At 41.8% G+C, this 137,289-nt stretch overlaps 20 protein-coding genes across 26 annotated transcripts in view; 6 read left to right on the top strand and 14 right to left on the bottom strand.

Moving 5' to 3' along the window:
- LOC102716483 (GEM-like protein 1) overlaps positions 1-312 on the bottom strand; it is a 2,493-nt gene extending 2,181 nt beyond the window's left edge. The window contains exon 1 of the mRNA XM_006649463.3: positions 1-312. This exon is cut by the window's left edge and continues 127 nt beyond it. Within this exon, the coding sequence (XP_006649526.1) occupies positions 1-99 (99 nt within the window). The 5' untranslated portion in view covers positions 100-312.
- Positions 313-7,135: 6,823 nt separating this feature from the next.
- Positions 7,136-9,635, top strand: LOC102709546 (transport inhibitor response 1-like protein). The gene is made up of 3 exons (XM_006651051.2): positions 7,136-7,732; positions 7,874-8,396; positions 8,477-9,635. The coding sequence occupies exons 1-3, from the start codon at positions 7,200-7,202 to the stop codon at positions 9,233-9,235; spliced, it is 1,815 nt and encodes a 604-aa protein (XP_006651114.2). The 5' UTR covers positions 7,136-7,199; the 3' UTR covers positions 9,236-9,635.
- An 8,473-nt stretch (positions 9,636-18,108) lies between these two features.
- LOC121053876 lies at positions 18,109-20,515 on the bottom strand. The gene is made up of 2 exons (XM_040522212.1): positions 20,049-20,515; positions 18,109-18,917 (listed from the first exon to the last, which is right to left on the bottom strand). Exons 1-2 carry the CDS (start codon positions 20,204-20,206, stop codon positions 18,488-18,490), a joined length of 588 nt encoding a protein of 195 aa, XP_040378146.1. The 5' UTR covers positions 20,207-20,515; the 3' UTR covers positions 18,109-18,487.
- Positions 20,516-23,932: 3,417 nt separating this feature from the next.
- Positions 23,933-44,183, bottom strand: LOC102709260. Its single transcript, XM_040522807.1, has 35 exons — positions 43,845-44,183; positions 42,100-42,326; positions 41,896-41,969; positions 41,527-41,583; positions 41,053-41,393; positions 40,176-40,244; positions 39,991-40,079; positions 37,652-39,829; positions 37,021-37,098; positions 36,763-36,874; positions 36,535-36,585; positions 36,344-36,390; positions 36,117-36,207; positions 35,674-35,703; positions 34,202-34,258; positions 33,130-33,234; positions 32,394-32,462; positions 32,155-32,232; positions 31,485-31,619; positions 31,279-31,386; positions 30,916-31,044; positions 29,936-30,051; positions 29,730-29,847; positions 28,383-28,488; positions 28,130-28,269; positions 27,816-27,986; positions 27,628-27,738; positions 27,421-27,532; positions 26,630-26,958; positions 26,419-26,509; positions 26,066-26,161; positions 25,921-25,991; positions 25,712-25,824; positions 24,798-24,903; positions 23,933-24,612 (listed from the first exon to the last, which is right to left on the bottom strand). The coding sequence occupies exons 1-34, from the start codon at positions 44,181-44,183 to the stop codon at positions 24,822-24,824; spliced, it is 6,120 nt and encodes a 2,039-aa protein (XP_040378741.1). The 3' UTR covers positions 23,933-24,612; positions 24,798-24,821.
- A 3,569-nt stretch (positions 44,184-47,752) lies between these two features.
- Positions 47,753-50,432, bottom strand: LOC102716198 (protein EMBRYO DEFECTIVE 514). Its single transcript, XM_006649462.3, has 2 exons — positions 49,985-50,432; positions 47,753-48,313 (listed from the first exon to the last, which is right to left on the bottom strand). Exons 1-2 carry the CDS (start codon positions 50,348-50,350, stop codon positions 47,990-47,992), a joined length of 690 nt encoding a protein of 229 aa, XP_006649525.1. The 5' UTR covers positions 50,351-50,432; the 3' UTR covers positions 47,753-47,989.
- A 119-nt stretch (positions 50,433-50,551) lies between these two features.
- Positions 50,552-54,261, top strand: LOC102715463 (protein CutA 1, chloroplastic-like). The gene is made up of 6 exons (XM_040521915.1): positions 50,552-50,841; positions 51,230-51,321; positions 51,553-51,615; positions 53,448-53,479; positions 53,639-53,733; positions 53,833-54,261. Exons 1-6 carry the CDS (start codon positions 50,633-50,635, stop codon positions 53,915-53,917), a joined length of 576 nt encoding a protein of 191 aa, XP_040377849.1. The 5' UTR covers positions 50,552-50,632; the 3' UTR covers positions 53,918-54,261.
- On the bottom strand, positions 54,257-55,660 carry LOC102715924 (aspartyl protease 25). The gene has a single exon (XM_006649461.3). It carries the CDS (start codon positions 55,596-55,598, stop codon positions 54,309-54,311), a length of 1,290 nt encoding a protein of 429 aa, XP_006649524.2. The 5' UTR covers positions 55,599-55,660; the 3' UTR covers positions 54,257-54,308.
- Positions 55,661-60,258: 4,598 nt separating this feature from the next.
- On the bottom strand, positions 60,259-64,631 carry LOC102715187 (vacuolar protein-sorting-associated protein 37 homolog 1-like). Of its 4 annotated transcripts, none has more exons than XM_040521625.1 (8): positions 64,233-64,631; positions 63,674-63,718; positions 62,797-63,024; positions 61,994-62,081; positions 61,548-61,587; positions 61,381-61,427; positions 61,093-61,213; positions 60,259-60,672 (listed from the first exon to the last, which is right to left on the bottom strand). In XM_040521625.1, exons 2-8 carry the CDS (start codon positions 63,697-63,699, stop codon positions 60,512-60,514), a joined length of 711 nt encoding a protein of 236 aa, XP_040377559.1. In that variant the 5' UTR covers positions 63,700-63,718; positions 64,233-64,631; the 3' UTR covers positions 60,259-60,511. The 4 variants fall into 4 exon arrangements, with proteins under 4 accessions (XP_040377559.1, XP_015690847.1, XP_015690849.1 ...); XM_015835361.2 differs by lacking the exon at positions 64,233-64,631 and adding an exon at positions 63,955-64,176; XM_015835363.2 differs by having other exon boundaries at positions 60,260-60,672; positions 62,797-63,021; positions 64,233-64,630.
- A 3,270-nt stretch (positions 64,632-67,901) lies between these two features.
- Positions 67,902-72,932, bottom strand: LOC102708700. The gene is made up of 4 exons (XM_040521624.1): positions 72,752-72,932; positions 70,705-72,397; positions 68,907-69,991; positions 67,902-68,821 (listed from the first exon to the last, which is right to left on the bottom strand). Exons 1-4 carry the CDS (start codon positions 72,877-72,879, stop codon positions 67,915-67,917), a joined length of 3,813 nt encoding a protein of 1,270 aa, XP_040377558.1. The 5' UTR covers positions 72,880-72,932; the 3' UTR covers positions 67,902-67,914.
- Positions 72,933-84,926: 11,994 nt separating this feature from the next.
- On the bottom strand, positions 84,927-90,106 carry LOC102708422 (uroporphyrinogen-III synthase, chloroplastic). The gene is made up of 11 exons (XM_006651047.3): positions 90,089-90,106; positions 89,278-89,508; positions 87,782-87,869; positions 87,546-87,612; positions 87,171-87,289; positions 86,949-87,044; positions 86,743-86,798; positions 86,144-86,229; positions 85,631-85,765; positions 85,409-85,460; positions 84,927-85,329 (listed from the first exon to the last, which is right to left on the bottom strand). The coding sequence occupies exons 1-11, from the start codon at positions 90,104-90,106 to the stop codon at positions 85,315-85,317; spliced, it is 963 nt and encodes a 320-aa protein (XP_006651110.2). The 3' UTR covers positions 84,927-85,314.
- A 385-nt stretch (positions 90,107-90,491) lies between these two features.
- On the top strand, positions 90,492-92,383 carry LOC102708138 (tryptamine benzoyltransferase 1-like). Its single transcript, XM_040522614.1, has 2 exons — positions 90,492-90,893; positions 91,011-92,383. Exons 1-2 carry the CDS (start codon positions 90,522-90,524, stop codon positions 92,010-92,012), a joined length of 1,374 nt encoding a protein of 457 aa, XP_040378548.1. The 5' UTR covers positions 90,492-90,521; the 3' UTR covers positions 92,013-92,383.
- Positions 92,384-94,276: 1,893 nt separating this feature from the next.
- LOC102714899 (uncharacterized protein At5g64816) lies at positions 94,277-95,520 on the bottom strand. 3 transcript variants are annotated; one of them, XM_006649457.2, is made up of 3 exons: positions 95,432-95,520; positions 94,835-95,339; positions 94,277-94,749 (listed from the first exon to the last, which is right to left on the bottom strand). In XM_006649457.2, the coding sequence occupies exon 2, from the start codon at positions 95,224-95,226 to the stop codon at positions 94,849-94,851; it is 378 nt and encodes a 125-aa protein (XP_006649520.1). In that variant the 5' UTR covers positions 95,227-95,339; positions 95,432-95,520; the 3' UTR covers positions 94,277-94,749; positions 94,835-94,848. The 3 variants fall into 3 exon arrangements, with proteins under 3 accessions (XP_006649520.1, XP_015690487.1, XP_015690488.1); XM_015835001.1 differs by having other exon boundaries at positions 94,277-95,339; XM_015835002.1 differs by having other exon boundaries at positions 94,277-95,269.
- A 402-nt stretch (positions 95,521-95,922) lies between these two features.
- LOC102707853 lies at positions 95,923-101,950 on the bottom strand. Its single transcript, XM_006651045.3, has 10 exons — positions 101,568-101,950; positions 99,598-100,755; positions 97,892-98,998; positions 97,742-97,783; positions 97,496-97,572; positions 97,318-97,402; positions 97,168-97,251; positions 96,990-97,091; positions 96,807-96,905; positions 95,923-96,363 (listed from the first exon to the last, which is right to left on the bottom strand). Exons 1-10 carry the CDS (start codon positions 101,919-101,921, stop codon positions 96,238-96,240), a joined length of 3,234 nt encoding a protein of 1,077 aa, XP_006651108.2. The 5' UTR covers positions 101,922-101,950; the 3' UTR covers positions 95,923-96,237.
- Positions 101,951-105,128: 3,178 nt separating this feature from the next.
- Positions 105,129-108,958, top strand: LOC102707570 (pentatricopeptide repeat-containing protein At3g29230). The gene is made up of 2 exons (XM_006651044.3): positions 105,129-107,903; positions 108,632-108,958. The coding sequence occupies exon 1, from the start codon at positions 106,466-106,468 to the stop codon at positions 107,897-107,899; it is 1,434 nt and encodes a 477-aa protein (XP_006651107.1). The 5' UTR covers positions 105,129-106,465; the 3' UTR covers positions 107,900-107,903; positions 108,632-108,958.
- Positions 108,959-109,656: 698 nt separating this feature from the next.
- LOC102714626 (origin of replication complex subunit 2) lies at positions 109,657-112,006 on the top strand. Its single transcript, XM_006649456.3, has 6 exons — positions 109,657-109,986; positions 110,102-110,208; positions 110,301-110,433; positions 111,002-111,293; positions 111,375-111,602; positions 111,679-112,006. Exons 1-6 carry the CDS (start codon positions 109,807-109,809, stop codon positions 111,873-111,875), a joined length of 1,137 nt encoding a protein of 378 aa, XP_006649519.1. The 5' UTR covers positions 109,657-109,806; the 3' UTR covers positions 111,876-112,006.
- Positions 112,007-112,495: 489 nt separating this feature from the next.
- LOC102707296 (putative dihydroflavonol 4-reductase) lies at positions 112,496-114,619 on the bottom strand. Its single transcript, XM_040522146.1, has 5 exons — positions 114,317-114,619; positions 113,976-114,104; positions 113,297-113,461; positions 112,859-113,164; positions 112,496-112,768 (listed from the first exon to the last, which is right to left on the bottom strand). The coding sequence occupies exons 1-5, from the start codon at positions 114,572-114,574 to the stop codon at positions 112,628-112,630; spliced, it is 999 nt and encodes a 332-aa protein (XP_040378080.1). The 5' UTR covers positions 114,575-114,619; the 3' UTR covers positions 112,496-112,627.
- A 3,491-nt stretch (positions 114,620-118,110) lies between these two features.
- LOC102707016 (putative dihydroflavonol 4-reductase) lies at positions 118,111-120,159 on the bottom strand. Its single transcript, XM_006651042.3, has 5 exons — positions 119,890-120,159; positions 119,342-119,470; positions 118,982-119,146; positions 118,444-118,749; positions 118,111-118,325 (listed from the first exon to the last, which is right to left on the bottom strand). Exons 1-5 carry the CDS (start codon positions 120,157-120,159, stop codon positions 118,185-118,187), a joined length of 1,011 nt encoding a protein of 336 aa, XP_006651105.3. The 3' UTR covers positions 118,111-118,184.
- A 3,434-nt stretch (positions 120,160-123,593) lies between these two features.
- Positions 123,594-125,626, top strand: LOC102714354 (B3 domain-containing protein Os03g0184500). Of its 2 annotated transcripts, none has more exons than XM_015835381.2 (6): positions 123,594-123,786; positions 123,902-123,997; positions 124,480-124,511; positions 124,612-124,786; positions 124,886-125,092; positions 125,200-125,626. In XM_015835381.2, the coding sequence occupies exons 1-6, from the start codon at positions 123,646-123,648 to the stop codon at positions 125,248-125,250; spliced, it is 702 nt and encodes a 233-aa protein (XP_015690867.2). In that variant the 5' UTR covers positions 123,594-123,645; the 3' UTR covers positions 125,251-125,626. The 2 variants fall into 2 exon arrangements, with proteins under 2 accessions (XP_015690867.2, XP_006649518.2); XM_006649455.3 differs by having other exon boundaries at positions 123,896-123,997.
- Positions 125,627-125,674: 48 nt separating this feature from the next.
- On the bottom strand, positions 125,675-128,480 carry LOC102714077 (putative leucine-rich repeat receptor-like serine/threonine-protein kinase At2g04300). Its single transcript, XM_006649454.3, has 9 exons — positions 128,309-128,480; positions 127,679-128,219; positions 127,132-127,595; positions 126,850-126,985; positions 126,446-126,517; positions 126,293-126,361; positions 126,117-126,188; positions 125,960-126,031; positions 125,675-125,876 (listed from the first exon to the last, which is right to left on the bottom strand). The coding sequence occupies exons 1-9, from the start codon at positions 128,394-128,396 to the stop codon at positions 125,852-125,854; spliced, it is 1,539 nt and encodes a 512-aa protein (XP_006649517.2). The 5' UTR covers positions 128,397-128,480; the 3' UTR covers positions 125,675-125,851.
- A 162-nt stretch (positions 128,481-128,642) lies between these two features.
- LOC102706738 (UDP-glucuronate:xylan alpha-glucuronosyltransferase 2) lies at positions 128,643-134,270 on the bottom strand. Its single transcript, XM_040521912.1, has 3 exons — positions 133,910-134,270; positions 133,220-133,832; positions 128,643-129,878 (listed from the first exon to the last, which is right to left on the bottom strand). The coding sequence occupies exons 1-3, from the start codon at positions 134,168-134,170 to the stop codon at positions 128,929-128,931; spliced, it is 1,824 nt and encodes a 607-aa protein (XP_040377846.1). The 5' UTR covers positions 134,171-134,270; the 3' UTR covers positions 128,643-128,928.
- Between the last annotated feature and the right edge of the window lie 3,019 nt (positions 134,271-137,289).

Raw genomic sequence — 137,289 nt, 5'->3', positions numbered from 1 at the left:
TAGCCTCGGGTAGTGGGCGTAGTCGGACGCTGCAGCGGCGGCCGGCGCCGCGGCATGGTCTCCTCCGGCGGAGACGGCAGCTGTCGGCGGCGGGTTCATGTCTCCGGCGGGGATGTAGGCCAACTGGTCAGACGGTATAAACTGGTCAGGTGGCTGCCTTTTTTTCTCTTTTTTTTTCTTTTCGAGGATTTCGTGGCTGTCTGGCCGAAGCTGATGTGCTATATATATAAAAAACGAATTTCCCCTTCCTTCAGAAAAAAAAAAACTCAATACCACCCTTAAATAAAACACGACGACGTCGCCGCTAAGAATTTCGAGTCTTCGACGAACTACTCCAAAAAAAAAAAGCCTTAGCCACGAAGGTGCTTCCGCTACCGCTCTGATCCGGCGTGTACATTTCAAACGCGCATCCCGCACGTCGTGTAACGCCCCGAGGTCAGCGACGCGTTAATATCTACAGGCCCACATGTCTGTCCTTGTAGGTGTAGGTGGGGTGAGAGCTGAGATCCGGATCCATCCCAGCGCTCTGCTCCTCCCGTCAATCCCGCGGCTTCGTAGTACAGCAGCAACGTTCCACTTCACCCATGGATGTCAAAACTCACAAGGCCCAACGTCACGTGAGCCTACGCGCACCACCGCCCGCCTGCGCCCGCGCCGCGCAGTGCACCCCGTGCAGGTGAAGCCGCGGCGGGGTCACCGGCCTCGGCGCGTCGCACGCGAAACCGGGGCGGATGATCGCGGCGCGCGCTCCGCACCGTCCGGCCCGTGGAAGAAAAACGCACCGCGACGGTGGGCCGTCCGGCCGTCCGTCCGCGCGAGGCACGCAGCGCTGCCGCCGCCTCCGATTGATGGGCCGCCCGCCTCGCGTTCGTAGCGCACCGCGCGTATACTGCACGGCCCAGCTGCATGTATAGCCGAATGGTATCGTGTAGGATTTCATTTCAGTACTATTAGGATTGGATTTGGGGGGGGGGGGGGGGGGGAGCGACGCAGATACCGGATACCTGCCGTTGCACCTGAAAGCTGAAGTCGCGACCTGCCAGTACCGGGAAAGACCAGGGCCACCTTTGGACATGCACGAGGGGCATTTCCCAAAAAGTTGCCCACTAATTAGGTTTTTTTCTTTCTTTTCTTTTCTTTTATCTGGCTCCCACACCACGCCCCTCACGAACAACGACGGACCAGCGCTGCTTTATTATTAGCCTAACCGTGGATTAGCCTTGGGTCGATCCGTGGATATTTTAGAGTCGACTCTATTTTAACTAAATGAATTAAATTTTATTATAGTAAAACTTAGTTTATTTTATTGAGCTAGAGTTGGTTCTAAGTAATCCGCAGGTCGACCCATTAGATCTCTTTGTGGCCATTACTATTTGCTTCATGATCTCTTGTTCTGTTGCAAAAGGCACCGTGCTTTCTCTCGATGAGTTTTTATTCGTAGGAGTTGAGATGGTTTATGTTTGTACTTAAGAGTCATTTTAACGTACAGACATTTGATACAATCCTGGACGTTGAATATTACTTAAACTTTTCCAATGCAAGCACAAAATCAAATGCATCATTTTACCAATATACTCCCTCCGGTTCCATAACTTTTTATTGTTTTGGATAAATGTGTGGCTAAACTTTTAACAATTTGACTCTTGATAACTTTTAAAACAATTTAGTATGAAAAGACTATGACAACATGTACATATAAGTTAGAAAAAGTAATTTAATAAATATTTATTATATATATTAATGAAAATCATAGATAGATAGATTTAGAAAGTCATGCCACTGTTCAAAACGATAAAAATTATCAAACTAAAATGTGTAAGGGGGACTGGATAAAAAGGAATGGATGAACCCACGTAACTTCCCTTCCAACGCTCAATTATGCATGCAATAGGATGCCATAGATTGAACCTAGCATTAAAATGCATCTTGACACCATGAACCTTGAATCCTACTTAAACTATCGTATAAATAAAATTTACTATATAAAATTTTCGAAACTTTACATTATATTACCAATCAGAAACTGACATATTTGCTTTATATACTTGTATGGTATTGGCTGATAATATTTTTTTGACTGACATAAAATTTTATATTACATTTTGAATTTACAAATGTAGCATGTGTGAGATTAGTTCCCTAATAGAAAAAAATGATTCTAATGGCAGGTAGAAAGTGTCAATCTGTTTCCTAATTAACATAGGGTATTAAATGAGAGGGCTTCTTACCTCCTAGGAGGTAATAGAATTATCAAACTGTTAGATTGATGCCTAATAAACAGTCAAAAATAAATTTGGAGTATTCTAGTTTTATGATTCTTTTCCATGAATGCGGTTTCTAGACGAGGTATGAAATTCATTTTTTTAATTTTTATTTAAAAAATTATTCCGATATCCGATCAAGCGTCCAACGTAACACCTAAAAGTTTTCTTTTTGCGAATTAAACGGTGCCAGAAAACCGGATATATTACTTCTGATTTTGGTCTGAACAAAACAACAATCAGTCATGGAGCAGGATATGGGGTAATCTCTTTACAATCTTAAAAAGAAGCGGATACCTTAAAGAAGACTATTCTTAGGTTTTGTGCTTGGCCCCGGATATCAAATCAAACGTCATTGTAGCTTCTCTCCCCTGTGTGTCGAATAATGGACAGAGGCCTGAATGGGAGGAAGCTGAACCATATAGATAAGGCCTTACTCATACCTTTTTGCTTCTCCCTTATCTCCGTCTTCTTAGTTTTTACATACTTATGGGGGACATAATGGCTGTAAATATGTGAAAGAAATAGGTTTAAACACCCGTGGCTGACATGCAAAAAAAAGTAAATCACAGGATGAATGGAGGTTGCAATTTTGGAGTCACAAGAGCATATCATTATGCCTAGTTAGTTAGCACGAAGGATCTCTGAAGACAGTAGTAGATGGCTTGATTCCAGCTCTTGTAAACAAATAATAGAAAAGTACAGTGTTTGGTCAGCCCTACATAAATAACAATTAACATGGGACAGATCAAAATGTATTCCACCATGAAATAAAATAGTTTATCATCAGGAAGTACTCAGAAAATAATATGCCTTGATGAACAGAAGTTGATATGGAGTCACATGGCACAGTGCAAGCCAGTTTTTCTTTCCCTGTAAAGAATTATTTGCAGCAACTATCACACGAAGCAGAGAATTTATTGGACAAAATCAGGACTAGACAACTGTATTTTTTCTTTTGTAAAAGAAGATAAATCACTGGCAATATCGTGAGGCCTGGGTGCAGTAAGTGCTTGAGTGGACAATCCGAGTTGTGTCTTTATCATCATCATCTCTCTCTCTCTCTCTCTCTCTCTCTCTCTCTCTCTCTCTCTCTCTCTCTCTCGGAAACAAACTTTAGTACCATCTTTCATGAAAGAAATTGACTTTCCTACTTGTACAGATGGATCAATATCAGAAGCGAATATTGCATCATGTACTCGTCAAAAGACCCAGAAAGAAGAATACTTCGAATGCATGCATGCAGCCCTTGAAACAGGGTGAGAATTAGTGCTTATGATTTAGCATGTAGATAGCAATACAATGGATGAGAACTGATGAACAATGCAGTTATGTTGATGAACAGTTGTATGTAAGGTCCACAAAGTCCTTTCCTTTAAGGGTTTTTGAGTCGTAAATGATCAGTTCAACCGAAGAAAAGGAGAATCGATATGTGCAGGAAGTCCACTGAGAAAGTTGGCCACTTTTGCCTCTAGTTTTTATTTCTCCGTGCAGGTAAATGCAATATGTTATTGCCGGTCAAATAATAATGCATGGCTTTTGGCGTTAGGAGATGGACAGCTCATCTGCAAATCAGCAAAAAAAAAAAACGCAGTTACTCTGAAGTCGTAACAACACAATCAACGCCGGGCCTTTTTGAAATCTAATGCTTAATTTAAATTTAGCAAGGAGAGAGCGAGCAGCGCGTAAAGTAAAAACTGCACTAATCGTTAAAAAAATGTTTCAGAAGTAAACTAACCAAGCACCCACCCAAACGTGATGTGTCAAATTAAAGCATGATGTGATAACTGTTATCTGAATATTTCCTACTACCACGTCACGCTAATTGCAAAAGGGTCACCAAACACCAATCAGTTTAGTATTGTAAAAGTTATGTTTTTTTTTTCGTGGCTGTTGCCTCTTATCTCTCTGAAATAATGCTCGTTATGGAGTCTGGACAATATGCGAACAATTTGTGCCTGAATTTGCATGGCATCTGGAGTCTCAAGAACAGCAAGTCGCTAGACTGACAGAAAGGGAGGCCTTGATGAGAGAATCTGAGATGACTGCAAGCACCGAATGCTCATTCTGTACACTTCTCAAGTTTCTGGAGCATCAAAGTGAGCCCTCTGCATGCATGCCCGTTCAAAAAGGAAGAAAAAGAGAAGCTTGATTTGGATCTTAGAAAGTTGTTTAATTGATCAAGCACAGGAACACACAGCCAACCAGCTTCACACAATGGCAATGGTATGCATGGTTAACTCCAGTGCTGTCCTCATGTCCTGTACTCGGGTGCCTAGGGTTCTCTCCTCCAAGGTCTTATCATATAATCCAACCGGCCATTTTTGAATTCAACGTGCTGCACTGATCGATCAAATTTGGAGGGTTTAAAATCTGGGACAGTATGAGCTGTGTTTCTTGTTTTCTAAAACTAAAAAAATGTTTCTTTCGAAGAACAATACTAGAATTAAAGAACTGTGGGGAGGGTAAACAAGGGTGCTTAAACTACTGGCTGCACTAAGAATCCCAATGCCTTGACTGACAGCAATCCCTGCCTGAAAGGCCGACCAAGCACAATAAAAGATGTGGAAGGAAACAAAAACAAAGAACCTTTCCTTGGCCTATCTCTCGCCTCTTTACTGTTGCTCTTCTAAACAAAGTCCTGGTGCATGTGGACTGTGGCAAGGGTGAAGGGTTTTTTCTTTTTTTTTCTTTTTGGAGATTTCAAATGTCTTTCCGGATGGGCAAGAGGCTCAGAACAAGTTCAATAGTATAACCATTTCTCCAATTCATCTCTAATAGCCAATTCATTCAATAGTTACCTATAAAACATTAGTATATGGTCCCACATATTATATACACACTCTGTCTTGGAGTCCATGTGCAGTTGGCTATAAATTAGTAACCCACCTCTATTCTCTCTTCTCTTATCTTTTTAAAATATATTTATAGCTGACTTATAGTCTGCTATTGTACCTACTCTCATCATCATCATCTGTAAGAATATGACAAGTTGAAAGGTTAGTAATGACCGCCATGCTCGCACTACTACACCACGTCACCACCTAGAGTGAATAAAAATGTTTAGATTAAACTGATAGAAATTAAGAACCTTTCAATGTCTCTCTCACCCCTCTCAGATCAACGATTTCGGTCTCCATCCATTCCTCCCGATGTCTATGGGAGTTGTCATCAGAGACTAGACTCCCATTTTTCTGTAGCTGAAAAGTATTTTTCTTCGTCACATGTGTAACAGGCAAAAACACATTTGTAGTTTGTAATTGTTTAATCGATTCGTTATAAGCTAGTATTAACAATCCTCACCTCAGCATCAAGCCATCATGAAGCAAATATCTAGATCTCCAAGTTATTTAGTACAAGAGTGTCAAAATAATCGTGCTATAAACATATTAATCATAAGTTACTATTTACACAAGTTATAACAACATATTTTAGAGCAATTTTATTATAATTAAGAAGGTATCTCTATATACCAAAATTTATACATCAAAACAAATAATTTGAGGCAACAAATTTTACACTAGAAAATATAATTCTCCATTTGAGAAACAAGAAGGGTGAAATTGCTCGCACATTTTGATTTATAGATCATTATCGTCTTTTCTTTTTCTTTCTTTTCAACTATAGCCACTGTGGCACGTCTGTCCTATTTATGTATTCTTTCTCTCTCACTCATCGCTACAATATTTATGTATTCTTTCTCTCTCACTCATCGCTACAGTCGACGCTACCCTCTTAGTTATGTGTAGGTATGGACACATATGATCTCTAGTTCAACTCAATAACTAAGTTGATGTCATAATTAAATTAGTTTATTTTATTGAACTAAAGCCGACACTAAATTATCCATAAACTATCCCACTCTACACTTATTCATATTTACATGTGCCTCGTAGCATATCTTCGTACATGCTATTCATACATGCTAGATCTCAATATGGATGTTATCAAATAAAACATTTCACGACAGTAGCTTGTTTTCTTCAAGACTCGTAACTTTTTATTTTTCCTTCATTTTGGTCGACTGCTTGATCTACATATTTACCTTTGCATCCATTGTCTTCCTTGAACTTTTAACAAACGGTCACACTCTTTGGTTCTACATATTGTAGATATATACGATAAATATGAGTGCTAAGAACACCAAACTTCAAATGTGATGAATTGTAGCCGAAACCGTTGTCTTCTTTCGTGTAGGAACATTCAATTTTAGGCCTCCTTCCAAACAAATGGTTTACGAATGGTTTACGAAGAAAACCTATAGGATTCGAATCATATAGGATTATTTGGCCATTTGAAATACACGTTTGGAGTTTTTCAAATCCTACAAATTTACAAAGGAATGCCCCAACGCATGTAGATTTAGGAGGAACATTGGCAAGAACTCGAAGCTATTGGAGATTTCCATTTGAATCTATCTTTATCATTCGATTTCTATTTTTTTTTTTGTTGTCTATTCAAATAGCCATCACTATATTTTAATTTTATCGTCTTTTCTAATTCCTTGCGCTTTGTATATTTATCAAAATTGTGTTTTTTATTCTTTTATTTTCTCAATTCTGTATTTAAAAGGAACCACTCTACAGGAAAGGGAAAAAAACAAGTCCCACGGTCTCATACACAAATTTCTCCTACCTACGCTTGATCTGAAAATGCACGAGTAATGAGATGGTGTTGTTGGTTCTCTCTGGTTTTTATATCCGGCGAGTCCATCCAAGGAGGGCCCTGCGGTGTGGCGTTGTGTAGAGCACTGCGTGCGTGCGCCGTGCGGCAACACAAACAAGTACACCTCCAGCTCCAGGTCCAGCCCGGGCTCACACACCCACCCGCACCACCACCATCTCCACCTCCCCTCCCCTGCCGTGCCGTGCCGTGCCGTGCCGCCGCGCCAGCGCCTCTCTCTCCTCGCCGCCCACCAGCCAGCCGGGGGCGGCCCCCATGTCCGAGGAGGACGACGACCAGCCGCCGGCGCAGAAGCGGCCGCGGGCGTCGCCGCCGCCGCCGCCGCCGCCCGACCAGGTCCTCGACAACGTCCTGGAGACGGTGCTCCAGTTCCTCGACGCCGCGCGCGACCGCTGCGCGGCCTCCCTCGTCTGCCGCTCCTGGCACCGGGCCGAGTCCGCCACCCGCGCCTCCGTCGCCGTCCGCAACCTCCTCGCCGCGTCCCCGGCCCGCGTCGCGCGGCGCTTCCCCAACGCGCGCCGCATCCTCCTCAAGGGCCGCCCCCGCTTCTCCGACTTCAACCTCCTGCCCTCTGGCTGGGCCGCCGCCGCCTTCCGCCCATGGGCCTCCGCCGTCGCCTCCGCGGCCTTCACCGCCCTCGGCTCCCTCTTCCTCAAGCGCATCACCGTCACCGACGACGACCTCGACCTCGTCTCGCGCTCCCTACCGGCTTCCTTCCGGGACCTTTCGCTCCTCCTCTGCGACGGCTTCTCCTCCGCGGGGCTCGCATCCATCGCATCCCATTGCAGGTAATGCATCTCCTCGCCGGCTAGCCCGGCCTCATCTCCTCTCCCCTCACCTATGTCATTCCGCTCCAACTTCCAGCTTACTAGTCTAGTCGTCCGTGGTAATGGCGTGTTCGATGCGGTTGCTCTCGCTGTTTCTTCCAGGGGGCTGCGTGTGCTCGATGTGGTTGACTGCGAGATGAACGACGACGAAGACGAGGTGGTGGACTGGGTGGCGGCGTTCCCGCCGGGGCCAACCGACCTGGAATCGCTCTCCTTCGAGTGCTACGTCCGACCGGTGTCCTTCGCAGCGCTTGAGGCGCTCGTGGCGCGCTCGCCGCGCCTCAGCCGCCTCGGAGTCAACGAGCACGTGTCACTCGGCCAGCTCCGCCGGCTCATGGCGAACACGCCTCGCCTGTCGCACCTCGGCACCGGAGCGTTCCGGCCCGGGGACGGCCCCGAGGATGTGGGGCTCGACGTGGAGCAGATGGCATCGGCGTTCGCGTCCGCTGGTCGAACGAACACGCTGGTTTCGCTGTCTGGCTTCCGTGACTTCGAGCCGGAGTATCTGCCTGCCATTGCCGCCGTGTCCGTCAACTTGACGAGTCTCGACTTCAGCTTTTGCCCGATCACTCCGGATCAATTCCTTCCCTTCGTCGGGCAATGCCACAACCTTGAGAGGCTACATGTAATGACTGAATTGCTTCGTCCGCTTGGTTTTATCCGTACTGTATGATTCAGCTCATCTGATGATGATTTGTTTGCCAGGTGCTTGACTCGGTGCGTGATGAGGGGCTCCAGGCCACAGCGAGGACCTGCAAGAAACTCCAGGTTCTTCATGTGCTTCCGTTGAACATACATGAGGATGCCGATGAGCTGGTGTCAGCAGTTGGGCTTACTGCCATCGCTGAGGGCTGTCGCGGGCTCCGTTCAACGCTGTTCTTCTGCCAGAGTATGACCAATGCTGCAGTGATCGCCATTTCTCAAAATTGCATGGAGCTTAAGGTATTCCGGTTATGCATAATGGGACGCCACCAGCCTGACCATGTGACTGGGGAGCCCATGGATGAAGGGTTTGGTGCCATTGTTCGGAACTGCAGCAAGCTTACTAGGCTCTCCACATCTGGACGCCTGACTGATCGAGCTTTTGAGTACATTGGCAAGTACGCCAAGTCGCTTCGGACGCTCTCTGTAGCGTTCGCTGGAGACAGTGATCTGGCACTGCAGCACATCCTCCAGGGGTGCTCGAAGCTGGAGAAGCTTGAGATAAGAGACTGCCCATTTGGGGATGCTGGCCTCCTCTCCGGGATGCACCATTTCTATAACATGCGGTTCCTCTGGATGTCAGGTTGCCACCTTACGCTGCAAGGTTGCAAGGAGGTAGCACGGCGGCTACCAAGGATGGTGGTGGAGCTGATAAGTAGCCAGCCTGAGAATGAAAAGACCGACGGCGTGGACATCTTATACATGTATCGGTCTCTTGAGGGGCCAAGAGAAGACGCACCACCATTTGTGAAGATCCTATGAGCCACTTCTGCAGAGAGCCATTTGATATGCTGTCTGCAGATCAAATGCAGCCTAAGCAACAAGAGAAGGTAAGACAGCTGGAGTCAAGCATATGACCATTTCTTCTATGCTTGAAGTTTGGAGGAGTTCTAGGCCATCTGTTGGAGCTGCAAACGGTTAAATTGTTGTACCGCTAGTAGGGGCATCGGTATATGCAAAATTTTCTACCGCAAGATCATAAGTTCATCAGAGCAGGCTTCTTCGAGGGGATGTCATCCCCTCAGTTTTGTTTGCTGCTCTGTAGCCTTCTATTGAGGGCAATCTATCTGTGCCGGCACAGCCACCAGGGTTTCTCTAATTTTTTTCCAAGTGAAGCTTGTCATCAGATTAAATTCATTAACACTTTCCTGTTTCTTGTCTTATAATTCCTTCTGTTTCATTCGTAAGTTGGAACTCAAACAAAAAAACCCTGCTGAATTGAGCTATGTGAAATTCCTGTGTGCTTCGAGTCTCAAAGATTGGTGATCTCTAGTGAAGGCTTGAAAAGTCTTTGAAAACTTGTCTTTTCGTTATCTCCTCTGAATCCTGCACTTTGTCTGTTGATATCATTACCTGGAGGTCCTACGCCTCACAACCTGAAAGCTCTATCCATGGGTTCCTTATTGGGAGGTCAGCAAAAGTTAGGCCCTGGTCCATCAAAGTGATTATTGCTTGACAGCCCCAGTTTCCCAGCCGACGTGTTCGCCTTCCACGCCGGCGAAAACGACGGCCGGCAGCCAGCTTGAGCCTCCTCCGATCCACTACCACCACCGTTTCTGCAGGTCAGAAACCACACGAGGCATCACCATTGCCAGACCAAGTTTTCTTTTTCAGAGTGAAACATATCTCATGCTGATACTGTTGTTGCAAATAGTCTCCACAGCCTTTTTTTTTTTTCTCTTTTGCTTTTCTTTTCCCTTTGTTTCTTTGTTCTCTTGTGTGGATGCTGCTGTTTCCCTGATGGCTCCTCGCCTCCTCTTCTCTGCTGGTCACAGCTTCTTCTGAGAAAAGAAAAGAAAGCTTGGATGGATAGTGACCAATCCTGCAAGGAAGCCTGGCTGCATCCAAGCCTACTGAGCTAAGCAGCAGCTCAAAAAGATGATAGGGAAGGTGTGGCAAATGATGAGGGAGTGATGACCGGTCGATCCTGATGGGGATTGATCGATCGTTTGACTGATCCCCACGAGTCACTGACTGTCCTCCTCCCAGGCCAGCTGCGACGAGCAGCAGCAGTAGATGCCAAGCCAAGTGGGGATCCATGGACAGTAAAATCTGCAGCTGGTGAAAAGGCTTCCTCACCAAACTCATTGGCTCCCTTGACCATCTTCCCTTGTGTCTGTGTGAAGATGAAGATGTGAGTGGTGCAGTGTTTTTGCTGATCATTTTTAGTTTCTGGGGGGTGCCACTCCATAGGCCAGAGAAAAAGGGTGATAGGTTTCTGAAAGTGAGAGATGCAGCCACTCATTGGCAAAGCAAATGTCCGAAAATTTCTGTGCTTAAAATCAGGAGATCTCTCATCTGATTTTTCTTTCTGATCATCCGAGGGCCGAACTGAGCTTTTTGGATGATGGTACATTTGAGGTTTAGAGGCTGGGATCTTCTTGCCCTTCCCATCTCTTGAGACATCTTGTCAAATAATTGGCTACTATTGCCCCTCCGGCTTAAGAAAATGAAAGAACATTTAGTTTCTTCAGATCTGGAGGATGTCGATGTCATGCCACAACAAGCTGCAATCCAGCCGTGAGATTGATGTGGAAGAAAGCACAAGGCTGGCTGTTTCAATTGCAGCAGTAGTAATGAGGGGACTGTGATTGATTCATCCAGCAGAAAGCTGCAATTGCTATACGCCATATGGTACAGCGTTTTCATTTGTGGAAGCTTTATTACTGCATCTACTATTTACATGAACAGAGCTAGTATTACCAGTTTACCACTGGGTGGTAACTTGGACGATTGCTGCTTGTCCAAGTTTGATGTGTGAATAATTCAGGTTCAGACAAGCTGGTGAAGAGTTGTAACCAGGAGATAATTCATGTCAAGATCACTTGTAAGCAGCAACATGGGTGTCTTTTGGGACGTAGACACGTAGTACGTCTGATGCGACTAGAGCATACAGTTCCTTGACACCGGCTGCCACAACACTCTGTTTACTGAAAAAAAAAATCGGGGATCTTCTTCTGATTACAGCTCTTCTCTGAACCCATTTGTGTTGCCTTTGCTTGCATTGTGCTACCAAACTCTGCATTTGTGATTTTTTTTTCTTCTTTCAGAGCTATATTTGGGATCTGCATCCATGGTGCACACTTCTTCTCGTGCAGATTTCTTACAGGGCGTGTCAATGATGGTTCTGTCTTAGCTCTCGTAAAACACGACGTAAATTATAGCTTTTTCAGACGCATTATGTTTGGTAAAGGAGAGAAATGATGGCATAAAGTCGAGTTCTTTTACTGCTGACTCTCCCCAATTTCTATCAGTTCAGTTTTAGCAATTGGTAAAGAGCTCCTTTTCTATAGCCATCAAGACTTGCATGCTGTGCTCATCAGGTTAGTAAATCTCTTGTGAGAGTTAGGCGCGCGTTTCCATATGTGCAGAAACATTAGAGCAGTTTTTAATCAGATCTTGTCAGTCATGGTACAAACTGCATATGGCTTCTGGACTGAGGAAGCTTTTTAATCACTAGTTTGGTCAGGAACCTTTTTCTTCTGATGATTATAGAACGATCAAACACAAGTTTAACTGCTAACTACTTCCTCTAATGTGGGCCTATGGCAGTAGGGCTTTGCAATCATACTACAAGCTTGTGAACAGTTATAAGATTGGATTTATAGGCTTACTTTATGGTGTGTCAACACCTTAGTTTTATTTGTTTTTTGTCACATCAACTTTTCTGACCCTTTGCTGATTGAAGTAGCAGTAGTGTCATGTTCCTAAATATCCAAGATTACATGAACAGAGGTGTCCACATGTTATATGAAACTATGAAGGCCGAGGAAAGTGAAGTGCTCCACTAAATCCCAGAAAGCTATTTCACCCTCAATGCCTTCTCTCTCTCATGTTTGTACTGGGAATCATCTACTGCAAATGTCAAAGTTCTTGATGGAACTCTGTAAGCGCATCTTTTGTCAAAACACCAGCAAAGTATATTGCTTTATAGGAAAAAGGAAAAGCAAAGTGGCTTTGAATTTGTGAAAGATGGATTGCGAGAACATATTCTGTAATCTGAACCATGACTTGTACTTTTGGAAAATACCGGATTTACTCTAGCGGTATGGTATTAGTTAATGATTTGTCGTACATCACCAAATTGTTTTTAGATAATAGAATAAATATATGTCTAGTACATCACCAAATGGTTATGGATGAAATTATTTTCGTGACTTCTCCATAGATTTTGCTGATTGCATACTTAGCTGTTAGTCATGATTGATGACACATATATAGCAGCGTGATCATTTATTGCCAAAGGTTTAGGATGTGTTAAATCAAAAGACAATCACCGACAATGCTTGTGCGACAGCCTATGGGTGATCATAATAAACACCAAAGTGTCTTGTTGAGTCATGAAAGGGATTTTCAGTTGGACCAGCAAAAGACTAATTATCCATCTTCTAGGTTGTAGCAGAATAGCAACATCTAACATTAACCCAGAGCTTAATTAACTTGAAATTTCTCTCTGTTTAATGGGAACTCATACCTGGGAGAAACTTTGGTAAATATTCTTGTTAGCCAACAGATGCCAAACGCATGACCCAACGAAAATGTGCATTGAACTGCTGAATGCAGAGTTGCAGACACCAAGCATTCATCTGTGTCATCATGCATTCTTAAGCAAAGATCAGACCATTAAAATACCAAAAAAAAAGAGTATTCAACATTGCACTTTGCAGTTGGCCAATGGACTCCTGTTCGTCTGCTTTCTTTTCTCCCTCATGTGGTATTTTCAGTGGGTTATTAAGTGTGTGATCTGTGCATTAGCACTGTTCTTCCCGGGACAAGACAATCCACAAGTTGATGCTCCAGTGACCAACCAAAGGAGAAGGACAACTCAAATGGATCTGGGAGCTGCTGCTCCGACCAATCCAGTGCTCTCATCTCACGAGGGCACTAGGATGATGAACACATGGGAAAGCCATTGCTTGGTTGCCCTAGCAATTCAGCAAAGTGGCAGGTTAGGTTGAGTTAAACAATGGGCCAATGCAGTTTAATGCGTTGCAAGCCTGCAGAAACACATTGTGATTGTTCAGAAGCCGGCCAGTTGCAATGCTAGGACAACACATGATTGGGCTCCTCCTAGCTCAGAAAGATATGTAAAAGGCATCAATGTTTGCACAGATCTACAGTCTGCACTGCACTGCATGCACCCCTCTTGTGCAATGCAATGCAGTGCTATGCATGCATGCATGCACACAGGTGACAGCCACTACACAAACACACAAAAGGTGATGAGGAGAAGCAAACAAGGAGTCTAGTTAAGATAGTAGCACAACAGGACAAGATTGAATCAATTCTTGCTCCCCCCACATCTCATCTTTTTATTTCACTTCAAAATGTGCTCTGGCCTTTGATTGTTTGTATTATCTTTGCACAAGCCTAATTTGACAGCCAAGCATTTGATCTTGTGGGGAGTATTCTATTTCACCTGATCCCAAGGTTGAAACAATGCACGAGCCTTTTCTCTCACACACTACTTTTCTCTCTTCTCACTGAAAAATGTGTAGGGAATCTTCTTCATCGTTTCAGTCCCCAAGAACCATGGACTTCTTGGTAGGAGAGAACCATATGAAATTGTGGCAGCCATTTATCACAGAGATATTCGTGAAAATGAGACAGTGACACACACACCCAGCCAGGTAGAGAGGAAAGAAGTGAAAAAAAAGCTGCCTCATACACCAAACTAGCAACTTGCAGTGCATTCCTACTAGGGTAAGCCAATCCTCCTGACCCTTTTTTCATCTGCTCTTACCCAGAATCTTTTTGCTCACTTTTCAGTGAGTCCAACATGCCACTACTACACTTGTATCTTTTTCACATATGATGTTTTGAGCTTATAAACTGATAAGGTACACCTGAATTAGGTAGAACAGGAGACCATTGGTGACAACAGCTGCATTCTGAAGAGATCCAGTCAGCATTAGCTTGTGAGCTGATTTGTGGCAAATGGTAGTGTGGTTGTGTTGACACTGTAGAGTGGTCAAAACCCTCCCCTCATTCAAACCCCATTTGTGGGGCCTCTCCGTTGCAAAGCATAGCATTGTACCACTGTGTTGCCCTAATCCAATTATTAGCTCATTGTCTGCTGGGGCCAATGCATACACACACACAGGCTCAAGGTGATGGATCCATTTTGCTTCTGTGGTCTTGGAAAGGCTCAAGTGTACACCAAAAAGAAAAAAAAAAGCAGCAGGGAGGAGGAAGAGCTAGTGATGCTGCACAGTGGTGAACAGAGCATGAAAGGGGCCTGCCTGCCTTGGTAGATTGTGTGTCTTTCTGATGAGGAGGCATGCTTACATTTTTGCCTCAAAAGAATGGGAGCTATAGCTCTCATCTCCTTGCTGCAGATCTCACCTGTGAATCTGTGATGGGGGCATGGATTGGTGGGTATGCACATTTGCTATCTGGGCGTCCTCCCTTCCATCATTGCGATGCTCTGTGGTGCCATGGTAAAAGATGATAGTGGCAATGACACACAGCAGATATGTCCTTTCTCCTCCTATCTGTACTCCAGTTTCATCATTCTACCGTCCGGCGTTATTCTGAACAAATTTTAGACATTAGCATGGATTAGCTCTTGAACATGCATGAATCATGTTAACATGGCCAACATTTGCACAGATATACCGAAAGCAAGTGTCTGAATATTAATTTTTCTTTACAGTTGACATGCAGCTAATGCAGGCACCACATATACTACTGCATCAAAGATGTTCATGCCTCTGTCAAAAGGCCCATCTACAATAGCTGTAATTCATCGATTATCTTGTTTTTTATATCTATTTAAGGATATAAATAAATGTATTAACTCCTAAAAAATTAAAATTTTATTCTATAGAAGTATTCTAAGATGATTTTATATAGATTTTTTTTCTGCATGAAACTCACCATTAAAAGCTTGGAAAGCATGCATGGAATATTGAAGTGTGCTACAATTAATTTAATTAACTACACGCTAGCCAGATTCAAACTCGAGACCTCTAGCTCTGATATTATTGCACGCACCAACTAGTTGCACTTAAAAACCTAGGGTTAATTAGATTCATGCCATTATAAATTTGCTAGTTTTGAATTATGTCATTATTATTCGACTAATTGTAAGGATACCATTATAATTTTAAAAATATTTGAAATATGCCACTCCATACCTTTTGGTGTATTTTTTTTTAAAAATCTGGACCATATTGCCCCTCTGTTGTACACTGTGCCCTTGGTATGTGCAAAGGACAATTTGGTCCAAAAATAGCATATCTGAAATTGTTCTTAAAATATAATGGCATCCTTACAATTAGTTGAATAGTAATGACATATTTCAAAACTTGTAAATTTATAATGACATGAATCTAATTAACCAAAAACCTAAGCTATTAAGAAAAGACAGACAATTCATTTTATACACTTCAAACATTATAGGTAATCTAAGATCAACAGAAACCGCTCCCATATGCTTCTCTGCAGCTGAGAAACTGAAGCACGTGGCAGCAAACTGAAGCACACGTTTAAAGATGAGACATTTGTGCTCACACACATAAAAATTCAGTCACGCAAACAAAGGGGCAGAGAATCACTGAATCACCACGCTTTGCTCATCATCAGATATGGAATGCACTCAATGAAGCTTGTCCAACAGGTAGGGCATACACTGTTGTTTCTACGGCGACACAGGAATCAGATTAACAGATATACATCTATCCAAAATTCCAGCTAAGTCTTGGTGACATTCTGACATGTTGTGTATTCACCAGGAGACCAGAAATAAGGGGAGCTAGCTATCATATAGGCTAAGATAAGGTTCTGTCGTGTTGGTTCAATGAATGCCATCCACTTGACAATCTCACAACAAAGTGATGCAAAACTTGACTGATTCCGAGCTTTAATGCAGAATCCATGAAAAGGCAGGGATCAGGTGATGCACTGAGCTTAAGTAAGCTGGCAGAATCTTAATTCATTTGTCAAGCAGAAGAATGATGAATGATCATGGGGGGCAAGCTTTCAATGTGTCACTGCCTCAATATAATGGAGTTTGAAAATTCTGCATTGCGTGCTTAAGAAACATATTAACTAATATTCTGATGAAAGATGCCATGAGATCAAAGCTGGTTAGTGCAGAATGACATTATGACAATGCAGAAATGTCCTAGGAAAATGTAACTTCGACTCTTCAATCTCATTAAAAATTCTCATTCAGATTTCCACACACTTTCTGATTGCATATATGCTCTCATGTCCTCTCAAAAGGACAGTAGCAATTGCATAGCAGTTGAACTACTGCCATCTGCCACTAGTAAAGGTAGCACCTCTCGAAGTCAACTTAGGATTTGCAAAGCAAAACTATAGCATGACAGTAATTAACATATCATAATCTAGCTCCAATGGAACAGAAGCGTACGTAGTGGTGAAGAAGTCATGTCGACCAACAAGCATCAGGATGGGAATTAGTAAGCTTGCACTAGTAGAGCTACACTATAATTAAGTCTATTTCATCAGGCACACTAAAAAGGTGAGCAAACTGAAACTGCTGGCTGGCTTGTAGCTGGTTTGATTTGTGCATGCAGCACCTGCCACTGCAAGCATTGGAAATTTGGAATAAGCTATAGCTGACTTCGTCGAGACAGCGACTCTGGGAAAGAAGCTCTCTTTTCTTTTTCTTCAGACTTTCCTCTCGAAGCTTCTGAACATATTCCTCAATTATAACATGCTTCTTGTATACTAGTGGAAGCAATAATCATTGATTTGCATATGTATAGTTAAGAGTAATTTTACTATTCTTGAAAAAGTATATCTAGAAACCAAAATTTACGCAAAGTTTTATAGTACCTTAAGATATATATGCAGAGTAATATGTTCAGATGAGTACAATTTCCTCCATAACTAAAACTTTGGCTGATGGATCAGGATTCAGGTGTGAATACTTATCGATCCTCGATACATTCCGCCCGCTGAAATATATATACTACCAGCAACATTAATAGCATGAAGACATATACATCGATCACTTCTTGTCCGTCTAATCAAGTTTCATGTGAAGAAAAATTAGGCCCGATAATCATATTAAACGAAAGCTTAGTTGTTGCAACCGTCTGACTGTCTTATATAATTAGCCTGCTTCTGCTTTGACAAGGCTAAGAATTTCCTGACATCATTGATCCGAGTATTGTGAAAGAAAGCTAATTTGTTTGTATCAAAACAAAGAGCATGCATGATGTATACATAGTTCATTATATTCATAAGCTAAAGCCCCGACGAGGCAAAGTGCAGACTTAACTATTTATCAACGTCCGGTTCAGCATGTTCTAGAGAGATCAACGTTGAACTTTCGTCTATTTTATGACCAATTGTGCGCACGCATGACGTACGTGTTCATTGCCATACGTGTATATATATTACTACGCTGAACAATTGTTAAATATATGTTTGCATGCATGCATACATGTGTTGTTTACATAGTGACCGGCCAGCTGAGTTCTGATATCTCATTTCCTTACTGGCCTTGCACCCAATATGTCATAGCAAGGTTTATTGATTATTTGACCAAAGTTTTCTGATTAAGGTAATTAACCATGGTTGTGCTACACAGAAATTCATTTCTGCGGGAAAAGAGTCGGAAATCGTTTACACATGAAATAACGAAAAATGCTCTTTAATTGTTTTTTTTTTGCTTAAGCTCAAGACAGCAAGTGCTGTTCATTAATTATTTAACTAAAAAACTTTCTTCTCCAGCATACTGAAATTTAAGAGATATGCACATAAAGACACATATATATACACTACTCATCTCTGAGAACACTCTTCGTTAACCCATGATCAAGTGGAGTGAAGATATTCACATGATCAGTTAGCAACTTCCTCCTGTGTACTAATTAAAGAGGCATATTAACAGCTTAACATTGCAGCTAGCTCTTGCTGCTTGCTGTCTACTCATAATACGTACCGTGCATGCATATATATATATATATATATGTGTGCATGGCTGTACATGTAATGGCTCTCTCTTTATATATATATAGTAATTAATATAGCTAGCTAGCTAGTAGTGATCACCTCTTCCAAGAGCTTGTACCTCCGCACCCTCGGCCTGCCCCTCGCGACGCCGGGCGACGGCGGCGCGTCGTGGTGGCCGGCGCCGCGGACACGGGTGCCGACGTCCGACGCCGATCGCCGCAGCAGGATACGCCGCTGCTGCGGCGGCGGCGGCTTCTTGATGGGCTTGCTCAGGTCCGCAGCGAAGTGCCCGCGGGCGGCGACGACGACCTTGGCCGCCACCGACCTGCCACCGGCGCCGCCGCCGGCACTACTGCTGCTGCTGCTGGCAGGATCGCCGCCGGCCGCTCTGGCGGTGGACGGTCTCACCGAGCCCGAGGCGGCGCCGCCGTGGTTGCCTCCTTTGTCCGCCCTCAGGCACCAGTTGCACGTGCCATACGACTCCGCCTTGGGGTATCGCTCCGTGCAGTATCTGACAGTATAAATACATGTATATATACGTATCATCAGTTTAGCTGTGCGTGATATCGATCTACGTTATCGCATGCACGTTTGAGGTAGAGATTGACACGTAACACATGTATATACGTACGTGCATCAGCTGAGCTGGTCATGAATACTGAATCATATTCATGCGTCTTTTTTTGTCATGCATACTGAATTATATTCATGCGTCTAAAAAAAGAGACATACATCTAGACACTAGTTGGAGGCTTGGAGCTAGCGATCAAGCAGAATGCTTAAATCAACATTCATGTCTATAATTTCGTTGTAATCAGCAAATCAATATTTAAACATATGCATGTGGCCCCCAGCCACTGTCAAGCTAGACGAAAGAGAAGGATAAGCAGGATTAACAAGGCTGAACTATTTGCAGATAATGACCGTGTGTGTACTACAAATCAATTTCAGCCACGCCCCCGTACTTTCTGAATCAATTTGTTTGACAATTTCGCGTGGATCGCGCGTAAAGTCAGACAAAATTAGCTGGAAGCCACGCTAAAAAATATCAGAGGAGACACGCACGCACGTCAAAAGCGCACGAACCTGTCATCGATCGGCTAGCTACATGCAAGTCAAATGGTCTTCTAATCGCAGCTTCGATCGCTAATTGGCCAATCGGCAGATGGATTAGTTGAGGAGATCAATGCGCATGTGTAGCAGCGTTGAGCAGTTCTTCGATCCGGCTCAGAGATGCATGCATGATCAATTGTACTGTTCAATTAGTACATGCTCGAACTGTTCGATAGATCGAGATATCGCTGATGCTAATTGTGTGGTGCACATGCATCTACGTCAGTCATTGGTCAGAAATTCAGAATAGTTTATCGAGTAATCCACGAGTAAAAGATGGCTAATATACCCTACGAACCCACCCAATTAGAATTATCAGTTCATGCAAATCATCGAGTTAGTTTGCATAGACGGATTCTAAGTTAAATCGATTAGTATCATCATGTAAATGTGCCCAGAAATCCAGATGAATCAATCTAACCTATCTGTTCTATTGGATTGGGGGAGACCTCAAAAACTGTTTCGTTAAAAACAAAAAAAAAAAACAAATCCGCGGTGAACATGAACACAAAAAGAGCAGCATACGTACGTGTGCTGGGAGCGGACGGCGCAGGCGGCGCAGCGGAACAGCTCCGGCAGGAGGCCACGGTCGCCGCACATGCAGCAGACGGCGGCCGTGGGGGCGGAAACCGGCGACGACCGCTCCGAACCGCCACCGGAGCCGCCTGACTTGACATCGCTCCCCATGGATAGAGCTAGCTGCCCGTCCAGCCGGCGGGATAGATCGATCGATCGGTGAATCTGCTACCTCAGGCGCATGGATTGGTAAAGCTGCCGCATGGGAGAGATCGATCGATCGGATGAAAGCTCAAAAGGGAGCAGCAGAAGATTGGTTGCTGCTCCGGCTAGCTGATGCTGTTCTTGCCGAACTCGAGGTCCGTTTGGGAAGAAGAGGAGAGGAATTGGAGGGGGTGATGCGGCCGCGGTGCCTGCCGTTTTCACGCATCTCAAGATCTTGTAGAAGGAAGCTGCGCTCCTTTAATTTTTGTCGTCCTGCTGCTGCCATGGCTGTAAAGATTTGCAGCAGTTTTTTTTTAATTTATAAGTTGCCTTTTGCGTTTTGGACCCTGAAGTCTGCGGCTTTATGCTGCAAGTTCTTTCGTTGGTCTTTAAAAAAAAGAGGGGCTTTTTATAGTGGAGAATGTATAAAATTTTATTGTCTATACTTACTTTTTTTTAACAACCGTAAAATGTATTGGCAAATCTAGTGCCATGTGCTTAATGAATGGATGAATGCGAACGCTTTTCAAACTTTAAAACATTTTTTCAAATATTATGTGTATCTAAATTTGTTATAATTTTATTCTAAATCTATTTTTTAATTCAAAATAGTTAACTACTCCGTACAAATTATTCATCTATTCAATCATTCAGCCCAAAAGAAACCTGTGCAGTTCATTGAACATGGCCTGTCAAATGCCTCAAGTCATGTGAGGATTGAGGACCTTGTTGGTGAGCTAAAAGTATAAAACACTACGACGGATCGTGTGTAGTGTTCAGTGTTGTTTTGTTAATCTGCCAAATATGTTTTTTTCTAGGTTAGGGTCTTTTCAATCAAAGAATTTGTGTAGGATTTTTTCTATATTATTCTTTGAGATAAAGAATTGAATTTTCTCAAATTCAGTGAAATTCATAAGGAATGACATAATGCATGTAGATTTTATAGAAAGGAGAAAAGTTAGCAAAAGTTAAATCTCATTTGAGCTTATCTCTATTATTTGATTTTCTCTATCTATTCAAACAGTCATTCCTATATTTTTATTAATGTTTTGTAATCATCTATTTTGGACTTATACCCTAATAAAATTTTATGAAGTTTAGTAAAGAGTGTGTTTCCTTGAAAGATTTGTTAAAATTCATGAAAGGTGCTCTAGAAACAAGTGTGCAAAACCATGGGCGTGTCCCATGTCGGCCAGACACTACACCAGAATATCACATTTGACAGGGTTGAAAACACAAAACAACATGAGTTTAGAAAAATAAATTGAGGAGGTACCAACAGGTCCCTTTCATGGCAAAACTGTAGATAGGCAGACATCAAGGGGCTAAAGCCTAACCCTTTTCCTCTGAGGAATAATGCTAGCACTTGGGTGGACGGACTTCTTTGGACGGCCGCGCGAGCCGTGGGCCCACTACACAAACGCTCCCTCCACCTACCAGCCGCCCACTGACACCCGGGGCCCACGTTCCGTCGGGCCCACCAGTCAACCACGTGCTTTGCGGCAGGGCCCCACCAGGATCCTCTCGATGGCATCCGGCCGTAAATAGAACGGAAGCGGAGGGGCTTAGTGGCGAGGGAAGGGGGGCCTGGTCGGCGGTTTGACTCTGCATGCCGCGCTGGCCAATCGGAGAGCGGCCGTGGGGCCCACCTGGTTTGGGGATCTGACGTGGCGGGGTAGGTACTTTGCGCGTTTTCGTGCATGTGGCCAGGGGGAGGCCGATGGATGGAGCCGACAGGGCAACGGAAATCTCGTGTGATTTTCCGCGGTAATGAAATGGATCGATCGGAGTGGTTGAATTTTTTTTTTCTCAAAAAAAGTTAGTGTGATAGGATAGGATGCGGCATGGTAGGTGCATACTCCCTTCGTCCCATGTAATAAGGGATTTTGATTTTTTGTTTGTAATATTTGATTACTCATGTTATTAAAAAAATTAAAAGTATTATTTACTTTGTTTATTATTTTTTTATTATTAAAAGTAGTTTAAGTATTACTTATAAATTTTTATATTTGTACTAAATTTTTAAATAAGATAGATGATAAAAATTATAAATAAATAGTCATAATCCTCTCTATTATGAGACAAAGAGAGTATGCATTTAGAATTTTTGAAGGGTAAGGATGATCTGCTTTATTTTTATTTAGTAGTTGAAGATATCGACCGTCTGACGTGGAGGTGGTGATGGCTGGTCCTATCCGAGGTAGCTGGTCAGAAACTCGTCTTTTAGCTTTTAAAAATTTGATCACAGCATTAGCGCGTATTGATGGCGTCGTTGATTCGTTGAGATATGTTTAATAATTTATCTCATTCAAAAAGTTTATATAATTATCATTTATTTTATTGTGGTTTGGATTTATCACCAAATGAATTTAAGTTATAACTTAAATTTTTACATACTTGCGCAAATTTTTAAGTAAGATAAATAATGAAACATGTAAAAAAGTTAATGGCGTGATCTATAAAAATATGAAGATAGTATTAAATAATTTTGTTTGCTAAAAGCATGTGTCATAGAGAAACATAAACCGTGTGTATTTGTGAAATCGTTGATACATTATATAGTGTCCAAATCTTAACTTCTTTAACTTATGACTGATGAGTGTTTTTTATTTAAAAAAATAGACAGGTTCATGAATCCATGGATTTATCAGATTTACTGTTGTATACTATATATCGGGTGTCTTCATATAATCATGAAAAAAGAGAAAAATAAATTAGTGGTTATGTTTTCTCGATTAGATCAGATACTTATGAGGTCATGCCGTTCACTCGTGCAGGTTCCTGGATGATGGACCGCGCCGTGCAGCTTTTTAATTCACCGTGGTACTTTTATAATAACTATATCTTTCTAGTTTAAATATGAACTATAATGACAATTTAGGGGCTATTTGAATTCAGGGACTTTTTTAGTTCATTGCCACATCAGATGTTTGGACGTTAATTAGAAGTATTAAATATAGATCGATAATAAAACTAATTACATACATAAAGGCTATTTCATTAGACAAATTTTTTAAACCTAATTAATCCATGATTAGTAAATATTTACTGTAGCATCATATTCTCTAATTATGGACTAATTAGGCTCAATAGACTCGTCTCGCAAAATAGTCCAAAGTATGTGGTAGATTTATTAATAGTGTATATTTAATACTTCTAATTAGTGTCTAAACATTCGATGTAAAAGAAACTTAGAAGGGATCCAAACACAGTATTAGAATGGAGAGGACAGTAGAAAAACCATTGCAGCTGGAAAAATGGGATGGCCCTTATTTGGTGATAAGACTCCGGTGCAAGTGCAACCAGAGACACTACAAACTGGCGCTATCAAGTGGGCAAGGCTGGCAGCCCTAAGCCGACAGGACATGCCAGCTGCCAGCAGAATAGCGGACGGCCGGCAGCGACGTCCTCCTGTGCATCGTGCGTAACAAGAGCTCATCGCTGAAGTAGTACTACGATAGACCTTCCGGGAAAATGGAGGCGGGTGCAGGGAGGCCGCACATGGTTGATGGTTCGGTCGCACCTCCTCCAACTCGTGTAGTCGTGTGCAGCCTTTGGAAACTGGGAACGAGCACATGCTTTCCAGTTTCCACACACACGACAAGGACTTCTTTGGTTTTTCTTCTGCAAGAAGCGGATAGTCTACATGATTCTTTGAGCCAGTGGCTTCTGGAGTGGAATGAACCGGTTGCATTGTTAATGACCAAATGGCAACTCAATGGCCCGCTTTGCAATCCATCAGCCATTATACCACATCTCGAGCTGCGTTTTTTTTCAATTACGGAATACAAATACACCAACATATTAGAACCAAAGAAAGGCAAGATGGAAGATTCATCTAGGGGCAACTCCAGTTTTGTATGTCAATTTCTGAACCAGTTGGGAGCGTACGACGCATTCAAGGGACCACACGAATATTTACACTGTACAAAGTAGTGAAACTCGTACAGGGAAATGTATCCCTATACGCAATAGCACATAACACGGGAACTAAGCTTCCCGACCTGAACTGGCGTTGCCCTCCGGCCCAAAGAGAAGAACATTATGGTTTAAGCCTCTGTTATGTGGTTCTTCTTCGCTTGTTTGCCCCTCTACAATCTGTACAAAGGAACAGATATACACTGCGTAACAGAGATCAATCGTTATACCCAACCAGCAACCAACAGCGTTAAGCTGTTTATTCCCAGCTCAAGCAACAACTTCAGCATCAGCACGCTTGCTTAGACATGTCATAAGGAGGTGTGCCAGCATACTCTACTAATCCAAGCCAACAACTGCAACAAGGCCTTGCAATTTCACCCCTATCAGAACATGAACTGCTTGTCTCTTGGATGAATTGGTCTTTCCATGTGTTCCCTTCCTTTTCCCGGTAGCTGGAGGCAAGAGCAAACCAAATCCCAAAATCAGATAAACACTAATAAAAGGGTATGTAGAAAGACAAAAGGCAAGGTTTAACACCACAGCCTAACTGTACCCAAAACATATCTATTTGAACCTGTGTTTGAGCCCTTATGCTGTAAATTATTTAGGATGCCCCACAATAACCAGTGAACAGTACCTCAGCAACTCAAGCAGTTGTAAATCAGCTCTGTGCACACTCCAAAGGATGTAAACTTCCTTCACCAAACTCATGCATCCGAAATCGTTCCAAAAACTCGAAAGGTCTACAAACATGATATAAACATTTATGAATGATAAGGGAAAGAAAATAATAACGACGTGTTTGATAATTGGAGCTAATATCATGCATGTCAGACCTAAATCATGGTAGAGAAATAAGAACAGTGGAACAAAGCAAACTGTTTCCCTCAATTTGGGATCTCTCTTCTTAATCAAATAAAGTGGAACAGTTTTAAGATTTACTAAGCCTGGATAAACTGGAAGCAACTAACGCCCTGTTTGTGTTTGTTTCAGCTTAGGATTATTGTAATCTGGAATGCCCAACAAAAATTGTAATCTGGATTATCTAAATAATCTGAAACAAGCAATTAGATTATTGCGCCAGCTTATTATAATCTAGAGCCCAGATTACTATAATCTGATAAGCTCCTCAAAGTATGCTTTTTCCAGATTATTGAGTGGCTAAAGGCTCACTACTCTTAGGTACTTTTAATTAATTATCCATATAAGCATGATTATCTACTTCAGCTTATAATAATCCAGCTTTATTAATTGGAAGTGGAAACAAACAGGCCTAATATACTTGAGTAAACCAAAAGCAATTTATTAATTGCATGTGACAAATCAACAACATAATCCCAGGCTAGCTCAGATGTAAAATGCAACAACCTTGATAGGGCGATTTTTTCATCAGCTCAACGGGAAAAAAAACTATCGAAACACAAAGAGCCTCGTTTGATGAATAGATTTTTCTTAATAGCATGATGCCATACACTTTTAGCGAAAACTTGATTCTAGCACAGCAAGGTATGGTTTGATGTCAAGCATTTGGTGATGTTTGTGATGGCTTACAGCAAAAATTCACGGTTCCTGGATAGCTTCCTCTGATTGTTCTCTATGACACTTGATACATCAATTTCAGGTCCAGCAACCATAGATGTAGCATTGGCATCTGGTGTCCATAACTAATAAAGAAGCAAATAAAATCAAATTACATTACATTGAAGTACTTCAAGTAAAAGCATTATCATATTTCAAAGAAAAAAAAACAGATTTCTTACCTTTATTGTGTTATCAATACCACTTGTTGCAACAGCACAGTCGTAAGGATGAGATTGTATACAGTTCACAACTGAAGAAAAAAATATGATGCATGAGAAGCAGTATCCAAGGGACAGCAAGGAATTAGAAACGGATTATACTAACCAGCTCCATCCCCAGCAAGCATTTTAATCAGCCTTCCAGTTCTTTTTTCCCATATGAACCATCTACCATCATCACTTCCGCTAGCAATAAACTCTCCTGTTGTAAGAGAAATGCAGCGTAGATGTCTTTAAGTTACAAAAATGAACTAGTATTTGACTCCATGGCTTTTAGAACACTCATATTAAACAAATGATTCTGTGTAACAGATTAAGTCAGTTTTACACAAAATCTAAAACTTGTCATTAATGAAAGGTCAGTGTATTTCTGGTACTAGAAAATGTCACTAAAAATGCAATTGGCTCATGGAATGGCTAGCATTTCAAAAGCAGGAATGCAAGAAGGAACATGCTAACCTTGCTCACCGAGAAAGCTAGCTTGCTTTATATCTGTCCCCACATTGCAGTGTGCCACATATCTTTGCTTCATGTCAATGGCAACTTCTGACTGCATTGCATAATGGGGAAATGGTGTTAAATCCATGTAATATCAGTGGAACACAGATATGAACATCAAACTATCTCATATTAGGTACTTCAGACAAAGCGGTGGTAGAAAAGAATGAACCTGATAAGCAGAATCATCGTTATGAGTGGGCTCAGCTGATCTGTTTTCACCAGAGTGTTCATCAGTTTGACTATCTCTTCTCTGGAATCTTAAACTTAAACTACCCCGGACAAAACCTGGATCACTCTCACGGCTTTCATCACCTGATGCTGACGTGTCAAAGTCCAGCTCCATTTCATCATCATAATCTGAATCCTCTCGGCCCTCCTGCGATGACGAGCCACTAGCATCTGATCTAAACAGTAGATCACTTAACGAGCGTAACCGCCCATGTCGTGCATCCGTGTTAGTATTTCCTACTTGATCCTTTTTATTCTTCTCAAGTTCAGCTGTTCAAACAAAATAAACCCATCAGCAAGTCAATATAATGCATCTAGTGCACCAACAAAACCACTAAGTCGTAAATCAGCAGATCTTAAATTCATGGCATTAATAAATCTTGATGCCCAAAGCTACCTTCATGGCATAAATAAACCTTGAATTTGATGCCCAATGCTAGAAAGCAATATAGTGTATCCATATGAGCAGGCATCACCAAAAAATACAACATAAGGCAAATAAACAATTGTAGGTTAATTTTAATGTGTTTCTTGTGAGTTTCTACCTTCATGACAACAACTACATAACATAGGGGATTAATAGAAGGTAACTTGGCTCAGTGCAAATATGGGAACCAATTTCATAACCATTTTAGCATATTATGCTGTTACCAGTCTCCATAAATCCAATTCACATGCTTTAAATTATGTGTGGCAAAATAATTGTCCGAGTCCTATGTATAATGTACCAACCTGCAAAAAGCCGCTCCTTGATATTTTCCACTTGCTTAACTGACTCAGAATAAGGTGGAACAATGATATTTAAGGCATCCACATAGTCAGATGCCTCTTTCAGCCTTCCTAACTACAAATTCCCAACATATATCACAAGACAGATGATGATCAGCTGATTTCAGCACTTCATATCAAAAAGAATTATATATGAATTACTTAGGTTACCTGTAATAGTGCTTCTGCCATGTACAAATGAGCTTGAAATGATCTGCAATCTATACACCTTGCACTGTTGCAATCCCGTATAGCCATGTATACATCATTTTTCCACCTCCTCTGTAGAACAATATTTAATGATTGTAATTTTTATTAAGAAAAGACTTTGTACAACATATAAACAGAATCAAGCAAACCTTTAGATACAATCCTGCTCGAGTACAGAAGCAGTCATGCTTCATGTTATCATCAATACAAGGGTCCACTGCCTGAAGCACTGTAGAGCATGCTTCAACCCCATGCATCAAGTTAGTGCCCATCTCAAGAGATTTTGTCGCAACTTGCATAAGTTTCTTGAACGCGTCTACCTGAAACGGGTGCCATTAAAGGCAGAGCGGTTCAACATGTCTACCAGACGAAGCAAACAGTGTGCAGTGTGGCATGAATGCGTGTGTGTGTGCGCGCATGCACACACACACACAGAGAGAGAGAGAGAGAGAGCGCTGCTCACACTACACAAATTTCTTGAAGCTCTGTTTACAGGAAATTTCTGTTGTTTTGGAGTCAGATTTGCTGGCTCTTTGTTAAAAGGGGGTAAGCATAGTTGCTCCCGTACATCATCTGCTGTGTATCTCACAGAACTTGTATTTTCTGAACCAACAAACAAATTACACAATTATTATAATATAAAGGTGACAATAGAGACAGACAGGCCAAAACGAAGCAAAGGTATGATAACCAAAAAGGGAGCTGATTGATCATACCTAGGTCAACATCAAATAGATATACATGTTCACCACTGTAGCTCAACAGAACTTCCTTACCATTTGGGCTGAACGCAACATGAGTTAGATGCAAATTTGACTTCCTCTGGTTACAATGCATAGGGCAAATGTTAATGGATATAGAGGAAGGAGTACTTTCATTGCTTCAGAAACAACAAAGTCCTTAGAATGAAACGAAATTGCCTACTCTAGGTTGGATGGTTTAAGCTCTAGGATAATTTTTTGGATAAGTAAAAATATTCCAGAAGTAAGTCTATAAAACAACACATATTTAAGTTTCATCCATGACCATGCAATACAAGTTTATCCATAAAACACATGTAACAAATCATAAAACTGCTCAGAATAACAAAATTATCAACATTGACCTGACTATCATGTGGAAAATCTCATGCTAAAGAAAAGCATCCAAAAACGTTTCATGTGTTCTACTAATATCCTACCCTGAATTGAAATAACAAAGTTCAAAACTTTAAATTCAAGATTTACAATCAATTTGGTCAACTTTGAGCCAGCGTACAAATCAGACATATACAGTATTCCATCCAGTAAAGAAAAAAAGAAAACCATTTTGCCAACATTTGGTAAAACTTTACAAATTTAGCTATTGACTTCTCTTTCTAGATTGGACATGAAATTGATATCCTTGATTTGTCTTAATTTTTTACCATTTTTCATAAATTTATACCCCTCCGTTTCATATTATAAGTTACTTTGGATTTGTTCCAAGTCAAGCCTCTTCAAGTTTGATTATCAACTTCATCTTTTTGCTTTTGCTTATACTTATAACCCAAAATTTGAATTTTTAAACTTAAATTTAGAGTTGATTATGAGGTTTCTTCATCATAGTTTATTTTTCAGCCTTTGCTTTTAGATCGTCAAGAACATGTATATAAAAGTTTAGTCACAAATTATTTTTCGTTTGCAAATATGTCTTTCGCATTTTCCCTCGAAAAGCCAAACAATGACCACCTAAGTTTATAGAAAAATTTAGTAGCATCACGACACCAAATTAGTTTCATTATATCCACCTACAAATTTATTTTTATAGTATATTTTTTGTGTTGAAAATGCTGCTATATTATTCTATTAACTTGGTCAAACTTGAACAAGTTTGACTTAGAACAAACCCAAAGTGACTTATAAAATGAAACGGAGGGTGTAACAAAATGTAGTGGTCGAATGTGTGTTTTGCATACTGGATTGATGTCCAAAACGCTATATTTATTTATGACTGGAGGAAGTAACATACCAAACGAGAACTGCTACCATCTTTACCGTACACAATTAGAACAATAACAACACACTTAAGAACAGTGAACTTACAGTATCAGCAAGGTGCATTGGACAGAACATTTTAATACATGGTGGTGGTTCTTTTTTAGCTTGACATGAGCTCAATGGTGGAAGCATTCTCCTATCATACAATCGTGCAAATGCATCACTGCATAAACATCAAGTTGTAAAGTAAAGTTATTCAGGTTTAAAAAGCTTCTCAGAATGGACTAATGCATAAGAATAAGTTAGGTCACCTCCCACCAACAAGGAGCTGATGGGGACGAACAGAGCTAATATCACAAGACTTCAGTGCCAATGGCTGTCTGGGAGTATCAGCTAAGGACTTCTTTGCTCCCCATCGTAGATCTAGCTGCCACACAGAAAATATACTCAGAACCAACCACGCAACTAGACAAGTCAATTTTATACCCAGTTTTTACCTTAATACTGTATTTAATTAATTACCATTAAAATTCTAGGATTCACCCCCAAAAAAAGTACAGAGCAGTTACCAAGCCTAGAAGAAGGTAAGGTGAGAGCCACTATATGATCATAGGCTAAAATGTTTATACAACATAGTCCAACAAAATGCAGCATTACAGGTTCATCCACTTGGTAATAGGAAGTGGTGTACAAAATAAAACTTAAGCCCACCATCTTTTCGCTTATGCTTATCCTTATAAGCCAACATTTGAACTTAAAACTTAAATTTGGAGTTTATTTTGGGGTTTTTCATTGTAGTTTATTTTCAAGCCTTTGCTTTAAGATCACAAAGAACACGTATAATTTTTTACCCATAAATTATTTTTTATCTTTGATAAACCGTTTCACTTGTGCTTAATTTCAGAGAAACAATGAGGTTGTAAAGGGTAAATCTCAATTACATGTCAGCTCAATAGTTCAGGAAACAACGAAGAGATCATTTATAAATTCTGGAAAATATTTGCTTGTTGTCGTTTAGGACCTCCAGATCATTCATTATAGTACTAAAGATTACAGATTGACTGCAATATAGACTCATACAGGGTTACAGAGCTGCTCTTATTAGATCCCAGTTCCTAGTGGTAACCAATAAATCGAAACAAAAGAACATTTAAACCAAACAACAAAAATACTCCCATAGGTAAAATTTATCATGGGTTATTAAGGACCAAACAATTTCTCAACCTAGACAAAGTTGCAATGTAAGATGTTATGAATCAAACCAATTTTTGTCAAAGAGCTGATTACTCACAAGCACATTACGGCATTCCTGATTAGCAGATCTTGCACGAGGACAGGAACTGCACTCCCGAAAATCATGCTGTCTCAGAGTTCCATCCTCACTTGCACTCCATACTACATTAGGGTTACCAATTTCAACCTACATATCACAAACAATAGAAAATATTGAACAATTGAAGACTCAATCTACATGAAACTAAAGCACATCTATAATTGTGTAAAGACAGTACTAAGCATCATTTTTTTCTCCTTCTACATCAGTTCATTCACAAAATACCAAAGATCTATGTCAAGATAATGCAATGAAAAAAAAAACACTTTCTTTCATGATCTAGAGGTTCATTCCAAAGGTCATATCAACATGCAGTCTTACAGCTAGTTTCTTGATCCTCCTAGAGTGGCATTGGTAAACTGCTGCTGGTTCCATAGAAATTTCTACAGGCCTTCTTCCACTTAAACGAGACAAATTGAAAACACGAACCTACAAAAGAATCAGCAACTCTCTCACAAAAAATAGAAAATCTCAAAATAACTGGGACCAGAGTGGCAGAAAAATGAGAACATCTAGAAAGGTTGTACCTCTGCGTCTCCTGCTCCTGAGACTACTACTTCATCAGATGTTTCAGGGACAAATTTTGTGCAAAATATGTTTGCTGAATGGCCCGTCTCAATGTCATGCAACAACTGTTGATTAGCATAACTCCAGATGCCGATCTGCAGATAGATGTTCATACAGCAATAAACTGAATCAAGCATCAAAATCTCTGATTTTACTAATCCAAGGATATACCAAAGAATTAAGAGTGCCAGCCAGACAGAGAACTAACTACAACTTAAGTCACCTGCTGAGCAACATGCCTTTTGCAACAAGATTGCCTAATACTGTTCATATAATTCTTCCTTATAGTTATAGCTCAACAAATAGTTTAATTTGATCAAAATAAAAGAAGACAAAAACTCATTGCAAACCTCTTATGTTTCACAGAAAACTAGAGTGTTCATGTGCTACCGTATACTTCAAGCAGAAAATGTTACTGAATTATTAACATAGTAATTTAGTTATATAAAAGTAGCATCGGCAGGGCTTTCAAAATCCAAAAAGGGTGTGCAAATATCTCAAAATAGTTTTTAGCTCTATATAATGTTGGGGAGAATTAGAGTTCAAGTGCCAACTACTGAATGGAAATATGACAGAAGAATAAAGAACCTACTAAAGTTAGCCCTAGCCATACTTAGTTCAGAAACTTACTCTAGTGTCATCTGACCCCGATAACAGAAGTGAGCCATTTGAATTCCATGCGATAGCATTGACACAACCTAGGTGACCCTGTTGTATGGCATGGAGAAAACCAAAAAAGGTGATCATGTAAAAGAGCTAGAAGACTTGCATTTTCTTGAACATACATACAATTTCCAATAGAGGAATAAGGTATTTCCATGCCCTTGTGACAAAATAAGTAGAGCAACAAGAAAATGATATTCACGTACCTCCAACTCTTTTTCTAAAGCAAGCCTTTCTACTAGAGATGAATGGAACTGCATTCTCTTATTAATATCCTGAAAAGGAGAATCCGTTATTTGCATCTAAACATTTAGACAACACACCTACAACACATAAAGTGGTACGATGATCAACATATGCAAAATGCATCACAAAATGCAAGACCAAAGAAACATTAATGATGAAAGAGGGCCAAAGTGCTCAAAGCTGCACCGAACTACTCAAATTATGTCCACCGTTGAGAATTGATTATTAAGATTGTCTCCTTATCACCTCTGTTTCCCAAATACCTCGAACCACCTACCAGTGTTGCTGCGCACTGGCAGGTCATACACCTTAGAACTTCTCGTATGCCCTAAATTTTCAACCAACAGCAGAAGCAGGCAATTGGACCGCAGCAGCTCACAACAAGTCGAGATATCAGATATCAAACAGCAAAGGAGAGTACCCCATTATCCATAAACCCTTGAAACTCTCAAACGTGTCGATGAACATATATCTTAAAAAGAAGGGAGAACCTAGAGAACCCAGGAAACGCCACGCGATCCTGCTCGAGCGATTCGCCGCCCCCCACACCACAGCGAACCCCCACCACCGCACAGAGTCTCCCCGACGAATCGCCCCAATTCGCCCCCGCCCCCCAAAATGATATCCACAAATGCCACGAACCCTAGCACACGAGAAGGGGAGAACCGCCCCGAGCCATCCCGAGGGGGCACTTACGGTGGTGCCATGGAGGCCTCGGGCTTCCAGCAGGTCGGTGACGCTGCCGTCCGCGAAGCGCCACCGCACCTTCTCCATCTCCGTGGCCGGCGATCTAGTAGGGGTTGAGGGCCAGGCCTAGCAGCTCCCTCCCGCTTCGCCGCCGGCTGCGCGCGCCGCCCCGATCGCCGTGGGCGGTTTGGGGGGGACGCTTCTGGAAGCTTTGCGCCTTTCGGCTTCAGGGGACGGGAATGGGTGGCGCTGTGGGAGGGGGGGTGGCCCACTGACGCGTGGAGCGAGAGGACGGATGAGACGTGGCATTTGCCTGTCAGGTGGGGCCAGACCGTCACATCATGGCTAACAGCTTTTTTTTTGGGCGTGAGATAACGAGAAAAATGTATGGGAATACCATAGCTAACACTCTTTTTATTTGTTTGCATGGGATAAATATGCATGGCTGTTAAAATTGTTCGATCATGTTATCTAGTTCTCCGTACTCATTGAATATAAATATAGAGTATTTTTACCATCCTTGAGTAGGTACCGAGAGATATTAAAATTTTATTGTAAAATTTGGTATTTTTTTTGGTATCTTATGCACTAAGAGATACCAAATTTTACATTAAAATTTTGATACTCACGATACCTTCTCAAGTACTATAAAATTACTTATAAATATATATTCAATATTTTAGTTTTCGTTTTAGTGCCATAGCTGAATCAAATATCGGTCATATGACTAAGCATGGCTCGATGTGAAGCTTTTACGGAGGTGTTGAGTTAGTTAGGGCACACAAGGTATAAAGAGCACCTGGTCTATATAGGTGAGACTCCCATAAATAGTCTTTGTTGTGGCAAATTTCATAATATTTATGGATAAAATGAAAAATAAAGTAAGTCCAAAATAAGAAAGAGTGTGAGAGCATTTATTCTTGTAGGCAATCCTATGGAGTACTTTAGTCATTAATGTTATAATGTATAAAGATAGCACATATAAGAACATTTATTACATAATAACCATTTTACAGTACATTACGGATGTCTTAGGATTAAATATACAGTCATGTGTTTTTAATTGTTCCTCATAACTCACGTTCTTACTTGGAAGTCTCCTCGACACATAAGGAGTGAGCCGGTGGTCGGTAGTGAACTAGAATGAGTCAAGGCTAAGAGGGTAGAGATGTGCAAATGCAACGAATTCATGGCACATTGAGGGTTAGGGTTTGGTGATGGTGAGCAACAATTGGACGATGAATTAGGGACATGGTGGGAATTAGCGATTTTGGGAGGAGGATTTGATTTTTTTATGTCCTTATCTCGAAAAAGATTCATAAAATCTCATGCTATTTCATAGAATCCCAATGCTATAGAGAGTAGAAAAGGCCGGTGTGTCATTCATAAATGTAAAACTAGTATTGGTTGGTCGGTCCATACGTGACGTTAAAGGTATAAAATTTTCTCAATTTGTAAAGTGGACACTTCTACAACAAGATTTTCATGTTATATTCATTAATTTTATAATTTATTTACTTAAAATCTATAAAAACAGATAATAATTTAATCCAAAATCTCAGATGTCTCAAACACATCCTGTCTTTGAGGAGGGGTATGTGCCAATTCAGCGATGGAACTCCCAAAGCATCCATCATGGCTCTACGTTAGCACTCGTTTGAACAGTGATTCTGTATTTTAAGGCCATGTTTAGTTCTCAAAAACTTTTTCTAAAAATATCACATCGAATCTTTGGACACCTAAATAAAGTATTAAATATATATAAACATTAAAATTAATTACACAGTTATGGAGGAAATCATGAGACGAATTTTTGAGTCTAATTAGTACATAATTAGCCATATGTACTACAATAACCAACATGTGCTAATAATGGATTAATTAGACTCAAAAGATCCGTCTCGCGGTTTCCAACCGAAATCTGAAATTTATTTTATAATTAAACTACGTTTAATACTTCAAATATATGTAACTATACGCATCGACATAACCTTTCTCCCAAAAAATTTTACCATCTAAACTGGGCCTAAGAGTGCGAAAATCTAGATGAGCCTAAACGATACAGCCGAAGAAGCTTAGAGACTAGTCATGCTACTCGAGATTAATTGATTGATAGAAATGTAATTCCTTCCCTTCATTTCATATTATAAATATATATTTTTCAAGGATTACTTAATTTTGAGATTAATTGATCAACAGAAATGTACAATATGTAGTCCGTAGTACAACCCCAATTAATTAACAGTACAAAACGTCGTCAGCTCCGCATTCCTTGACAGCTCTTCTAAAACGGCTGATGTGACAGCCTGTCAACCTACGATGTTACAGAGTAGAGTAACCACAGATGACAGATCTATCATTTCCTCGTTGTCCTTCCAGATGTAGCGACAGACATCAGGAAGACCACAGAAAAATAGCACAAAGAATCATGGTGAAAGAAACGTCAAACAAATAACAGCGGCTGCACCACAAACGCATGACCTGACCGTGAGACCGAAGAGAAATCAGGTAATAGTTGCATGGGGAACACTATACGCACCAAATTTATCTCACCTTCAAAACTTTCTCTATTTGATTCTGGTTCTGCAGATATGTACAGGTCAATGGGATTCAGTAGTTCAGTTCTGACACTGATAAGTTAATACAAAGATAATGTACACGACGAGCCATTTTGAGACGAGGGGGAGATATCTCGCCCTTTTTACAGCGGGAGAAGCAAAGCATCTACAAGGGGAAACGCCAGGCCACAATGGCAATCTACCTGCAAAATTGTGTTGTAATGCCACCTCGAAAATTATTGCCTCTGTTCCATAAGTTTTAGGTTTCGCCTGCTCAGGCTCTCAGAGGGTCGGTGGCGTGGGATGTTCTTGATAATCTTCATCGCGTTCCACCACTGTGATTCCTCCGAAGTTCGGCACAGGGATCTACCGAACAAGCAATTTCCTCAACTTTCCTCCCACTAGTAAATGCCTTCGAATGAATATTTCGAGTTATGCCTGTGCTTCTACAAGCAAGCTTAATGCCAAGGTCTCAATTTCTTCAGAATTGATGCCGAGTGACAGCCTCTGAAAAGCAGTTGCAAATGTCCTGCATGATCATCATAATCAGCACTGAAGTCTACGGCAGGTTGTCTGTGTTCCAATGCACTTCAATGAAAAGATTACTTAGAAGTTACTCGTAGAACCCAACTCACATGTTACGACGGTATAAGTACAACAGTTACTCATTTGAATAGTCATCTGCAAAGTCTTTAATTCTTCTCTTGATAGTCTGGCGGAGAAGAGGGTCATAAAATAAAATCAGCATGGGCACGTCAGAAACCCAAGTAAAACAAATCAACATAAAGGCAAATTTGACTGGTAGAGAAATTTATTGGGATAAGTGGCAGAGACTCTTGAAGGGACACATACATACCTGCAACTCTTCATGAAGTAATCCAAAGACTTTCTTCATCAATTTATGCCGCTGCAGGATATATGTGCACAATCAGAATCAGGATGAACTTATATAATCAAGGTCAAATAAAATTTCATAACATTCTACATTCTTTATTAGTTCCCTCCCTCATCTAACAAGAAGAGTTCGAGCATGGATAGATTGAGCTGTAATGATTATATAGGGAGATGCAGGCAGAAGACGTACTGTGCCTGATTCATGATACATGTCTCTGATTCTTTCCAAAATTCTGTAATACAGATCCTTATCTCTTTCTTTAGCAGAATTAAGATCCTCCTGAATCTTTAGGAATTCAGATCTGTAAAGAAAATGTCAGTTACAGAAGGAGATTGTAACATGAACTATTGAACACATGACAATGGAGTACTAACAGAACTTGGAATAACAAAATTTACACAAAGAAAATAGTATCAAGGGAGCTTAAATAAGAAACTTAATGCATACCGAGTTTTCTCAATCTGACTGTTTAAGTAGGAGTAAACCTCATATTTCTCATTGTACTCCTGCACATAATCTTTGTATCTGAAAAAGAATATAATGTGTTAGTTTTTTTCCCTTCACAAACAACAAAAGAAGCAAAGCATCAAAAATGACACATTGCCACAAGTATCTAGTACGATTTCCAAAATGTGATTTAGGCAAAATTATTCATTGTTTATTGGCATGGAGTATAAGTAGAATGCATATTCGACAGAATAACACTGCTTAAATGTGAGATTAGTCGTACCAATTATAAAACTATACAATTACAGACAAAAGACATGATGGGTCACTCGTCCAAGTGTAAACAGTCTCAAACAGTCAGTAGAATATTCACAATGGACCTCACATATCTAAAAGCGCAAACACCAGTACAGTTCAAAGAAGTAAAGTAGGGAACACAATGGATGTGGGAAGTTGTAGACTGGGTAATCCATCATTTTGAATACGACAAAAGTTTCATGATTCAGAGTTCTAGTGTCCTAGACTTAGAGGGACCACATCAATCCATTTTTGGTGGTTAAACTAAAATCAAGTAATATAACTGCAGAACAATTACCATTAAAACAACAGTGGGAAGGATATTGTAACTTACTGTGGTAAATCTTTTATTGGACCTTTCAGTTCTGGCTCATCTTTATCATACTTTGAGAAGAATAAATTATCTTCATCTGAAGAACTGTCCATTCTCTTTCTACTGGCCTCATTCTCAATCAAAGAGTTATCCCTACTTCTTTCCTCATTTTCTGCTGGGGAAATTGATTTCTGTGTTCTAGAGCCTATGGCATTCCTACTACCATTCTGAGGAAGCTTATGGGTGGTTTTTTTCTTCTTTGAACCTACATGTTCTAGCACTCCACTCTGCACCATCCTTGCTTCCTTTTTTCCTGGTTTTTCTCCTGGCTCATCTGGATGTAATACGATCTCAGCAACTGTATTATCGGTTTTTGGCAATTGGTGACTCTGCAGAACATTTCCTCTTTGTTGGGGCCTAGAATTATCAAAATCATATGCAGGTGTTTTCTTGGGGAATCCTTCCTGGTTTATATTACCTCCCATACCAAAATCTCGAGGTGATGGTCTCCTCTGATCTTGAGAAGAGGATAGAGAGCCCTTTCGGTTCACCATAGTGGGAATGGAGTTGTCCACATTGGCTAATTTACCATCAAGTGACTTTGAAGAACTATTTCTTTCAAATTGCTTCTTTGTCCTCCCAGTCTCATTTTCCATAGAAGCCTCACGGAATTCACCCAACTCAAGATCTGAAAGCTCTCTCTGAAGCACCTTTTTTCCATGAGGTGAACTATCAACATTATTTCTTTGTGAATTTGATGGATAGCCATTACTTTCAGTGGAACCAGGAATCGGCATTACACGGTCTACACCATCATATCCTACATTTGCTTTGGCGCTTTTCGCTAAATTTATGGAATACATGTCGATGTTAGCATCTTTCGAACGTTTAAGCATTTTATCCTCAACTTGGGGCCCACCATATCTAGCTCTTTTTCTTGTGGCAGAATCATCAGAGTCGTCAAAATTGACATATTGGCCTTCAGCATGCAGAACTCTTCCAAGGTTACCATCCAAACTATTCCAAGGCTTCTGCATCTTATCTGCCTTTTTCTTAGAAATTGATTTCTCAACCTTATCTTGTGTTCTCTCAGATTGCGTTGCTTGGTTAAGTATATTTGGGTTTTGATTTATCTTCAGTAAATTTCCAGAAACCAAAGATCTTCCTTTCACAGCAGGACTGCTATCATGTGCATGAAGATCGCTATGTGCATCCCAGCTAACATTCCCTGTCTCCTTGCTCAGACTCTCATTCACATGTTTGTCAGGAGGCAAAGTCTGTCTGTGCTCTGATAATGAACTAGTATTTCCTGAATATATATCAGGCTTGGGCCTTTTGGCACTTCCAGGCATTGTACCCGAGTTCTCATTGCCAGAGCATCTTTTCAACTTGGATTTGGAGCCTTTCTCAATGATCCTATCCTGACCATGATTTGATCCATCCTTTGATACAGATTTTATCCTACTACCATGATGTTTAGTAGATTGGCTGGGTTCTTCCTTGGGTAGGTTTTCACCACTTGGTGCTAAAGAGTCACCAAAAAGGTCCTCATAAGACATTTCATTTGCAGCATGCTTGCTATCAGTTTTACCAGGATCTATGCTGGCATTTACCATGTTCTTGCTTCCTGGAATTTCTGGTGGCTCCTCAAAGTGGCTCACATCGATGCTATCAGTTGGTACAGCTGTATCTTCTGACTCGTCATTGTTGTTATTGAAATTGTTCAAATCAATGTGCGGGGATGCACTCTTATACTCCAGATTTGTTCCAATGTCAATCAGCTCATCATCACCATCTAGTGCAGTCAAATCTCTTGGCGAGGAAGATAATTTAAGTTCATCTGCTGCTTTTCTATGTGCTCCTCCTTTATCATCATCACTCGTAATATCTACAAATGCATCTGATCCTTCCTTGCTGCTTGATGAAGCATCACTATCACTATCACTACTGCTCCCGCTGCCACTTGCAGCACTTCTGCTTTGGCTCCCACTGTCACTTCCACTGTCACTGCTTTCACTATCACTATCACTACCGCTTCCGCTCTCACTAGATGTGCCTGCTTTACCATCACTGCCATTATTGACTTTTCCGTCTTGTGCAGCAGAAACTGGGGAGCCCCCAATGTCAATCCTCTCGAATATATCAGGATCATCCATTTTTAAGTTTTCAGCAGGCTCTTCAGTATTGTCATCCAAAGATCTGTTAGATACATCAACATGTTACTGTTCAGGGCTTGTGAGAGAGAATTTGAAAATTGCAGGAAAAATAATTGAACAAAACTAAGGAGAAATCGTCATTGAAACAGTGCCTATAAGTCACAAGAAAACAAGGAACTGAATTCGTAGGAGAAAAAATTGTACATTCCACTGCCAGATGCATGCTTTTTAGAGCTTTCTGCCTCTAATCCAGGTTTGAGAAAATATCTCCCTGGTGCTTGGAAATTTGCAATCTGTAAGGATAATAATGTATTGAGTATGCAACATAATATAGAGCTACAGTTCCATTAATGGAGAAGACATGTTGGTGAGTAATGTTAGCCACTCACATTCTTCATGCTACTCTCTATTTTCTTTGAAGCGTTAGGAAATTCATCTGCAACAGCTTTCTCCAGGCCCTGCAGATATTTTAACAAATTTTATAAACAATAAGCACTCATGGAGTAAACCTTTGTGAATTAAGTATACAGATTTACAAAACCAAAGTCATCTATCCAGCTATGAATATTACAGTCTATCATGTACATAAATTAAACCAAGAAACAACAATATTTAAAAGGATCAATCAATGAATTAAAATGCCATTTAATACTTCAACGCACTGAAGTTCTCAATGATAGGGGAAGGGTGCTACTTTATCAAATTAGTGACACCCATATAAGTTTCGAAAAATCCATTTTACTACCTTTATACTATCGGTTTGACTCCAATTTTTTCAACACCTCGAACTATAAACCATTTAACCTTAACCCTTCCAATTCTCAACAACAGTTCAAAAATATCCTGAAGAATACCCTCACAGACAGGTGAATCAACATGGCACTGAGTGATGGGGTCACCATCGCTGTCACCTTACCAAGGATCACCAGCAAAATTGCCTCTTGGAAACATGCCACACCATTCAAATGTGTGTGATGGGAGACTTGGAATAATGATTCAAGATGAAAAATGGCAAGAGTATGCAACAAATGGACCATATGGAAACATGAGCTATCCACCACATTGTCGCCACTCACTACAACCACATTCGTGTGTTATACAAGGTAGTAGAAGGTCATCGCAAGCTGTAGCAATCCACTATAGGGCCACAGGTTATATAGCATTACAGATACCGATTAAGTTATATTGGTATATGGTGCACAGATAACAAATCATAATGTATGTGCTCATGCATGAACACACACATGAGAGAGAGAGAGAGAGTACCTTTAAATTTATTCCTTTTGGATTATCTGAAAGTACAGATACCAAGCGGTTTTGTAGTTCATTTGTATTATCATCAATACTTGCAGAAACAGCACTTGCTCGGCGATTTATTCCTTGAGACATCCTATTTGGGGTTGACTTCACGACTTTACTATGTTCATCTTTATTCAAATCGAAAGGTGTTATGACTTCATTATTTGCATCTGATCCAACAGGAAGTGAATGAATGCTCGATCCAGGTTGCTCAGGAGAAAGTGCTGGTGAAGTGGAGAAATTTCCTTTTGGTATACTGTTAGACAGCTTCACTTTGGAAACAGATTTGGTTGGAGCGATAACAGCAGCTGGAGTAGGCCAATGGAAAACATATGCAGTTAATTATTATGAGGCAATGCAGGGTTCTCTTAGTGGAAGGACATGCAAAGGTCTAAAAAGAAATAAAACAATACAAACGAGAAGGTCAAACAAGATTGAAACCTGGATTCTTCTTGAAAAATTCTTTCTTCTGCTTCCAGTTCATCCTCCGCATATTACCTGGAAGAGATAACAACATTAGATTACATAGTCTGAGATCTGACAAAAAATTAGCCATTATAATCTCTAATTGACTTTACGCAAAGACCAGAAAGTAAGTTCAGAACCATCATTGCTATCACACATAAAGATATAAAGGATATTTACATACTACTGGTCCAATGCTAGTAAATGAGCTCAGCCATATACTGATGCGAACAAGATAGTTTACCACTTCACATATTTCAAATACAGATGCAAAACTGAGGCTGGAAACAAAATCATAATCCATGATGAAAAAGAAAAAAGAAAATCATAGTTCAGAGCACAAACCTTCAACAGCTGCAGCAGCCATTGACTTGGCCTGACTCTTAACAGATGGATTTGCTGGGTCCAGCACAATTGATCTATAACAGGAAAAATTACAAGATGTAAGATATAAAATCATAAAACAGAAACTTTGAGGAAAATCTATTCATCAGGATGATCATTAATCAGTAGACCAGGAGAGTTATGGAACAGGGAAAGCAGACAAACTTTCGAGATTTTGAGAGACGTTCAGCCTGCTCTGAGCGCATTTTCACAAGGTTCTTTGCTGATTCATCCAAAATACGCTCCACATTCACCTTGCGCAAAGCAGTGCCACAGTCCAGAAGCAATCCATTTCCATCCTCTCCACTGTGACGTTCTTCATAAATATCACATAATTGACCGCGTTCATATGCCCATGTAAAGTTGAATTCTTTGCCACCAACATCTATAATCTGGCAGGAAAAATATCTTTCAGTACCAAATTCAACAATAAAATGCACAGGAGTAATTTCCATATTGAATCTCATCGATATATGAATTGTATTTGGGCTAATCTAGTATTGCTAAAAGCATACCAGGCAGGTTGCAAACCACTGGGAACTACCTTACTGCCCCCTTCGTATGCACAAAATAAACATGCATCCATTTCATGAAACATGAATCACATTGTGCTAGACTGCTAGTGGAGAACTTGTGAACAAGTTGATCTTCCCAACCAACTTGCAAAGTTTAAAAGGGTATATCAACTGTGAAACAATAATAGTTAACAATTGTACAACCACAAGTTCATATTGCCAAAACAAGACAAAGAAAGCACAGTAGATGACAGAAGAGATTATTGTTGTATCTAAGAAGCGTGATAGATTTTCTTTAGAAAACAAAGTAAAAAAAGTTCAATTAGGATTCATAAATGTCAGAGATAGTTTCACTAGAGTAAAATGTCACGCAAGCTAGAAAAATAAGAATATGAATAGTCTTGATAGAAGGGATTCTTTGGATTTGCTATTTGAGATGAGCTGAAGCCTACTGAGGACAAATACCCAACATTTGGGTGATCTACACTTATTTAGTACAAAACCAAGTAAATGGTTTTGAAGAAAAAACATATAAAATATACATAACTACCTGTTAGAAATTATTAAAAAACATTAGTGTGCTATACCAAAAGAAATATCAACGACCATAGATAAAAGATGTAAATGAGAAGTACATGAGCTTAACATGCCCTTTCCTAACTGCTAGCAATTACAAAAGTAAGGTTCGATAAAACAATTCCACAAAAGCAATACACCAGTATGGATCATCATTCAGGAAACTTTGAGGAACCATAAACAGCTTAAGAATCCAGATTCTTCCTAGCCAAACAATGGAAACCTCAAATGATAATTTAACAGCCTACTGAGCTCTGATGAAACAGACTAAACGCAAAATATACAAGAAATTCCTTGTCATTTCTGCATTACTATACCAGGTGAAACCATATGATTCATTCCAAACCAGCAAAGGGGACCTACGCAAAGTGAAATCACTTGATAATGATCAGGCAGGAGCTGGATTTGAACAATCCTAGACAACCTTGCAGGTAAACCTGCCAGGGCAATTGAAGAGCTCACACTCAACAGAACACCGTAAAACCATCGCATGTAATAAAGTGAAATTTAACGATCCTAACAGCATTTGGGCTAAGAGTCCAAGACATCATCATGCCAAAACAGTTGGGTCTCTTGGGCACCATGCAGTACATTTGAGCAATATTAATGCAAATTACACGGTGAACTAACCTAAACTCAGGAACGATGTTACGGGAAAACCAAAAACTGGCATTTCTGACAAAAATTAATCTCGAGTTATGAACTTACGATATGCCATAACTGTCAAAACTTCGAAATTGGTTAGGTTTTTAAGTTACAAGGAAGTAACGGGAACAGAACTAAAACGACAGAGTGAGAGGGAGGAGGGGGGGAGCTCACGTTCTCCGAGCCTTTAACGTTAGGGCTGAACTTGATACGAGCGCCGCTACCGGACTCCTCCGCCCGCCGGATCTCGTCGACGAGGTCAGGGGTCAGCTTTATAATTGCCGCAAAGGCCGTCCGACCGCTGGGCTCGAGGCTGAACGACTCCTCACGCCCCGCCGCCGCCGCCGCCGCGGCGGTGGCTGCGGCTGCGGCGCGACCGCGGGGAGGCGCGGACATACCGCCGCCGCCGATAGAGGACCCGGCCCCCCGGCCGCGGCCGTGGGGGGCCGGCGGGCGCTTCGCGGCTCCGCCGCCGCCGCCGCGCCCGCTGCCACGGCCGCCGAGCTTATACATCGCCCCCGCGGCAAGCGGCGCCGCCGGCGGGAGGGGTGGTCCGTGGTCCTTTTGGGGCTCGCGGGCGGAGAGTAGCGAAGACGCCGAAGAGGAGGCCGCAGAAATCGTATAAGTTTTCCCTTTTTCGATTACCGTTTTTAGTTTGGATTTTATTTTTTTGCTTTTGTATAATTGTGTATTTGTTGTTTGGGTTGCGTTGCGTTGCGTTGGGTTGGGTTCTTTTCCATTTCTAAGTTCAACCACAATAACAACCTTAGCGAGTTAAACTCTGACAAATGAAATGACTAGAAATGAGTCTAATTAATTATAGATAGAAAAAAATATGCAATAAATATGTGAACACAAATGTAGATCTTCACTGCATTGTTTCATGAAATATTCATATCTGGTGCAAGTTAGAATAGATTTTTTTTTGCAAAAATACATATAGCCTCTAAAAAATAATGTATATCTATATATTAATATCAAGAAATCCAAAAGCATAATTCATTTGCAAGTCATGTGCTCTTTTTTTTTATTTCTGATCATTTAGGAATAATTGGTTTAGCTAGTTATGGATGGATAAATGTTTTGTGGAGTTCCGTTGCTGAGTATTTTAGCTACCCCTTGACGCAGTCGTAACTAGCTAAAATTAGCGCACATCGCTATGTACGCACATCATATTCATATAGCATGCATTGTAACGTAATCTCAAAAAAAAGAGTAAGCAAATCATAGTAAAAAAACCAGGCCGAAGGTTGCTCCGCTCTAGCCGTTGGTTCTCATCGATTCACCGTTGGGTTATTCGTTAAACTGCTGGTTTTTAATTTATTAATATTATAATTAATTTATATTATTTTTAATATACAAACATCACAGATTAGTCAAATAATAATCCAATATATCTATTATTATATGGCTATAACAAAAAAAATCATAACATGTTAACCTAATAAATTCATTATACAATATTGTCATATGATAAATTGATGAATTTAGACACGTTCATCAATTGATGAATTTAGACAAAACTAGAAGATCTTATAATATGAAACGAAGGTAGTACAAAAGATGCAAATTGATACAAAAGAGTCAATGATGTTTACCGGGCACATTGTTTTAACGTACAATAATTGGTAAGCTTAACAGTACATTATACATTATAGAAAACAACAATGTCGGTGGCAAATCATTAAATCGAGATAGGTGGACTCTCTCCTACATAATATGTCATTTGTTCTACATAGTCATAACTCGTGATGTCACGGTCTTATGACTTTCCTCACCCCTTAGGGCAATCACAATGTGGTTCAAAAACACATATTTAGCAAGAAAAATTTCTAAGACGCATTGTGAGAGCGAGGAGTATTTTCTTCTACTTAGTAAGATGTATTGTGAGAGCGAGGAGTAACTATTACTCAGTCATACAATCTTCGTTTCATAGTGTAAGATGTTTGATATTTTTGATCGTAACGTTTGACCATTCATGTTTAGTATAAATATAAAAAATGATAAGTCGTGCTTAAAGTTCTAAGTCACAAACAAAATACATGATATTTCTATAATTCGGTCAAACATTGTAAGAAAAAATCAAATATTTTACATTATCAAATGGAGGGAGTATTATTTATACCGTGTTTACGAGTTCAATCAATTTCCTCCGTTGACCGGAAGAGTTAGCAGGAATTGAGGATTGATTATATGTTTGAGTAGGCCCCACCTAATACTGCCGGGCCCACGTTATTACCGAGCTCGGTAACAAACACACACCGGGAATGCCCTTAGATAATCCTTTTTAATTGATGATTTATCGAACAACGGTAGGTTGTGTTCTTTTGCACAACTTTTTTTCTAATTTTTTTCTGTATCTTAGACGCAAAGGGAGTAGCTATACGTAAGATCTAATTTATATATATATATATAAATATAATATAAATAATATTTTTAATTTCGCAGTAGTTAATTTTATCGTTTATACCATTATATAAAAATAGATAATCTTTCATTGTCATCTAGAAAAAGAACGCTAAATTGTGGCGTGGTGTAGAAAAGTTTTTGACAACTGCATATGCTATAATAACCTCCAGTTACCCCAACTGTCCGGTTTCTCGCTCTTTATTTTTACATACAAAGTAGACTAATAGACATAAGCTGGAAAATCGTAAATTTTCCGAGTTGATACTCCACTAAAGCCCTTCTTATTATCCCTAACTTTCCAAACAGTACCCACAGATTGGCCAAAAGAACACAATGCGCCCCGGAGCAGCAAGCAACCGGCATCTGGCGCTCGGGCGTCACAAGCACAAGACGCGACCAAACACCCATATGCAGGCAGGTGAATCTCCACACCTCACGCCCGATTCGGAGACACTGGGCACAGGCGCATATGCCTGTCTGTCTCGGTTGATCCCATCCCATCCCCTTCCGAAAAGCAGCTCAAGAACAAGAAAGGCTCCTCTCACACTGCTCAAGTCTCCGATCAGAAAAAGAAGAAAGGGGGTCCGGTTGCTGAATGCTGATGCTGTCAAGTAAAGCTTACCCAGAATCCAGCGTGCCACTAGCCAAACTACGATTAGGTTAATTGAGCTAGTAGTAGCTGACGAGCAAGCAAGCAACAATCCAGGCAGCACTAGTGCTGCTTGCTGGCTGCTGCTGCTGCTAGTGCTTGGACCGGATATGTACGTACCACGAGTGACAAAAGGCATCTCATCTCTCTCTCTCAGGCCTGTTTAGATCCAGCATTTTTTGACAAAATAGATCTAATCACTGGGGTAAGAAAATGATAACTTTGTATTTGGCATTTGACAGTCTAAGTAGTAAATTTCACCAAAAAATATATAAGGACGCGGACCACCTCTCACTTTTGTCAAAAAAATGGTAACTTTTGCATGCCTCTAAACACCAACATGTAAAAATACAATGTCAAAACTTTTGCCACCAAAAATTTTGCCATTTGCTATTTCAAATGCCTCTAAACAGAGCCTCACGGAGAAAAGAAAGTGGTCACTGGACTCCATTGATGCTCCCGATCCCTAGCTGTTCATATGCTGTAGTTCCTCGGCAAAGGCCATTGATTTCTTTGCTTTCATCAAATGAAAGCAAAGAACCTAAGGAGATACGATTCCTACGCATTGGGAACGCATTGGGAAGAAGTTGTTCGCCAAAGCACATTAGGATTGTAATAATGTCATCTCCACTTTAATACTAATAAGAGGATTAGCGCACTATAGTAATCATCGACATAAAAAGGGCGTCAACAACCAGCTATGATGAGGGAATATGCCTCCTGCCGTGGAGTTCGGTCTCAAAGGACTACAGGAGAGAGCTGCCTGAGTTTGCACTTGGCACATTGCAGGTTAAGTTAGTATCATGTACTTCCTGGTCGTATTGGAGCCGTGCCAGATCGCATGAATTATCACAACCAACTCACCGTTGTCCTCATGTATACCCAGAAACAACATTGGCGTGCTATTATATATCGCAACTTCACGTTGACCAGTACGGAAGTTTGTTCGAGCACACTGACAACGTTTCCACGGTTTCAGAGCACAACTGAATTTCCGATCTTGCAAAAATACTGTTACCTGCATAAAACTGAGCAACTGACCGGCCGCCGGCTTAGGAGATAATAAGAGATACGGAAAATAAGACGGCAAAAGCAAACCATAAGAGAATGCCCTGAAGATAACTTATCATAGTTGCACTTGCACAGTGCACAAGTGACTGGAGCATCAGTCTAGGACAAGGCACACAAACATGTTGCCATGAATGCCGCAATCTTAAGGATCGGCATCAGACATGCAAAATTTTGGAAGATCTATTGAGTTTTAGTTGCCTCTTCTACCTCGGCCACGGAAACCACGACCGCCACCTCGTCCTCCTCCTCCCCTACCACCACCGCGGTAGCCGCCAGCCTTCTTACCATTGGACTTGCCGCCGATCTTCATGTCCTCTGGGAGAGGAAGTATGTTGTCAACACACTTACGGAAGCTAAAGTCATCAGAAGATCCATCAACACGTCGGACGAAGAAACAACGGCTCTGCCACACCGGGTGGTTGCGGATCTCAAACGCTTCAACTCCTGGCCCAATTTTCCTATCAGACTCAGCATGGCCTTTTTTCAGCAAGTCTTCCAACACCATATGCTCATACTGCAAAAGTTGAAAAGAGATTCAGCAAACCTAAGAGTTACAGCGGCAATGACAATGCAAATAAATGAATGACATAGTTTCAGCAAACCTAAGTGTGACAGGAGCAATGGCAACGCAAAAAAGTGAATGGCAAAGTTGACATCTGGCTAGTTAGAAGCAGACAAAGTACAGCACAAGCACATAGTCACCTGGAAGCTATGAACCACAATTGGTTACTGAGAAACTCCAGGTCAGGTCTAGCAATGAGTTTTTTCCCCCAAGGGAAGCTACCAATGAGCATATCATTGTAATAAAACATCCCACTCAAAAATAGTTTTATCTTCCAACAGCAATGAAGTAAAGATTAAAGACTCAAGTATGGGATGATTTTGAACAAATATAGATAAACAATCACCATGTCTTTTTAACTCGTATGTGTGCTAGACACCTCAATTTTTGTGCAAACAAATCATAATTGAAGTGTTGATAAATTTTGGATTAAGCTATACACATACAAAATCATAATTGAAGTCTTGATGAATTTTGGATTAAGCTCTATGCATACAAACAATGAAACCCCCTTCCGCATCATAAAGCATATAATACAAATTCCAAACACATAAGTGAAATAAAAAATAGCCTCCAATACAAATTGGTACAGTATAATTATAAGAGTAATCAGTAAAGCCACTAGTCTGACAGAAAAAAGAATGATCACTTTTACCCCTCTACTGCTGCACTTGCTCAAAAACAGGAAGGCCACAATTTTCTTATCAAAGAAAAAATTGTTACTAATGGTACTGGTCAATAACTCAATTTTAACAAGCCAAACATCAAAGGACCATTTGGAGGTCGCAAGAAAACCAGATTCAAACTGCAAATAATAATATAAAACCTCAAGCTAAAGTGCTAAACAAACAGGCCTGAAGCCTCAAATAGAATTTGTTATCCTTGTGACACGACCTTAAATCCATTGCATATGAAGACAAGATCTTCAAATGATCTGCAAATAGTTGGTGGCAAACAAACACACACACAACATTAATGACCACAAACAACAAAGTAAACAGCCCTGTTCATCAAACACCAAATACAAAAACTCATATGGAGTCCCAACATATGAAGACAATGTAGCTTAAAGAGTATTTAGCAGCATATATTCTGAAACTTACCATGGAACCTAAAAGAACAGCTAAATAATAGAATGGTATTGTTTAAGCACTAAATCACCGATACTATTGAACTTAATATAGCATGTCAATTCACAAACATCGTAGGATTAGAAGTACAATGTACAATTATTGGTTTACAAGTACATAACATACATACAAAATGTCTAAAGTAACCCCTCCAAGCTTAATTGCATTCCTGACCATGACGGATCAACTTAATGGACCTGGGGGCTCTATGGATTATGATGCGATCTGGCTAATTACAAGGTGGACAGTCAATTATCACGTCGAATTAGATAGCCAATTGGAGCAAACCGCTATTAAAGGCAAAGGTCTACCTAATCCAGGCACCATGACGTCGATAAAGCTAATCAAATCAACCTACCAACTTGTCACGACAGAGCAATGAGGTATTGAGATTAAAACTTTTATATCACTACAGTTTAGCTACAACAACACGGATCGGAAATAATCACAAAGGAAGAGACATCTCGAGGCCCAAAACAGCGAGAGGCATCACCTTGTTGATATCAAGCTGTGGCGCCCATGAGTGGAGAAGAGCGAAGAAGTAGTCAAACATCTCGACGCTCGTGGCGAACTCCTTGGGACCCAGCTTCACCGGCTTCCCCTCCTCTTCCTTCGCGTTCTCTTCCTTCCCCTGCGCCTCATCCTCCGCTCCCTTCGCCTCCTTCTCCTTCTCCTTCTCCTCCCCTTCCCCTCCCACCTTCTGCTTCTTAGCCGCCGCCTCCTCCGCCGCATCGCCAGCAGCGACGGTGGCGGAGTCGTCCCCTTCCTCCCGCTCCCTCTTCAGGCTAGGATTCGCCGCAGCCGGCTCCTGCACCTCGGCTTCCATCGCCGCCGTCGCCGCCGCCTCAGGTTCAGCCATGGCCGGAGCTCCGAATCGCGCGTGGGAGGCGAGAGAGACCGAGCTCGAAGAATCGGCGGAGGCGGTAGGGTTTTGGAGGTTCCAAGCCGAGAGGAGGGAGGGTTAAGTATCAACGCGAGAACCAAAGCAAAACTTGATGCGAGCCCAGGTGGGCCCACCAGAGGAAGGCCCGGCCCAATAGCAAAGCGTCGGGTACTCGGGTTGGGAAGGAAAGGAATCGGGTTCGCGAGGGGGAGGAAGGAAGGAAGCACGCTGACGTGTACATAAACCGCTCGGGGGAAAATGCAACTCGCCGCCGTCGTCCCCGCGCCGTTCCGAGCCGTCGCGCCCGCCGCCGCCGGTGAGGGCCAGGCTCAGGCCCTGCTCCGCGGGCGCCGCCCGTCGCTCTCCGGGGCGCTTCTGTTCCTTAGCATCGGCGCCTTCAGCGCCGCCGTCGCCTGCAGGAGCAGGACGGGGTGCGCCTTCTCCCACCGCCGCTTCCCCTTCCTCGGGTAACTATAACCACCACTCTTTCCTCTTAGCTGTTCTAAGAAATTATGCTGCTTCCTTCTTGCTTGATGCGAGGGAGGCGATCTCATTGGGATGGGTTACGCCGCGCTGCCTTAGTCGTTTGGATTGGTCGCCGTTGTGCGCCTGGTTGAATCGCCAAGTAGTACCTAGGTGCAGATTTATGAGGAATCCACATAATTGAGGTAGATTGTGCTGCTAAAAACTAAATATTGTGGCATGGTTTGGTCTATTATAAGATTTTATTTATGCAATGACATTGATAGATGTGTGAACTTTGAAGGTTAACAGTGCTACGCTGTTATCTAGTTTCAGTCCTTGTAATGAACTAGTCCCATTCATAATTATGATACATGAATGCAAATTTCTCAGGGTAAGAGGTCTCAGCTCTGCTCGGATGGAATCCGCTTCCACCACCGTGCCGTCCATTGTTGTGTATGTGACTGTTCCAAACAGGGAAGCAGGTATTTATGCATCCTTTTCGTGGAACTTGCTACTAAATATATTTCATTTCCTCCACGAGGAAACAATTAGATTTGATATTGATCTTGCACTATCTATCTTGTGAGCATCAAGTTTCTCCCTTGAATTTTGTTGTTTAGTGTTTTATTTTTTTCTAATTATTACTGTTGCATTTAGTTCTGGAATTCGTTTAAGCAGTCTTTAAAAAGTATCATGTTTCACATCTACTGCAGGGAAGAAGCTATCTCAAAGCATCATCAGTGAGAAACTAGCTGCGTGTGTCAATATAGTGCCTGGTTTGTCATTTTGCTCATTTTTTTTAAAAAAAAGTTAATAGTATTTCAATGGATAATCGCAGATTTGTGTGTTGAATACACAAATTGGAAAAATGGGGGCCTGTTGAACTAGGGCTGCTTGACAGTTATTTCAATGGATAATCGTAGTCGGCAGTTCGACATGTACGGATGTACCTATCACTTTGTTCTAGGCCGACTAGGGTCTAGTCGCCTCGCCACTATTCGACAGGGGGCCTGTCGAACACCCCTAGTTTGATAGGCTCCTTTTCGGCCGACCCTTAGTCGAGAGTTTTTAAATGCACGGAAAAATATATTTGCCTAAATCTAATAGAAAATGGTAAGAAATCTAACTATGTTTATTGGTAAAACAATAGTGCAAAATTTTGTATAGGTATGGAGAATTTGGGTTGCTTTAAGTAGAAGTGGAATAAAAAAAATTTGTATTTATTGAGAACAAAGGCATAATATATTGATGGTTTGCAAAGTTACCATGAAATCGTCATCAATAATGGTTGGACAGGCTAACAACCTTCGACCTAAAGCATTTTCTCTTATGGACCTGACGACCATGCAACATCTGCCGCATGAGCACAAGGGACGTTCCAGCCATGGTGGCAGCATGTGAGGTTGCACCCTCCAATCATGGCGCTTGGTTTGAACACGCCGCTCTTCTTCCTCCTTTAGTCTCACGTATTGTTCTAGTGATTCATCAGGGAAAACCCACTGCCCGTGGATGAAGTAAATGTTTGGATCAAACTCGGGGTTTTCCATGTCAATCATTCAAAGAACGGCCATTAGTTTTATTAAACAACCCAAATTTTACATACCTATACCAAAATTTGCACTATTGTTTTACCGATAAACATATTTAGATTTCTTACCCTTTTTCTATTATAGATTTATGCAAATATAGTTTTTCGTACTTTTTAAACCTATTGACTATGAGTTGGTTGAAAAGGAGCATGTCGATCTAGGGGTGTTTGATAGGACCCTTGTGGAACAGTGGTGAGCTGAGAGGTCCCCAATGAACCTAGGCCAGAATGACAGGTGCCTGTTGAATTGTTGGTTGTCGATAGGGCCCCTGTCAAACAGGCCCTATTTTACATGTCCCTACTTCTGCAAATTTTTGTATACAGGCCATATTTCTGCAATTATTTATTAAAATACTATTATTTTAAAAAAAATATTTTGCTCCTCTTTTCCATTTCTCTACTTATGGATGACACTATGTGATGATGAACCCAATCATAATTCAGTGTTATTGCTCTTCTGTAATCCATAAAAAAACATCTTTATTACCTTTGAAAAAATTAATGATAACGCAGAAAGGTTTTAAAGCCTCATCATTTTGTTTTTAGAAAGCATAAGTGAAACCACCTGTTGACCATAAATATAATGTTTGGGTTAAATTTTTATATACGTGCTAGCTATTGACGATATAAAAGCAAATGCTACAAAATAAACTATGATGAGAAAACCCCAAAATCAACTCTAAATTTAAAAATTCAAATTTTGGCTTATAAGAATAAGCATAAGCGAAAATTAAGATGAGGGGCTTCGTAAAGTTGTCACTGTAAACGAATTAGATTGAAAAAACATCACATTATCAGATGTGGGAACAAACTCTGCTAGACCTTTGCTAGTTTGCTTAGCTTATTTTGTACTGAAACAAGTACTCGTTGAATCACAAATTATAATGGTGCTTTGGTTGTCTCATGCTTGGTGTGCTGCCCTTGTACGGTTAGACAACAGATATTGTGCCAAGATTTGCAATTAGTTTTTTTCCATGTTATCATTTGTATTGAATTATACTGAAGTTCTCGTTGTGTCAGGCATTGAATCTGTTTATTGGTGGGAGGGAAAGGTGCGTTGCTGAAATACACCGCTAGATTGAATAGATTACTGATTCTTATTTTTGTAACTGAGCAATTTGTCAAATTCCTTGAGATGATATAGTTCCTCTTGAGCTCCTTGGCAAACTTAGAACTTAGAACTTGGTTATCAATAATCTGCCCGCTTGCAGGTGCAAACTGATGCCGAAGAGTTGCTCATAATCAAGACTAGAGAATCTCTTCTAGATGCCTTGACTGAACATGTCAAATCTAACCATGAATACGAGTAAGCTTCATTCTTGTTGTATGTATGCTTTTACTACCAGTATAGTTTAAGCGGCACTGGTCATGTTCTGTCATATTTACTGGTCATTTGTTCGTGCAGTGTTCCTGAAGTTATTGCTCTTCCCATAACTGGTGGTAACACCAAGTATCTGGAATGGATCAAGAACAGTACAAAGGAAAACTGAGATGGTTTACAACCTGCTAGCTTGCTTGGGTCTATGAATATGGTTATACACGAAACCATATCTTAATTCATATAAATTGCTGACATTGGTCGCAGCTCTACCACCTGCATTTCTGTGAGGTTGCAAACAAAATTCACACCGGTAAAATCTGACTAAAATTCTCTAGCCTATCGGCACATACACACGAGACAGGCACCCGTGACAATCTTTTGATGTCACGTACCTTATTGCACAGATCGATCGGAAAAGCTAGTAGAGCACATCAACAAGAGGACACCACCATAATTTCACAAAGGAAAAAAGGAGAAGAATACAGAGGGAGCTGAGGCTGCATGCACAAGCTGTTCTCGTGCATGGCTAGCAGCTGGCTCACTAGTAGTAGCAGATGATCTCAGTTGCATGACTCCTTTGCGAAGCCGACGCGTGAGTTGGTGACGTCGAAGACGACGCGGATGTTCTGCTGCTGCAGGTTGGCAACGACGTTGACGACGGAGTTGACGTTCTGCGGCGCCTCGGCCATGGCGAGGCAGGCCAGCGGCGTGGCGCTGCTGTGGATGAGCGTGTTCTCCATCGGCAGCGTCAGGTCCACGCCGCCGTCCATGTGGATGGTCACGGGCGGCGCGCCGCCGGCCGCCACCTCGTCGGTGTTGAAGCACGTGTCGAACGCGCCCAGCGACGTGTACCCGCTCGGCGCGGCCACCTGGCGCCGGAACTCGTCGCGCAGCGCCGCGTAGACGGGCGCCGTCCACCGCGTGATCACCGTGCCGGAGTCGACCACCGTGCCGGCGCCGGTGTTGGGGTCGAACGCGAACGACCCGGCCGGCGCCTTCACCCACGCGCGCCCCACGCTGAGCCCGGTCACGTTCACGTAGTAGAGCGACGACCGGTGCGGGTTCCTCAGCATCGGCGTGTACCGGACGCTCCTCGGCTGGCCGCCGGCGCCCAGCCGGAGCGAGCCGGAGAAGTAGTACGACTTGTAGCTGGGCAGGCAGTAGGAGAAGACGCCATTGTACAGGCTCCCCGCCTGGGAGAGCAGCGCCATGGGGCCCCGGCCGAGGCCCAGCAGCCCCTGCTTCGGCAGGTTCGTCGTCGGCCCGGTCACCGCGTTCACGCACCCGAACGTGTAGTTGGGGATGCTGTCCCTGCCCAGCTTCAGCGAGTCGCTGGCCAGCGCCGCCTGGAAGGAGGCGTCGGCGAACGGCTTCGCGAAGGCGCACGTCGGCAGCGGCGCCGCGCTCTGCGACGGGTCGCTCTGCGCCGGGCACGCCTGGCCCTGGAAGAGCGGGCACCACGACGAGGAGCAGGGGAGGGAGGCGTAGGAGGAGGAGTTCGCCGGGACGAAGAGGCTGCTGGTCGGGCAGGTGCTGCACGGGGAGCAGTGCGCCCAGGTGGCGTCGGCGCTGGTGTCGAGCGCGAGCAGGACCTGCTGCGACGGCGAGCCGAGCCCGGCGCGGACGACGTAGGAGGGGGGCGTCTGGCCGGAGGCGACGGGCGCGGAGGAGACGCCGGTGGATGCGGCCTTGGAGGAGAGGAAGAGGAGGCGGGCGTCGTCCTCGCGGGCGAGCGCGATGATGGACTCGAGCGGGGAGGGCGACGCGGGATGCACGTTGTGGTACACGGAGAGGTCGGCGGCGGCGGCGGTGAGGAGGAGGAGGAGGAGAGGAATGGTGGTGGCCGCCATGGCGGTCGAGATGGAAGCAGCTGGGCTAGCTTGCTGGGAGAGCGTCACTGAGGGGAGTGTAGACCGTGTGAGTGGTGTGGGTTTATATAGGGTTTCTAGCTGTTGATTCTGTAGTCTCTATGTGCCATTATTTTGGCTTGTGGGGCCACTTATTTACTTGTGTTAATAAGTACAGTATCTCGTTAATTTTATAAAGTGTATGTTAATTAAAAAGTCTTTAAAACTAATCCCCACGTCACTAAAATATGAGGTGTACTGTAAAAACTACTACATATCTCATGATATATTATCAACAACCGCAAAACTGATATCACCAAAAATAATCATCATCATAGATCTAATGCTTTTGCATGCATGACACTAAATATATATCTTTTGAGTTTAATTGCTAGTAAAAGTTTGTAAATGTTGATTAAAATTTAAAAATATGGGTAACTTACATGAGACGGAGAGTTTAAGGGTTATGGTTTAACTTTTTTTAATAAAAACAAACAACATATTTATAAATAAAAAATAATTTATAAATAAAATTTTTATATACGTCTTACTAGTGATCTAAAAGCAAAAAGCAAAAAATAAACTATGATGAAAAATATCAAAATCAACTCTAAAATTAAATTTTTAAACTTTAGCTTATAAAAATAGGCCGAAACAAAAAAATTAAATTGTAACTTGTTTTAGACTTCTACTTAGTCTTTGTTTAAAGACAGGCATCTTGTTAAATATCTCATTTTTGAAATATTGTAGTTTAACTTATTGACCATGTACACGGGATCAGACTTTTGCTCATTTTTTCCCAATTGAGGTACACATAAACCATTATACATGCGGTCACGAATATGCCCACGCACAAAGAGAGTGAAGTTACCTAACACACACACCAAAGGAGTGAGGTCACCAGCATCTGCTTATACTCCGGTACCTAATTTTCACCTCAGGATTAAAACCGATGGGTAAGTTCTGTACACTACCGGTGGCGTCTTGACAATGTTCTGCTTCCCCTAAGAGTGGAAAGATTATTTGGCGTAACAATCTCTCACTAGACGAAAAATGTCACAAAGCGTAATTACTACTCCATTTTGGAGCAGCAAAATATAGGCTTGTCAGGTGCAAAGTTGTGGTAGCTAAAGTGAGGCACACCCAACCAAACTGACACTTACTCTTAGTTAAGCTGAGACAGTGAGGAGGACAGATTAAGGAAGCTAAACTCCGCGACCAAAAGTCACAAAGATGAACAAGAACATTGTACTACTCCCACATCCTGTCACTTTTTTTTTTGTCCGGCTACTGCATGTAAAACCTGACGAAATCCCGAATCCTGACACGTCCTGAGACAGCTTCTTCACGGGTCAACAAGGACAAGGATCGTCACACCCTGTCGATCGAGTCTCACTACCAGGTGTTACCGTCAACCAATCAGCAACCGTAGAGTGCCTTTCAATGGCCTTAAACTAGCGTTATTTCTCTGGATCACTGTTCGTTGGTGGATGATGACGAGATTAACTTTTGTTTATTAACCCAGATGTGTACAGTAATTAAACGTAGTAGAGTAGGAGTATTGATGTAGATGCTCGCTCTCGTTGTGCTTTTATATGTAGCGGCACGTGATCCGAATGATGTTCAAAGGACCATGATCCATTGGCATGGACTGTGGTCTCTGGTACGCATGCAGATGCAGGCACGTACGTACGTTACGTTGATAAGCACTCTGCCCATGCTAGGAGTATCTTTCACAGAGATTAGATTAGAATACTGCTATGTCCTACTACGTAGGTACACTAATCTGTCTAAGAGCATCTTTAACAGATAGCTTAAATACTTATTTAGCCACTTCTTATTTTATTTGGTCACTCAAATTTATCTTTTACTCCAACAGTCTCTCTATCCCCTCTCTATTCTGAGTTTATGATAGGTGGGTCCCACGTATCATCTCCTTTCTTCCTCTCCCTCAGCCTCCTTTTCTTTTTCTCTCTCTCACCTGAGGCAGACGATGGCGCTGGGAGTCGGAGGGCGCCGGAGCCCGCGGCGGCGCAGCCGGCCACGAGGCAGGAAGGCGGCGGGGCAGGGAAACGGCGGCACGGCCGGCCGCGGGAAGGCTTTTTTCATCAGACTCTCTAAATTTTAGCTTGGAGAGTTGGATGGCCAGTTTGTTGGACATACTCTAATCGATCAGTGCACAATTAGAAATAACTATATTTATACAATTCAGAACAACTGTTATATTTTAAGGAGAATGGAGTGATTAGTTAACTATGCTACTTTTTATATTTAGATAATGAGAGCATATATCCTAATTAATATTTTAGATAATGCGAATGGTATGTTTAGCGACCGTCGGTCGGTCACATGGGAGGGCGGATAGGTATGATACAGCAGCAGCAATCTAGATCGACAGATCACGTATACATGTATGCATGTACATACGTGACGCCAAACGATCCGGATATATATGTAGACACGCGTGATTCCTTCCGCGGCCCCTTTTCCGGGCTGGATTCTACTGTTCCGCTTCACGAGCAGAGCAGGCAATGCAAGGCATGAGCTCCAGCTCCGGCCGGCGTCGCATCCATCTCCATCTCCAGCCTCCAGCTCGGCATGCCCACGCACGTACGTAAAAACGGTGTGTACTGCTACACGCCTCGAGCGGATGGCCCGTGCCCCGCACTGCGCTTTTGCTTATAAAATTTTTAAGTTAACTTAGAGTTTTTCTTATCTTAATTTATTTTCGAGCCCTTATTTTTATATTGTTAAGAATATTTATAAATTATTTTATGTTTGAAAATAGGTCGTTTGACCTTTTCAAAGAACCAAATTACAAGGTCCCGAGCTTTCTCAGTTAATTTCTTAGGAAATTTTAGGGTACATACCAGATACCTACTGTATTAACTTTTTTAAAAATATATATGATATTTAAAGTTATCGTTTCAAAAATGCTAACAAGAAAAAGACTCCGATTTCTTTCCATCAGCATGATCGATATATCATTTGTTTATGTGACATGCTACTCGAGCTGCTAAACAATATCTTTTTAAATAAAATATTACAAATTTGTTAAAAATCATAGTGATATCTTTTTAAGTTTTAATTAACAGTTAATTAATCATGGGCTGCTCCCAAGCTCAGTCTAAACAACGTAGTAGCGGGGAGAAATTCTTCAAGAGAAACATATAGCATGGCACAAATAATAGAACGGACAATCTTTTTAAAAAGGGGGGCTTTTCGTTTACACGGCCAATTGCTGCGATTTGCACGCCATTAAAACACCTTACAAGCAAGCATCATCAACAAACCAGCCAAAGGAACAGATGAGCAGTCAACGGTGCAGAGCGCTACTGAAATCCAGCAGGAAGATCATCGTTCCAATCCATGGCTAAGGACAATCTTTACCCACTTATCAGCAAATTGATTAGCAGGGGAAGCACAAAAAAAAAAAAAAGAAGAGGAACACACACAGATCTTCCAACTTATTAATGCATCACTCTCGTGATCGAATTGTCGGTGAGAGTAAGCCCAAAACACTCCGCTGTTTCCTCCTAACACAAACAGCACAAAATATACATTATCTAACGGGCACATCTCTGCTAATCTTCTGGACGCCTTAGGGCCCCTTTCAAGCAAAGAAAAATCACAAGAATTCTTAAAAGTTGATCCTATAAGAAATAATCATATGGAGCCATGTGAAAAAAGGGGGATTGGATCCCACCAATTCATTTGAAATTTATATGAAATATGCTATTTTATAGGATTCTGGAGGAAAATAAGTATGGTACGTCACCTCATGTTTTCCTCTTCTTGCTTCTAAAGTTCATGCATTATTTTTTCAATGTCTCAATCAAACGTTAGTTTTCAAGTTTTTTCTATGTCTCAAATCTCTATAGAAATCCAATAAACATGGCATTTCATTTCTTTTCTACGTTTTTTTAGAAATCCTTAATTTGCTACAAGCTCGCTTCCTTCGCTACGCTTCCAAAGGGAGCGCAGGGTCACGGGAAGCTTGTTCCTTGCGGCGAATTGGCGATGCATGCAGAGCTCTTGCCCGCTAGTGGGGACAAATCCTTGCTTTGGATCGTTCTAATTCCACAGCTAATAATGCAGATTTTGTGTCTGCTTCATGCGTGCATGCGGTTGTTGCAGCAGGGATCAGATCCAATCCCGTGCAAAGAAAAGAGCTAGCTGCTCGTGGATTGTTGCTGAAGGATGCAGTTTTATCCAGATGTGGTACAGCTCATCTGAATATTTTCTTGGCAGAGTGATTTGTTGTTGTGCAAATGTGCAATCCAGTGGAATCAAAGAACCCATGGGTTTGATGCCTTGATGATGGATACTGCAGAAGAGCAAACAGGCTGGATTGGAAAAGCATGCTAGTGCAGTTCCACTACGTTGGCTGTGTTTCCCTAATTGTTCTCATATATATATATATATATATATCTCTTTTTTACATGCATGTTTACCAAACTAATAAATAATAGTGTATTTTTTTAAAAAATATGTACAGGTTTCATCATTTTGTCTTTTCTAAAATAGATTTTAAATTTGTATTATCTAATTCTATCATTTACACCATCACAAAAATTAAATAATCTTTCATCTTTCATTTTTTGTTAGAGAAGAACATAACCTTTGTGCTATGAGGTGCCCATCTTTTGACATATTCAAATGGTATATTTGAAAAAAAAAGTTATGAATAAAAATTTTATATACATGTTCTTAACGATCTAAAAGCAATTATACGTGGCAAAGTTGGTAAAATTCAATGAAGCATCATACAGTCGTATATCTACATATGCAATCCAATTATGATGTTTTACACAAAAGCACTCGTAAAACGGCCAAGTGGGCAGGCACCGCAATAGAAGATAACATAGAAAATGGGATATAACAGGGTGTTCGTCCTGCACGATGGCCGATGAATCTCAGCGAAGCGAGGTCTTGCCGGCGAGATGCAGCAACGCCTGTTTGTGGTAGGCAGTACGGAGCTTCTTGTACTTCTGCACAAAGGTCGGGAGGTCAATGTCTTTCTCCAGGAACTTCTGGTGCAGCTCCTCGGACTCCTCATCCAACTTCGCCGTCGACTCTGTGCAAGCACCCAAGGAAACGCATGAACATGTCAGCGGTTGGGTGCTTGAGGAATAACAATACAACATTATATGCCCGTAGTTCAATCGATGTCAGAAGCAACTGATCAAGTTTTCTTGGAACGGAACTAACATATACACCGTTATGATGCACTCAGTTTAGGTTGGCTTCGTTGTAAAGCTGGATTGATCCTTGACTGAACTTTGGTCTAAGAAATATAAACCACTATAACGCCAGTACCAGCACTAACCTGATCATTGACTGTCTTAACTACACGAGTGTAGTGCAAATGCATGGAATACATTAAGATACTGTGCACACAAATAACATGCACATGTATTTGGCGCTAACATTTAATTTATTACGGATAATAAAGCACAGAATCTGATTGAAGTATGCAACTGTTCAGAGCACTTACTTTGAAGCTTGTCGAGCAGCGCAGCAGGGGAATAGGACCTCATAATCTCATCTTTCTGCCTTTCCAAATCAGCCAACCTATCTTGAGCAGCAGCAAGTTCTGTAGTTCTTATAATACTGCACTGCATAATAATAAATGTGATCTGAATGTCAGGGAAAAGATTATGACATGCGGACAAAAACCATGGCATTAATTGTATTTAAAGTTCTTTATAATAATTTGTTCAAATAATGATGAATAGCATGGCTATGGTAGTTTCTATTTCTGAGATGGAAGTTAGTAGAAAACCTGATTCCTGAGCTCCAAGATCCGTTGCTCCTTTTCCAAATTTTCCCCTGTAATAAGTTGACCATGTTCGATTAAGAAACTACCATAAGCTGTTTATATCTTCTTTGTAGTTCAGAAAATCCAAATAAAACAATGGATGCTGATTTATAGAAGTACAAATAACTCACTTGCAAGTTGCACTGTCTCCTTTCTAAGCTCATAGCGTAACTGAACATTGGAAAAAGAAGTGAGCAAATTGACAAGAGGTCTCTTAGGAATTGTCTATGTAGGATGAAATATCTTGCCAAGATCTAGCATTCAGTCAAGTCAGTTACTATTTAAGGTTAAAAGCGGTCAAAATCAAATATAAACAAGTGTAGAATGCACCCACATTAATTCCCAAGTCATATCAACGCATACATGAGATGTGCCACAATCCAAAGACCCAAAGATGATAGGCTACGAAAAAGGAAAATTAATTGGAGCATATCGTTTGGAGTGATGTGAAGGACTTTCCAATGTGACATCTTTAACTACCGCCCTACCAAGTGGACCCCAAAATTATATTCATAATTACTTTGACTAATTAGAAATACAAATATCAAACAACAATATACTCAGAAACAAATCTTACATTGTTCTGGGTTTTAACTTGATCAAGTGAATTAAAGAAAGCATTGTATGCCTCTTTGTCTTTCAACAACCTCTGCAACTCATCAACACTGCAAAAATAAGGGCAATATTATTAAAAAAACAGCTTTGCATTTCAAACAAGTATGCCCATAAGGAATATTGTGCAAATACAAACATAGTAAATATTTGGAAATTACAAACAGCAACCCAACCATGCCTAACACTGCTTTTTAGAATATAGTTACATCCTTCTGGCTTACACAAAGTGTCATATCCTCTGAAAAGCTTGCAGTTCTTCGTTCATCACCAATCGATAGAATATAAAACATCATCCTTCATATCATTATGCAGTATTAACTAAACTACTTTAAAAGTTCATTACACTGTATTATTAGTTACTCCCTACATTCGAAAATGTAAGCAATAGGATTTGAATCTTGTTCCAAAATGTAAGCATTTTTGGTACTATTCACAATATTGAGTCACATCAATCACTTCCCATTCAAAATCTTTCCCATTTTATCTCCACCTATCCTTCTGCTCCATTCATTCCTCATTTATTGAGGGGTGCCATAATATTTTTTTTCTCAAACTTAATATTTGCTAAACAACCTAGAAAATGCTTGTATTTTGGAACTGAGCTAGTAGATTATAATGCCTCCCATTTATCAATATGAATATTGGTATTGTGGTAAAAAGTAACAAATCAGTTGTAATTTGTAAGCTGTCAGAGTACAATACAAATACATCTATGTATACAAGAAGCTACAAGCAACTTATTAGAAAAGAAGGTTAGCTGCTTACCTTTTGTCCTTTAAACGGGCAATTATCCCTGCAGCCTCAGCTGGAGATGGTTGACCACGCGATGAAGACTGGGGGTTATCAGAAGCTCTTTGATGTGGACTAACACTGGAAGAGCTGGGCGTAGATGGATGTGAAGATGAACCGACCACAGAGGGAGGATACCAAGGTTGCGGCTGCGCAGGGTTGTCTTGGAAATTTGGGTCAGGTTGCTGCTGCTGTGAGTTGCTGCTGGCAAGCATTCAGCAAAGACAAAGGCAGTGAGCAAGAGGAGCACATTTTGCAAGCAAGCTGGTAATCAGCTAATCATATTAAATAGCCATGTTAATTTACTTATGAGAATATTATAATTCAGCATAACTGACCCAACCATAAGGAATGGCAGAGTAGTAGATATGTGAACTCTATTTGGATGACAGATAACTTTTGGGACAAAAACAAGCAAAGTTGTAAGCAGTAACATCTGAAGGCTTTTTAAAATGAAATTAAAGATTATGAATGGCATCAAGCCTGTTAGCTGGCACTGATAGGCAAAGACAATATTTGTATTGAAAAAGAGAGGTGCCTCAGTTCATTGAATACAAATGCTCTAAGAGACTAGGCCCCTCGTCTTTTCACTTATGCTTATGGTCATAAACTAAAATTTGAATTTTAAAACTTAAATTTGCAGTTGATTTGGGGAGTTTTTTCATCATAGTTTATGTTTCCAGCCTTTGCCTTTTAGCTTGCTATTAAAAGTTTTAACAACAAATTATGTTTTAATTATTAATAAGTGGTTTCGCTTGTGCTTATTGAAAGAAAAATGATGAGGTCGTAGGGTAGACTCATAAATCAGAAGAAACAATGACAAAAATTATTGCTTTTAGTGAGAATAACATACCCGAAAAGAGGAAATCTCCAGCTCATTATACTAGGCTAGAGAAATCTGCATCAAAAGAAATAGCAGGTTAAATATGTTCCAACCATTGGTGGTAATCAATAAACAGAACACGTATATAAATTCTAACAGAAACGAACTATAGACGGTAATCATCAACTACCGCTGTTGGTTGCATCATCACTAAAATTGATCAAATCTTAGAGAAAACTGAATTCAAGCCCATCACTATTAGGTCCATTGTAAAAAAAAAAAAATTGAGGAGATAACGTGATAAGTCATACGTTCAACAGGACGTGTTTTCTTCTCTGAAATTACTTCCTGCGTACGCTATACAGCGAGATGAAGGGGCGGATGTATTATTGTGAGACATGGGGGTTCAGTTGAACCCCAAACTATTTGGGAACAAAAAGAACCTGTTATTAAGGTTATTATTAAGGAAAATTAGGCCAGATCCAGAAGAGAACCTATCTAGGGTTCATGATGCTGGTTCCAGAAGAGAAAAAAAAGTAGAGCGCGTGGATAGAGAGATGAGGAAAAGATGATGTGGATGGATGCTCACACCGAGGACGACAGCGCCCCTGCTCGTGGGGGATCAGCGCAGGCGGTGGGAGGAGAAGCCCGCCGCAAGGGTGGAGGGGTCACGGAGGACGGGGCGCCGGCGAGGATGGGATTAGCGCAGGCGGTGGGAGGAGAAGCCCGCCGCAAGGGTGGAGGGGTCACGGAGGACGGGGCGCCGGCGAGGATGTGATCAGCGCATGCGGTGGGAGGAGAAGCCCGCCGCAAGGGCGGAGGGGTCACGGAGGACGGGGCGCCGGCGAGGATGGGATCAGCGCAGGCGGTGGGAGGAGAAGCCCGCCGCAAGGGTGGAGGGGTCACGGAGGACGGGGCGCCGGCGAGGATGGCCGCCGCGGTTGCTTCGGGTGGAAGGGGAGGGGAGCAAGATTGACGGTGGCTGGTCCGTAGAAGAAGCAAATTGGGGGACAAGACGAAGAAAAGAGAGAGGAAGCGACGGGACGCGGTGCAAGCACGGTGGGCTTCGAGAGGCGGTCCACCTTAGGCCCATTCGAGGAACTTTGAGAGGTGGTGAACGTTTGGTTTTTATGAAAAAAAAAAGTCGGACGATATATTTGTAAATAAGAAATAATTTGTGAATAAAATTTTATATATGTATTCTTGATGATCTATAAACCACGCTGGAAATAAAATATGGTGAACCTTAAAATCAGTTCCAAATTTATGGCTGGAAATTCAAATTTTGGTTAGAACCAAGTAGAAGAAAAGATGGGGTGGGGTTGAGATTTTCTAGTTCTATTTTTATTTTCACACTCAAAATTAAAATTGATTTTATGGGTTTTTCATCGTAATATATTTTACAGTATTTATTTTGAATCGCTATTCAAATACATATGTTAAAGTTTTATCTATAAATTATTTTTTATTGTTAACGAGCCATGCAAATAAGCATAAGTATATACCATATAATAGGGTTGTTCGACTATACTGCTATAATATCATATTCCCTTTGTATCCTCTCATACGGATTATTATTTCTTCCTTTTCCAACTTCTACTTCCTTTTTAATGCACATTCCCTAGACTGCTAATTAATGTGATTCTTTTACAAAATAAATCTATAGATAAATTGCTTCAAAAACCATATTAATTTATTTCAAAGTATTTTAGCTAATAGGTATTAATCATGCGATAATGAGCCATCCCATTGCTTGTGTTGGGAAGAAAGTTTCCCAACCCCTTTCCCGAACGCACCCTGATTCAGTGTTTTTTTCTAAGTGAAAATCTTTAAGTTTGATGAAATTTATTAAAAAAATCGTAATATTTCTAATACAAATAAACATATATACTAAAAAAAATATGTTCTAGATTTAATGAAAATAATTTAGTGTTGTAATAGATGTTAATATGTACTCATATTTTCTTATAAACTCGGTAAACTTGAGTGGTTTTGATCTAGAACAAATCCAAATTAACCTATAATAGTATGAAACTATAAATACGATGGGAGTGGTTTCTTATCTTTTTAGAGAGACTAGATTCTTGTTTGGATTAAAAATTACCCATCTGTTCTAAAATGTAACCATTTGTGAGATTTATATCATGCACCAAAATATAAGCATTTTTATGTACTACTTGTTTATCGATCATTTCTTATTGATATTTTTCTATTTAATCCCTACACGCCCTTTTACTCTTATCATTCCTCATTTACTAAGGGCAATATAGGCTTTTCTTTCTAACCTTAACCTTTATTAAATAACCTATAAATGTTTATATTTTGAGAAGGTAATACTCGCATGGAATTTCAGAAAACAAGGTAGTATTAGCTAGCAGTAGAAACTATAAACGGTAAAAGCCAGCATTCGTTTCTTAAACACAAGGTGAAATTACTACCTTTGTTTTAAAAATAGGGTTAATTAGATCCATATCATTATAAATTTGCTAGTTTTAAATATTCCATTACTATTCGATTAATTGTAAGGATGTCATTAATACTACAAGTAATATGCACCGGAGTCGGCATGTATTTTTTTCCCTCTGTTCTTGAACAGCTCCTTCCTTTGATGATTAATTAAACGACGGTCTGAAGCTGCAGATGTCCAGGATGTCAAGAATGGAGGAGATGCAGCCCGGGGCTGATTCAGAAGTTGTATACGAGGAGGGGCAGTCATCTGAATCTGTTACCAACGCTTCATACCCGCGAGCTCCACTCGACAACGAGGACAGCTCTGATACATCGCTCAGGCTTGGGTGAGTTCTTGCTGGATACTTTCAGTTACAACTCCTATCTGAAAAACAACAGCAGAGGCTAGTTCGATGATGAAAATTCAGATTCGGATCAGATGAGCCGTTACTGATTGATTTTGCATGTGGCAGGTTGCCACTCTTCAGCTCAAAGTGATGGCTGGAAATTAGTAATCTGAAACCGGGAGCAGCTGGGATTAGCATCTCTGCATCGCGAAATGATCACAACAAATAAGACCGTTTTGAGATTGCCAGATGATGTGCGCGCGCTGAGAGTCACTGGCTATTGCTGTACACGTAATAACAACAGAACGAAAAAGTTCTTGGATGTTACCTGATTACTACTCCAATATATGTTGTCAATGGCTTTTCTCCTGATACACTGTCATCAGAGTTCAGAATTCAGAGTACAGAAACATGACCAGTGCCTGCAATTGCAAACCAGAGCAACCAATTACAGGGACAGCGACAAAAAAATAAAAAATAAAAAAAGGCTTCGTCGCTCACGAGGATTTTTAAAGAAAATTGGAGCATTTTTTAAGGGTAAATTGGAGCAATTAAACTGTTTCGTATGAAAATCCTGAGAAATTCTTGTGGTCCTAGAAGGCACTACCACAAACGAAGCATCCACTTTAAACTTTCAGGCTAATCTGCATGTGTTGCAGAAAGAGCGATTTTTGGGGGAATTAACGAATGCGACATGCATCCTCCATTAAAATAGAGGCCTGAATCAAGGAAGGGTAATGTCTGATGCTTTGTGCGAGCAGAGATATGTTCCCTTGCGTCCTATGGATTGGACTAAAGTGAGATGTCAGCTTTAGAATCTTGAGCTGGAAACGCATTACCTGACAGCTCAATGTGGAAAGGGTTGGAGCAAATTCATCTCGTCACTGGGAAGAAGATAAAACGCGTCCAGATCTCGCTCACATATATAAACATTTCTATGTTGCGATATTATCCCGGTGTTAAAAGTTAGTATGTTACTACACTGAAAGTGCTTTTAGTGCAATGACGTAGAAACCTTTAGCGCGTTCTAGATCGGAAAATCAGTAAAAGTTTCAATTTTGTCGATTCTGACTATCAGATTAAGCAATGTAGTTATTAGTAGTGATGAAAAACAAGTTAGTAGCTTTAGGGCTGTTTGAAAAGCTTCTTCCAGCTATAGCTTTTTCTAAAAGCTGCTTCTGCCCTAAACGATACATAACTTCTGAGAATTTATAGTTACAGATTTTAGAAAATGAACTAAGATCCAGAAGCTGAAGAAGTTAGATTTAGAAGCTTTCCAAATTCTTAGAAGATGGCTACCAAGCATCTGTTTCTCAGAATCTAAAGTTTCCCAAACAGACCCTTAGTCTGCTTGCATTTTCTTTAGCGTTTTTCAGGTTCTAAGCTTCTGAAGTTAGAGATTTGCAAGGTTAGCAGAATGGCCAAGAATGAAGAATGCATGGTGCAGAGAGACAGGACCGAAATGTTTGAAATTTCTTAATTTATTCCATAACCAGATGCTACATCAGACGGCAGCGACCCGCGGCCGCGGGACGCCGGCGGTGAAGACGATGGCTTCGTCACCAGGGCCTGGGGCTCCCTCGCGAAGAAGCTATTGGAGGCGCCTTCAGAAGCAGCAAACATCTTGTAGCATGGCGCCACCTCCTTTGCTCTCCCCAGCAGATGCCCGGAGAAATGGTCTCCCCAGATGTCGTACGTGAAATCTTTCTTCTTCGTTGCTGCGGCCGCGCCGTCGGTTCTCTTCACGGCCTTGTCTTTCATCAGGTTGGAGCCAGGAGCACGAGAATGCGGCGCGATAGGGGTCGATGAGGACGGCAATGGCGAGCGCCATGCTTTCATCGGCGCAGTGGCTGAAGGTGAAGGTGAAGGTGATGGATTTACTGATGTTACTGAAGGTTGTGCAGAAGGTTGCTCTTTAGCAGTTTGCAACCAAGAAGTCTTCTCATGGTTATTCTTAGTAGATGGTGGCCTTGCCTCAATATCAGATGTGGCCTCAAGTCTACTGTTGTGCTTCAGTTCTGATGGTGTGCCAGAAAAGGACCAGCCTTGCTTTGGGGTTGAACTAGGTGACAATGGCGAAGACGGTGTCGAATTCCCACTGTGGCTGCTGGAAACCTCAAACTTTGCTGCCAGTCCTGCACCACCGACTTTCCGCTTTCTTCTCTTTCCTTTGTCTCGAGCAACTCTGATGGTTAGATTTCCACTGTTTTCTCGAGCTTCAATTGATACCTTGTCTTCCACAGTATTACTTGGGGGCAGAGGTATAGTTGAAGTTGTATTCAGTTCATCTGCATTGTTCTTTTCTTCTGTCCTCTTGGGGCTATTATGAATATCGGCAGGGTATTTATGAGTTTCTTTGTCTCTTTTGTGCTCCCTTGTTGACCTGTATACAAGGCATAACCAGACCAAATTATAGATCATGTAAGATTCAAAGAAATGCGAGTGACCAGCATTGATCTAAACGTTACCTGGAAGCTTTGCTGCTACGCTGAAGGAAAGAGGGCTTAGCAGGCTTGTCGATGGTACTTTTCCCATCATGAATCTTGATATAGCAATCTTGAGAGCCTCCTGACAAAGAGGTTGGGACACCTCGGGCAAACACTAGTACAAACACAGACATGGTTCCAAAAAAGAGTATCAATGTTTTCCAATGGATCGATCTGAGGTAAGACTTTCTGCACTGGTTAAGCATGCAAACAGGAATGTTTGCAGTCATAGGGATTATGAAGATCCCAGTAGTCATAGCCAACTCAAGATCTCTCTGAACCATAGGTGAAGAGAAGTCAGCTTTAAAAGAAACAAGCATTCTTATTGATTCACTTGGTGCTAAGCTAAATCCCTTGCAGTTATCTACCATAAATCCATCCACGCCGCAATCAGCTCCAGAAATTTTAACTTTTGTCACTTGAAGAGGCAGGTCACCGCTATTTTTGACACTTATTTCTTTGGACAAATGTTGACTGCAGAAAGGGCTGGCGATCTCTGCTTTCGACACTGTTGATTTATTCTGAACATTGGAATCGAGGTTAAACTCTAGCTTCCAAACAGGTTCAGATTCCTCCAGAAGGACAATAGATTGACGTCCACCATGTGCTTCAAGAGGCAGCCACTCCATGCCTGAAATATTGCTTCTGATCAACACCATGCTTGACCACATGCAACAGTTTGATGGACGGAAGATGATAGGACCAAGTAAAGCCCTCTCCAAAGGACCAACATTAGCCTCAGTAATTGTTGCATCACTTAATGAGAAGCCAAATCTAGTCTCTGTAGAGTCAACTTCAGGGGACCTGCTTGAGAATGTGTGTTCACATGCATCGTTTATGGTTTTGCAGTGACCAATAATTTCCTCAGAATTTAGAACCAGTTGCATGGATGCATGCTCCAGGCTTGGGTTATGGACGGCTATCCATTTAGAATATTGTGATCCAACTTGGACAATAGGAAACAGCAGTTCTTGATCTGTGAGAACAGAAATTTCAGTCCTTGTACCATGAGACCTCCATCTTCTAAGTACTGTATCATCAGCTTTAAATGCTCTTGTAATTGTTGGCTGCATTTTATTAAAAAAACATGAGCATATTAACAAGCAACTTTGCATAAGAGAAAAGGCACTTAACATAAGCAATCAATTTATTTTTCAATTATATACGCACAACAAAAAAGTAGGAGTGGACTAATATCTAAGAACAGCATTTCAGTTCCAAGAGCTGCTAACTACTTCATTATTGTCTTAGTGCTCCATCTGGATATGAACAATATAATTATATGATAAATTCATTGTATAAGTGCATCAAAGTCATCACGAAGATATTATCCTGCTATAGGAATCTATCTTAAGGTCATACCAATTTATACCTAGAAATTACATCAATGTATATTGGAAATATCATGAAATGAACATTTACTGTGAAGTAACAAGCATGAGACCATTAATGGCCCATATAGATTCTTTTCTAAATAAATAATGACCAGTAGATTCTAAAAAATGCAGCTTCCTGCTGATTAAGGTAATACAGGAACAGAGTCTACAAAGGATTGACCTTGTGGGACTGAAAATATAACAAAACAGCATGAAGCATGACAAAGGTGCTACGATTACTAGGTTCATACATATCATATTAGTACACACACAACATAAAGTTTGCATAAGATACTTGAAAAAGGGTAAAGGGAAACCCGACATCCAATACTGACAGAACATGTAATATCAACTTAGACAACACAGGTTGCTTACTGGCAAATTAACCAATGCACAAGTAGTACCTTCATGTAATGCAGGCCGTCTACTTCTACAATGCTGCCCAAAGATCCTGTCCTTGAGTTAGCAGATAACCCGTCTTCAGAAAATGGTCCATCAGATTTAGTAACAGCGCTAGCCGTATAAGACAGAGTTGCAGATATCATATCTTGGCAGGGTATCAGGATTGAACTACCAACAGAACTGTTCGTTTCTACCACTATGTTGCAGTTGTCAAATGAGCTGTCCATTGGAACTGAAGAAGTATATCTTACAAGAGCTACATCTGTTACAGTATCAGGAAAGAGTATTAGTCCATTCAGGTACTTAACCTCAAAATTCATTGATCCATCCCTATTATCTTCAATTACTCTTACAATTCTCAGTAACTTTGTTCCCTCATTCCTTAAAGAAAGGGAGAAAATTGATCCAATTCCAGCACAAGATGATACATGCTCAAATGTGACCGAAACTAAGTTAGTGGGCTCATAGTAGGTCCGTGCACGCACCTCTAACTCGATAGGTATAACAACAGTGTCCACTCTATTAGATGTGCAATTGCGCAACTTCATGCTGATAGCACCAAACACCATTCCTTCTGAAAGAGGTTGCAATTTTAACTCTACAACAGTGCTGCTTTCTGTGGGAAGCACCTCCCATTTGTCACTAGGCCTGATATTGACCATTGGCAATCCGAAATCTGTACTACTTGCTGTGTACCAGTTACTACTCAAAGAAGTAAACTCCAATGACTCCTCAGAAGGGTCTAACTGACAAACTATATGAGAAGATTGTTTTGTGCCTTGAAACGAAGACATCCAAATAGCCACTTCCTCAACATAGAAAGAATCATCAAAAGGATTGAATATCGACAGGTTCCTCTCCAGGCGCCCACCTATTATGACATTCATCCCGGTTAGTGGCTCTAACTGATAAGGCGATCCGATAGCCATGCCCTTAGCTTGTATAATGAACCCACCAAAATTCGTCTGCAAAACCAAATGCGCTGATGAAGAGCCCAGCAACTTCGGTAAGAATATGAAGGTGATTGATGCATTCTCTCTGGGCTGCAGCACCAGATCATCATAGCCGTACACATAAAACTGCGAGTCAGTGCTGAATGGCTCATACACATGCAAGGCACTGTCATTGTTCAAATTCACCACTGTCAAGGTGGCCATTGAAGCCGAATACAAGTTACTCTTTCCCCAATTCAACACTGGTGGACTTATCTCAACATTCATCGACGACGAACCATAGAGGCCATCCGGGCCGGCATCCCCAGCCACGCCATCCACCTCCGGCGGCGCACCGGCCATTGCCCGCATCCAATTGTCAGGCACAAGGGGCGCCTGGCACGACGCCACATTATACCTCTCACCATCCTTGCCCTCCCGTCCCAGCCCGTTCCGCGAAGTGATCAGCGCGTCGGCCGACGAGCAGGTCACCACGCCGCGGCCGGGCATCGGGAAGCCCAGCGGCTGCGACGACGGTCCCCAGTCCCTCGACACCACCAAATCCGGCTCCTTGATTCCATCCCCGCTTGCAAGCATGGCCTCAACCGCCGAGGAAGAGAAGCACAGGGCGCTCCGGTCTGCGCAGCCGTCCCGGAAGCCGAGACAGCCCAAGTCGCCATCACTCCCTCCCCCAGCACCCTCCTCCGCCGCCGAGACGCACAAGGCAGCGACCAAGAGGCTGCACAGAGCAAGCAGCGACACCCTGCAAGAAACCCAAAATCACCAGCAAAGAATCAAACAATAGCATCAACAACTCCCCGGTTGATCGCCAAATAGCCAGACTGGGTTGCTCACCACTAAAGCACCCAATAAACCTCCACAAAAACAACCACAAGAACCCAAAGAAAACAAAAACAAAACAAAAAAACCAAACCTTTCCCATCTCCGAGCGCTCTCAGCATGGATCACGCTGGAAGTGGAGCACACCAGCAAAGAAGACGAACCAAAAAAGAATCCTTCTTTATTTGCTCCAGGCATGGCCAGAAGCCCGGAAGCAAGAAAACAAACAGAAAGAGGGTAAGACCGTGGGGGGTAGAAGTTACAGAGCGAGACTAACCGAGGAGCGGAGCCCAGCGACGACGTAAAGCACGCCGAAGCCACCGCCGCCGCCGCCGAAGAGGAGGAGCGGCGGCGGCGGACATGCGGCGGCTGCGGCGGCGGCCGAGACTTCACTGTGGCCGCCATGGGAATCCACGGAAAAAAATAATGAAAAAAAATTACATAAAAAGGAGAGGAGAGGAGGGGGGTGACGAGAGGGACAGAGGAAGCAGTGCGGAATGAAAAAGAAGAGAGGCGAAAAGAAAAGAAAAGAGAAGGAAAAAAGGTAAGGGGGAGAAAAAAATATGCGTTGGGTGCTGGTTGGTTTTGGTGTGGAGAAGAAATTCTCGGAGATTGTTAGCTTGGCAAATGACTCTTCTGCCCATGTGCTGCTGCTGCGGCTGTTTTGTTGGGAATCACATGTTCTTTTTCTGCACTTTGAAATCACATTTTTGAGTGAGCCCACAGTTAAGAATAATATAAACTTTGATAAAGGGAATGGGAATAATTGTGTAGCTGTATGTAGTGGGTGTATGATTTTTTTTCATGTTAAAAGGGTAATTTTATGAATTTATGTATTTATGTTCTTTCTGTTTTCTATGAACCACTAAACTTAATTTTGCATATTTGTATCTAGTAGAAATCGTCGGCTTCTCATCCTCTTTTGATCTCCTTACGTGTGTGCGTGCACCGTACACCTGTCTCTCCTGTTGTTTGTCTTCTCGCCACATCGGCCGTGCTATCATCTTTTTCTCGCTATTGTTAAAATCGCTTGAATAAGGGTGACGTATAGATGCAAAACCGATGGAGAGTAGTGAATAAATGAGGTGGAGGAAAGAATAATAAGTGAACTTACATTTTAATGGAGGAAACTTACGGTTTTGATTGACATGCATATCACAATAGTAGACCACAATTCTGGAAGAAGAAAAAAAGAAAGAATCAACACGTTTAACGTGTGTAGTCCAACTAGTGCGGAACCACAAATCGGACAGCTATGACTCAAGCTATAGACCTAGTATCCAAACTCTATATAAAATCTATACAAATTTTAGAAAAATAAAAGATTATAGATTTGAGTTGTAGACGTGGCTCTTGGCTGGTTCCGCCCCTTGTGCAACACAAGTAAGAATGTAACAATAAAGTACATGGTCTAGTAAAAAATAAGCAGTAAATAAGTACTTTAATTTCAGTGTGAAACTCCATGTCTAATTATACTCATATAACATGGTACTACAGTACCATATATCATATTTGTGAATATCAGACCAGATCAGGTTAAGGGTTATTTAACCGTGAAAATTGAAACCAACGAACTTGGCTCAATTTGCTTGAAAGTTCTCTAGGGAAAGTGGAAAGCATTTAACTCTGATAAAAAAAAAGGGTCAACCAGAATGAGTTTGAAAAAAAGAAAAGAAAAGTGTGATAGGTGTTGGTTGGTTTTGGTGCAGTAAAGAAACTCTAGGGCTTTGTATATGTAGTTCAAAATATTATGGTTCCTCCCTGGTGCTAATGTGCAATGGGTTGATAATCGCATTGTCCTTTTCACAGGAAATCACATTATTATGTGAGTCCAGAATTACGAATATGGGTTAGAGATCACATTTTTTTTTCATATGAAAACACATTTTTAGAGACCGGAAATATGAATAGTGTAATTTAAATGCAACTTAGCACAAACTTTTCTTACTGGCATGATACAATAGCTCAAGCACCTTGTTTTTTCATTAGAAAGCTAATTCTTGGACACCTAGATATCGATCCAACAACCCGAATTATTTCCCTTTATATACACCACTAAACGTTGTTCACCTTCACATCCCATAGTCAGCTGCATGGTATTGCTAGTCAATAAGGACTTATCTTGATACAGATACGATGGGGAAAAATACGCTTGCAACTTGTAGAGAAACAAAGGAATCCCTGAACTTATGTTTTATTGGATATGCAACTCAAGAGCTTATGTTTTAGTTTAGGGGCATTTACAAATTTGCCACTCGTTTTTTCTAAGTTGTAAGAATGTCACTTGAATGATAGTTCTAGTGATATTTTTATAATTTTTTAGTTTTACAATATATTTTAAACGGATGACAAATTTACAATTGTTCTTAAACATTATGACGATAGAGCACAATCTAGAGAAAAAAATAGTAACTTTGCTTGTAGTGTCAACTGGAATGCCTAATCATATACGAGTTTGCTACCGTCAAATTTACAGGATTCCTTACTTTCCCTTGATATCTGACACATGGCTGAACCTACGTGTCATTGAGAGAATGAAGGGCAAATAAGAGAATAAGTAACTTTTATGGGCAAGTAACAATTTTATCTGAAAAAATACAAGGTGGACTGGTGTCTAGCTAACCGAAGAAATTGAGATGAATAATCTCAATTGCTTGGCTTACTTCAATCCCCAACCCTGAAATAAAAATATATTAGAAAACATTTATGGGACATCCATTTTCTTATTAAAAAAGTGTGTGAAAGACATTTTGAGTGTTTAGTATGTAGTTCAAGAAAAAATGATTGTTCTACCGTTCGGACGTTGTTAGGAACCACATTTCTTTCTAGTAGGGAATCACATTTTTACGTAAAACGTAGTGACAAATTAGCATATCATTAATTAATTATTAGCTATAAAACTTATTAAATGGATTCGTATAATTTTTAAAACAACCTTTTTATAGAAACTTTTTATAAAAAAATAAATTGTTTAGCAATTCAGAAAACATGTTCATGGAAAATGAGATAATATGTTTTAGTTAACCAGGAGAAGAACATAGCTTTATAATATATATGTTACACAAGTCTGACCATCCATTTTTAGTGTTTGGTTAATTTGTGGTACACTTCTTTTTAACGTGTCATAAACACATTTTCTAGGAAAGGAACTTACCATAATAGTGCCTGTCGGTTTGGGAGACAAAATCCGAATCGTACTGCACTTTTAGCACAGAATCAAATAAATCAACACAAACCCAATGTTCTATATGAGTGTAAATAGTCATCTCCTTAATGGAATCTGAATGTGGTGCCCAAAACAGATAGGTTAGAATAAGCATTAATTTTTTTCTACTTTCTTATTTTAATTGGATAAAAATCCCAAGTATCTCAAGCTAACCATGCATGTTCCATGAGCTATAACCATTCTTCATTTTCCATACCATCTACCGCTGGCTAGCTGCAAAACCTACAATCCCTATATTTACTCGCCATATATAGCTGCAAAACCTACAATCCCTAGCTGCAAAACCTACAATCACTATTAAAAAACAATTTTTGCAGCCACCCAGATTTTACTTTTCTAAACGTGTCATAAAAAAATTGATCTTTCCGCCACCCATTTACAAAGGAAGCGCCTTTTTAACCACCCAGCGGGACATATTTTACGATGTGTAGCTGCTCTTATTTTTATTAGAAAAACAGGAAAATCCGTTTTATATACTTTTTTGCACGCACGCTCCTAGGAGCAAAAGCATACTTAGGGATTGTTTAGATAAGACTACACTTTTTAGCCACGTGTCATATTGGATGTTTGGACACTAATTTGAAGTATTAAAAATAGAATAATAAAAAAACTAATTTTATAATTGAGTGGTAATCCGCGAGACGAATTTTTTAAGCCTAATTAGTTCATAATTAGAGCATGTTTACTGTAGCATCACATATGCTAATTATAGATTAATTAGGCTCAATAGATTCGTCTCGTGAATTAGTTCAAAATTATGAATGAGTTTTATTAATAGTATACGTTTATTATTTATAATAAACATACAAATATTCGATGAAACAAGAGACAAAAATAAAAATAAGTCTCTTGTTCAAAAAACCACCTTAGCTTGTCATGCTTGCCTGCTAGCTCCATGCATGTCTGCACATCTTCCAAGCTGAAAGATTTGGTTGCCTTGCAAGAGAGATAGCCCTGAATACATCCATCTTGGCAGGACCCAGAACCACGTACGTACACGTACTCTCTACTGCTATCTCGATCATCTTCTGCATGAACATATATGTGGCCAATTATTAATGCAAAGGCCATTGGTGTTTTGGCCTGTCCAATCACACATAAAAAAAATGAAGCGGTCAATGTCTAAGACAATAGAGAAATTTAGTGTGAGAGGCAGTACCAGGGTGTAAGAAGTAGGCTGGCCACGAACCCGCATATAAGTCAATTAAGTGGGTAATCCGATGAACAACTCACTTAATTGGTTTATAAGCAGGTTGATGGATAGGCAGTACTTACTTTGTATTTTGTAACAACCAGAGGTTTTTCTAATTGAAAATTGGTACAGCAGCAATTATTATACGAAAATAATTGGCAATTCATGTACATGCATATTAATATAATTTTTTCGTTGTGTAAATGAAATCGTCAATACATGCTCACGGCCCTTTCGACGACGAAGAAATCGTCATGTTATGTTCATGGTCATCAGGTGGAAGACCAATAATGTTTAATGCCCTCAGGTTAATTAGACTTAAAATCATTTTGTCAAACCAGCATTGATTAATTTCCCCCTTTGTATTATTGAGCTTCTGCGTGACATGCCACTGTATACCGATGGCCATCGTGCTCGCCACTAATCGCAGCTAGCTTGCTTTAAAGTTTAATCTGCTCCCTAATTATTACTCAACATTAGGAGTAATTTGTTTAAGCACAATTGATCTGGCCTTGGGTTAGAATACTTCCACATTAGGAGCTCCAAAGAATCGCCATTGGTCAGGGCAGATTCCCTGATCAGCATTAGCCAAGCAAAAACGATGCTTCTTCTGGCTGTTACTGTTAATTTAATTTAATTCTTCACGTACGTCAACTTTCATTGGAAGCCGGTTTATGTCATACGACATTGGATCAAAGCATAAGAATATTAGAGTTTGTGGCATGGATTCTACTTCAAGCTGTTTTCTGTCATGCAAATCGCTTTAAGAAACTGCCCACATGAGACATGACCAATCATGCATGTGGTTTGCCCAAATTCCCCATACAGCTTTGTACTGTTGTAATATATGTTTTACATACATGACAAACAAAATTAACAATATACTAATAAATTTTTAACCATTTATTAGACCTGGCATTCATGTGGCCCTCATGAATTTGGGGAATTGACCATATACTAATAAATTTCTAACCATTGTCATAACTTTGGTGGACCCTACACGTAAGCTGTGTTAAGTTGTAGCCGTTTCGGACCAACACCGTAGGTTTGGTGGACCCTACATACAACACATGAGAAGGAGGGGTGCTAAGCTATATTTGTTTTAAACCAACGACATTGGTTTGGTGGACCCCACACGTAAGTTTTGTTGAGTTGTAGCCGTTTCGAACCAACATCGTAGGTTCAGTGGACCCTACATGCAACACATGAGAAGAGGGATGCTAAGCTATATTTGTTTTAAACCAATGACATTGGTTTGGTGGACCCCACACGTAAGTTTTGTTGAGTTGTAGGCTTATAGCCGTTTCGAAACAATACCGTAGGTTCAGTGGACCCTACATGCAACACATGAGGAGGGGTGCTAAGTAATTTGTTTTAAACTAGTGACATTAGTTTGTTGGACCCCATTTATAATATGTGTTGGTCTAAGTTATAGCTATTTCGAATTGACAATGCTGATTTTGGTGGACTTTACAGGTAAGTAGAGTTAAGCAATGGTGTATTGTGAACCGATGTTATTGGTTTGGTGGTCTTACATGTAAGAGGTATTGAATTAAGAGTTGCTTTCTAACAAGGAGGAGGTTTGGTGAACCACACAAGTAAGGGGTCTGAATTGTAACCGTTGGAGGGATCCTACACATATAAGGATATATAGTTGAGTTGTAGCTATTTTGAATTGATGCCACCGGTTTGATGAACCATGCAATTATGGAGTTAATTTGAGATGTGGTCGTTTAGACATTGTTGTTTTGGCATATCCTAAATTTAAGGTTGCTCAGTTATATACAATTGAAACTGATGCCATATGTTCAATGGACCATATACCTATGGGTGTTTGAGCTATAGCTTTCAAACCAACCATGTAGGTTTGAACAACATTTAAAAGGTTTGAGTTGTAGCCGTTTCAAACCAAGGCTATAGGTTTGGTGGACCCCATGTATAAATATTAGTGATGCCCTTTCTGAATAGTGAAATCATACTTTTAGCGGCGTTTGAAATTAATTAACCTTTTTCACACTAATCATGATGAACATCGAGGAAAACCATTTTAAACAAAAAAAAAAGAGCATGGAACAATGAGCTGAATTCTCATTCCGAAGTTTTGCATGATACTCTCTCATTCCAAGAAGGCAGCATGATGCCTCAAATCGATAAAACAGGAAAACAATTAGGTTTAGATAAGCACACATAGTCCAAAAGCTATTTGCCAACTTTGTTAGCCCCTAAAAACACCTAGGTGCGAATAAATTGAAAAAAATTAAATAGAAAGTGATTGATATGACAAGTAGTAATATAAATAGTATTATAAATATTATATTTTAGTACTACATGTGATTAAAAATATTTATTCTTTATGATAAAATTTGGTCAAGCTTTAAAAATTTCCCCGAGCAATTTTGTGTTAAAATAAATTTATAAAATCTAATTATCGGTTTATATCATTTATCTTTTCGAGGAGTATATATAAATATTATTTGTCTTGTATTTAAATTAAGAATTTAAAAAAATTATCGCTGATCAGAATTTTAAAAATTTGATTAAATTAAATAGTTATAGGCCAAATTCCAAGTTACCAAGCCCCCGGAGCCTCAACTCGTCTTGAGCGTCGACACGTGTCCACCAAACGGTCGATCCAACGGCGGAATCTCGCGCCTGGCGGCGCTGTCGCTGTTCCGGGGGATTCCTCACATGCTCCGCTCCCTACCCGCCTAACGTGGCGCTATGCCATTGGCCACACCTCGTGGGTCCCGTCCGGGTGGCTAGAGATTCCGGTGACCATAGCCCACCGCCGCGCTACGATACGTGGACATCGAGATGCGGGGCCCGCGGAATCTGACGGTAGGGCCCGCGCTCGCACGGCCGTGTCCTTCAAGTGGTGACGTGTCGCTTTCCGCTTCGGCAGGAGACGAGGCACCCTACGCTTCTACCCCTGGAAACGCACTCAAATTACGACTCTGCCATTATGTTTATTGGAGAAACAGTATTTGTTTTTCTTTTGGGACACCGCTGACCGGTAAAAGTGATTGTTCGGGTGTTTTATAAAAATAACAACGGTATATTTGCAGCGTAAATTTTAAGATAAAAATTTATATACATATTTTTAACGATTTAATATATTTAAGTTTAAAAATAAACTTATGTGAAAAATCTCAAAGTCAACTTTAAATTTATGGTATAAAATTTAAATTTTAGGCATAAGTAAACTTATAAGCGAAAAAAATAGGGTTATTATATTTATTTTTTTGGGTAACTTTGGTTTAGGTGGTTTTGGATGTCATCGGTGCAAACAAAGTGTATTGTTTAGCTACAGCGCACGGATTGTCCGTGCAAACTTTCTTGACTAATCGCGGGTGTTAGCTACCGACCGTGGACGATTAGCACGCTAAAGCTGATGATGGCGATTGCCGGTTTGGCACCGCACGCCCGTACAACTCCCGCACGACTACACGTACTCCCCGGTCCTAAAATAAAACAAACTTTTGATCATATGTATCCAGCGTTTAACCATTTATTTTATTTAAAATTTTTTCATGAAATTAAAATAAAAATTAGTTACAAGTAAAATACTATTCATGATTTATCTTTAATAAAAAATATTAATCATAAAAGAAAATTAAATAAGACGAAGAATCAAACGTTATAGATAAAAAGTGAAGGATTGGTTTATTTTGAAACGAAAGGTGTATTTAAAAACGTCATCTGCTAACTCCGTCTTCCAATAAAATCATGTTTATACCGTCATTGCATTAGTCTGTGAAAATAAAGAAATCAGTGCATTAGGAATACCTTAAGCCAACAAGAGAACACCGAGGCATGAACAACTGAGGGTACACTCACGGTAACCTGTCAGGGAGCATTTGGATCGACCGATTTCTATAGAAAATAAATTATTCCCCAAAAAATGTCTACATGGTTGTCTCAAACAAAGGAATGGATCTCACAAATCTTACGGATCTCCTTAGGAATAGCCAAAATCATATGAAATTTGAAGGATTTTAATCTTGGGTTCCAACCTCACGCGGATATTTTTCTTCTCTATTCAAATGATGATTGCTGTTGTTTTTCTGTGTTTTATCATTCATAGGATTTTAAGTGTTATGGTATTGTAATCCTATCTTTTCTTATTTCCTTTTTTTAAAAAAAACTGGGTTCAAAACGAGTTCTAATTGCTATTTTTTCAAGTAAAGTTAGAGTGATCAGAACTGATAAGCTGCTGAATTAAAGCCCTGCTTTGCCGACAGAGGAGGACGAGTAGACAGGGGCATTCATAGCTTAGCCAATGCTCTCACAAGACTAATTAATTTATCCACAACTTTAATAGTTTCTTTAAGACTACAGACAAAGTAGCAAGTGACCTATCTTTTCCAGTTTGGAACGGCAGTAGTTGGGAAAGCAACAGTTTCTGATACGTGATGACTGACCGTCGTTTCTGAATATCAGCAAAGTTCAGAGTTTAATCCAAGAAAAAATCAAAATCAAAGTCAGTACACGGCGAAAGTGCAGAGATGGTATACTTCCCTACCAGTTCTTGTCCAGACAGGATGAGAAAGATCTATTAGGGCATCTGTCACCAAAAAGTACTTGCTTATAAATCTATATGTAGATGATATAAACATCCAGAAAAACAGATGCATATTATAGGATAGTTATAAGCACATGCTAGTAGTTTGTAACAGATTTGTGTAAGAGAGATGCATGTTCATCCCAAAGCAAATCATTGTCTAGCAAACAATTCATCCTACTCTATAGCAATTGCAATTTGTTTTTTTTTTCCACAATCACTGATATTGGATTGTACCCACACATACCATCTTTCACCCAAATATATCCAATCGGTATAAATGCACTATTGCTACTCTCTCCGTATCATAATCTAAAGATGTTTGACTTTTTTATTGCGATGTTTGACCATTTGTCTTATTTAAAAAAATATAAAAATATCATTTATTTTGCTTGTGACTTACTTCTTTAAGCACGACTTGATATTTTTTATATTTGTACTAAATTTTTAAATAAGATGAAAGATCAAACGTTATAACCAAAAAAGTCAAACATTTTACATTATGAAACGGAGGTAGTACTAATTTAGACATATACGCCTAAAATGTGAAATGTCTCGATCAAAAGAGTTCTGAAGTGACGATGTTTTCAAGATAATCCCTACGAAATTTGTGCGTCCCAAACAATACCGCATTTTATTGCATTGCATGGCGAAGTGATAAACCCAGAACATGCTCACTACCAAACCTTTCCCTCGCTCTCATTCGTCTGCGATCTTTTCTTGTCGTTTGAAACAGTTCCATGTTTGCCGTGTGGTCCTTCGATGGATGCCTTGCCTTGCCTGCATAAATATGTGCCATTTTGATTGGCACACGAACAGTAGCTTAGCTTTAGGCTACAGTAGGACGTACAGTGTCTCACGGCTTAGCCCTGTTCTTTTCGTATTAGGGTGAACGGTTTATTTGCAAACGAAAAATAATTTATGAATAAAACTTTTAAATATATATCATTAGCGATCTAAAAGTTAATGTTGAAAAAATAAACTTTGATGAAAATATACCAAAATCCACCTCAAATTTAAGATTAAAAATTTAAAATTTTGTTTGTAAGCATGTTGAAGCGAAAGGATGGGTGATCATTCATTGGATTATTAAAATGAATTTACTTTATAGTTTGAAAAGGATATTTTCTTAAAAAAATCTTCTATTACATTTTAAACTATTTATTAAATTTGTGTATTAAGATACTTATCTTGTCCCTATCATTAAAAAGTTTAAATATAACAGTAATCCGTCTAATAATGTAAATCAAACTCGTCCTAGTTCATGGCTGCTGCTGTTCATGATTGATTGCGAAATGATGACCGAATCAATTATTTCAATAGCACGGCGAACCTACTGTCTATGACAAATTTGACAAGGCGATTAAATGATCTTTCCGGTCCTCAGATGTCCATGTCCAACGTACTGCATAATTTCCAAAAGCCTTTTTGGGTTCAGGTTTTTGTCAGTTGAGAAAACTCCGTCCTTTATTCTAGGCAACAATGTTTATCTGTTTTTTTATAAAAAAATCTGCAGTACAAATATAACCAAGATTTTAATTCTAGGAGTTAATTATATATGAATTTATTGTACTACTATTTTATTAAACAACTTTTTCAACTTTAAAACAGTTAATTCATTCGTTTATACCCTGAATAATTATCATGGACATGGATGGTTCATGCATTTCATTCCATTCAACACAAAAACACTCCCTGCACTTTTAAGGCATGCATGCATAATTTTTATAATTCGAATTTATACACAACTAATTAACCAAATTAAACTCAGTTCCATATATAATATACTGATCCAAATAATATTGCGCCTAACCAAATTGATTGCACCTTATAATTATCCATGGAACTAGAACATTTTTTCCCCCTTTTCAGTGCTAGGTTTGGCAGGTATTGCGAAGAAATGGAGGGGACAACTCCTGTACTTTGGCTTTTGATTCCATTGCAGTCTTCCTCCAACAACTCATCCAATGCTAATCCTTTCCTTGGCAACGACCACATTTAGGAGAGAATATCTCCAGTTTACTCCAGCAAAATCAGACGGGCAGACAGTTGACGTCGATCTGAACGCTCCAACCACCGTAAACTACGATGTGATAAGGAGAATCTACTCACTGATCATCACTCTTGCCAAGTTAATTAGTGGTATTACAGACAAAAACAGTGCACTGGAGGGTGTTCTTTTTGAGAAAAAAAGCGACTGGTCAGTTTTTGTCAGACTCCCAGCATAATCAGCAGTAATAACCAGTACAGGTGATTAGTACTTAAATGTACATGTAGTACTCACATGTACAGGTAGTACTCACAGTGTTGTTAGTTAAACAACTCCATATTTAATAATATCAAAATAACTTTATTTATAACCCATTTCAGAGCTTAATAAATCTACTTTACACTGTTCCTCACTACCTTACACCGTCTCACGCTTTCACAAACTATAGTGCAATAATCTGTTGAAGTAAACTAGGTTTGACGTTTGACCATCATCTTATTTAAAAAAGTTAAAAAAAAGTTAAAAAAAAATAGTCACACGTATAGTAATAGTTATGTTTTATCATGTAATAACAATAAAATATTAATCTTAAAAATATTCAAATAAGATGATAAATTAAAAATTCTATAGAAAAACTTAGAAATTCGTTTATTTTGGAACGGATGTGGTAAATAATAGCTGCCTAATTGATTAATTCCTCTCTCGTGTGCGGTGAATTATGCCTCGAATCTGTCCACCGGAGTAGCAAGAGAGGCCAAACTCTCCATAGATTTCGAGGAGCATATTCACCAGCATGCAGAGAGACACAGAGAACTCTTCGGAATGCACAAATTTTGTAGAAATTTTAAGAACAGTTCACTTCTTCCATAAAATTCTCCAAACCGAAGGTACCATAAACTCGCTCGCTGGTCTCGTGACAGGTTACAGCGCATTGGTTAGTTAAGCCGGAGGGTTAGACCTGCAACAGAGACGTCGACGTGAGCTGGATGTGGACGTCTTCCCGTCCAGGAGGGGCCGGACTTAGCAGCAGTAAGTGCTAACCGAGTCATTACATAAATGAAAAAAATGTCCATTAGGATGCTGACACCGACGGCCACAGAGATTAGCGAGGTGTTAACGCAAGCGAAAGAGTGTTTATGAGTGATAGTGCAGTTCTCCGTGGGCAGTCAATCACGTCCTCGAGAGGAGGATTCCTTGCGTGGCTGGCTCAAACGCTGGAATCGGAATCTTCTTTGTTTGGTGGAGCTGAAGAGGACGGAGATTCCATGGCGATGCCACGTGTTCGGTTCAGACAAGTTCAGATCATGGCGGCAACGTATCTGGAGAAGTGGAGATTCACCTATAGACGGCACTGATTGTGTCAATGGTCAACGTCTACAATTATGAATCATCGAGTGAGAACATGCTGCAGTTACGAGAGCTGAGATGAGAAGCAGTAAGCACTTAATTGAGAATTATAATGGCCTAGTGCAGCTTTGGGCCTTTGACATGAGAAACACCTCTGGGTTCAGCACGCCCAGCACAGGAGCCACACAGCTTTTCTAGGAATATATTTGGTAGGAAATACTATAGTATCTATAGAAGATTGCAGATGGTTGGAAAACTATAAATCAGCAACACTTTGAGAGTTGGAACAATTTGGGGTAACCCTACCAAACTAGTACTGTACATCACTTGTTCAGAAGCTACAGTAAACGGCTCGCAATTTACAAGTAATTCTCCAGTAGTTGCCGGTTTGCTTTCTGCCCTCGCTTACATTAAAAACAAAACAAAAGTGTGCCATCGATTAGTCAAGGATGAACAGTGTTCAATCTGCAGCCGCCACAAACGTCACCAACCTCTAGCATCTGGTACAAAGTACATGCCCGTCTTCAACACCCTGGGGCCTACAGTAGAAACAGAGAAGGGTGTGACGAAAGAACGTAGGAAAATCAAGGAAAGTATCCACGAGGACAAGTGAAGTACCTCTTTCGATTGCCCATGGGCTTTGAGAGCTTCAAGGATGCTTTCAACCCACCTGTGAAAAACAATGTGAAAATTATGCATATGGATGAGACAGTAGTCAAGTTTGCTTCATAATAGTATATGATGTTACTCTGTATGATACCAGTTCTGAATGGCAGACATTCAGACTTGTCCATGACAACTGGATAATGGTATTCAAAAGGCACCATGACGTGTGCGTACCCGTCAATTCCCGGGGTGGTAGGATAATATATGCTCTTCAGGCCAAATTCCTTAGCTGCTGAGGCGGTCGTCTCGCCTATGCAGGCAATGGCGTTGCCCCAATTGTCAACTTGTGAAACGAGATTTAGCCAAGCTCTGCATCATCATGATAACTCAAACTGAATAAAGTAAGCAGTGTGAAAAAGTGATGGCAATATGTGACAAATAGAATCAACCCAGGGAGACAGTTTGCAAATATTGTATTTCATGATGTATGAATAAACTGTTGGATGCCTTTCAGTATAGCCCACTTTGCAAAACATAAGGAAACACCTCCAGATAGAATGTATGTTTTAATGAAGAATTTGTTCTCTCACACACACATACTATACCTGAACCATCTAATTATGGAGTACTAGTTTACCCTCATTATTATACAACACAGTTTTAAGTTGTATACCGTCATTATTATACAACACACTTTTAAGTTTCTTCAGACTTCAAGAGACAGCCATATGCACAAAATATAGTTACCGGAGAGCAGAAGGAGAAGCTACTGCAACAACTGGAGCTGAAAGAGCAGGCTTTAAAATTAGAGGATCAACATCTTGTACAGGTACCTGCACATGTACAATCACTTCATAGGTTAAAAATCCCAAGATACACACGGGTGTATAAACTATGATAGGATGATATGCAATCCATGAAAATTACTTCTGCTTATTGAACACAAAATCTCTACTGACTTAACTTCTGTCACAGTCAAGCTTATCAAGCTAAATATGATTCTATCAGGTAAGGGAATCAGGCTGAATTATAGATCAATATAATGAGGTCCAGAGTGCATAAGACAAGAGGACAAAATTCCATATTACTGATAGGAATACTCTCTCCCTCGAGAAATATAACAACATCTAAAGTTTGAAAATTGTCCAACAATATAAAGACATCCCCACCAGCTTCCTCATCTCAACCAATCACAGCCATCCCTCACTTAATTTTCCAACGAATTCTCCATTTCAACCAATCACAACCCTCCCTCATTTCAACCTTAATCTCTCAAAAAAGCTCCAAACGTCATTATATTATTGGACGGATGGAGAATAATCATTTAATATAAAAAGAGAACATACGGTTGTGTATGTGTTCAGTCTGGTCACCTCAAACCCTCGATCTGATAGCCCATTCTCTGCATTCCACAACAGAATTAGTTAACATAACGCCTGAAGATTTCATGCTGGGGCAGTTATTGTGGAAAATAAAAGCCACAAGGATAAAATAAGTACTAAATCTTTTGCAGATGCAGGATAACCAGAAGGATAAACCAAATTTGACTCACGAATTTCATTGCCAGCCTTCGCAGATGCAGGATATAACACCTTACAAGTAGTTTCCGTGGTCCTTGGAAGCTCTGAGGCCAAAACTTTACCCATAGCTGATGAAATACAATATTGAAAAAGAAGCACCTTACTGACTGAAAGTAGTTCCAAGTTTTCAATACATGAGAGAAAATATGAACACTTTGAAATATGATGCAATTACATTATGTGAGGCAAGATACCTTTAGAAGGAGAAAATGCAACCTCAAGGGATCCATCATTGTATTGCATTACTTCGTCAAAAACTCTTGCAGTACCTGATCCAACAACTGCTATTTGTACCTTAGGATTTCCAGCAGCCCTGATATTTTTGGGTTGTTATGTAACTTGTGTTATATATGGTGGTTTTGGATTGTTCTGGTGCACCACAGAATAATAGATTGATTGAAGGAGATAAATGGAACATATCATGTATTGGGGTAGACAACAAGCAAATCACAGAGTGCACAAACCTCCGCCACAAAGCCCACAACTTAGGATGAATGAAGTGCATGACGCATAATTTCTATTTCTGTAGCAACATTGCACACAATAATTGCAATATGTTTGAATCTTACTTCCATCCCTCAAGGAACACAGCAGCTGCCTCAGGAGATGTTATAGTGATCCAGTCAAACTTTTCATCTGAAAATACCAAATATTTAAGTGACTAAACTATGGCAAATTTTTGTTGTGATTTTGCAAAGCAGGTGTAATATGAGAATACACTATATGTTGAAGCAAATGGATGTACAAAACAAGAGAGAAACACACAAAGTTATGTTGCTGGAAATATAAAGACTGAACCACTTACCACGCAGGACATCAGAAAGCCTATCTGTATCAGGTCCTTCAACATGTCTAATAAGAGGAAGCTCCAGAGTTTGTATATTATGTATTTGCTGCAAAATTCAATTACAAATTTGATGCAAAAGCTAGATAGCAATAAGCTGAATGATAAAAAACGAATACTTGTTTCTGAACTTGGAAAACTCCGCGACACAAATTGAATCTTCTTCTGAGAAAATAATGTGGCTCAAGCAGTTCATGCATCATCTAAGCAATACTCATTTCCATTACACAGTCAACTGGCAAAGAATCCAATTTATCAGAGTATTGAGTACATTAATTAGCTTCTCCAAGATCAGTCCCAAGCCTTCTGTTAACCTACCACACTGTCCAAGAAGGCACACAGGAACAGTTGCATTGCTCTAATGTCAATTGGACATTTTCACAAGTACCACAATGTAGGAATGTTCTGAAATACATCAGAACTACAAATATCTATGGTCTAGTTGAATATGTATAGCAGTTAGAATGTGACTAGGCATGATCAGAAAAATTCTGACTTCACGCCCCATTATTAATGATGTCTCGTGATTCATGAATAACGGTAGAGATCTCATAAATTTGGGTCCAAGACAAACTCCTAGATTAAAGTTTTAATAAGGGCAATGATTATGAAAGTGTTTTACAATGGTCTCTACTAGTAGTAGAAATCAATCTAGACCATTCATCTCTTCTAGTCCAATGGATCTTATATATTTATACTACCACCTCAACTTTTCTAATGGTAGTACAACTTATAAATCAACAGTTGAAATAACTTCTACCAGTGATAATACTGGAAGTACAATACTATAAGTAGAGACCACCATAAAGTTACTTATGTTTTAATAAGTTTTAGAAACAATGAAAGGCATACCATCTACGCAAATTTTCCAAGCTAATCAAAACAGGCAATGCAGCCGATATTCCCAACTTGGATAATATGAAATGGATGAAAGAAGGGATATATTGATATTCTTATATGAAAGATTGCTACTAACAAAATGACAAATGGTTTCCCTAACATAGCATTGTATTCATAATCAGACAAAACTGAACTGCATTGCAGAACAACAAACTCTAAGCTCCAAGCTCCAAGCTCCGATCAGTCTTAGACAGACCATGAAGTGAGGAGTTCCATTAGCAAACGGCACCATGTTCATCAGAGTTAGCCCCAACTCATTCATATCCAACACACGCCAACAATTCCCTCAATAGAAATCAGTACATTTACTGAAATATCGCATCAATTAGTGAGCCTCACAGGCCCTAAACGGTATAATTAACCCGAAAATTTGCCTCTGTAAAGTCGGCCACCTAGAATCCCAACACTAAAATTCAGGACTATCTCACAGGATATCACTAAACAGACATGGGAGACGCATCTTCTCCTTGCGACGACTAATCCCCTACGCTCCCCCCAAAACCCAACGTGTTAGGTACAAGAGAACAATGCAGGGGGGTCTCGATTCGGGAACCAACCAGCGCCGCGATGAGCTTGGCGTTCTTCCCCCGCTCGCGCGTGACCACGACGTCGGGAGGGGGCGAGGAGCACGCCATGAACCTCCCAGTGGCGCCGGCTCGGCCCCTTCCGGCGGCGTGGCGGGCCCTGGGGAAGGTGGCGGAAGGCGCGGGGAAGGGGAGGAGCGACGACGACGCGGCCATGGCGAGGCGGAGGCGACGCCGAGGGGAGCTTGTGGAGGAGACGATGGCCTGGCCTGTGGGCCCCGCACATTCCCCTCAACCAGATTGGGCCGACATGAGCTGATCGGACGGCCCAGTTTATACGATGGGCTACTAGTCAGGGACTTAATGGGCCTATTAAGCAGATTCGATTTAGGAATAGAATAAGTTTATCTGAGATCCTTTTAACTTATCGACGAATCCGACCTCCGTCCTCCAACCGAAAACTCAGATATGACGAGTCTCCCGATTAATACAAAATAAGTCCTAAAACGGTTTGGATAGAGAATTTAACCGACGTGGCGCCTACATAGCTAATTTGAATTGGTCTTCATTTGACGTGGCACGGGAGGCAAAATTTAACAATTAAAAAACAAACAAAATATGTGGACCCACATGTAGTCAAATAATAGAAATAAAAAAATAGTGGGACTCACATGTCAATGGCCCCTCCCCCACTTCCTCCACCTCACCCCTCTTTTCTCCGTCCACGAAAATTCATCGAAGACCAAGGAAGTCGATCTGGTGGAGAATATCGCCGCAAAGAATACACATTTTCTTAAATTGTTATATTTTTTCACTGCCACGGGGGATAGGGGCCAAGTCAAACCAACCATGTAGTGACCATGTTAGCCAAAACTGCCATATAAATCGCTAAGGGATCTCGTCTGAGGAATATGTTATATCTGGTTGGGACAAAAATCGAACTCGCTCAGATATCTCAATGAACTTATTTCTTTATGAATCCTTATATTGGGCCGGGCCTGTACCTTCGTCTTTTCTTTCCTATTATCTAAAGGCTACAAGTCTAAACCCATTTGAAACACGGAACTATTTTTCAAATTCATGCGAATTTAATCAGTTTATTTATAAGCGGAGTAGTTGGTACCTACTCTCGCTTGATTCTTACGTGTATGTGATAGCCAAAAAAAAATGGGGTGGTTGATCACGCAGTGTTCTAGCTCGGAGCTGATCTCTCTATATATAAGCTTATCAGCTGCAAGTAATAAGGCAAGGTGACGAGGAGGTGTAGGTACGCTCAGATGGAGATCACGAGCACGGCGATGCTGAGGCCGGTGTACGGCAAGCCGCACCCCCTCGCCGGCGCGGCGGTGCAGCTCACCGTGTTCGACCGGGCGGCGTTCGACCTGTACGTGCCCAGCGTGCTGGCGTACCCGGCGCCGGCGCCGTCCAACGAGGCGGTCAAGGAGGGCCTCCTCACGGCCGTCGCGGCGTACCCTCACCTGGCCGGCCGCCTCGCCGTCGACCGCCACGGCCGCCGCTTCCTCCACGTCAGCAACGAGGGCGTGCTCGTCGTCGAGGCCACCGTCGACGGGGCCGACCTGGCCGACGTGCTCGCCAGCGGCGGCCGCGCCATGGCCACCGACGCCGACCTCTACCCTGCATTGCCCGAGGCACGCACACTTTGTTTTTTTCCTTTGCTATTAACATGTCACGTATCGCATGCGTGCATGCAACTGTGCTACGTTTTGTTGTGACGTTGTGGTGGTGTGCGTGGTCGGCCATGGCAGGACAACGTCGGCGCGGCTCTGCTGCAGATAAAGCTCATCCGCTACAGGTGCGGCGGCCTCGTCGTCGGTAGCATCTGCCACCACCACACCGCCGACGGCCACTCCATGAGCGCCTTCTTCACCGCGTGGGCGAGCGCGGTGCGCGAGGGGGAGGGCTTCACCGTGCCGACGCCTTTCCTCGACCGCGCAGCCACGGCCGTGCCCCGCAGCCCGCCTGCGCCGGCGTTCGACCACCGGTCTATCGAGTTCTTCGAGGGAGGAGAAGCCGCCGCCGCCGGCGGCGGCAGGTCGCACGCCGTCGTGCCCATGGACAAGATCAGGGACCTGAACGTGCACTTCACGGCCGAGTTCGTCGCCGAGCTCAAGGCCCGCGCCGGCGGCCGGTGCAGCACGTTCCAGTGCCTGCTCGCGCACGTGTGGAAGAAGGTCACGGCGGCGAGGGACCTGAGCCCGGAGGAGTTCACGCAGGTGAGGGTGGCCGTGAACTGCCGGGGGAGAGCGAACCCGCCGGTGCCCATGGACTTCTTCGGCAACATGGTGCTGTGGGCGTTCCCGAGGCTCCAGGTGCGCGAGCTCCTCCACGCCAGCTACGCCGCCGTCGTCGGCGCCATCCGCGACGCCGTGGCGCGCATCGACGACGAGTACATCCAGTCGTTCGTCGACTTCGGCGACCGGGCGGCGGCGGCGGGGGAGGGGGAGAAGGAGGAGGAGCTCGTGGCGACGGCGGCGGCGGCGGGCACGATGCTGTGCCCGGACCTGGAGGTGGACAGCTGGCTGGGGTTCAGGTTCCACCAGATGGACCTCGGCACGGGCCCGCCGGCGGCGTTCCTGCCGCCGGACCTGCCCGTGGAGGGGCTGATGGTGTTCGTGCCGTCGCGCGCGGCGAAGGGCGGCGTCGACGTGTTCATGGCCGTGGCGGAGCATCACGTCCAGGCGTTCGAGCAGATATGCTACTCGTTGGAGGAGGGACATGGACGTCACGTCGGGCCGTGTCACCTTTAGACGACCATGCATTAAGAGTATGATTATATATATCACTTTTCACGTATTTGGCACTTCGTATTACAACGAATCGATCACATGTCTAGATTCGTTGTTAAAAATTGTTAAATCCAATAGTAGATAGCTATATTTTAGAATAGATAAAGTACGTGATCATACTTGGTTATTACTATGATGTAATGTTCTCTAGCTCCATGTAAATATATGCAGAGACTGGAGAAGCGGGTTTGTGTTAACTGCTAAGCGTGATTAGCAGTAAAGTAATGTGCAAATTTGTTCTATAAGATATATAAGATTGATGTCTTGATGGGAAGAAGCAAAAACAATGTGTACTCCTGTGTGATAATAAGTGAATATCTGAAGCAGGCATGTGAAGACGAATATTCTATGTTGTTTGCTGGACGGGTAGCGTATTATCCGAGTATAGAAGTGCTGAAGTTTATTTTTTAAAAAAATGGGGCATTATCATTGGAATTTCTAAATACTACCCCCTCTGTTTTATATATTATAAGTTATTTTGATTTTATCATAAATCAAATATCTTATATTTGTAAAAGAATAGTATTTCTAACAAAAATAAACATAATATAAAAATATATTTGATAAATTTGATGAACTGAATTATTGTTAGAGATGTCAGCACATTTTATATAAGAGAACAATCTAAAAAATATTATTGATAAACACCCAAGTCTAACAAATACTATCGATAAGTATGAGTTGTACGAAATATCATCATGCAAACAACTTTGTATATGAAAAATCATCATCGTTAGGGATCCGTTCATCTTCTGCCGTTAAATACATTGTTTATCATATATTCATATAACATTTAACGAGGGACTACTAACAGGTCCCTAACGGCGATGACGAGTCATTTGAATAATAACATTTCGTAGAACTCATACTCATCAATACCATTACTCTAAATTAGGTTATCAACATTTGTTATATTTTCTCTTTATATAAACTTGTCCAACTATGACGGATCTTTAGTGATTTATAATGCGATGAAACAGGGAGTAGTTTTCTCCCCTGAACTAGCTACTCCAACGCTCTAGAAACAGAACAGTATGCATGCGTAAGCTAGTTCGAGAGTTGTCGCGCGTCTTTTATGTTCAAGATCATCTCCACGGTCTAAATCCCAGAAATCATGTGTCAGCCTCTAGTTTATGATCAGTGCGTTAGGTGCCCGTTTTCAATAGTGGCCTGTGGGTGTGGGGGATCACCGATCAAGCAGTGACGATTTGATCATATCATCGTGGTTGATCCAAATAACTAATCCAAGAAGAGAATTTGACGTCAACCTGATGCTTGTCTGACGCAGGTATGCAATGGTGCATGCTCTACGATTCGGACCATCACAATGGTGATTGAGCTTGCTTCACACCGGGGGAGCTGATAGAAACTGTCACACTGAATGCAGATTGAGGAAGGCATTCTCTTTTACTCATCTACTCTAAAATATATTTTTAGCATTTAAATCTTATACTAAAATATAAGTATGTCTGACACTATGGTACTATTTGTCCCATAAATCATCTCAGTTTACTCTTGCCTATCCTCCCACCCCCATTCATTCATCGTTTATTAAGATGCACTATTGTTTTCTTCTCAATCTTAATCTCTACTAAATAACCTAAAAATGTTTATATTTTAGAACAGAGGTAACATTTAGGGCTATTTTGTGTATGCCTACACTGTTATGTTGTCTTGCTGTTCGCATGTTCAAAGTAATAACATACTAGCAGGATCAAGGGAATGGACAAAACATGACAACCAGGACAAGTCATTCTATCCGCTCCTTTCTGGAGATATAATAATTACAGACATGGTCGAATGAGGGATATACTCGAAGGAAATTTTCCAAGAGCTTGAAGGTCCTGCTAGCTTTCCTCCAAAATCTATATGCATTGTGCCATTCCTTAGAAATTTCATAGGATTTGGAGAACTCCACTCCTTTGTTTCAAAAGGCTATGTAGAAAAATTTTCTATAAGAATTGAATTCCAACAAAATTCCCACAGAAATCCTTTGATTCAACGGGGAAGCTAACTTGAGCAGAATAAGGAGCTTTGGAAGCTCATACGCAGCCAGGTAACTGGAGCAGGAAGCATTGCATATACAGTTGTAAGATTAACTAAAGCAGGAAGCTGCAAATCTTTCACTTCTCTGTATGCTAGCACTAGGTAGCAACTCCAGCAAGCAATGCTCATAATATTTATCTCTAAAGTCTAACTCCAAAGTCTGAAGACAAATGCCAGTGTGCAACATATATCACCTCAGCAAGTTCTGAAACTCTTGATATGAAGACATTGAACTACAATCTTGAGGTAAATAAGTAATAACCATCCTACACTTCCTACTCAGACAAACAGTAGCAGACATGATTTTGTATCAGAATCAGCACCCTCAGGCAAGAACACATTACATTAAACACGATAAGCATTTCATCCCAAAGGGGTAAATTCACCTCTGATATTAACTACCTCTGTCTCATATTATAGCTACCCTGGGATGGAGGTAGTAATAAATTTAGCCAGCGTTATTCGCCAGCCCGGCTAAAGACTCAACCTTGGAGACACCTCACAAGAAACATGGCATGGCACCTGGCAAACACAATGGGGCTAAACTGTAGGAAACGCATTTGTCGAAGATCAAATGTGCAGCACAAAACAATTATGATCTGTCATTGACCTCTTCCATTCCTCATGACTTATAAACGACAGCTATGGATGTCTGAAGCTCCTAGGCAGGAAGCATTGCATTAGGAATAAGAGATTGTTGATTTTGGTACCTAAAACAAGGTACAGCGATGGCTTACATGGGTGGCCATGGCTACATGAGGGTGGAGGAGAGCTTGAGGCACTCGCTCTGGCACCTCTTGAGGCAGACGTCGTTCCAGTTGGGGACCTGGTGCTGGTTGACGCAGACGGTGCGGGCGCAGGCGTCGGCGCAGGCGTCGAGCTCGGAGACGCCGCACACGGTGACGCAGGTCTCCGGGATGGGGTCCTTGGAGAAGGCGCCCACCTTCTTGAGCATCCGCTTGGAGGTGCACACGCGCTCGCAGACGAAGACCTCGTCGGAGCTCTTCTCGCGCCCGCGCGCCGCCTTGAGCCGCTGCTCCTCGTCGCGCCGCCGCTTCACGCGGAAGGCCTGCCCGGCCACCACAGCCGGGATCGCCGCGGCGAGCAGCGGCCACCACGCGTCCACCATCCCGGGCGCCCCAAATCCTCCCCAACGCACGCACGCACGCCGCCTGGGGATATAGACGAAATCGCCGGCCGCGAGGATCAGATTTGCCCAAATCCCTAGCAAGCCACGGGGATCTACGGGGAAACCGAAACGACTATCAAAATGGAAAAAAAAATCCAAGATTACAAGAGGAGAGGAAGAAGAAGTGGGTAATTTGGAGATGCACCTTGGGGGTGGGCTGCCTGCGTGCTCCGTTGCTCGTCGGCGTGAGGGGGAGGCGGAGGAAGGCGAGGGTTTTAGGCGAGGAAGACGACGTCAAAGTGATGGTATCGCTTCCTCTTGGGGATGACGCTGAAGCTGGGCTGCAAATGGGCCGAAAGTTTGAGTCCGTACACAAACTGTAGGCCCATGAACTCAACGGCCGATAGCAATTAGCAACACGAAGCCCATTTAAAATACTGGACTCCAAACCAAATACTCATGCTTTGAATGGTTTGTTTAGGAAAGATTAAGAATAAAGGATAATATTTCGTTTCAGTCACCAAATTGATCAAATTTTGAATTGTTCAAAATCCTTCTCTAAGCACCTAATTGGGCTGAAAATGCATACATTTCCATGGACTAAAATCAGTGTCCGAAATATTTATATTATGTATAAAATTTAAATCTTAGAAATACTTGTATTTGCGAACTGAGGGGTACCGTAGGTCACAGAAATTCATATTCAACGGGATAAACGACGTATGGGAGTACGAGACTTTGAATTTCAAGAGGAAAGTGCAAAACAATGCGACATATTTCCCTGTCATAAAGAATTACATATTCAACATTTGGGAGTTATTTACAGCTAGCTATCCTCTATTTTGTGCATTGTGTACATTTGTACAATGCGTAAACTGTGGGATTGGGCACAGGCTTCATAAAACACAGCCTACCCAAGCCGCCTCTTGGAATAAACAGACAAGAACGAGACAAAGTACTCCATCGTTCCACCGGAGGAAATCCTACCCAGAGCTCTCACCGGAAGTGTCATTAGGATTCTTCCGTTTTGAAACGCGATTTCAAGATTTTCTCCAAAAATGCCAAGGTGTCTGCGTACGATGGATCATTCTTATTGACTGGTTTACACGAATTTATATGATCAGTGGACGGAAGGACCTGCAAAAAAATTAAGTTAACCGTCAGTTGTGCATCAACTGCTACTACCTCAAGCCGATTATAATATGGACGAAATTTGGGTAGCATACAAGAAGATGAAATATATTAGAGAAAATAATGATGAGGTACACAATATAATGGTTGATCTGACTCTAAAGTCTCAAAATACATTGAGATACCTACAAAATCAACATATAACAGATTTTATTTTTCCAGACTATTTAGTACTGCTAGGAAAACTTAAACTAGCCTGAGTTCTGTGTCTTACAGCACATGTGTAATGATAAATTGTTGACATCATTAAGCGTGTTAAAACTGAGAGGAGTACTAGAAGTGGTCTCGTGGATGCATGATTTATCGAGTATATCATAGCGCAAGGCACCATTAACCATTAACTACGCTGGTGTGAACGCTACAATGTGATGAATTGTGAGAGTGCTTACAACGAGTTCCCCATATCCTGGGTATGCAGATTCAATTGGTACTATCTCCATCCGAAGTGCCCAGCCACCATAACCTTCAACGATCGGTGTGACTTGGGTCTGTTGAGGCCAGTTGACATAGGTATAATAGTATTACAATAATGAAAGCATGATGTATAATTGAATGACAATATCTCCCGTTACCTCACTAAAACTAAGAACATTGAGCAATCCTTTACTATGGCGTTGCCGCACAAAATCATTTAACTCAACAAGTCTTGGGGATCCACTTCTTAACTCGCCAATCTAAGAAATCAGTGTCATAAATATACAGTGAGATGAACAAAAAAGATAAACTGAAAATTTGTTGTTAAGAACAAACCGATGGAGCTGGACGAAACACCAAACCCATACGCCATGGCATGTCTGCAAGTTTACTGCCAAAATGTGGACAGCTATAGAAAACCTGCAATATGAACAGTTAGATCTCACAGTCAAAGGTGTTCGAAATAATTAACAAACAAATACATACTAGCCCATTTGTATTGTTCAGGAACTTGTCATAATTGTTCAGCTTCGCTTGATACAACATCTGCTTAACCACCAGTCCTCCCATACTGTATGCAAATGAGAATAAGTGAGCCTTTTCATCTGTCACAGACTTTCAACAATTGCGAGCACAGCATCATGAACCAAGGAACCATCATTACCTATGAGTCACAAAAACAACAGGACGGTTGCCAATGCCAGCAGCAATCAACTTCCTTAGGAGCATAGAGCTCACCTCCTATACATAAATATTATCTCAATTGAATAAATTTCACTAAAAAAAAGCCTGAAGAAAAACTTTGAATATCTCCAACTACACAAGATATCAATCAGAGTATCACAAAATAGGATTATGGAATCTTTTGACCTAATCAGCAGACAGCAGTGGAACAGGAAAAAAAACTAACCTGAAGTGGCAAACTGGCTCCGGTCCATTGTGTCAGATTGGTCTGCATAAATCATTTGAAACCAGTAAGACCTCCAAATAAATAAAAGCAACAAAAGAGGCCAGTTTAAACCTCCCTGCATAAAGAATATCAGAGCATTAAACAGCAAACCTTGTATTTGACTGTCAAAAAACGAGCTCGAGGAAAATCTGCAGCGAGCCATTCTCTTGGCCAACATGTGCCCTCTTTGCCAGCATCTTCATCTATACTTTCCACTAGACCTGCCTTGGTGGTTGATGACTTGTCTTCAGCTATTCGCCATGAGTTGAATGGACCACCACGAAGACCATGGACGAACACGACATCCATTAAAGGGGGTGCATGCTTGGATGCATTGCCTGGAGTATCTCCAGTTTCAGAGTCACCACCTTCAATGCAGCAGTCATCCTTACATCTCTCTCTTGAAATTTTATGACCATTGTTGTCCAAATGAACCTCAAGAGGCAACTCTGGATTTAATAAGAACAACGCATCTCCAAACTGAGGACATTTTCTTTTATACTCACTTTCTGAATCAGGGTATTCATCAGAAGCGCTTCCTGTATTTGGATTCTCAGAGCAGAACACATTTAACAAAGTTAACCTGCAGTAACTTTTTAATTTTATATCATTGCAAGGTACTCGTCCACTTGCACATTCCTCAAGCCACTTGCACCATACATCATCAGAAATAATTGCCTTCTCTGAGTTTGGTAGAAGAGAGAGAATCGTAACCAGCCGGCCAGCATGCCTTCGAATATGAGCTGCTGGAGGAACTCGTACACTGGAGGGATCAGTAGTAGCATCACTAGAGGAGTCATTAGAAGCAGGCACATTCTTGTCCTGCACTTCTCGAATTCGTGATGCATCATATGCTTCAATCGCAGCAAGTTTCTCATAATCATCACCCAGGAGGATGCGTCTCAACAGAGAAAGAACTCCTAAATCAGCAATTCTCTTTTGGCATGCGGCATCCTCAGAACAAAGTTCTGCTAGAGCTTTTATTCCCTTCAGTGTAGCGGATGCTGAGTCAGCAGCGTCAAATTTGGGTGGGTTCTTTTTATTCAAGTTCTTCAGAGCTGTAGCAAATGGTTCAAGAGAGAGAAAATCGGAAAGGGGTACTTTGTCACCAGAAGCAGGATCGTAGTCTGATTGAACAGTTGCCAATTTCACAACAGCATTAGCTAATTGATTCAAGATCTGAGTTGCAGAGGAAGCATTATGGTGATCGACTTGATTCTGTTCATAATAAAAATTAGTATCAGGATTCAGGACAACAGGAGGAAGAACAATATTGTGAAAGAAAGTTAATAGGAATTTAGTACTTCAGGAATTATTAGTACTATCAGGAATTATGCTAAAGCTTCATAACATAAATAGTATAAGTTATAATGTAACATCCAAAAAGAGTAGCACTACATAAACAAAAAATGGCAGATGATAGAAAATCTGAAACTCTGAACAAGAAAAGTAGCAGCAATCAACTATTCAAATTTTGTTCCAAACAATACAACATAATCAAAAGAAATATATCAAAACATGCCTGTGTTCATATAAATGTTCTAAAAAACTACCCTAAACAGACATGGAGCATTTATAGTCACCAAATAACAGAGCAAAATTCATTTATAAAATGTTCATATCCTGTTGCTCCATGGTTAATACTTGTCATAAATCTGAACATATGACATACATGCAATCGTAAGTCCTTGATGTTCTACCGTCTATGATCCAGTTTATTTATGTACAACTAATATGTCAACCAACCAAACTATTAAGAACAGTTGGCAGCACACATTCAAATAGACATTTATAACAAACAATACATAGATTCTTACCTTCACTCTCTCTGGTTGAGGCTGGGCATTTCCTTTCAAATTCTGTGTCTTGTTATCTCCAAGAATCTCAGAAAGCACGAGAGCCAACCATCCCTGAGAAATTGGCACGGAAGCTGGTCCATAGTCTTCAAGAATGCATGAAAGGATTTTAACAGCGGTGAGATTTGTAGTTTCAGAAACAGATTTATCAAAGAGCCAGCGAAGAAGAATGCCAGACCATCTTTGAGTTTCTTCAAGTGACAAAGGAACTTCACCAGCATAGAGCAAACTCAGTGTGACTGCCAATGATTCCTTCATCCTGCTCTGAGCATTCTCATTTTCTATCTTTTTAGCAATACTCCGAAGAAGATGAAGACCCTTCTGTCTGATCACAAATTTCGACTCATTGCACCTTATCATGGATAATAGGAAAGTTGATAGTGACATTTGGGCCAATGACATGTCACCATTCTCGGCAGCCTGAGAAGCTGTCAAAAGAAGACTTGAGCACCAGCCAGGGACAGAAGGAGCCAGAGTCAAGTTCTGGTCTTCCAAAAGAGCTCGAGCTACCATGGCCCCATGCCACTTGACAGTTCTTTCAGGTGCTTTCAGTGCAGTTGTGACAGCATGTCCATCGCTGTCAAGTTCTTGAATACGAGAACGGTTTAAATCAGATGCTATAGCCCAATTAGCAAGAGCCCACGTAGCAAAAGGTACAGCTACATGCTCCCTCTGCAAATCATCCCAGAGGCCTGGAACAGCAGCAGAATTTAACTTCTCCACTAGTGGAGAGTCAGTAGAAGTCTCTTGCAATGATATTCTACTGTTCAAAGCTCCCACAATATCATCATCTGAGTTGCGCACCTCCAATGAGTTTATTTCTCTAGAGAATCCTAAGACAGTAGTCCCACCAAGTACCTTAATCCCTATTCCCTTTAATCCACTGTCACCATCATCACTTTCATTATCATCATGGTCATCAAAATGCATCCCCCCTTGCTCAATGACTTCGATGGCTGCCGCAATGTCTCTTGTATCAGCATCTGAAGGCAATAAAGGCTGAAATGATGAATAATCTGCATTATCACAGTTGGAAGTGATGATGTCCATAAGTGCAGCAACAAGCATGCTCCTTCCTTTAGAATGGTCTGAGATATTGAATGAAGAGTATCCCGAGTTCTGTATTAACAAGAAGGTAATATATTAGTTACAAACAACTCATAATGTTGAAGTCCAAGATAATTGGAAAAGCTAAATTGTTTAATACACACACACATCAAAAATGAAAAAAAAAAAGATGGACGATGAAGTACTTCCAGCAAACAAAAAAGAAAGCAAAGAAATTGCATATAGGAGAGTAGAAATCAGTAATCACTAAGCCACCAAGGAAAATAAATTATATTTACCACTAACTCCTAGATCTTGATAATCCATTAAAAATGACAAATTTGCATAACTGGCATGCAGGTACATAAGTACATAACTCATCCCCTGTGTAGATCTATCATCTTAACATTAATTACATATGTGAAGAGTTCCTAATCGGAAAACCTACAGAGCCAGAGGTTCCATCCATGCCCACAAAGACATGGGATGAACATAAAAATGACAGAAATCTCAGATCACATGAGGATGCAAATTTATTATCCACCTATAATCAAGCTATATTGATGCACATTTCAGCATCTGAATCCTATAACATATGGTATGAATACTGAAATTCCTAATACAAGAACAAATCAACCACACCAAATCAATAATTCTCAACTAAAGAAACGAACAATTCAATATGAACATGTATCAGCTTTTCTCGTCTATATATTGAACAGAGTGGTTACAGCTTACAACAACAATCACCCAGATTAGAGCCAGCTACATCCTACATCGGCATACTCGCACTGTCACATAATTATACTAATCGCAAGATTCATTCTGTTAAGCCACATTACGGCAACCAAAGCAAACAGTAAAAAACTAACACGTGACATCACCTTCTTGCTGCGTTTGGGCTGGTAAGAGAAGATGAATTGGAGGAGGCAGGGAACCGCCCGTGGTCGACCAAGCACAGCAGGCGCAACCCAAGGATCGGCCAGCAGGTGTGCGAGCGCCCGCGCGGCCTCCGCCTGCGTGGTCCTCCGCACGACGCTCTCGAGCAGCCAGTCGATAACGGCGCCGCCGCCAGCTGACACGATTGCCGCGCGGCGCGCGGCGCTGGCAGCCGCAATGTCGGCCAGCAGCGCGGCCACCCGGAGCTCGAACCCCGACCGCACCTCGTGGTTGGCGGACGACAGGACGGACATGAGAGACCTGCACAGCACCTTCCCGGCCGCGCAGGTCTGCTGCATCCGCTCGACGACGCGCGCCGCGGATGCCCTGGACCTCTCCAGCGTCCCCTCGAGGTCGTCCGCGGAGAGGTAGATCGCGCCCGCGGCCGTCACGAGGGAGAGCGTGGACAGGGCGAGGAGGGGCGTCAGGCGGCGGCGGGGGCCGCGGTGGGGCGGCGCGAGGTGGTGGGGCGGGGGAGGGGCCGCCACGGGGAGCGACGACGAGGAAGACGTCGACGGGGCCGAGGACGCCGACGGGGCGGGGCTCGAGCAGAGCGGGCGCCGCCGGAGATGAACATTGCGAAGGCGGTTGGCGACGAGGAGGCCGCGCCGCAGCATCGCGCTCTCCGTGCCAGGCCAGAGGAACCGTCGAGTCGGCGCCGGCGAGGATGACCACTCTCCGCGCTCCAGGGACTCCGGCGGGGGCGTCGTAGCTGTTGGGGTGCGCGGGCGGTCGCGCCGGCTTCGCCGCGGGGAGGGAGGCGAGGTGGGGAGGGCTAGCCTCGCGGGAATATTCGCCGGAGAGATAGAGGGAGAGAGAGAGAGAGACGGAGGTTCGGTGGCTGCGGCGAACGGGCGGAAGGGGGAAGGCGAGGCGAGGCGAGGCGAGTCGCGCCCACGGGCTTTCCTTGATGGGCTAAGTTTGGGTCGCCGCGTCTACAAGCTTCGCAAACACTGTTTCCGTGAGGCAGCCGGAACGTGCGGAGCTTGGCACGTTGTTTCGCGTGTTCCATTTCTCGCTTTGTAAATCATAACTTCTTTTACCTTACCCCTCCGCGCGCGCGCGCGTGTATATATATATATGGGGATGAATCTATATATATATATATCAATTAATGAATTTTACGTTTATAAGTTAAAATTTAAATTTTAATCTTAAAATTAAAGTTAATTTTGAGTTTTTTACTTAAGTTTATTTTTTAGCTTCAGTTTTTAGATCGCTGAGAGTACGTATATAACAGTTTTATTTATAAATTATTTTTTGTTTGTAAATATATTGTTTTGTTTTTTCACCAATGATCTTCTTCATTCCCTTTTTTTCTCTCCACTCTGTCTCTTATTTTTTATTTCCCTTTTTTTACGGGATGCACTGAGTAGGAGGGCTTGAGCCCCTGCACCCATACTAATCCACTCATGTGCCTCTAAATCTTAAAATTAAATTTTAGATTAAAATAATCTCTTCAAAATTATTTTTTAAGGTCCGCAAATTTGCCCGTCAAGTTCAACAATCACCCAGATCAGTCGTGCGTGCAGAACTAGCATTGTGAGAGGCATGACTCTAAAGCAATATGGTCGACTGGAAAACACTTTATGGCTTTATTTACAAAATATATTTTTTTAGCATACATGGAGCGTTTTTAGGAATTTGATATATTTTAGTTTACTAAATTTTTCGGATTCTCATCCACGTAAAACTGCACGGCGCTGACCCTAGATGTTATGCATTGACGTTAGCACAATATGTCGAACCAAATCTATATCAGTACTCCTCCGTATATTAATAGTTAACAACATTTGACTTTTTTCATACATTTGATTGCTTGTCGTATGAAAAAAAACTCTTGGAATTATCATTTATTCATTTTAATTAGATTTATTATTAAGTATATTTTAATTATAGCTAGATGTTTATATATTAGTATATTTTTTCTTAAATAAGGCAAATGATTCAATGCCGTCATCTATTAACTCCTTTTGTAATCCTTTACCCTACAAGTATAAATTAAGAAACATTTAATTGTGTGAGTACAAATATTATAAACTTGACTACATTTGCCTTGAAAGTCAAACAGATATGAAAAAAACAAAAATAAATTATGGATTTCCAGTTTCCTTTAAATGCAACGGAGTTTACTTGTGCGTGTCAATCAGAAATTGAAGATCCATCAAAAGGTCCTTTCAAATACGTATGATCCGTGTATTTTCTAAAAGAAACGCTGAACATGCTAAGCAGTGGGCGCACCATATTTCCAGTAACCACACTTTTTACAGCTGTAGCTATTTCCAACGTGTAATTTTCTAGCTATATGAATTTTCATGTGAGACCATGCTCATTGTTTGTGAAAACAAGAAGTTCATCCGAAACTCGAATGATTATTGAAAGGAACTTTTTGTTCACAGTAATTGTAAGCCGTTCGATTAACTTAGAAATAAATGACATTTTTATAAATAAAAATATAAAACTTTTACCTATGTATTTTTAACGATTTAAAATTTAAGGCTGGAAACTAAAAATTTAGTGAGGAAAACTATAAAGTTTTAAAATTTAAAATTTTAGCTTATAAACATAGAACGTAAGAGCATCCCCAACAGCTCATCTATCCTATCCCTTATCCTGAAAATAGAAGATGGAGACTACAAATTGAGCTCTAACAACGGTTATCTTATTATCTATTTTTGAATGTCATCCATATTATCAGAGAAACTTTATATTAGATGATCTATCTCCATCCCCAAAGAAATATAAAGGATGCCATATATAGATAATTTGGTAGAGTACAAAGAGATATAGAGATATGACGGATAAAATTATTTTAGATAATTATCTAAGTAAAGATATACTCCCTCCGATCTTTAATATTTGACGTTTGGACAAACAATCTTAGGTGGTGTTTAGATTGAGAAAATTTTTGGAAGAAGTGTTACGTTAAATGTTTGACCGGATGTCGGAAGGGGTTTTCGGACACGAATGAAAAAACGAATTTCACGGCTAGCCTAGAAACCGCGAGACGAATCTTTTGAGCCTAATTAATCCGTCATTAGTACATGTTGGCTACTGTAGCACTTATGGCTAATCATGTGCTAATTAGGTTCAAAAGATTCGTCTCAAGATTTCTTCCATAACTGTGCAATTAGTTTTTTGGTTCATCTATGTTTAATGCTTTATTTAGGTGTCCAAAAATTTGATGTGATGTTTTTGGAAAAGAAATTTGGGAACTAAACAAGGCCTTAGGCAAAAGTTAGTTCATTTGATTGTCCAAAACATCATTTATTAGTAACCGGAAGGAGTAGATGACTAAATTCATATAAGCCGTTGGGACGCTCCGGCGAGGGGGAACGAGACATTAATCAACGAGAAATTTGAGATTTTATCATTGCTTAATGTTGGTTTCGATGTTATGCCATCCTACAAATTAGTTTCGATACAGAGCCACGCTTAACTGGGTGGGCTTCGATATTTGCCATTTTAGCCCATTTATGTAGTTTAGATGTATTTTCGGTGAAATTAATTATAAACGGGACTGTTTTGCCCCCTGCTACCTGATTAAACCGGACCAAAACGTCCTGAACAGGGGAGAGGGATATCCAGAAAGGGAGAACGCGAACTTGCGAAGGCGACTGCGGACGCCGCCGCCCATCCGCGCCACCCTTCTCCGCCACCGCACCTCCTGCTGCCGACGCTTGGGCCAGCCGCCACTCGCCGCCCCTCCAGCCCATCTCCCCGGCTCGGAGCAGCCTTTGGGCCGGAGGGCGTCGCGCCGGCCAGGGCGGCGTCGCCGCGCCTCCCCACTCCAAACCCTAGATGGAGGGAGGGAGGCAGAGCTGCCCGCGTTGAGCCCTTTCCCCCTTCCCCGTTGTTTATAGCTATCCTGCAAACCTTGGCCGTTCCTCACCACTCATTGCAATTGACATATCTGAAAATTATTTCTCTGGTGAATTTCCAAGGTTCCTGTGCCAAAACCACAAACTGCAATACTTGCTGGCTTTGGAAGCATACTTCCTGTGCCAATTTCCCAGCTTCAGAAGCTTGTTGCTTTCAACAATAAATTCTCCGGCCAAATCCCTGCAAAGATTGGAAGTCTGAAGCTGCTGTCATTCCTGCACTTGGAATAAAATGCTTTGCAAGGATCGATACCACCAGATATTGGTATGTGCAACAGCCTAGTTGATCTGAACCTTGCAGACGATTATTTGACTGGCATCATTCCAGACACACTAGCCTCTCTGTTCACTCTGAATTCACTCAACCTACTCACAACATGATCTCTGGTGAAATCCCTGAAGGATTGCAATCTCTGAAGCTTAGTTATGTTGATTTCTCCCGCAACAATTTATCTTGACCAGTGCCTCCACAGCTCCTGATGATAGCTGGAGATGATGCATTCTCTGAAAGATGGCCTTTGTATTGCTGGAGTTTCAGAAGGTTGGAGGCAAACTGCCACCAATTTAAGATATTGTCCATGGGAATGACAACCATCAGAACTTCTCACGGAGAAGAATATTTGTTGTGCTAATTAAATCAGTTCAGGATAATTAAGCTGGCCTAATTAAATTCCTCGCCCGCCACGCGCGCCGGCGTCGGCTCTCCTCGCCCGCCATGCGTTCTCGTTGGGAGGAGAAAAAAGGAGACAGGGGCAAATCGGTCAGCAAATCATTTAATTTCACCGAAAATACATCTAAACTGTATAAATGGGCTAAAATGGTAAAATATAGAAGCCCACTAGTTAAACGTGGCTGTTTATGGAAACCCATTTATATGGTAGCATAACATCGAAACTAATATTAAACAGCGGCAGAATTTCAAATTTCTCGTTAATCAACGGTATTACAGAGCACGCACGGCAATGTTCGAGCACGCCAGGTGCTCGACCTCGGCGGCCCCCGCCGCCGGCGAGCGGCGCGCTCTCCTCCTCGACCCTCTCTCCCTCCCTCGCCTCCTCATCTCCGCCGCCACGTCCTGCACCTCCCCCGGCGGCGCCACCGCCGCCCTGGTCGTATCTTCCCTACACGCCGCCGCCCTCAAGCTGGGCGTCCTGCCCTCCTCGCTCCCGGCCTCCAACGCCCTCGTCTCCGCCTACTCCCTCTCCGGTCTCCTCCCCTGCGCCTTCCGCGCCTTCTCCCTCATCCCCCACCCCTCCACCGGATCATACACAACCATCATCTCCGCGCTCTCCCGCCACGGCCGTCCCCAGGATGCCCTCTCCCTCTTCTCCAGCTCCCCAGTCTGCCCCGACGCCGAGCTCCTCTCCTGCGTTGTCTCCTGCTGCCGCCGCGCATCTGCCTTCCTCCCCGCTCGCGCGGCGCACGCGTACGGCATAAAGACGGTGCCGGTGGTGGCCTTCTACGCCTCGGCTGGTCCAGCACTTGTCGCGCTGTATGCGATGTGCGGGAAGGTGAATGCGGCGAAGAGGATCTTTGATCTTATGGACGGCGAGGACGTGGTGTCCTGGAACGCGATGATTGGGGGCTTCGCTGGTGCCGGGATGAACGGTGAGGCGTGGGATTGCTTCCGGGAGATGCGCGCAAGGGGTGTTCGAGGGAATGCCCGTACGGCTGTGGCTGTGCTGGGGGCTTGCGATTTGGAGTCTGGCAGACAGGTCCATGGGTACATCGTGAGAAACCATGGTGCTGGTTCAAACGCCATTCTGTGGAATGCGTTGATGAACATGTATTCAAGTGTTGGCTGCGTCGGCAATGCTGAACATGTGTTCTTTGAGATCGAGCGGAAGGATGTTGTGTCATGGAATGTGATGATCGGTGCTCTTGCAAAGAATGGACATGGAGAGAGGGCACTTGAACTTGTGGATGCAATGTTGCGGTGTGGGATGCAGCCAGATTCTGTGACATTCACAACTGTTCTCGTGGCGTGCTGCTACTGTGGCTTGGTTGATGAAGGTCTTGCACTTTATGAGCGCTTCATGGAAAATTATTCCCTCATTCCTTCTATGGAGCAGTGTGCTTGTATTGTGGATTTGCTTGCACGTGCTGGGAGGTTTAGAGAAGCTGTTGAATTTATCCGTCAGATGCCAATCAGACCAAATGCAATTGTATGGGGGGCTTTGTTATCTGCGAGTAGAACACACCATAATGTGGAGTATGCACAGATTGCTTTTGAGCAACTGGTTCAATTAGAGCCAGAGAACCCTGGAAATTTTGTGACTATGTCTAATATATACTCAAAGGCCAGAATGGTTGAGGATGCAAAGAGAGTTCGGATGATGATTGACAGGGATGATTTAGTGAAGCCCTACGGACAAAGTCGTGTTCGAGCTACGTAAGAAGGTATATGTTTTGGCTATTCTTGCTTGCATTCTAATTCATCGTCAATGCTGACATCTTTATTTTTGTGCTGGCACTGCAATATTACTTATTTCTAGCCCATCGTCAATTCGGGCATGCTTGTTAGTGAGAACTAACTATTACCTTACACCATGAACAATCTGGTGTCAGTTTAAGTTTACTCTGTGACAGAAAAGAAAATCTATTTCACCCCTTGAATAACCAGGTTACCTACTTGAGTACCAAGAGGTACCAAAATTTTATTCTGAAATTTTGGTACCTCATGGTACCTTCTCAAGTACTGTAAAATTGTTCTACCTACTTTACCAAGTTAAACAAATCCACCTAATACTACCCCTGTATCGTGTGAGAACTTATTGTTACCTCTCTGAAGCGGTTTTGCCACTGTGGATTCCCTTTATGTTTAAATGTTTCATTCCATATTTTCAATAATCATGCCTAATTATGTCTTCTATGTCCATATCCCATAGAATGACAGCAAGTAAATACCTTGGCTGCTAAACTGCTAGGCCTAAGTTAGACCTACCCTTTTCTGTAAGCTCGGTTTCTTGTTATAACTTATACCTTCCTTTGAGCAATTGTATAGCTACAAAAGGTGCACCACCTCTGTGGCCCCTGTTGTTTTTGTTCTTCACAATGATGTACCCATGTTTTTTTTTGTTCTTCACAATAATTTACCGTTGGTTCATAATGGTATTCCTTCATTACAGAGATGGCAAAGACTATGACCAATAACCTACCTTCTTCTGCTTTGTAACTTCACAAAATGGTTTATGAATAACCAGCATAACTTTGGTTACTGTGATTTTATCCTCTACCCAGGAAGCCTACACTACTTCTCTTGTTCAATTTAGTCAAAATATAGTGATGTAGTATAATGTGTACTGATCCTTTGTTAATGGTTTTTACTGTCGCTATGTTTTTTTAAATAGTAAAAGAAAAGGTAAATCCAGAGCGATGAAAGATCAGGTGTATTGATTACTTGTTAATGGTCGATATACTTTGGTTAATAGTCTCGATGGAACTTCGCAAACTTAACCCCTTATTATCAACACATTGTAATCAGTTGATTTTATCTTTTTACGTGGTTTACAATATATTGATTTTTTATTAATTTAATATTAGAAATATTTATAGAAATGTATTTTCATTTCAAAAAATTGCAAAACAAATCTCCTTGCACCCAACTAGTGGATGCAATGTATAAAACTCTCTCTGAGAGGGCGCAGTAGGTGAAGTGGTAGACGACGAGTGGGACGCGAGAGATGGTCGTTGAGGGGGATTTTTGCATGCAGCTCCCTTAAACCCTATGGTAGGGCATTTTATCGACCGCAAGGGGTCGCCTGTAAAAAGGGCAACGCGGTAATTTTGCAAGCGGCCTTATTAAAGCCCTCTGCTATGATGTTTTATCAGTAACAAGGGGTCAATTGTAAAAAAAGGTAGTGTGGTAATTTTGTAAGTGGTCCACTGGCTGCCGATAAAATGCCCTTACAGAAGGAGGCAAGAGACCGACCGTAAAATTCTACACCACTTGTCATCGGCCACGTCATCTACCATGCCTAACCAGAGGGCGTTTTATACACCGCACCCAACGGTTGGACGCGAGAAGGTTAGTTTTTTTAATTTTTTGAAATAGAAATATATTTATGTAAATATTTTTAAAAATAAAATTAATAATAGAAAATTCCAATATATTGACGTCATGGCCCAACCCAAACTGTCAGATGGGCTCGGCCCAGCTAAGCCGACAGAGCCATTTGCCGCGAAAAGAGGCAGCAAAGCGCGGGAAAAACCGCGGAACCGCCTGCCCTTCGTGCGAGTGCGCCCTCCCCCCCCCCCCCGTCGTCCTTCATCCTCGCGGCGGCGGCGGCGGAAGCAAGCCCCGATGGCCCCGAGAGGCGGCCACGCGGCGGCGGCGGGGGTAAGCTCCGGGTCCGAGGACGACGACGAGGAGGCGGGGTTCTCCAGGAACTACTTCCTGGCCAAGGAGAAGGAGCCCTCCTCCGGCAAGAAGCGCGCTCGCGCCGCCGGCAAGCTCGCCGACCTCAACCTCGTCGACGAGCAGGTCTACCCGCCCCCCCCTCTCCTCGAAACCCTAGAACTAGTCGTCCGATTCGTGCTCCCCCTTCGTTTCCGTGGCCATGGCGGCGGCGAAATGGCCTGATTCGAGATCTGTGCAGGTGCTGCGAGCTTCCCTCGCGGAGATCCCCCCGAAGCACGAGAGCGAGGTGGAGGCTCTGACGAGAAGCTACAAGAACCAGTACAGCAACTGGCTGTTCGAGCTAAGGTATCAGCACGCGATCCTCCTTTTGTTTCGACCTAGTTTTGATGTGGTTCAGACCAAAAAAAAAAAAAAAACGACGTGCTGCTGTGCTGTAGATGTGGGTTTAGTCTCCTGATGTATGGATTTGGATCGAAGAAGCTGTTGCTCGAGGATTTTGCCTCCACGACCTTGACTGATTTCACTGTCATTGTGATCAATGGCTATCTCCCGTCCATCAACTTGAAGCAAGTATGTCCTTCTGGCTAATATTGACCCTTTTGCCTGCAGAATGGATTGTTTACTGCGTTGCTGTTCAGAGAAAAAAAAATCATGGACACCATTGAACATACAGTCCTTAAAGAGTTAACGTTTAGGATAAATAAATTAAACATCAAAGGCATTGATTCCTTATCCAAAGTTGATTGTGCAAGCTTAATTTTCACTGATTAGTGCTCAAATTGTCATCAAACATTACTCTTTAATAGTTCTGAAGCTGAAATAGATGATTCATGGAAATTCTATGAGATTCCTTTATCTTGGTGCTGCATATGGTCATATGGAGATCCTTACGTGCCTATGTGGATCGTGGCCCCAAACATCTGTAATTTAATATATTGAAAGATCTGTATACCTTTTATGTGTTCAACCATGCCAATCTTGTTAAATTCGGTGCCTCTAGTAAATTCATATGAATTGTATTTCTTCTCTAATCATTAATGAGGAATTTCTTACATGTTAAATTACCATTAGTGGATTTTTTTTAATTTCTACATCAAAGCTCTTAAAGCTATCAAAATTTGTCTTGTTCCCTTTTCAGGTCATAGTTACAATAGCTGAAATATTTTGGGAACAAACAAAACTTAAGAGAAAATGCCAGACAGCAACAAGGCCCCAGTTACAATCATTTGGCTCCCAATCAATAGATGATATTATCTCCTTCCTAAATAACCAGATATCTGACAATGGAGATGACAATGTGTGCTTGCTTATCCACAATATTGATGGACCTGCCTTGCGTGATGCTGAATCACAGCAGTACCTAGCTCGACTTTCATGCTGCCCGCAGGTCCATGTTGTCGCATCAGTAGATCATGTTAATGCACCTTTGTGTAAGTTCCTAGCATCTGTAGCTTTGTCCTCCTGTAATGCCTTCATTGTTTAAGATATCCTAATCTGTCAAATAATTGCAGTATGGGACAAGAAGATGGTGCACACACAGTTCAAGTGGAGCTGGTATCATGTCCCAACGTTTGCACCTTACAAAGTTGAAGGTGTGTTCTACCCTTTGATTCTTGCCAGCGGCGGTTATGCCCAAACCACGAAAACTGCCCTTGTTGTTCTGCAAAGCCTGACACCAAATGCACAAAGTGTCTTCAGAGTTCTTGCTGAATATCAGCTGGCAAATGAGAAGGAGGAAGGCAAGTTTGTTGTATACTTAATTTATATAGGATTTCCAGTGGCCAACAAACTAAACCTCATTACCTTGTTTGCCAGGTATGCATTTCAGTAGTTTATATACCAAATGCCGTGAGCGTTTTCTTGTTAGCAGTCAAGTGACGCTGAACTCCCACCTGACTGAATTTAAAGATCATGATCTGGTGAAGATCAGAAAACACTCTGATGGCCAAGATTGTCTCCACATTCCTCTTGTTTCTGATGCGCTGGAGAAACTGCTTCAAGAATTGGCCTGACCAGCTGGATTTGAACTTGTTAAATTTTCGAGCGATCACCATGGAAACAATTCAGTTGTGTATTCCAATCTGTAACTGTATATGGATTATTCACCATCTCAATTTATCAAACGGCTGGTTGTTTGATGAAATGTGATTGGGCGTCACACAAATTCCCTTCCCAGCTGGAGGATTCAATCAATGGCTCACAGCAGTCTTCGTAAACAAAGAATAGATAACGATCTCTGCGTACATCTCTCCCTCTCTCCCAATGTTAGGTAGCAATAAAATCCGAGTTAAACAAGTTTTTTTTTGTTGTTGTTGTAGCTACTTGTGTAAGTGCAGGCTACAAAGAATCGGATTAACCAATATTCATTTGAAGACCAACATATTTTTCCTTTATTGAATGAAACCAGTACTACAACGTTACATATCAATTTATTACTGACATGATACAATATATTGCTACACCAAACGTATACTCCCTCCATCCCTAAATGTTTGACGCCGTCTTATTTAAAAAATTTACTTAATTATTACTAATTTTTATATCATTTTATGTATTGTTAAATATATTTTTATGCATATATATAGCTTTACATATTTGACAAATTCTTTTGAAGAAGACGAATAGTCAAAAGCGTATAAAAAAGTCAACGACGTCAAACATTTAGAAACAGAGGTAGTACATCTTACAGTTACTAATAGATTTAAATCAGATCTTAGCTTACATTGTGTCGAATACAACAGAAGTTAACACAAGGGGTGAGGTGCTAAAACTTGATCAGTTTCTCTTCCTTTAGCCACAATAGCACCTCGGATAGACCTTCAGTTAAGTTTCTTGGACTGTAGCCCAGCTCCCTCTTGGCTTTATCACATGAATATGCCCATTGATGTCTAAGAACATGTACTGTCTGCAATCCACAGTGTGAGAATCTAGTAAGCACAACGGGTTGACCTATGTACAGATGGTAAACTTAAATAAGGAATAATACTGAACATACAGGGTAACTGATAAATGGGAGCTTTCCAGTGATGCGAGAAACAAAAACTGAAATCCACCCATATACTTCAATCAACCAGAGAGGTACATGGAATTGGGGTGCCTTCGTGTTTGTAATGTTAGCAGCCATATTGAAAATCTGCTTGAATGATAAGTTTTCTCCAGTGAGGAGATATCTTTCCCCAACTCCTCCCTTCTCCATAGCTGCTATGTGCCCATTAACAACATCGTCAACATGGCAAAACGATTCTCTATCATACCCATCTCCTATGTAACCTGGTAGGCGCCCATTAAACCGTTCAATTAACTGCAAGAATCACAATAGTCGAAAGTCTTGGTCATGGCTATTTCTCAGGAAATGTTATATTTTAAAATTCAAGCAAATACATGATAATTAACTGCATATTTTACACAGCCATAAGTAAAAAAATCCGCTTACAATACGGGAAACAAGATTTCCAGTAGTTAGTTTTCCAGGCCCATAGATAACTCCAGGGTAGAGAATGGTGATTGGCACCCCTTCTGCTGCTGCCTGCAATGCAATTCGGTCTGCGACAACCTTGGATTTCTCGTACTCTGTGCAAAATATTTTCTCTTGATGCCTCTGCAGTTTAGAGCTGAATTCTGTTTACACCTTATAGAATTCCTTTAATGTATAAAAGGTCTTTTTTGCATATTAGTGGATAATTCCAAGAAGTGGCTACTCCATTTCAACATACATGCATTCGGTGGATAAATGTTACTAAAAGTTCAAGGGAAACTGGTGTATCAAACAATTATACAAGGGGCAGAAACCAGAGAATATCAGAGGTAAATCCAAGTACTTCGGAAATAGGGTAAATTGAACAGCTAAGATTCCATTACATAAAATTTATAATTAAGAGTTCAATGGAAATCAAGTAAAATGAGTACCTACTACCTATCCTCCTCATGCACACCTTATATGCTCTTATTAGCATGAATGTCAGGTTAACCAAGTAAAAAGGAAAAAGAGAGACATATCAATGACTGAGCTTAGAACAGAACCTATGGACAAAAGTCTTAAGCACAATCATCCTTCTATTTATTTTTCAAGCTTTCAAAGCAAAAGGCCTACACAGTTCAAATCATGGTTTTACCTGTGTCTCATCTGCGACATAACCATCGGTTGGCCCAATCGCAAAGAACGATGACGTGTAAATTATCTTCTTTACAGTCGGTGTTCGCTTAGTAGCCTTCAACACATTCTTGAGTCCTTCCACATTGACCTGTTAGTGCCAACCATGCCCATTTCTTATACCAGCCAACCGAATTTTTGCAGAAAAAATCAACTATTTTTGCTGTTGGAATCGTAGTTCACTATTTTTGTTGTTGGAATCGTAGTTTTCATTGCACGATAGGTGGAATGTTTGCGCTCACATAGTCTATAATACTCCCTACTTGCTACACGAAAACCTAAGAAATGGATCAGCGCACATACGGTGGTGAAAACGGAGGGGTCAGGGAGCCACGGCTCGACGGCCGCGGCGACGTGGAATACCGCGTCGCACCCGTCGAAGGCGGCGGCGAGGGACCCCTCGTCGGTGACGTCGCCGTAGGCCAGCTCGACGGACGCCGGGAGGCCGGAGGCGTCGCTGGAGCGGCGGGCCAACGCGCGCACGGCATGGCCGGCGCCCTCCAGCGCCGCGCACAGGCGGCCGCCGAGGTACCCCGTCGCGCCCGTCACCACCACCCTCATGACGTCGGCCGCCGTCGAGCGGCCGCCGGAGAGCAGCCAATCCAACTAGTACTATTCAATGATGGCATCCAGCTTTCCGGCGATGAAAACCTGTCAACCCACAAAGAAGTGGGCCAAGATAACAAAGAACACTTTGTGGGCCGCAACTGGGCTCCCTTTTGGGCTTGGGCCAGCCCAAATTTAAGTAGCGAAGTTTTACGCTTCTCAAGTTAGAATAAGTTCACTGTCGTCCTTTAACTTTACATCAAGACATCCTTAAACTCTAATACCAGAAATCTTCACCCCTAAATTATACAAAACCGTGCAATTTTAGTCCCATGGCAGTATGTATTCCTGGTTTCGCTAATGTGGCATCCTAGTCAGCAAAAATAATTTTAAAAAGGTATACGGAGCCCACATGTCAGCCTCCTCATATTATTTCTTCACGTGCCTCTAGTTGCCACCCCTAACAGAAAAGAAAAGAAACGAAAAATCTCTAGTGGACTAGAACTACAATGCATGCATGGATCTGCATGCGGAGCGGACGCCGGTGGACGTGGCCGGCTGGTTCACGGTTAGGCGGTCTCATTCTCCCGTGACATCTCCTCGAGCGACTTGCCCTTGGGCTTCGGCACCAGGAAGGTGAGCAGGAAGCCGAGCAGGCTGCAGCCGGCAAGCGCGAACAGCGAGTTGCGCACGCCGATGCCCGGCCCGGGTAGCCGTGCACAGCCTTGGCCGGCTTGAAGTTGGCGAAGAAGAAGGTGAGCACCTGCACGGCGAGCACTGAAGCTGGCAGGTGCTCCACATCGAGCTCTGGCACGAGCTCCATGAAGCCTTCACGTTGTGGCTCGACGTCGCCTGCGAGGCGGCGCATGCCGTCGAACGCGCTCTCGTCATCGTCAACGTGGTAGTACTTGGCCTCAGGCCTCGATGAACTTGACGCCCGGACTGCTACGCCGCGCGCCCCGCCGACACGCTCGCCACCGTCGTCGACGACGTCTTCACGGGGCTCGCCTTCGCCGACCAAATCCGCAACGCCCTCGCCTTCACGGACCCTGACGTGCCGCTCGACCCCGGCCAAAAGCTCGTCATCCTGCTGCCCTGCGTCTGCTTCAACTCCTCCGACACAAACTACAGAGTAACCAAGTCTGTAACGAGCTTGCTCAATCAGATTAGTCATACGTTTTATTGCATTGAGTTGATTTGCATTGAGCTCTGTCCGTCGCCGCCACCCTAACCCACCGCCCGCCGCCGTGCACCGGACGAGCTGCATGCTGAATAACGCTGTGCATCGGACACCGCGCATGGTGCTCGCGGCGGCGAGCAGCAGCTGGCTATGGCATGTCATCACGACCGGCCTGAGCAGCTCCGTCGCGACGAGCGACACGGCGAGCGGGTCCGCGCTGAGCTGCTCCATGAACCACCCGCCGGGGACGACGAACGCGTCGTAGCACCACGGGTTGGCCGTGGCCGCCACGAAATCAGCCGGAGCTAGGCAGTCGGACGCCGCCGGTCATCGACGTGACACTGGAGTTAAGAAGAAGAGAGAGGAGACGAAGGGAGAGAAGGAGAGAGAGAAAATTAAAAAAAATCTGACATGTGGGTTCCACCGGATGCCACGTTAGCAAAACCGGTAAAAAAATAGGTCAATACTGACGAGGGACCTATTTTGGACGGATTTTATAAGTTTAGGGATACACATTTCAGGTATTGCGGTTAAGGGATGAAAAACAAACTCGCATTCAAGTTTAGGGACCTCTGGTAGACTTTTTTCTCTCAAGTTTGAATAGTACTTTCAGTATAAACAAATTTGACATTGTTGGGTTTATTATTCATCTTCGAATTTCAAATCAACATTTTGTTTAATTTAACTACGAATAGTACATCCTACGTAGGATCAAATGGATCAATATTCATTTATACCTTCTGCGAACAGGTTTATAGCCTAACGATTGTGTTAGATTATGCCTCAAATATACTAGTCCTAGTACAATACTAGTCCTAATCCTAGTCCTAGGGCCCGTTCGTAGTGCTAGATAAAGGCATTCCCAACCCATAACACTAGATGTAGTTTTCATAAACTCCACATCATCAAAAAACTAGTACTAGACACTACTCTTCCAATACAAACACCACTATTTCATACTTCAATTTAATGCTACTTATCTCACATAATATCTTGAATATTGTGTAGAAAACATGTCTCATGTAAAACATGATTTCATTTTCTTTCCTCATTATTCACTTGCCACATCATCTTTCATCCTAGATGGCAATTTGTTTAATGTTATGGACACCATCCTAGTCATTGGGTTAGGAATGTCCTAAGTTATCTAGTTCGTCTTGTTTTCCGTGTGTACGCCTTTTGAACTGCTAAACGGTATATTTTTTGAAAAAAAATTCGATAGGAAAGTTGCTTTAAAAAATCAAATTAATCTATTTTATATTTTTTATAATTAATAATTAATTAATCATATACTAATCTATTACTACGTTTTCCGTGCCAGATAACTAACCTTCTTTTCCTTACTGCCGAACACGGCCCTAGCACTAGTACTAATCTTAGTGCTAATCCTATATAATTACTATAAATTTAGGCCACCCTTGTACCTGTAATCCTATATCGTTATTATTGGATTTGTTTCCTGTATTTTTTTTCCTCTTTATTTTAGAGGAGTTTTTTTCACATTAAATTCTCTAGATCTATTATCCCAATAGATTGTAATGCTCCAGTAGCATTGTAGCACATAAGGGCTGTGTTCTTTTCCAGACAAAGATGAAGGATAAAAGATTATTTAATTTTTATGATAAATGTAAATGATGGAATTAGCTATCATAAAAACTTTTTGTGAAAAATACATTGTTTAATGGTCGAGAAATATACATATAAAAACCAAGAAAAAAATCTGAGAATAATCTAATTAACTAACACAGCCAAGGTGAGTGAATTTTTAGAGTTGGTACCTTGGTGGCCTTTCTCTAAGGTTTCTTCTTAGCTTACAAAGGGCGTGGAGTTATATTTCTCTCACCGGTTAACCTTTTTATTCATTTACACTTCTACTAACTGATTTGCTTATATGACACAGTAATGCTGACATGTTTACATGAAGATCTCTTAGGCCGCGTTCGTTACCTCCTCAAATTAACTTATCCCTCTCGTTTTCCGCACACACGCTTCTCGAACGACTAAACGGTATATTTTTTATAAAAATTTTTTATAGGAAAATTGTTTGAAAAAAGCATATTAATTTATTTTATATTTTTTAATAATTAATAATTAATTTATCATATACTAATTTATTGCTACGTTTTTCATGCCGGGGATAAGTTAACTTACCCCCTCCATCCGAACGCGGCCTTACAGCAGGTACAACAGCAGCCTATAAGCCAGCTATAAACATATTTTAAAAAAATAAGAGTGAAGAGAGAAAAGAGATGGTCTACTAATTTATAGCTAGCTACATAGAGACTTCAAGACAGAATGTGTATACGATATGTGGGACCATGTACTAATGTTTTATAGGTAACTATTATATGAATTAACTATTAGATTGACTATAGATGAATTGGAGCTAGTGGTTAGCTATACTATTGAACTTAGCTCTTACAGCAGCAGTAAAAAGTTGTGGCACTAGAATCTGATCATCTCGCTATCCTTAAGCCACACGAGCGTCTCTGATAGACCTTCAGTCAAGCTCCTAGGACTGTACCCCAGCTCCCTCTTGGCCTTCTCACATGAGTATGCCCATTGATTCCTAAGAGCACGTACTGCCTGCAACAAACAACCCAAATCATGCAAAGTAAAAATGTTCAGTGACTGACCACAACAACATGTGCAAATGCTGAATCAAAGTTCAGAAAACGAAAAAAAAGGCACCGAAAAGACGTACAGGATAGCTGATGAACGGGAGCTTCCCAGTGATCCTTGAAACAAGAACTGAGATCCACCCGTACAGTTCGACCAGCCAGAGTGGTATGTGGAATCTGGGCTCCTTTGTGTTGGTGATCCTGGCAGCCATGGCGAAGATCTGAGCCAGCGACGTGTTCTCTCCGGTGAGGAGGTACCTTTCCCCTGCTCTGCCTTTCTCCATTGCTGCTACATGTCCACTGGCAACATCGTCGACATGGCAGAATGATTGTCGATCATGGCCATGGCCGATGTAACCAGGCAGGCGTCCATTGAACCTTTCGATTAACTGCAAGAATTGGTGATATTCTAAAAATGAGTTTTTTTTATCATCCTTAAAAAATATCCTATGATAGCATATTTTTCAGTGTACAAAATTAGTATCTTGAGATGCAATTTTCAAGGTACTGGAATGGAAAGAAATTTTGGTATCTTGAGTTAATTTTCAAGAACGGTAAAAAAAAAAAACCCCTTTTATCATTCATACATATGCAAGATAAATAGCTATGAAGTTCTCTTACTATACGGGCGACAAGATTTCCTCCTGTAAGTTTTCCAGGACCGTACATGAATCCTGGGTAGACGATGGTGATTGGCATCCCCTCTGCTGCTGCCTGCAAAGCGATCTGGTCTGCAAGAACCTTTGATTTCTCATACTCCGTGCAGAAGGATTTTCCTTGATGCATCTGCAATTTGAGCAACTGAACCCCGTTACAGTATGTAGTTACTCCTGTTTACTGTGGAAAATGTTCTCTTTTTTGAAAAGAAAGAAAGTGTTCTTCTTTGACTGAAAATTAATGTAGTACTGTGCAGAATGATTTTTGGACATACTCCTAGGACTGACAATGATTTGCACCAGTAAGAATTCATGAATTTGATACCTGTGTCTCATCTGCAACATAACCATTGGTTGGGCCAATCGCAAAGAATGATGACGTGTAAATTATCTTCTTTACTGTTGGTGTTCTCCTGCCAGCCTTCAAAACATTCTCAAGTCCTCCAACATTGACCTGTTAATTGTAACGTGAAACAAACTCGCAGTATATCCATTTCTTACGCTCAATAAACAAACTAATTACTACCCCTGCTCAATAATACTTACGTTTAGATAATATTGAGTTCAAACTTTTAAGACTTTAAAACTATAGATAACTTATAATATTTAATTTATAAGTATGGAGACCATATATATATCAAATCTGAAAGATACATCATTTTTGTTGGGCCGAAAGATACAGTACATCATTAAAAGGATATATGTGTTGATATTTCTTTTATATATATATATTAATAAAAATAGTTTATTAAAGTTGTTTTTTGAGACTGTATTCTTGTCAACACGATAATTATTTAATTGGAAAATATATTGCAAAAACGACAAAATAAAAACGAAGAGACCATTTTTTTTTCTTGTCACGTGTACACGTACCGTGATGAAAACGGAGGGGTCGGGCAGCCACGCCTCGACGGCGGCGGCGAGGTGGAAGACGGCGTCGCACCCGTCGAAGGCTGCGGCGAGTGACTCCACGTCGGCGACGTCGCCGTACGCCAGCTCGACGGACGCCGGGAGCAGGCCGGCCTCCTCTACGCTGCCGGCCTCGCGGAGCGCGAACGCGCGCACGGCGTGGCCGGCGCCGGCCAGCGCGCCGCACAGGCGGCTGCCGAGGTACCCCGTTGCGCCGGTCACCACCACCCTCATGATCGTCGCCGGCGGCTACCCTCAGAGCAGCAGCACGAACACCACAACGAATGGACGATTTGCAGCTTAAAGCAGCAAAACCGCAACAGATCGATCGATCAATGCCCGGAGCATGCAGCAGTAGAGGCGCAGGCGCAGCTACTGGAGTAGTAAATAAGAATGCCTGACAGTGATGGCGGCTGCGTGATTTTTTTTATTTTTAAACCTTTTTAATAAATAATTTTATTACTAAACCGTGAGAGAAAATATTTTCACTATATGAACCTTTTGTTCATGCTATTAACATGGGTGTGACAAGACGACGCTGAGCATGTAGAGTTTTTGTCGGTGGCATGACAGCGTTTTTGCCACACCACCGACACTGGCGTGGTCAAAAGTTTCATACGATGAATATATTTTTCTTCAAGTTTTAGTAATAACATTATTTATTAAAAGAGCAATTTTACGGCCTTTGAGTAGGTATTGAGAAGTATTAAAATTTTAGTATAAATTTTTTTACCTCTTGATACTACCTATTGATACTTCAAACTACTCTTATTTAAAATGTTTAAAAAATAAAAAAAATTCTGGCTTCGTCTCCATCAGCGGATCAGTTCCACATCATCCATCCTCATCGGTAATTCTTTGAATCTTTCATGCGTATACGAGACATCTTCGTCTTCTACCAGATCTCACTCGAACGTCTTCTGAATTAACCGAGACTCTTCTATGCATCCATACATCTCATCCCGCCAGAATTCTTCCCATAAGTAAAATTTTAACAGTGAAATAAGGTTGCTCGTGATGTTAACGGTCGTAATTAGTTTTTGGTTTTATTATATTAAACATTTTTTTCAAAGTGGCCAATTTGTCAAATTTACGGTATTTTTTGGAGGTGTCAATATGGTCGTCTTGTCATCAACATCAGCTGTGTTGAGTTTGCATTTATCGCTTGCAGCGCCACGTTGTCGCAACATCAACTTCAGGATCATGGCAGTTGGCATCATTAAAGCCTAATCTAATACTATGAATCTTGATACATGGATTATTAATAGGTTATGTCACATTAAATACTGGAGTAGATTTTAATACTTCAAAACTAGTAAGGTTTGCCATAATTCAATCGTTATTGCTGATTATCATGATTCCCATCCCATCAATATTTTAATTAAGAAGGGAAGGAGTAGTTAGTGCCTCGTCCCAACTACTAGCAGTCAACTGTACCTTTGACTTTGTCCAGTAGTCAAGTTGCAGGACAGAAATATTCCTTTTCACTTATACTAGGCATATTGTTCGTACGTTGCAACAGTATTTAATTTTTTTAAAAAATATTATAACATGTTATTAACATTATTTTTTTATGTGCCATATTAATCGTTACATATGTTTGTTATTGATATATATGAGTCTATTAATCTTATGTTCTTTTCTTTCCTTCCATTATAAATAAGTATAGTTAGTGAGAATAGAATTCACTATTATGTTTTCTTTAATAATGTATAAATAATGTATAGATAAAAAACAAGAAGTTGATGGTGGTGGTGGCAGATAATTGACTGATTGTACACGAACATCAGTTCATACCTTAAAAAAAGTATACACATTAGTATCTTCTTTGTATAGTGAAAACAACATATGAAACAATAATAATTTTTCTTGTTCTTTTATATTTCAGACGTATTATGTGATGGAAATACAATAACTTTATGTCTCTTTTGTTTCTCTTTATATATTCCCTCAGATCATAAACATTTGACATTAAGATAGTATTTTGTTGAAAAGTTTACCATCGTTTTTATATCAAAATAACTCTTAAAAAATCGAATATAAGTTGTATTATGATATTTTTTCAAGGTTATCTGTGCACCACTTATACCATCTCATTTTGTTTTTCAAATAAAGTGTTCTCTCCATTTTAATAGATGATGTTGATTGGTTCAAAAAATAGAAACATACTACCTTCGTTTCATAATGTAAGATTTTCTAGCGTATTCTAAATTCATATAGATATCAATGAATCGAGACATATATATAAACAATATACATTGGTTAATAGATGAATCTAAGCATAGCTAAAACTTATTACATTATGAAACGGAGGGAGTAGATAGTATTCGACTATTTGAGAAATTATTGGTGGCAAAATTTTGAAAGTTAGTCCAAATTTATCCTAGCCGTGAAATATTTATGACCAAAGTTGCATATAATTGTTACTGCTATCCATCGACCCCATGATATCTTTCCTTTTCAACAAAAATATAGAACTAATGAGTGGTTGACATGCGGATCTCGTATATACATATATTATACGGAAGTGGTAACGAACTAACTTTTCTACCAACGAAATTTAATGTTTGGGGTCTACAATGGGATAATTTTCGAGCTAATTTTTTTTGCAAATTAAATAGAATTGTGAAAGGATCCAAGAGCTTTGGTCTATAAGAGCATCTTAACGGCTCATTTAAATTTGGTCATCTATATCTTTATTTAAATGATCATTTAAAACAACAGATTATTTATATATGATATCCTCCACATCTCATTGGAAGATGGAATAAGAACATTTAAACATCGTTTTTCTCAATCCTAATATGATGATATCTAAAAATAAAAGATAAGATAGATGCTCTTCTAGAGCTTAACTTTTACTATCTATTCTCTATTTTTAGAACGAAGGATGAGATAGCTGATCTGTTTATTATCCTTTGTTTCTAGAACGAAAGATGAGATAGCTGATCTGTTGATTATGCTCTTCTCGTCCCTACCTTAGAGCCTACCGGAACAAAATTCTTGGCCAACCCCATGGGACAAAAACTCCGACAACTTTTCAGCCCAAGATTTGCTCCCGTCCAACAAAAAGTACTTCGAGGTATCAAATCATCCTCCACCATTAGATTTAGCTGAGTAGGATGTACATGGTTAGATCCAACGATTAGAAATAATTTGATATCACGGGGTATCCATCCCTCGAGATACTTTTTATTATTTTTTCCCAGTCACGAGCCCAGCTAGTACTATTAATATAGCCTTCTCTTAGCTTACCCATACAGTAGTTAGCTTTTTATTATTAATGTAGGACCAATATGTCACTCTGTGAGATTCTTGGTTTCTGTGCCTGAGCTGGCTACAAGCTTACAGCCCACTTACACTCTCTCATCTTCTCTCTTCTCCACATAATATTTAACTAGCTTATAGCCTACGTTATACTTGCTGTTATTTAAGGCTCCATTCTCACTCTGCCGAGAAAAAAAAAATTACGGGCGCACGCGCACTGCACGAAGCACGAAACGTCTTCTCCCCCGCGCGCCGGCCCCGGTAAATTCACCGCTTTTAACCCCGCCGCCGCGCTCCAACGGTCGACTCCGCCACTGCCAGTGAAAACCCAAACCCTTCGTCCTCGCCTTAAACCCTTCCTCCTCCTCCCCCTTCTTCTTCTTCTTCTCCGGCGGCCTCGGCAATCCCTGCGGCATCACGCAAGAGGGCGGAGAGAGAGAGAGAGAGGGGGGGATGGCGATCGACAAGGGGATGTCGCCGTACGAGGCAGCGCGGGAGAGGACGGTGGAGGAGAACAAGCGCAAGATGGAGGCGCTCAACCTGCGCCACCTCTCCGCCGCCCTCGCCCTCGCCCCCAAGACCCCCTCCCCCATGGTACTTGGTCATGACGCTTTCAGGCTTACAGCTCCTTCCACGTTGCTCCCCTCATTTTAATTTGGTCTCTGGGTTTTCTTCCATGGTTTTTTTTTCCCTGACCGTGCAGAAGCAGAAGAGGCGCAGGATCGTCGAGGCGGCCGTCGTGGCCCCGTCCCCGCCGAGGAGGTCCCGCCGCCTCGCTAACCTCCCTGAGGTCAAGTATGCAGAGGTAACTGCTGTGGTTCTGCTCTGCTCATCTGCTGTTTCATCTATCCCCAGTTATCCCAGGACAAAAAAGTTCAGCAATGTTCAGGAGAATAAATTTAGTTCAGATGCACTTGGTCTTGTTCTGATGCATTTGGTTCTAGGTTCAAAGATTGCAAATTATTGAGCATGATTTGTAGTGTACATCTGGCTCGATGCTGTCATTCCGGTTAGTGCAAACTGTAAAAATGGCCCATTGCACAGTGAAGAAACTGTATTTCGCGTTTTCTGACCAATTGAATTGTTCCAAAATGTGAAAAATTAGCAGGAACTACTGAGAAATAATAAGTCTCTGAAACAAAAATATGTGTTTTAGCAGAACTTAACAATCTTTGTGTCAAATGATATAGAGTAAATGGCATTGTAAACAGTGCCATTGTTCCTAGCATCCGTACGTTTTAACCATAACAGATGTGTTCATTACTGACATGTAGCATTCGTCAACAGGGAGCATCCAATGGCTCAGAGAGGATGAAAAGGTACGTCTTTATGTGCCAAAATTTCTATAGCAGCGTGAAGCCTGTATCGCTCCCACTAAGTAGCAAAACTCTGTCCCCAATCTTGCAATTTCTTCTGCAGGTCTCCAAGAAAACCGATTGATAGCATCTACCTGGCGACCCGTGGATCAATTTCCATGGAAGCTAGGCTTGAGGCAGCCAGAAAAGCAGAGGAACTGGAATCACAACTTGACCCTGAATTCCCCTCCTTCGTGAAGCCAATGCTACATTCACATGTGGTGCGTGGATTCTGGTTGGTGAGTACGGCTTTATCATATTACCGTCCTGCAAACTTCACTTCTTAAGGGAACTGATGTCATGGGATACTAATATTTGTCTGGTGACATGATCAAAAGGGTTTACCCAGGCATTTCTGTGAGACTTACCTGCCAAAACGTGATGCCATTGTCACTTTGGTGGATGAGAAAGATGAAGAATTTGATACCAATTACCTTGCCTACAAGAATGGTCTAAGTGGTGGCTGGGCTGGTTTTGCTTTGGATCATGGATTGTTGGATGGAGATGCGACAGTTTTTCAATTGATCAAGCCTACCACCTTCAAGGTGTTAATTTTTACTCCTATGCTCGAATAATTTGTACCTATAACTTAAGCATGTTTCATCTCTGAATAATGTGAGTAATCCTTTCAAAATCATCAATTTCTGTCCAGGTACATATTATCCGAGCTACTGTTGGTGATGGAAATGAGGCAACCAAGTGAAATCAACGCAGATGGCGCTACTAACATATCAGGAGACCGCAAGTTGCATTTTGGGTGTGTTTAGGCTTCATCTTATTTACTAATCTATCATTACTAGTAATTCTGTTACTCTGTTAGTATGCAGAGCATCTATTATGTACCCAGGGATTATTTGCATCCTATGTTGTTTGTAATTGTATGTCCACGAGTACTGCCAATGCCACTTAAGGAGTGTTTCTTAACTGACAAATTTGGAGTATCTACTATTTATGTGTCTGGCTACTCCGCTACTGCATGGTGCTGCCCTAATTAAGTTTTGATGGAACCTGGTACACCTTTTTGGCGTTCAGATTGATTGGATTATGAACTGCTTGTTTGACCTAACAATGGCCCTAAACTAATGTCATCTAATGCAACATGTACAACAAATACTAAGAACACAAAATGGATCAAAAGAATGATGCTAAATATCACATCAATCTTCAACTCACATACATGAATATCATCCTACAGTTTCTGAAGCCTTCGCTCTTCTCCCTTCCATCATCAAACTGTATCTTCTGTACATAAATGTAACATTAGACTGTAAATGATCATCTTAGATATTCCTTCCTTTCCAGCCTCAACCAAGTTTGTTCCCCTCAGTCCTGTATTTTTTTTTTCCATGCAAAGCAATACCATCAGGATATAAAATGAATCCAAAATGTGAAGACTTTGTTCTCCATCATACCTCATGTCAAGTCCAGGTTTGTTTTTCAGGCTTTCTGGTATCAGGCCAGTGAGATTGTTGTTGTTCAGGTATCTGTCTTTCGCAAGAGCAAACGCATGAGGCAGGTTAGAGATATTGACCGATTGACACACAGCAAAAAGAGGATTATGATACTTACAGCTCTTTCAGATTGACGAGTGTTCCCAGTGATGGGCTGATTGCTCCACTTAACTGATTGCCATCAACACGCCTTCTCGAATTCAGAAAAAAGTCAGTACGATTATGATTGTAATGAGTCTCTTAGCTAGGATGAGTGGGTAAATAATCTCATAGTTAGGCATCCGTTGAGCTTACAATGCTGTCAAGATGTGCATGCTGGTCAAATCAGGTATGGAGCCTGTGAGTTTGTTGCCACTGAGATAGCTGCAGACAAGATTTTACAGGAAAAATCAGACCAAGTACTTGTTCCATTTGGTCATTCAGTTCACGCGATTATGTCAATCTTACATAGTTTGTATCCCAGTCAAATTTCCAAAACTGTCAGGCAGCGATCCTGAAAGACCGTGATTTTTTAGATCCCTGTAGTATACAGAAAATGGATCATATTATCACAGCAACAATGATCAACATTTCGGTAGCTTATTTATGGAGCACCATCCATAGGTGCCAAAAACATGGCAATCTGCACACTTAAACCCCCATTGTTTGGCTTTTCTATGGAAAAAACCGAACGTCATATTTACAAACGAAAAATATTCAGTGAATAAAACTTTTATTTACATGTTTTTAGCGATCTAAGAGCAATGACTAGAAAATAAACTATCATAAAAAACCATAAAATCAACCCTAAATTTAAGATTAAAAATTTAAATTTTGGCTTATAAGCATGAGCTAACAGATGAGCCCCTTACAGTGATGTGACGCGCACGGGTGAGCCCTCGGAGCAGACAACTCCGGTCCATGAGTTTTCCCGCGGCAGGCAAGGGTCGCCGGCCCAGTCCGGTGGCGGGTTCTTGAAGCTCCTGGCAAGATCCTCCATTGCAACCACTGCACAAATGAAGATCTTAAACTTTTTCATCACCCTAAAATTAATCAATCTCGCAAACCGAATCGAACAAGCTCAATTCAATGGTGAAGTTTTGCACAAAAGAAATTGCTTTGACATCTGGGCAGTCAGTCTGAAGGGTGGTTACCATCTCTGGTAGCCGTCCGGCCGCCGAGCGGCACAATCTGGTAGATCTCGCCGGCGTTGATGAGCGGGCCGACCGGCGACGTCACGCTGGGCGTGAGCGCGATAACCGTCTTGCCGGACAGCTGCATCATGCTGGAGTACACCATGACGCCGGCCGCCGAGGCGTTGAGGTCCCGGAAGAACTCCTTGCCGTTGACGGCCACGTCGAAGACGCGCCAGCTGTAGGGGCTCGCCGTGCGCGAGTCCTGGAAGTAGAGCGCCACGTAGTAGCTCGCCGCCGGCAGCTCGACCGGCGGCCACTGCACGGCCAGCTTCTTCCCCCGGCTCGTCGTTATGCCGGCCCTGAGTGCCTTGGCCGGCGGCATGTTCCAGAACTCCTCCGGCGTGATCGGCGAGTGGCTCTCCACCGTCGGGTTGGCGTCGGCGAACGGCGCCCAGTACCGGTTGTACTGGTCATCTGGATAGCTAAGAATGCCAGCCACGTCAGGTTAGGATAAGATGATGCGCCGGCGAGCGACGGGCGGCGGTGGGCGGCGGAACGCGCGTACCTCACGATCTCGCCCTTGGCGCCGAACCGGCTGCGCGCCACCGTGCTCATGACGTACTTGCCAAAGTCGGTGGCGTTGTACATGGAGTCCTTGAGGCTGACGAGCTCCAGCGCCGAGATGAACGGGCTCGACGCCGTGTCCGGCCGGCGCGCCAGGCACACGCTCATCGTCTTCCCGCTCGCCTCCGCCACCATCTCGAAGTAGGTGGACATGCCGCGGCGGAAGTTCTCGGTGGTATTCACGGCGCTCCAGCGGGTGCCGTCGACGATCTGGTCGAACACCGGCGGCTCGGCGCCGCCGTCGAACCCGCCATAGAAGTAGGTGGTCCGCACGAGGTACCGCGACCCCTTGACGACCGGCAGCTGGTAGCAGTACTTGCGCGCCGTCGCGTCGGGGAAGTACCGCACGGTGGACAGCAGCGGCAGGACGTTGGGCTTGTCGACGGCGGACACGTTCCCGACGGTGATGAACCCCTCATCCTGGATCCACCTGATGCTCCCTATCTGCTCCTCCTTCTCCGCCCCACAGTTTATGTAGAACCCTATCAACCATACATGGATGCAAGTAAAAACAAGAAACCACACCTCGCATGCATGCGTGGATCCAAGAACAAGAAGAAAGATGCAACACCTGGAGGTTGCGGGACGGCGGCGGCGGCGACATGGGAGGATAGAACGACGGCGAAGAGGAGGAAGAGGAAGGCAATGGCGATTGGCATCGTAATGTCATAATAGAATTGGGGGGAGAGCAATGGAGCGCGCCCGCGAAGGGGGGGGCTCCGCGAAGGGGAGGAGGCGAAGAAAAGGGGGATCGCGAAGGGAGGAGACGAACGCTTTATGGATCGTTCGCGCCACGAACGGACGGACGGACGGAAACCGCTTCCGTTGATTCGCGCTTAAATTTAGCCAGCGTTGAAACGGTCAAGCGCGTCATGGGCCTCAAGGCCCACGCGACAGATTCGGCCCAAGAGATCAACGGATCGAATTATTTACCTGTGATTTTAATTATTCGCCATGGGCTTAATGATCTATATATATATAGTCCCTGTGCGTGTGTAAATATGAACAGAAGAAGAGGAAAAAAATGAGTTCCAAAATTCTAAATCCGGCGCTCGCTAGCTGCCACGTGTCAGGGACGGGTCCACGGCGGCGAAGCCAAGGCTAGCTCACTGCTTCCATGGATTGAGAAAGACGTTGGGCGCTGCAGTGACCATGTAACGGTGGAAAGCACGTCGGAGGAACTGCGGCGCCCTACTCCCACTTGCGGGGGTCGGTGATGTTGATCTTCCAGTGGTGGTCGGAGGAGGCGGCCTGCTCGGCGAGGTGGCGGTCCCAGGCGATCTCGATCTTCCTCCGCTCCGTCAGGCGGCACGGCGCGCGCATGACGTCCCCCATGTCGTCGTACACCTGCCACCACCGGGCGTGGGCGGCGTCGCTGGCGTAGACGCGCTGGTCGGGGATGTTCCAGTTGCAGTCGTAGTCGCGGTAGCACGTCCATGGCTTGAGGCCGAGGTAGTGGATGGACCACACCTCCGGCGGGTCGGAGCGGAACAGGCGCTCCTTGAGGGCGCGCTCCGCCGTCGTGTTCGCCCAGAAGTTCTTGAGGTAGTTCACCCGCCGGGGGAGGCGGTGCCACCAGACGAACACCTCGTTGAGGAACCCCTGGTCACCGCCGTTGTAGGAGCGGATGGTGCGGCGCTGCCGGATCAGCGACTCGAACGTGCACTGCGACGGCTCGATCACCATGACGCCGGAGTTGAAGAGGGACCCGTCGTTGCCGACCGCGGTGAGCTGCGGGAAGCGGAACAGCGGGTCCAGGTCGCGGAGGACGAGGATGTCGGCGTCGACGAACACCACGCGGTCGTAGTCGGCGAGCTGCCATAGCCGGAACTTGCTGTAGTTGTACTCGTTGTAGGTGCCGCGCTCCGCGCGCGGGTTGCGGATGCGCTTGATCTTGCGCGGGGTCCAGCCGGCCGCCGCCAGCGCCCGCAGCGCCGCCTTGGAGACGGTGTGGTCGTGGAGGAGGACGAGGTCGCGCGTCGAGCCCGCCCGCCGGATGCTCTGCGCCAGCACGATCGCGCCGCACAGGTACGTGTCCGACGAGTGCAGCACCGTGGCGTACGCCTCCCGCCGCCGCCGCTGCCCGCTCCCGGCCGACTCCGCCGCCGCCAGCTCCGACACGTTGAACACCTCCTGGATCCCTGCACGCGTACGTGTTCCTTGTGTTAGTTAGTTGATTGTGTCAAAGAAGACGAACACGTGCTACATTCATGTGCGTGTTGTCAGGTGTGTTAATCTGACGATCTACGTAAATATCCATGAAAATTACTCCATTTCCGAGGTCACAACTCAAATTCGTACGACGATGAAATTAAACTGTCTTCTAATATTTTTATTAGCAGATTGATCTATTTCTTAACTACTCTGCCCCTGTTCGAGGAGGTTTTGCTAGCTGCAACTTTTTCAGCTTGTTCAAACAGTTGAATTTCCAATTTAGATTATGAGACTCGGGCATTTTAGAATCTACTACTACCTCTATATCCAAAAGTTGGCGAGCTGTACTGTCGTACCTATTATGTGCATGTAGCTAAAATAGTTATAATTTTTTTTAAAAAAAATAGTAGCGATGGTTAGGATGATTTAAGGCCATATATAAACATTCGAGACTAAATTTGATCAACAACTTAAAACAAAAATAATAAAGCCAAACAACTCAAACAGTACCTGCGCAACGCAAATAAAATTTGTTATTTTTGTTTCTCGATGTGTACACCGAATTTCAACTTATATGCTTATGCAGTTTCTTTAAAACATCACAAACTATCTTGTAAAATGTTATCAAATTTTTCGATAATTATTTAGACAGTATGCATACACTTAGGTGTAGAAAAACTTTGTTGAACCCAACTTAATTCAGATTCTCGCCTGAATAATAATGCACTCGATCAATAGTGGCACATGCACCACGCATGCAGTTCGATCTGCAACGCTACCAGATTAACTATTCCAACGGAATAAACTTACCTTAAAACAAACTACAAGTGCCAGTCAAGTCAAAACCACCAAGGAATCGAATTGCGGAAAGCAAGGAGAGCTACCAATAAACCCTATTTTGTTGCGACGATATTGCATACGGTTGGCAGGCTACATAGCCAGCTGGTCATCCGCCATTGAAGATGAAGAAGGCAGTAGTAGCATGCAAGTATTAATTGGCGCATGCACAAGCTAACTATCAATCTTAGCTACACGCAGCTGTCCAGCCGGCCGGCTGGCCACCAACCTAGTTTAATCATCCGTCTCCGTCCTACCACTTATATTTATACTTATAATATTAAATTTAAAGCTAATTTTAGAGTTATTTTTTCAAATTCATAAAAAGTTCGTACATCAATACATTAAAAGAAAAAAATGATGCTACCCTACACAACCCATAAAGGCTAGACCGGCCTCATGCAGGAACCCAAGAGAATAATTTTTGGGGTTATTTCAAAGTTTATTTTTTACACTACCGTTTAAATCGCTAAAAATATACATATAAGAATTTTATTTATAAATTATTTTTCGTTTACGAATATATCTCCATCGATGTGTATGCATTTGTTGCCATCATGGTGTTCTTCTGATCGGACGGCTCGGAGGTGAAAGACTTCCAACCAGCAATGACGCAACGTTAGGTGAGGAGATCAGGAGGCCCCAGTCTCTGGCCATCATAGGCTTCTAATTAATCTGAGTGGCCATCTCATATTATAATTAGATCTTCTTGGTCAATGCTCATCTCCATGTGCATGCATTTCTGAATTTCTGATGTACTGGTATGTATAAACAGTACAGTGTCTGGTACCCTATGAGTAATTGATTATTAGTACATTGTACATGTATATATGTAAGTATTAGTATTAGGTGTCCTCTTATCAGATGAATTCCTTAAGTAATGCTTAGTGTCTATAGTTTAATCTCCAACTGTGACTGTGCTAGCTGTTGATGGATTGGTTGAAGGCAGTAGACCTAGATCTATCTGCCTCTTGAAACGACAGGTTTTAGCTCACTAATCTTGTGGATAACACTGACATTGATAGATTCCATGATCACCACCAGTAGAAGTTTCCATTCAGGTGGGATGCCACTGTGCTGATCAATGATAGGCTCGGTTGCTTGTTTTCGGCTGATAGTACACTCTAACCATACTAATTAATCAACCTGAGATTGATCATCGTCTGAAGACCAACGGTTGCAGATTCAGTTACGAAAAAGAAACAGGTTTACTGTTACACCAACTGAATTAATCGTCAGCGCTACAAAACAGGTTGAATTGGAGGAGGGAGCTTCAGTTTCAAGCTTTCTTGATAGCCATGATCCTGAATGATCAATGGATCGTCACCTCGATCGATCGATTTGGAGCTAGCAGGGATCAGATTCTTCAGGGTTGGTGCTAATGGGGACTACTCGCATGCATGTTTTGCTAAAGAGAAAGTCGAGTGATGATGACGAATTTGATGAGAAACTGAACATTATCAGCTCGTGGCCTTTGGCAACATTTTTCCGACCAGATTCCTATGCTCTTTGGGTGCCTTGTCCCACAAAACCCTCGTTAAATCAACCTCACACACATGTAGGGCTATAGGCCTACTCTTATCACACATATATTCATATTCGAAGCGAATAGATTACAAATAATTAAGGGACAAAAGCAGGTTGGTTAATTATTGTGTGCTGTATTGATGCTGATCAGTTTTCATTAGGTGGCATGTTATGCATCTAACCAGTTGTGAACACTGCTCTGAATTGAAAACATGTCTTAGTCTGATGCTAATGTTCTATTTTCCTGCCTCCCAAATTTTTTTTTGTTCTTATGTGCATGCATGGCCTTGGCATATTGAATGTTTTTTTTTTCGGACACAAAAGGCAGTAGAAAGATATTCCTTTTTGGGGTAAAAATGTATCCGAAAGGTCTCCTTAGCCTAGGTACTTGAACTTGTTTGTACAATTCAAATGCAAACCACTGATGGTCATACAGTTATCTATTGATGATAGCGTGGATCAAGCTGAAAACAAATCTGTCTACTGATCACTGAAACTAATTTAACCATTCCTCACTTCTTAAATGTTTTTCACATCTGTATCCTGTCTCAGTGTCATTATATTCTCTTTTAATTAGTCTCTAGAAGCTGAACCACATTTGTGCTAGGCAGTGCCTATATATTTTTTTCCCTTCATTGATCACATATATGTTAACTATAGAGCAAAATTCATATCATTTACTCCCTCCATCCCTAAAAGTTTGACGTTATTTTACTTTTTAATGCACGTTTGACTATTTATCTTATTTTAAAAAATTACATAATTATTAATTATTTTCATATTATTTTATTTATTGTTAAATATACTTTTATACATATATCTAGTTTTACATATTTTATAAAAAAATTAAATAAAACGAATGGTCAAACATGGGTTATGAAGTCAACAACTTCAAACATTTAGGGATGGAAGTAGTAAATAGTTAAAAAAAGTTTAAAATATTTGACAATGGTGCTTAGCTTACCTCCGGGTCCCCAGAGCGGCAGGGCAAGGTTGCATGAGCCGACGGGAAGCCGGAGCTTCTCGTCCAGCCGCTCGACGTCGACCATGTACATCCACCACTCGCCGTCCCTCCCCACCGCCTCGTCGCACCGGAACAGGTCCATCATGGGCTCGCACTCGCTGCGCAGCACGACGCGCACGCGGCCGCCGCCGCCGTGCCTCCTCCCCCGGCGCGCCGCCATGTGCGCCGCCACCAGGTGCACCTGCAGCCTGAACACGTCGCGGTTCCAGGCGCTGTCGGTGCGGTTGCACGGAAGGGACGCCACCACCACGTCGACGTCGCCGTAGCGGGAGAAGTCCGGCATGGGGAGCTCCGGGCAGGACGGGCCCTCGTCGTCCTCCTCCTCGTCGATCCACTCCGGGAAGAGGTCCGACCACCGGAACACGTCGGAGACGCGCTCGAAGTCGACGGCCACGGCGTCGCCCTCCACGCCGAGCGCCAGCAGCTCGTCGCGGCCGATGTTCACGAGGCCCATCAGCAGCCGCCCCCGGAGCTCGTCGAACATGGCCGGCGCCCGCCCCGCGTTCACGATCCTCTCCGCCGCCACCGCCTTGTTTGCCGCCACGCCGCCGAGCTGAAACGACGACGGCTCAGACACACGAGCATCTCTCGCGTACTGACACACGACGACTGGTGGTGGACTCACCTTACCTTCCGAGAGAGCTGGGACGTCGTCGTCGCCGTCGACGTCGAGCAGGCGTCGCGGAAGGCGTTGCAGCGGGCGAGGGAGGAGGCGCCGCGGTCGAGGAGGTACGAGTACTTGGGGTGGAGGAGCAGCGCCATGTACGCGAGGAAGAAGAAGGCGAGGAACGCCGCGTTGAGCTTCACGATCGCCGCCGCCCGCAGCCCGGCCATCGGCGACGACGATGTCGACGACTTGAGCGCCTCCCCGGCGCCGCTGGTCACCCCCATGGCACGCACGTAATTAACAACAACGGCAGCCTCTCGCCGGCGTACGTAGGTGTGTGTGCAGTAAGTGTGTCTCGTTCGTCTCCGGCCGGCGGCGTCGCGAGCTCGGTGCAGCGGCGAGCGCGTTGCATGGCGCGGGGTTATATAGAAATCGATGTGGCGCACGGCGAGGGAGGTGTGCGTGCCAGTGCGTACAGTAGTACTGTACGGTGAGGTGAAACGATGGTACAACGAACTAAGGGGCCACGTGGCAACTTCCACCCACCCATTCCTTCCTTCTCGAATCTCGAGGAGTCACCACCACTTCACTCCTTGATTTGATGATCAAGCTCAAATTGCCCGTACTGATACCTCAATCATAAGTACAACAATATAATATAATATAATATATGGATAATTATAAATTGTAAATTTACCATGTTATCGTAAAACTATCACTACAAATGCAAAAACAGCACTGAAATTGTTATTCCGGTGGTTTATTTGCTATATCGAAAAACTAATGACAAATTTTAGAAACCCCAATAATATAAGCATGCTATAAAAATTTAATTATCAGATTAATTGCTAAATAGGTGGGAATGCAAGATCGAAGAAAATCGATTTATAGATTTATTACCGTCACCTGTGGCCTACATATAGGATCTAACAAACTATGCAAGAGATAGTGTTAGTTACTAATGGTGTAGTATATATCTATAGTTTATGGTTGCTCGTGTGTTAAATTTTATAGCTAGCAATTAACTTATTAAATTGATAGAAACATTTGGATTTTACATCATGGTAATCACATTTCCTTGATATTCGATCTCCACCCAGGCCATGGTCGACAACCTCACAGTTCAAGAGCAAACTATTAGGAATAAAAGACTAAAAGAGATACGATTTAACGTGAAAAACTCCTCTAAAATGGAGAGAAAAGAACCACGAAAGATAAATACACTAATAATAATGGTACGGAGGTACGGAGTTATATGTTCAATGATAGCCTATATTTATAAGCATTACATATATAGTACTATTATATTTGAGACATATCTAACACATACCACGAATAAAAAAATTGAATTAAACAAATCATCTCTTAATGAACGTTTTTAGTTAAGTTCACACATAATGGTTTTCTTTTTGACAAGCGGAACATCTGGTAAAGCCAAAATATTGCTCCTTATGTATTTAATATATAATGCCGTTAACCTTTTATCCCACATTTGATTATTTATTTTATTAAAAAAATATACAATATGTAAAAAATTAAGTTATAATTAAAATACATTTGGTTTTAATTTCAATTATAATAAAATAAGTAATATTTACATAATATTTTTAATACGACAAATAAAAAAAATCATCAATGTTATAAGGAGTAGAAGTTTCCCACCCAAATTTTGACCTGATCCACGGACGTTGATACCTGATCTAAATAATAAAAGTACGGCTTTCCATGGTCATGAGGAACGCCCTCTATGCAAGCTAACAGGAGAGACAGTATTATTTTTGACCGGACCTAGCAATGTACTTTATTTTTGTGTTATTCAGGTACAATAGCAGGCTATAAGCTAGCTATAAACATATCTTAAAGAGAAAAGAGAGGAGATATGTGGGTTACTAATTTGTAGTCGGCTGCACACGGACTCAAAGACACAGTGTGTGTATGACATGTGAGACCATGTTCTAATGTTTTGTAACTAACTATTGCATGAATTAGCTATTAGATTGACTATAGATGAATTGGAGATAGTAGTTGACTATACTATTGAACTTCCTCTTAGGTCTAGGTAGAGAACATAATTTAATTTTTTTAAAACATGTACTACTAGCTCTGGTTATCTATCAGTCTGCACCAGACTGATCTATACGACCTCCCCTCCAGTTATATCGACTGACACATGGGCTTCACCCTATTTAGAGCGGTACAATAGTAGACTATACGTTAGTTGTAAATATATTTTAAAAAGATAAGAAAAGAGAGAATAGTAGTGGGCTACTAATTTATAGCTAGCTGCATCACGGGCTCCAAGACACACTGTGTGTATGATATATGAGACCATATATTGATGTTTTGTAGGCAGTGGTGAACCCAGAACAAAAATTATCGAGGTCCTATACATATCATAACACATATAATATTTTTATTTTTAATTAATAATATGATTAATATAGACTAAAATAACTAAAAATTTTAATTCTACCCGGGGTACTGTGACCCCAGGTATAACACGTAGGATCACCTCTCTTTGTAGATAACTATTGTATGAATTGACTATTAGATTAACTATAAATAAATTAGAGCTAATAGTTGACTGTACTATTGAACTTGCTCACACGACCTACATGTCAGCGAGAGCACTGGATCTATTACCTACATATCCATGTGTGTATGAACGTAAAAGAAAATGAACTACAGGTGTAGTATATACTAGTTCAGTCCTGTTGCAGTTGTTCAAAAACAGTTCAGTATATGTTGATCTGTTGCTACTGCAGTTAATTAGCTCTGGGTTGCTTTTAGTTTATCTATTGTTACTTCATGTTAATTATTAGCTGTGGTTGCTTAGTTGATCTATTTTGCTAATGGCTACTGCATGTTAATTAGATTTGGTTGCACTAATCGATCAATTTAAAATCATCGAAATGAATATATAGTAGCTTCAAGTATGACATACCACCTTTCCTACCTTCTGGTGGATACTCCTCTCTCTGCTTCTTTTTAAATTTCTGCAGTAAGCTTCAAACATAAGCAGACACTGCCATCAAATAAGAACAGTGAATTAACCCATATTTGTGTAATCTTCATACTAACAAAATTAGGTTCGTGCCAATTCAAGGCAGCCACAACCACACACAGGCGATCCATATTATTGATTGATATATCTGATCCGTTTGTTGAGGTTGGTGCATCAATAATCCTCCTGAAGCTATGGCGAGCCTAATTGCGATTTGATCAAAATTTAATCTCCCGTCCAACGATTCATGAGTTGTTCTAATGATTTGATCGGTACAGTGTTTCTTGAGTGCCAGTGCTAGTTTTCATTGACAGGAACTCGTCGGATTTGGAATATATGATTGCTGATGTGGTGTCGTTTTTGGTGAGCCCTTGTACAGCAAGGTACGGTTTGGTTGCC

This window comes from Oryza brachyantha, chromosome 3 (genome assembly GCF_000231095.2).
Source record: "Oryza brachyantha chromosome 3, ObraRS2, whole genome shotgun sequence".
Classification (NCBI taxonomy): domain Eukaryota; kingdom Viridiplantae; phylum Streptophyta; class Magnoliopsida; order Poales; family Poaceae; genus Oryza; species Oryza brachyantha.
The sequence above is the reverse complement of the archived record's forward strand: the minus strand, read 5'-3'. Positions and strand labels throughout refer to the sequence as shown.

Excerpts from the sequence above, each read along its gene's own strand:
- LOC102709546 (XM_006651051.2), top strand. The coding sequence starts at position 7,200 with ATGTCCGAGGAGGACGACGACCAGCCGCCGGCGCAGAAGCGGCCGCGG. Across the intron at positions 7,733-7,873 it reads TCCATCGCATCCCATTGCAG|GGGGCTGCGTGTGCTCGATG; the intron begins GTAATGCATCTC and ends TGTTTCTTCCAG. Across the intron at positions 8,397-8,476 it reads ACAACCTTGAGAGGCTACAT|GTGCTTGACTCGGTGCGTGA; the intron begins GTAATGACTGAA and ends TTTGTTTGCCAG.
- LOC121053876 (XM_040522212.1), bottom strand. The coding sequence starts at position 20,206 with ATGGGGAGCGATGTCAAGTCAGGCGGCTCCGGTGGCGGTTCGGAGCGG. Across the intron at positions 18,918-20,048 it reads GCCGTCCGCTCCCAGCACAC|ATACTGCACGGAGCGATACC; the intron begins GTACGTATGCTG and ends TTATACTGTCAG.
- LOC102709260 (XM_040522807.1), bottom strand. The coding sequence starts at position 44,183 with ATGTATAAGCTCGGCGGCCGTGGCAGCGGGCGCGGCGGCGGCGGCGGA. Across the intron at positions 31,620-32,154 it reads CGGGGTCAGATGACACTAGA|ATCGGCATCTGGAGTTATGC; the intron begins GTAAGTTTCTGA and ends ATCTATCTGCAG. Across the intron at positions 27,739-27,815 it reads GAGCAGGATTGTATCTAAAG|AGGAGGTGGAAAAATGATGT; the intron begins GTTTGCTTGATT and ends ATTGTTCTACAG.
- LOC102716198 (XM_006649462.3), bottom strand. The coding sequence starts at position 50,350 with ATGGCTGAACCTGAGGCGGCGGCGACGGCGGCGATGGAAGCCGAGGTG. Across the intron at positions 48,314-49,984 it reads CACAGCTTGATATCAACAAG|TATGAGCATATGGTGTTGGA; the intron begins GTGATGCCTCTC and ends CAACTTTTGCAG.
- LOC102715463 (XM_040521915.1), top strand. The coding sequence starts at position 50,633 with ATGCAACTCGCCGCCGTCGTCCCCGCGCCGTTCCGAGCCGTCGCGCCC. Across the intron at positions 50,842-51,229 it reads CGCCGCTTCCCCTTCCTCGG|GGTAAGAGGTCTCAGCTCTG; the intron begins GTAACTATAACC and ends CAAATTTCTCAG. Across the intron at positions 51,322-51,552 it reads TGTTCCAAACAGGGAAGCAG|GGAAGAAGCTATCTCAAAGC; the intron begins GTATTTATGCAT and ends CATCTACTGCAG.
- LOC102715924 (XM_006649461.3), bottom strand. The coding sequence starts at position 55,598 with ATGGCGGCCACCACCATTCCTCTCCTCCTCCTCCTCCTCACCGCCGCC.
- LOC102715187 (XM_040521625.1), bottom strand. The coding sequence starts at position 63,699 with ATGAGCTGGAGATTTCCTCTTTTCGG. Across the intron at positions 61,428-61,547 it reads GGAGACAGTGCAACTTGCAA|GGGAAAATTTGGAAAAGGAG; the intron begins GTGAGTTATTTG and ends AACTTATTACAG. Across the intron at positions 61,214-61,380 it reads TCTTGGAGCTCAGGAATCAG|TGCAGTATTATAAGAACTAC; the intron begins GTTTTCTACTAA and ends ATTATTATGCAG.
- LOC102708700 (XM_040521624.1), bottom strand. The coding sequence starts at position 72,879 with ATGGCGGCCACAGTGAAGTCTCGGCCGCCGCCGCAGCCGCCGCATGTC. Across the intron at positions 72,398-72,751 it reads TCGCTGGGCTCCGCTCCTCG|GGTGTCGCTGCTTGCTCTGT; the intron begins GTTAGTCTCGCT and ends GGTTTCTTGCAG. Across the intron at positions 68,822-68,906 it reads CGTAGCAGCAAAGCTTCCAG|GTCAACAAGGGAGCACAAAA; the intron begins GTAACGTTTAGA and ends CCTTGTATACAG.
- LOC102708422 (XM_006651047.3), bottom strand. Across the intron at positions 87,870-89,277 it reads CCAAGCTCATCGCGGCGCTG|CAAATACATAATATACAAAC; the intron begins GTTGGTTCCCGA and ends TGAATTTTGCAG. Across the intron at positions 85,461-85,630 it reads ACCACCCCGGGAATTGACGG|GTGGGTTGAAAGCATCCTTG; the intron begins GTACGCACACGT and ends TGTTTTTCACAG.
- LOC102708138 (XM_040522614.1), top strand. The coding sequence starts at position 90,522 with ATGGAGATCACGAGCACGGCGATGCTGAGGCCGGTGTACGGCAAGCCG. Across the intron at positions 90,894-91,010 it reads TCTACCCTGCATTGCCCGAG|GACAACGTCGGCGCGGCTCT; the intron begins GCACGCACACTT and ends CGGCCATGGCAG.
- LOC102714899 (XM_015835001.1), bottom strand. The coding sequence starts at position 95,226 with ATGGTGGACGCGTGGTGGCCGCTGCTCGCCGCGGCGATCCCGGCTGTG.
- LOC102707853 (XM_006651045.3), bottom strand. The coding sequence starts at position 101,921 with ATGCAGCAGACCTGCGCGGCCGGGAAGGTGCTGTGCAGGTCTCTCATG. Across the intron at positions 97,573-97,741 it reads GAGCCAGTTTGCCACTTCAG|GAGGTGAGCTCTATGCTCCT; the intron begins GTTAGTTTTTTT and ends ATTTATGTATAG. Across the intron at positions 97,092-97,167 it reads TGTTTCGTCCAGCTCCATCG|ATTGGCGAGTTAAGAAGTGG; the intron begins GTTTGTTCTTAA and ends CTGATTTCTTAG.
- LOC102707570 (XM_006651044.3), top strand. The coding sequence starts at position 106,466 with ATGTTCGAGCACGCCAGGTGCTCGACCTCGGCGGCCCCCGCCGCCGGC.
- LOC102714626 (XM_006649456.3), top strand. The coding sequence starts at position 109,807 with ATGGCCCCGAGAGGCGGCCACGCGGCGGCGGCGGGGGTAAGCTCCGGG. Across the intron at positions 111,294-111,374 it reads TCATGTTAATGCACCTTTGT|TATGGGACAAGAAGATGGTG; the intron begins GTAAGTTCCTAG and ends AAATAATTGCAG. Across the intron at positions 111,603-111,678 it reads GGCAAATGAGAAGGAGGAAG|GTATGCATTTCAGTAGTTTA; the intron begins GCAAGTTTGTTG and ends CTTGTTTGCCAG.
- LOC102707296 (XM_040522146.1), bottom strand. The coding sequence starts at position 114,574 with ATGAGGGTGGTGGTGACGGGCGCGACGGGGTACCTCGGCGGCCGCCTG. Across the intron at positions 113,165-113,296 it reads GAAATCTTGTTTCCCGTATT|TTAATTGAACGGTTTAATGG; the intron begins GTAAGCGGATTT and ends TGATTCTTGCAG. Across the intron at positions 112,769-112,858 it reads TCCCATTTATCAGTTACCCT|ACAGTACATGTTCTTAGACA; the intron begins GTATGTTCAGTA and ends TGTGGATTGCAG.
- LOC102707016 (XM_006651042.3), bottom strand. The coding sequence starts at position 120,159 with ATGAGGGTGGTGGTGACCGGCGCAACGGGGTACCTCGGCAGCCGCCTG. Across the intron at positions 119,471-119,889 it reads ACCCCTCCGTTTTCATCACG|GTCAATGTTGGAGGACTTGA; the intron begins GTACGTGTACAC and ends TACAATTAACAG. Across the intron at positions 118,750-118,981 it reads GAAATCTTGTCGCCCGTATA|TTAATCGAAAGGTTCAATGG; the intron begins GTAAGAGAACTT and ends CAATTCTTGCAG.
- LOC102714354 (XM_006649455.3), top strand. The coding sequence starts at position 123,646 with ATGGCGATCGACAAGGGGATGTCGCCGTACGAGGCAGCGCGGGAGAGG. Across the intron at positions 123,787-123,895 it reads CCAAGACCCCCTCCCCCATG|AAGCAGAAGAGGCGCAGGAT; the intron begins GTACTTGGTCAT and ends CTGACCGTGCAG. Across the intron at positions 123,998-124,479 it reads CTGAGGTCAAGTATGCAGAG|GGAGCATCCAATGGCTCAGA; the intron begins GTAACTGCTGTG and ends ATTCGTCAACAG.
- LOC102714077 (XM_006649454.3), bottom strand. The coding sequence starts at position 128,396 with ATGCCAATCGCCATTGCCTTCCTCTTCCTCCTCTTCGCCGTCGTTCTA. Across the intron at positions 126,362-126,445 it reads TTGACTGGGATACAAACTAT|CTATCTCAGTGGCAACAAAC; the intron begins GTAAGATTGACA and ends TCTTGTCTGCAG. Across the intron at positions 126,189-126,292 it reads ATGCACATCTTGACAGCATT|GCGTGTTGATGGCAATCAGT; the intron begins GTAAGCTCAACG and ends GAATTCGAGAAG.
- LOC102706738 (XM_040521912.1), bottom strand. The coding sequence starts at position 134,170 with ATGGGGGTGACCAGCGGCGCCGGGGAGGCGCTCAAGTCGTCGACATCG. Across the intron at positions 133,833-133,909 it reads CGTCCCAGCTCTCTCGGAAG|CTCGGCGGCGTGGCGGCAAA; the intron begins GTAAGGTGAGTC and ends TCGTCGTTTCAG. Across the intron at positions 129,879-133,219 it reads GCCGCTCTGGGGACCCGGAG|GGATCCAGGAGGTGTTCAAC; the intron begins GTAAGCTAAGCA and ends GTACGCGTGCAG.